This window comes from Pelodiscus sinensis, chromosome 7 (genome assembly GCF_049634645.1).
Source record: "Pelodiscus sinensis isolate JC-2024 chromosome 7, ASM4963464v1, whole genome shotgun sequence".
Classification (NCBI taxonomy): Eukaryota; Metazoa; Chordata; order Testudines; family Trionychidae; genus Pelodiscus; species Pelodiscus sinensis.
The window spans coordinates 25,064,654-25,208,832 of NC_134717.1; the positions used below are offsets into that span (position 1 = coordinate 25,064,654).

Consider the following 144,179-nt stretch of genomic DNA (forward strand, 5'->3'; position numbering starts at 1 on the left):
TTTTCCGCAAAAAGTGCTTTTGCAGAAAAGCGTCCATGCCAATCTAGACACTTTTTTCCGCAGATGCTTTTAATGGAAAAACTTTTCCGTTAAAAGCATTTGCGGAAAATTGTGCCAGTCTAGATGTAGCCATAGAGAACAGAGGAGGTTCCGGATCATTGGAAAAAGGCAAATGTAGTGACCATCTTTTAAAAAAGGAAAGGACAATCCAGGGAACTACAGACTGGTCAGTCTCACCTCAATCCCCAGAAAATCATGGAGGGGATTCTCAAAGAATCCATTTTGAAGCACCTGGAAGAGAGTAAAGTGATCAGAAATAGTCAACATGCCTGATAAACCTGATTGCCTTCTATGAGGAGGTAACCGGCTCTGTGGACAAGGGGAAGTCAGTGGTTGTGATATATCATGACTTTAGCAAAGCTTTTGATACTGTCTCCCATAATATTTTTGCTATCAAGTTAAGGAAGTATGGATTGGATAAATGGACTGTAAGGTGGATAGAAAGTTGGCTAGATTATTGAGCTCAACGGGTAGCGATCAACAGCTTGATGTCTAGTTGGTGGTCATTTTCAACCAGGGTGCCCTAAGGATTGGTTCTAGGGCAATTTTTTTTCAACATCATTAATAATGACCTGGATGATGGGATGGATTGCATCTTCAGCAAGTTTTTTGATGATGCCAAGCTAGGGGGAGAGGTAGATATGCTGGAAGGTCCAGAGTGACCTAGGGAAATTGGAGGACTGGGCCAAAAGAAATCTAATGAAGTTTAACAAGTACAAGTACAGAGTCCTGCACTTGGGACGGAAGAATCCCAAGCACAGTTACAGGCTAGGGACTGACTGGCTAAACAGCTGTTTGGCAGAAAATGACCTGGGGATTACAGTGGATGAGAAGTTGGATATGAGTCAACAGTGTACCCTTGTAGCCAACAAGGCTAATGGCATATTAGGGTGCATTAGGAGGAGCATTGCCAGAAGATCTAAAGAAGTGATTATTCCCCTTTATTTGGTACTGGTGAGGCCACATCTGGAGTATTGCATCTAATTCTGGGCCCTACATTACAGAAAGGATGTGTATGCATTGGAGATGGCCCAGCAGAGAGCAACAATAATGATTAGGGGGCTGGAGCACATGACCTACAAGGAGAGGCTGAGGTATTTGGGCTTGTTTAGTCTGCAGAAAAGAAGAGTGAGGGGGGATTTGATAGCAGCCTTCAACTTCCTGAAGGGAGATTCCAAAGAGGATGGAGAGAGGCTGTTCTCAGTAGTGACAAATGGCAGAACAAGTAGCAATGCACTTAAACAGTGTGGGAGGTCTAGCTTGGCTATTAAGAAAAACTATTTCGCTAGGAGGGTGCTGAAACACTGGAATGGGTTACCTAGGGAGGTGGTAAAATCTCCATCCCTAGAGGTTTTTAAGTCCCGGCTTGACAAAGTCCTGGCTGGGATGATTTAGTTGGGGTTGGCCCTGCTTTGGCCAGGGGATTGGACTTGATGACCTCCTGAGGTGTCTTCCAGCCCTATGATTCTATGCTCAAGTTTCTGATCCATTATTTTCATATTAATTTGTATTTGTCATGAAGCTGAGAGCTGCCTCAAGACAGTCATACTTTCCTCTTGCTAAATATTTCCCTTATGTTGTACTAGATGCTGTATTACAAATAGAGGTGGCAAGTCATGGTGATTGCCAGAACACATGAAGGCCAATTAAGTAGCAGTTTTCACTGAAAAATCAGAACAGTACTGTTATTCTCAAGCATCCACAATTAATATCCCCAAAACTATTGACACCACTTTAAAACCCATACATATGGTGTTCCTTTTTATATACCTCCTGGATTTTTAATGTTTAGGGTTTCAGACTTAAATCTACCACCATCAGAGCTGGAACCTGTCTTTTTCTTTTAAAGGAAAGCTAAGATTACTTCAGAGCCCTACATCTTTGCAAGCTCTACTCCAACCTGGTGAGGCTCTTGAGACCTGGGGCTCCCCGCTTCTCAGACGGTCTGGTACAGACTGGGCATACAGGAGAAGCTACAAATTCCATTTTGGTTCTCCTCCTCAGCATTTTTTTCAGTCTCTCCCTCCCATTAAAATTTTTATCTAAGCACTGGATACAAAGTTTTTTCAAAACTGTTGCAGACAGAAAGGACCGTTTCCCACCCAGCTCTAGTCAGAGTAGAAACATCTACAAAAACCTGGATTTAGACCATCATACGTTTATTAGTTTCACCCAGGGCTTGGAATGAGCTGGAAGGACCCAAAGAGCAGACATGATATCAAGATCTGTGTTTGCTTACTTTCTGAGTACATTACAAGGTTTATTTCCTTTCATGGTCTTTTGGAAATGGGAAGGTTTGGGAGAAGTTAAGTGCAAATATAATCATACAAATCATAATTTTTGTTTGTGTTTTTATCAAATTATCTGACCACATGCCTAGGGCATATGATGCTTGCATTATATACATTTTTAAAAATCCATTTATGAAGTAATATACTCTCCAGAAATAGTAGAAGTACATACTATAATGCAGCTCTGTATTCACTTTAATGTACATTTGTATGTAACAAAAATTAAGAGAAAAGTAGTGTCCTGCTTCCTTTCAAATGGGATATATAATTTTTAAAAGGCTAAACTTTCCCAGTTTCTATTTTTCAAATTATTTGAGACAAGCACTCTGTCTACTGTTATGAATGGTTACTTTGTAGTATAATGCATTTGCATGGTGAAATCATAATACCCTGGGCATTTGGGTCTGTAATATATACTAAAAGTAAAAGCCAGCTCCCTCAATCTATTACATTTTTGGACTGGAATTTGATCTATTAAGTTCTATAGCTTTCTTCTGATAGGAACTGATCTACAATGAACAACAGCTTGCAGCTGTTCTGTATTTGAAGGACAACCTGCATTTTGCATTGTAACCATCAGATGGTGCTTGAAACAGAAGATTGCAAGAAAGCAAACTACAGTAGTTTATGTACGCTGCATAGGCAGTGTATAAAGTTTGGAGCTGCAGCCAGTTGCTCCCTAAAAATTCACACTCAAGCAAATGAATTCTTGTAACTGGACTCATCTTAAAAATCTGAGCTGATTTCAGGAGATGGGCAGAGAACATCAATACAATCAATTTCCACTCATTTCCAAACATACATTCACTTCTTTAAAAAAATCCAACATTTAAGTGCTCAGCCAGACTTCTACTCATCATCTCCTACATCTCTGATTGCTTGTTTCACACTGGATTTTCAGTAAGTTGGGAGTTACTGATTGAAATTTTCTTTAAAGCATCAGCTCTACTGTGAGTTTTCCAACAAAAGGCAGGTCAAGTGGAAAGGCAGCATCAAAAGCACATTTCACACAAGGAAGGCACCATCGTCTGACAAGTCTTTCAAAAGGAGAAAAACGAGGAGCTAAAATAAAGAATTTTTCTGCTATGGCAGGGAACAGGAGGCTAAAGGAGAGATGACTTGCCCATTGTAGAGACTGGTTACTGTGGCCTCCATGCAGCTTGTTATGAGCAATGTTATTTATCACATCATTTGGGTGCTGAGGCAACTGGTGGTATAAAGAAATAATATGGCTATAATAAATTAGGGCGGATGTCTCCCTGCAGGAACACAGTAGAAGAAATGCCCTCCCAAATATGCCAGTTTACTTCTCCAAACCTCCCATTTGTAAGAGAGGCAATGATATTTATTATGGGTTGAATTCAATAACAAACAAGATATCTGCAGCTGCATCACGTAGTTAAGTGTTCACGTGTTAAGTAATCCCTATCGTACATATTTGAAAGTGAAGCTCAGAAAGTCTCATTGACTTACCAGAGCTGGAGGAGGGAAGTTCTATGATTTAGTAAGTTAGACATAGTGCTGGGAGCCAGAAGACTTAGAAGTTCTGCTGGGGTTTAACACAGATTTACTCTGTGCTCTGAGGCCCCATCATTTAATTTATTGTAGCCTGTTTCTCCTATCTATTAAATGAGGGCTACATATTTTCTTACTTCAGAAGTGTATTGCAGGTTACTCCTTGTCTGTCCTCTCTCAAGTCCTTCTGATGGCTCATTTCTATCGCACTCACATACACACTACCCACAGACAATAACTAGGTGGATTGAGATTGAAGAGAAAAGGACCTTGAATTCCATTGTGTCTCCTCCCCAGTCTTTCTTATGAAGAATTAGCTTTTGCAGCTGAGCCTGGAACCAACTAGCAACAAAAGATGCTGCTTAATCCCATTTGGTTTTCAGCACAATCACTTGATCGGGCAAACTGCCCTATTGGCTGGAGGAGCCAACAGACATGCTCCCCCAATTGTATGAGGGTGACAGTTGGTCAATGTTTATGCCTGCATCTATGATTGTTTCTGTGTCTGTTTTGTTTCTATTCCTGCACCTGCCTGGCTCTGGTCCTGCTTGGTTCCTAACTGTAGCTTTAATACTTGGTTCCTAACGGCAGCTCTAGCACTTGGACTGACCACCCATGACATTGCCATCATCTGTCACTGTCTTCTCTTTGAAATGAATTTTAAATTCTTCAGGGTAGGAAGGAACTGTCTCTTACTATATGCGTATGCTACTATTAACACAGTGTTGATTAGGGCCTCCATCTGCTGTATAACATGTCATGATGTGTAACAAGTACAGCCTCTCTCCAAGTTACAAATGAGTTACAGACCTAACACTTGGCTGTAACTCGATCCGTTCATAACTAGGACCCCATTGAGTTCTCTGTTGCCAGTTTTTTAAAAATTCACAGGGACTTTTCTAAGGTGTGGTGAGAACTGCTGCTGAAAATGAGAATTTTTTGTGTGTATGAATGGCAACAAAAGTGTAAAATATAACAAGAATACCAGTTTTCTAAACTTTGAAATTGAAGCAAACTCATGGAAAAGAAAGTGAAAGAAAATGGCTTAGATGACAGAGAACACCACTAATACAAAGGCATGCAGGATATTAGTAACCTTTTCTAATGCTGTCCCAGAGTCACAAGTGCTAGCATCCAGTCTACAGGGGTATGTCTACACTACAAAGTTAGTTCGAACTAACAGACGTTAGTTCGAACTAACTTTGATAGGCGCTACCCTAGCGCTCCGTTAGTTCGAACTTAATTCGAACTAACGGAGCGCTTAGTTCGAACTAGGTAAACCTCATTTTACGAGGATTAAGCCTAGTTCGAACTAGCTAGTTCAAATTAAGGGCTGTGTAGACCCTTAATTCGAACTAGTGGGAGGCTAAGGCTCCACTCTGGCCAACACCAGGGAAACTCTATTGCCCCCCTCCCGGCCCCGGAGCCCTTAAAGGGCCACGGGCTGGCTACACAGTTTGTGCCAGTTGCAAGGCTGCCAGCACCCGTGCCAGCAGACCCTGCACCTGCCACACCATGAGCCAGCCACCCGATGACACCCAGCCCTCCACTTCTCCCCAGGACCAGCCTGGCGGCTCCCAGGAGCCTGCCCAGGGGCGCAAAAGGTGGGCGCCCGCTTGGCCAAGTGCGGAGATCATGGACCTCATCGAGGTTTGGGGGGAAGCTTCCAATGTCCACGATGTCTGCACTAGCCACAGGAATGCGGCCGTCTACGGGGCACGCCGGTGCCGGGGCGCTGCCGCAGCTCCTCCACGGCCCCCAGGGCGACCAGGCGGAGAGGCAGGGAGTGGATGTGCACCAGGTGGTGCCAGGCAGCCTCGAGCCATTGCTGGCAGGCTTGCAGCAGCAAGTCCAGAAAGTGCACCAGAAGGTGCAGGGCAAGCTGTGGCTCCATGTTGCCACCTGCGGCGGCCCCCTCGAAGGGAAGCACCGACACAGACGGGCACAGAGACCAACGCTTTGCTGTCCCTCGGCGAGGTTGGCAAGGAAGCAGGAAAAGCTGAGAACCGGCTGTCCAGGGGGGGTCCCTTTAAGCTCGAGCCTCAGATAGCTTCAGACAGCAGCCACACAAAGCAACTACTGACCTGATGCCCTGCCAGAACCTGTTTCAGCTGCCCTTAAATGCCCCCCTGAGTCCAATCAGTGTGGACGTGCTATTTCGAATTAGCAAAACGCTAATTCGAACTAGTTTTTAGTTCTAGACATGTTAGTTCGAATTAGCGCTGTAGTGTAGACGTACCACAGATGAGGTATTTTGGCTAACTCAGACCAGGAGACCAACTATCAGAACACTGGATCTTGGATCCTGCACAGAGATGCAAACATATTTCAGAGGGGAGCCATGTTAGTCTGTTTCCACAAAAACAACAGAGTCCTATGGCACCTAAAACACTAAGGTTACATCTACACTGGCCTGTCTCGCTCAAGGACATATGCAAATGAGATCCGGTGGTGAATATTGCCATGCCTCATTTGCATACTTAATGAGCTGCCATATTGTGCAAGGGGCTTTTGTGCAAGAAGGAGCAGTCTACACTGCTCCTTCTTGCTCAAAAACCTCCTCTTGTGCAAGAGCCGTTCCGCCTGAAAATAAGCAACAGAACGGCTCTTGCACAAAAGGGGGGTTTTGCGCAAAAGCCCCTTGCACAAAAATGGTGACTCATTAAGTAATCAAATGAGGCATGGCGATATTCATTGCTGTGCCTCATTTGCATATGTTCTTATGCAAGATTGGCCAGTGTAGATGTAGCCATACAAATTTATTTGGACCTATTCTTCTATTGGCTGGAACCCGCTGGGTAGAAAAGTGTTCATTCTCCCTCTCTGGGTTTGTCTACACTGCAAGCTTCTTTGGGAATAAGCTTTTCTGGAAGATATCTTTCTGGAAAAGTTTATTTCTAAATAGAGTGTTTACACACAAAAAGTGCAACAAAATAACGATGTGCTATTTAGAAAGATAGCATCCACACTGATTGGACACTATCTCGCATTTAAGGCCACCCAGAACCAGTTCACGCTGTTCAAAGGGGGCAGATGAGCCCATGGCTTGTGAGTTCCACACTGATCCCGGCCTCCATGGCTGGGGTGTCTTGTGCATTTCAAAGCAGGGAATTAGGTCAGCAGTTGCTTCCGGGTGCTACTGCCTACGGCTATCTGAGACGTGTTTAAAGGGACCCCCCCGAACAGACATTTCTCAGGTTCTTCTGCTTGCTTGCCTATCTCTCTGAGGGACAGCAAAGCATTTCCTCTGTATTCTCTGGTTGCCCTTCCTTTGGACACCGCAGCACTCCTTGCCATGGAATCAGAGCTGTCTCTGGGCACACAATGGCCCCACACAGCTGTGCTGCAGTTTCTGCAGGCTGCCTTCGTGGCCCTACATGAGCTCAACTTTGAGCTCATCTTTGAGAACCTCTGCCAGTATACAGAGGAGTAATGCCCTTGAAACCACATCCCATGGTGGAAAGATACTTTTGGTGGCTGGACACCAGTTCCAACTGGTGGAACCAGCTGGCGATGGAGCAGTGGAACGACCAGCAATGGCTCCAAAACTTCCAAACGAGCAAGGAGACTTTCTTGCAGCTATGTGCCTACCTTGCCTTTGCCCTCTGATGACGTGACACCCAGATGTGAGCCACTGTCTCCCTGGAGAAGCAGGTCGCCATCACCGTCTCAAAGCTTGCCACACCAGACAGTTACCGATCCATGGGCAACTAGTTCGGCATGAGAAAGTGACCATCGGGGCCCTCCTCATGCAGGTAGGGTGCTCTCAGGCTGCAGTCCTTGCAGGGGGTGGGAATACTGGAAAGGGAGACTCTTGGGAAAGGGGGGTAGATGCAAGGGGTAGTCTAGGGGTGGGGGGGAAACCCTGTCCCCAGGGGGTTCTTTAGTCCCACCCTCACACAGCCCTGCAGGGGGGGCAGGCTTCATAGTGGGTGGCTCCTGGGGTGTTTGGGGGGAGGAGGAGGGCTCGAGGACCTCCCAAAGGGTCAGGTATCCCCTTTGATTCTTTGTTTGGGTCTTTCTCTGTATCCTTCTGCAGGTGGTGAGGGCCATCAACACCATCCTGCTGTGGAGGGTCAACCACCTAGGAGACCTAGACCCCATCATCGCCAGATTTGCCACCCTGGCCTTCTGCAACTGTGGAGGGGGCTATTGATGGAACCCACATCCCCATCCATGCCGCTAGCCACCAGGCAGCACAGTATATTAATTGAAAGGTCCTGCAGGTCCTGGTCGACCGCCACAGAGAGTTCACAGACATTTTCGTCGGCTGATCAGAGATGGTGCAGGATGCCCACGTCTTCTGAAACTCCAGCCTCTACCAAAAACTGGAGGCTAGCACGTTCTTCCCTGAGTGCATCATCAGGGTTGGGGACGTTGAGATGCCACTGTACATCATGGGGGATGCAACCTACCCGCTAATGCTGTGGCTGATGAAGCCCTACGTTGGCCATCTGAACCAAAGCAAGGACCAGTTCAAGAGGCCACCTGAGAAGGGCCCACATGCAGGCCAAATGCACCTTTGGGTGCTTGAAGGCACAGTTCAGTTGCCTCCTGAGCCATCTTGATGTGGGGGAACACAGCATCTCCCAGGTGATCTCCTCTTGTGTTCTCCACAACATCGTGGAGAGGAAGGGGTGGCCTTCCTTCTGGGGTGGGGGGCAGAGGTCGGCCATGAGGGACGGGCCTTCAAACAGCCACGTACAGCTGCCATCTACCAGGCCCATCGGGCAAGGGTGCACATCTGGGAGGCCCTGAGGGAGAATTTCTCTCCCTAGGACCTCCCCACTACGGGCCTGTGCCTTGCCCCTCTCTGCCTTTCCCACTCTCTCTTCCCCCCTCCACTCCTTTTCTCTGCAGACCCAATAAAAACAACTGTTTGGTTTTGAAATAAAGAACTGTTTGGTTATTTATTTGGGACAGAAGTAACTGAGGAGGAGGGAGGTTGAGAACCTGGATATGGGGAGGAAGGCTAAGAACCTTGGAGGGGGAGTAGAGGTTCAGAGCTGGGGCTGAGACTGCCACATGGCTCGGGTGCTTCTTCCACTTTGAGTCTGGGGATCTCAGTGAACTCGGGGGTAGGGAAGGTTCTGGAAAAATAGGGGGATACGCAGGATGGGGGCCTAGAGCAGAGCCAGGCATGGGAGGAGGAGCAGGGACTGGGAGAAGTGCCGGGTATGTCATCATATCCCTGCTGCAGCAGCTCAGTCAACATCTGAGCCCAACACTGCACATTGTCCTGGACCTTCTGGGCCAGCATCTGCTGCATGTCCTGGAGGATGGAAACATGCTCCCTCATAAAGTCCTCCTGGACCGTCTGATGCCTGCAGCTCCCCTGAGATTGGGCGGCTGGCTCGGGTGGTGTCAATCCCCCCACAGTCATGGATGGTCCAGCTGGGGACAATAAAAAGGGGCTCAGTCATCCCTAGAGACACTGTCCCTGAGCTGAGAGCAACAGTTCTTGGGTCAAAGGAAGGTGATGTCCTGGGAGCAAGGCCATGTGTGGCCTCAACAGTGGGCCCTGCCTCACCTCTACGCAGGCAAGAGAAGTGTTCGTGGACTGCAGCACGATGGCCAGGCTGAGAAGACCGAGTGATAATTACACCACAACCCCAAGTCCACCACCAGGATTGGGGAAGGGGCTGCACCACCCCCCAGGATGCAGTGGAGTTCCTCATAATAAGGGCAGGAGTGGGGTCCTGCCCCAGAGCATGAGCTGCGCTCCCTTGCTCTGGTGTAGACCTGCTACAGCTCCTTCACTTTACTCCAGAGTCCTGGTGTAGCTCTTCACGACCAGAATGATGACCATCCGACCATAGATCTCCACATTCCTGCATCTTGAGCAGAGAGCCGAGAAGTTCCCCTCGTTGCCCCACACCTTGAGGAGGGCCAGGATCTCAACCCCAGACCAAGATGGTGCATGCCTCTTTTGCCCCTGGCAGGCTCCTGGGAGCTCTGTGCATGCTCTCTGGAATAGGCAGGGGACTCTCAGGAGGCTTATGGCCGGGCCATAGTGCCAAGAGATGTGGCACTGGCAGCTGCATGGTGTCTGGAAGCTCAGAGGGCCAGATTCCTGCCACAAGCGCTGTCCCCTATGTTTGCAGCTTTAAGAGCTGTCAGGGAACAGGAAATATAGAGTTGTGATGAGTGTGGATGGAGTGGCCAGCAGAGCACCTGTGTTATTTCCTTGAAGCCTCTTTTTTTTGACAACACTCACTATTCCTCATCTACACACAAAGCTTTTTCGGAAAAAGGCTTAATCCTCATTGAATGATGTTTACTGCCATTGGAAAAAGCCCTCTGTTATTTCAGTTTTCTGTCGAAATAACGCAATTGCAATATGGACGCTAGTATTGTTTTTCTAGAATAACAGACGTTATTCTGGAAAAAAATTGCAGTGTAGATGCAGCCTCTGAGAAAAAAGGGATTGGGTCTAAGAAAAAATGATCTGCAACAGGGAATACAAACTGAGGCACAGTTAAACTCAGCTTGAAGTTTATATTTTATTGTTATTCATGTTTACAGTAGGAGAAGCCCCAGGATGGGATTTGGCTTCTAATCCAAAGCATGCTCAGTACATGCAAGGTTAGGCTCTGCTCATTCACACACACTAAGTAAGATCTGTGTAGGGTTGACAATTTTGGTTGGATGTATTCTTGGAGTTTTAACCACATGGCATAATCTTTAATTAAAAATACATCTTTTATTCCTGGACACTTCAGGCCAATCCTGGAAGGCTGACACCCTTATCTGTGTACACTTTTACAGACCAAAAAGAGTAATAAACTGCAATTAAAAGCCTTGTTTGGCTCTGCCTAGATGTTCTCATAAAGAGAGTCCATAGTTACAAAGAGAAATAGTTACTTTTAAGTGCTTTCATAGCAGGTTTATATGTTGTTTATAAAGCCAATCAGCACAGTGACTCATAAGAAAAAAATCTGAAATTTGAATATTCTGCTTAACACAGGAAGAAAATTGCTTTAAACGTTTGTAGAAGAGACAGGTGTTTATTATACTTTGCCCTCATTTCTCTTGCTGATATGTAAGGCACAAATAAAGATGTGAGCAATCCATGTCAAAGGCTTTATAAAGAGATGCAGAAGATCAGTTTTAAAAGCTTCATTTCTTCTTTCTAGCCAGCAAATTTTATGCAGATATTTCTTTCCATTCAGAGATACTAGGGGGCTGTGCCCCCTACTCACCACACTCACTAACCTCCATCTCTCTGGGAGTAGGCAGCCCTGCTCTCCCCCCAGCCACTGGGGAGGGCTGGGGCCAAGACCACACCAGTCCCAGTCTCCCCCCTGCTCCACCAGCTTCCGGGGAGGGCCAGGGCTAAGGCTGCACCAGGTTCCACTCCCCCCCCTCCCCAACAGCCAGGGAGGGCCAGGTGGAGGTTGTGGTAGCTATGGCTCTTCCCCCGACTGCTGGGGAGAGGAGGGCTGGGCCAGGACCACAACATAGCAGTCCTAGCTCTCCATGTGGGCTCTGGGAAGGACCAGGCTGCGAGCAGGTGGGGCTTCGATCCTGTGGACACAGAGTGAGATGTTGATACCACTTTGTCATCCCGTAAGAAAAAAATTTATATAGAGAAAGAAAGATGTACAAAACTCATTTAAGAAACCCATAAAATTGGCTTTTAATTAGGCCCATGAAAGTATAATGCTGATTAGAAATCAAAAATAGAGACAAAATTGAGAAATATGCAAGCATTTTTCTTGCTTTTTGTCAAGAAGTGCGAAGACAATTAAGTTTCTTTTCTTCACCATACATATAATACTCAGAAGTGAAAGCTTAATTAACTTGTCAGAAACAGTGGCATCTCTTTTCTTGAGCAGATGAACCTACCTTCCCAAATGAGTGGAAGGAAAAATAAACTAAATGCTTTAGCTGAAGCACCTGATCATGCATGACTTTCCTGTTCTGTAATACAGTTTGTCTGTCATTACCAGAGGCTTTTTTAATACATCTGGGTGAGCACACTTTCACCATTTGTCTGGAATGTCTCAGGAGCAGAATTTCAATTGTTCTGTGATGATGGACACCTTTGTGATGGAGCATTGCTAATTACAACCTATGGCACTCGTGTTTGTCAGACAAACTCCAAGTTCTAGCTGAAGATCCTGGATCATTCTTGGATTTCTGTGTTCATTTATGGCTCCTTTGGGCTATCAGGTGCCCTGGGAAGCCTGCAACTCTGCAAACAAAGGAACACCTGTCTGAGGCATCCTGAGACCCTCAGCAAGGTATTGAATAGAAGTGAGCAAATAGTGCCGAGATGCTGCGCTATGCCTGGTTCTTAGGCTGGGTCTACACTTTGAATTTAGCTACATTACTCTGGTGTGTAAAAAAATTCCCAAACCTGAGCAACAGTGTTAATCCTTATGGTAGATACCACTATGTCAACAAAAGAATTCTTCCATTTAACTAACTACTGCTTCTTAGAGAGGTTGCTTTTGACATTGATATCAAACCCCTCCTTCTCACACACAGGATAGTTGCACACACTCTCCTGACGGTACAGTTCCTCTCCCCCATAGATGTAATTTCTTCATAAAAGAAACTATGGCCTTTGGTTTACAGGTTAGTAACATCTGTATTTATGTATAATAGCAGCCAAACTCAACTTCATTGGTTTTGTAGAGGTTTTCAAACCCGAACTTGCTTAAACTATAACTAAAAACTATCCTCCTGTAATCTATTCTTCAACATATACCTGTTTAAAAGAAGAGAGACAGAGACAGAGAGAGAAGAAAGGTCCAGTTGCTTCTACTGCATTAGTAATGACTCATCAATTTCTCTTTAATAATGCAACATAAAACGCAGCACATCAGCTATTTACTTTGTAACTTAAAAATCTATTAAGACGTTTCTTTATGGGGCCTGATGAGGGGAATTAAAATTGTTTCTTCACCATTTAGAAAATCTTTTGGGGAGCACTGTAAAGCAGAAGTGAAACTAAAATTAATTTCTTCCTGGTACAAGGGGGTTGCGCCAGCTAAAGCAGGGTAGGTGACCTCCCCACACAACCCTCCAAGTGACTCTGCCCTGCCCCCAATCTAGGCCCCCCCATGATCTTTCCCTCCCCATCCCACATTACATGGGGGAGAGGGGGAGACTGGGGCAGTACAGCTGGAGGAGCTGCCAATATTCTGTTATTTTACCTGTGGCCCCTCCCAGTGGGAAAAGGAGCCAGATCCCCAACACCCAGCCCTTTGTTTCCATAGAGTTGCATCTCCTCTGGCACTATATAGTGACAGCCATGCCATTCTGTATAGGACATGCCTGTGGGCTCTGCTCTTTCCCTACTGGGAGGGGAAGAGCACATGGGGAAAGGAGCAGAATGCCAGCAGCCCCACCCTAGCTCTGTTGTCCTAAAAGGCAGCTCCATAGAGGTACTGGGGTGAGATGGTGTCTTCCAGGTGCGTTGTACCAGCTCTAAATGGTTTGCTGATATGATGTACCATACTGTGTGGGCTTATTTACACAGATTCAGCCACTTCCTTATTGGTACACCATGCCACCCTACTTTCAGATCTGCTATAAAGCCACGCTGTTTTCTCCTCAATGCAAATCCAGTAATCTTTCAACACCATCACAGATTTTAGTGAGCCTTGGGGATTTAGTGGCAATAACTGTCTGCTCAACAAATTGGAAAATTCTGAGTAATCCCAGGTTCATGAAACTCTACTTGGGCTGTGTCTACACTGGCCACTTATTCCAGAAAAGCAGCCGCTTTTCCGGAATAACTTGCCATCTTTCTACACTGGCTGCACATCGTCATTGTTTTTCCGGAAAAACTATGCTGCTCCCATTCAGGCAAAAGTCCTTTTCCGGAAAAACTGTTCTGGAAAAGGGCCAGTGTAGACAGCACAGTAGTCTTTTCCGCAAAAAAAGCCCTGATCGCGAAAATGACCATGCGGAAAAGCGCGTCTACATTGGCCATGGACGCTTTTCCGGGAAAAGTGCTTTTCCGGAAAAGCATCCTGCTAATGTAGACACGCTTTTTCCAGAAATACTTATAATGGAAAACTGTTCCGTTTTAAGCATTTCCAGAAAGGGTGCCAGTGTAGACGTAGCCTTGGTGTATGATCCTGAGAGAGCATACTCTTTTTTGACTTTATTATAGAGCTGTGGAGCGGCTGAAATGGCGTCGCTTCTGCGGCGCATAGACCAGGGAGGGGGAGCATTTCACCGGCGAACCGCGTTGTAACGCGACCAGGAGGAGCCTCAGTGGCGCCCAGGTCAGAGACTGCCGATGATAGGAGGTGGGGGCAGGGCTTGATGGGAAGCACATCTGGGAAGAAGGTGACGGGGCACATAAGAAAGAGGGGCGGCGCAAGCGTGAGGGGCGGGGCACAAAGGACATGGGAAATAAAACAGGGGGCACCAGAAGGAGAAGGGGAGGGAGGAAACCAGCAAGGAAGCGAGGTGAGCAAAGCCTGGCGAGGGCTTGGGGGAAGGAAGTGACCCAGGGTATGGCTGAGTGGATGCCCGAGGGTTGGTGTATTTAGGGATAACGCCCCACCAACCGGAACGGGGAAGGATCCCTGTCCTTAGGGCCCTGGGTCAGGACCTGGAGAGTGGGTGGGCCTAGGTCCCCCTTCCTCCCCGGGGTCAGAGTTGCTATACTGTGTGCAGAAAGCGACTCTTGAACTGGATGTAAGAAACCGTGGGGATGAAACAGGTGTCGTGGGAGCGTGATTGAGGGTAACCTGGTCACCTAGGAATGAGCACGCTGGGGTGCAGAGTGCCACAGACATTAAAAAAGAACACTTTTAACTCAAATTCATGACTTAAGATCAGTATCATTTCATGTTTTATTTACAGTACAGAACTATGACAGACATCCTTTCAGAGACCCAGCAAATGTAAATATTTCAGAGCAATAATTCTTGATATAGTATCCCTCCATCCACAAAAACTTTACAGCAAGGAATGTTCCTGTGGTATAGGTACCAGTTCTTCCAGGAGTATATACTTCAGCCCAGTCCTTAAGGAGACACTCTTTGGTGACCCTAGGTAACACAGAATGAATATGTCCGTTTATTAACTGGAGACCAATGGAGGTCTGTATGTTCATTACAACTAGGTCAGACAGTGATACAATATTGAGGAAGGGACCCCTGTGATGACAGCCTTTTATCTTAAGCTGATTTCTAACTTTCGTTATAGAAAAATCTTCAAGGAGAGGAAATATGACTGTAAATATATACATCATGTATTGAAAGCAGAGACAATGACTAATGTGACATTCATGAAAAAAGATGCTTTCCAAACAATTTAAAATTTAATAAAAGGGCAATGCGAAGCCTTTGTGTGGGAAAGATTTGTTGGTTTAGGTCTGCATGTTTGAGCTTTAGGCTTTAGACTCTAGCACTGCTGCCTACTGTTTTGAAGTAGCCCTTTCACACACAAAGAGCTACTTCAAAACAGTAGGCAGCAGTGCTAGAGTCTAAAGCCTAAAGCCCAAACATGCAGACCTAAACAACAGTTATATAGAAGCAAACCGCAGCTAGAAACTGTTAACTGGTTGGAAAAGTCACATGGCGGTTTCCTTTTCAAACAATGGCTTTGCATTTTAAAAATTTACATAAAGTTATGTTATCTGAATAATAATCAGCTGACTTTCTAAATGCATAAGTACTGATTCTAAAAATAAACAGGGATTCCTTCCCTCACTAGCACACACTAACCTGGAATTCTTTGAAATGTTTTCCCTAACAGTGCTTCAGTTTAGGTTTGCATCTTTGAATGCAAACTTTAGGTAGCGATCCTCATTTGGTCCACACATACACTCTAGCTATCTCCATAACTTGTACCAAGAATATGTATGTATCAGGGCTAGGCAAGATGCAGTCTCAGGCCAGATCCAGCCCACCTAACACTTGGATCCTGCCCATGGACAGCATATGGCTGCTTTCTGTTTATAGCCTGCTACCTGTGCCACTGAATTTCCAGGCAGTGGCTCAGGCAGCCAGATCCTTTTTAAATGGCTCACAGCTCCCATTCACAACACTACCCCGGCAGAGACCATAGCCTTGAGACCTTTAAATAGTTTTAACAACCCTGGGCAGCTGACAGAGAACGTGGTAGCAGCAGGGCCTGGAGTCGTGAGCCCTTTGCTGTGTTTTTAATTCAAAGCCTCTAACCCCAGACAACTATGGGGGAAGGCTAGCCCCCAGGCCTCATAATTTCTGTCCCAGACTCCTCCCCCTCTGGGATGGAGCCAGCCTGTGATTACCTATCCAAATTAATTAAGTGCCCCCCTTAAGAGAATTATTGCCCACCCTGGTATATAGGGCAGTTCAGGATGAACTGCCTTCAGTTCCTTCTCTCACACAAAAGTTTATGATCTGTTAGAGTGGACTATGACCCAAGGAGGAGGTTGAACATTAGTCACCTTGTAGCAAGAAAGAATACAGCCAGAAACCCTACTGTAGAGTCTTTTGTGAGATAAGGGCCCTCTAACTCTGCCCACAAATCACAGTCTGGGAGAGACTCTGAAGGGTTTAATAATCCTTTCCAAGTAAGTGGCCCACACTTTTCTGATATTTATGGTGTGAAGAGTAGCTTCTTCTCTAGCTTGAGGTATAAACCAGAAGTTGAATTGCCTGGCTTTTTGTGAAAGTCCAAAGGTACCTTGAGTAAAAAAGCAGGAATGTGACCAAGACACTATATATTTATGAAAGATGGTGTGAGGAAGATCAGTCATTAAAACATCATACTCATAAATTCTTTGAGTAAACAGCCACTAATGTTATGTCTACACAGCAGGCAGTTATTTGGAAATAATGTCAAAATACTGTCAAGCTGGAGGACTTCTTACTCTGACTCCTGTAACCCTCATCGTATGAGAAGTAAGGGAAGTCAGAGGAAGAGTGCTCTATTTTGAAAAAAAGTGTTGTGTAGACATACCCAATTTTGAAATAAGCTATTTCGAAATAAGCTTCACAATTGATGTAGCTCAAATTTGCATAGTTTATTTTGAGTTAAGCCCTGCTGTGTAGACGCACCCCTAAAGTCCTGGTGATTATGAAGCCAAGATGAGGATCTGATGGGCTATGCACCAGTTTAATAGCTCTACTGAGTCTGCAAAAAGGGGGGGAAGGCACTTGCTACTCCCATGCAATTTATATTGGATATGTTGTCTACCAATCATATCTTGATGTATTGGCCTTTGATCACAGGAAGCAAATGTTTGCTGGTGTATCTGATTGCTCTGAGTACCAGTAGGTTAATGTGGAGAATGATTCTTGAATGGTCCATTGTCCTAGAATAATATGATTTGGAAGATGAGCTCTTCACCCAATGAGAGCTGCATCTGTAACTATAGTTGAAGTAGGGGTGTTGAAGAATGAATGGGACTAACATTCATACACTGCATGGCTCCTTCCACCAATTAGGAGTGTCTAGAACTCCTGAGAAATCAAAAATAATATGCCAATACAGTGTTTGTTGGGAGTGTCAACAGTTTGCACTCCAGGATGTACGCAACCAAGGAGTAAGGTGGTATGCAACATTACCTAGAGGTTGCAAAACACATTTTTGGTTGTTTTCTGGGAGTTTATTTGAACCTGAGAAATGAGGTTCAATGAGTCTGCCCACTGATAAGCAAGCCCTGCATGTCTGGGTATTTGAGGTGGCTCCCAAAATTCTATAGGTTGAATTGGCATCAGAGTGGACTTTTCTCTGTCAAACGGAAAGGTCTACGTCTAGACTGGCATGATTTTCCGCAAATGCTTTTAACGGAAAAATTTTCCGTTAAAAGCATTTGCGGAAAAGAGCATCTAGATTGGCACGGACACTTTTCCGCAAAAGCACTTTTTGCGGAAAAGTGTCCGTGCCAATCTAGACGCACTTTTGCGCAAAAAAGCCCCGATCACCATTTTAGCCATCGGGGCTTTTTTGCGCAAAACAGTACTGTGCTGTCTACACTGGCCCTCTTACGCAAATGATTTGCGCAAGAGGGCTTTTGCCCGAACGGAAGCAGCAGAGTATTTCCGCAAGAAGCACTGATTTCTTACAGTAGGAAGTCAGTGTTCTTGTGGAAATTCAAGCGGCCAGTGTAGACAGGTGGCAAGTTTTTCCACAAAAGCAGCTGATTTTGCGGAAAAACTTGCCAGTCTAGACACAGCCAAGCTGTAGCACACAAAATAAAGCTAAGGACTTCTTGCAGGTTAAGGGTGTAAGAAAATGCTATGAGAAGCCAGTCTTTGATGCAGGTGAAGACCACTATACACATTTGTAAGGACTCTGGAGATGATAGACAGATTGGGGCAATCAGTATTGAACATGCTGCTGACCAAAGATTAAGCATGGAAACATCTTGTGGGTTGATTGCATCACAATATGAAAATATAGGTCAAGAAGCTAAGATCTAACCCCTTGGATCTAGAGAAAGTATTATAATTTAGTGAGTCACCATCCTGAACTTTTGCATTTTGAGGAAAGTACTTAACATCCTGAGATCTAAGATAGACCTCCATCTATTCTTCTTTTTGGGAACCAGAAAGTACTCAGAATAGAACCTCCCCCTCCACACACACACACACACACCCTCCATATTGAGTAGGTACAGGTTCTATGGTTCCTGTGTGAAGGAGAGATAAAACTTCTTGTTTCAGAAGATGTTCATGTGTCCCTGCAAAGGTATGGAGAAGGGAGGTTGCAGGTGGGATGGAGTAGCCCAATGTTACAACCTCAAAAAACACATGTGTTTGAAATGATCTATTCCCAGGATGGTTGAAAACAGGAGAGATGGTCCCCAAAGACTCCATGTACTGACCAATGCCACCTCCCAGTGGCTAGTGGGGAACCCCCATCCACTGACAACTCTGGATTCCAGGTCAGGAACTCTTAGTTGGCAGCCATCATTTACATAATCTCTACCCTCACTGTTCGTTCCCTGGGTTTTTTCAACTCTGCCTTCCTTGGGCATTCTTTGCAACTCCTCCAGGTGAACCCTTCCCACAGGGATAGGATACCTAAGCTTTTACTCCTCCACTGGGCTTTCTCCTACCCACCTCTCTGCCCAGAGGGAATGACTGCAGAGTCTCTCCCTGCAGCCCACTTCTGTTCTCATTCTTTTATAGAGGCCCAACCTGCTCCTCCTCAGCTGAGCTTCATCTTTCATTATGCTTTTACTGATCTCTCCTCCACGTGCCACATTCAGAGTTAACTGATCTACTTCAACCTACTCTGCCCCACCTGGGCACCCCATTAAAGCTCTGTTAGCCTTAAAGTTGTCTCCCACAATTCTATCCCAAGTGGGCTGCAGAGGAAATTGACAGAGCACTCTTGTTTCTCTCGTCTGCTACATAAAGGGAGAGCCTGGTCCTGGATCTGATGAAAACCACATAGAACACTCCATCACAAGTTTTTATCTTCATTCTTTCTAGACCTACTCCTAAATCCAATACAGATTCAATACTTAGACTGGCCATACATGACCCCTAAATAAAGAAGACAGCTAGAATGGCCATCGCTAGCAGGAGTAGACTCCCCGAAAATTATGTAGTTGTGATGGATAAAAGGAGCGCTGGCCAATACCCAGTGACTGAAGGGTTAAACTCAGGTAGCTAGCAAAGGTATTGGCAGGGAGCCAGGGAGCCTCGTTCCACAAGGCATACAGATAGTTCGGAATGGCTTGCTAGTTCGAACAATCTAACCCGTGCCGCGTGTAGCCGCGCGGCACGGGGTTCGAACAAGCCGGCATTTAAAAATGGCGCCGGCCGGCTTATGCAAATGAAGCCCGGGAAATTCAAATCCCGGGCTTCATTTGCAAGTGCGGTATGCCTACATTACCACCCTAGTTCGAACTAGGGTGGTAGTGTAGACATACCCTAAGAGTTGTTCCCAGAGATTTTCTCGGTGTTTCAATTTGTTTTACACCTAGCAACCAAGTATGCTTTATCAACTATAACTTTCGTTTTGTTAATAAAAATCACCTTTTTAGGGCAATGATTTGATTCTTGTGTCCTGGAAAGTAACGTGTGAGTGTGTGTGTATGTGTGTGTGTGTGCGCGCGTGCGTGTGCGCGTGCAAGTGCACATGCCTACCTAAGACTGAGCAGTCAGCTACCAGAGACTGCAGCTTGTTTTTCAAGCTCTCTTGGGGTATGTATACACTACAAAGTTAATTCGAACTAATGGATGTTAGTTCGAATTAACTTTGATAGGCGCTACACTAGCGCTCCGCTAGTTCAAACTTAATTCGAACTAGCGGAGCGCTTAGTTCGAACTAGGTAAACCTCATTCTACGAGGACTAAGCCTAGTTCGAACTTACTAGTTCGAATTAAGGGGTGTGTAGCCCCTTAATTCGAACTTGTGGGAGGCTAGCCCTCCGCAGCTTTCCCTGGTGGCCACTCTGGCCAACACCAGGGAAACTCTATTGCCCCCCTCCCGGCCCCGGACCTCTTAAAGGGGCACGGGCTAGCTACGGTGCCCGTGCCAGGTGCAAGCCTGCCAGCACCCAGCTAGCAGACCCTGCACCTGGCACGGATCGAGCCACCCACCCGATGCCCCCCAGCCCTCCCCCTCTTCCTGGGACCAGGCTGGCGGCTCCCGGGAGCTTGCCTGGGACCGCAAGAGGCGGGCACCCGCCTGGTCTAGTGTGGACATCGTGGACCTTGTCCATGACCTCCGCACTAGGCACAGAAAAGTGGCCGTCTAGGGCAGGAGAGCTGCCAGCCTGGCCACCCAGGAGCAGGTGTGCATGAAAATCAAGGTGGTCCACTGAGACCCCCGACCCTGAGTCCTGAGCTTACAATGGCCGTACTGGGTCAGACCAAAGCTCCATCTAGCCCAGTAGCCTCTCTGCCAACAGCAGCTAACCCTAGGAACCCTGGAGGGGATGGACCGAAGACAGTGACCAAGCCATTTGTCTCGTGCCATCCCTCTCCAGCCTTCCACAAACTTTGGGCAGGGACACCACTCCTACCCCCTGGCTAATACCACTCCCTGGACCCAACCTCCATCATTTTATCTCACTTCTCTTTAAACTCGGTTCTGGTTCTAGCCTTCACAGCCTCCTGCAGCAAGGAGTTTCACAGGTTGACTCTTTGCTTTGTGAAGAACAACTTTCTGTTACTAGTTTGAAGCCTGCTACCCATTCCTTTCTTTTGGTGTCCTCTAGTCCTTCTATTATGGGAACTAAAGAAGAACTTTTCTTGATGCACCCTCTCCACCCAACTCGTGCTTTTATAGACCTCTATCTTATCCCCCCTCAGTCTCCTCTTTTCTAAACTGAAAAGTCCCAATCTCTTTAGCCTCTCTTCATATGGGACCTGTTCCAAACCCCTGATCATTGTAGTTGCCCTCCCCTTTCCCAGCCTGTCTCTTCCCCTCTTCCACCTCCTTTTCCCAGTCTCCCCAAGTTTTGTTCAATAAAGAGAGATTCTATTTTTGATCACACATTTTCTTTATTTTGTACATCAGGAAGGGGGGATAGGGAATGGTAAGTGGAAGGAGGTGAGGAAGGAATGGGGTACGAGCCCCTGATGGGGAGGACTGGGCTGGCTCTGCAGGCTTCTGGGGGTGGAAGCTCTCCTGCAGCCCCCCAATTGCTCCCTCTCCCCAGATGGCAGCCTGCGGCAAGTGCAGCCGGTCTGATGGCCGAGTGCTGTGATGTGCCCAGTGTGGGCACTCAGGGCACTCCAAGCCAGGACTGCTTTGCAAGTGGGGCACCCCTGAGAACTGTCTGTCCGGAGTGGGGGTCGGGTCCCTTTAAGCACAGCCCTCGGCTAGCCTGAGGCAGCAGCTCCACGCTCTAAGTCCTCCTCTGATGCCCTGCTGGCACTGCTTCCGGCCATCCTTAACCCCAGTTCAGGGTCCACTTAATGTGGATATGCTAGTTCGAAGTAGCAAAACGCTAATTTGAATTAGTTTTTTAGTCTGGATCCGTTCGAATTAGCGCTGTAGTGTAGACATACCCTTGGCGCAAAAGAGCTGGGGAGTACCTCTGGGGAAGGAATTCAAGTGTTCCCTCCTGTTTGTTTTCAGGGTTAAATCACTTGATGGTAGCAGCTTTTTTTTTCCTCAGAGACGGTGCATCTGTGACTCTAGGGAGCTTTTGTAAGCAGAGCCTATAAAGGCAAAGTATTTAAGGCCCTCATCTTCTGCACTCAGAGGAATAGCCCTGACAGTAGTATTAAATCCAGGGCATTTGGGCCTATCCAAGAAGAGAGAAAAATGAACTTCAGGAACTGGCATGGGGAAAAGGGGAAAGATGACCCTCCCAAACTATGTTCAATCTGAGAAACTATCAAAACTGCTCTCTAAAGATAAAGAAATGTTCCACAAGCTAACAAAACTAAGAAGTGGGCATCGCAAGTTGCTCTGTCTCAGTCTGTCTATGCTATAATCACATGATGTGATTTTTTTCCCCCGCTGGTTCACATACACATACACAAGCTAGTGCTTAGCAGCCTACAGCAAATATACACAGCATTGCACCTGGAGTCGCATGAATAGTGCAGCAGTACAGGCACATCTTAGCTGTGCCAGTGTCAGGTGGATATGCACTCAGCCCAGCTAACTACCCATGCTACGCTGCTATTTATACTTGCACTAACTCCGTGAAAAAGTCACACCCCTAAGTCAGGCTGTAGACATAACCTCAGGCTGAGGCAGTTTAGAAGGAGCAGAGTGTGATTCATCCAACACTAACTAGGACACAAAGATAGGTAGTGTGCCACGTCTCCTCTTCTTTTTGAACAGACATTACCAAAAGTCTCCAATCAACAACAGATGAGGGCACATGTACATGTGAAGTGGACACGAGTCCACTTAGGGACACTATTTAAGGAATCTTTCTCCCGATAATGGATTTTGAGTACTCCAGCCCATGCTGTTATCAGGATCATAAGGGACTATCTGTGTAGTAGAATATGCATTGGCAATCTAGGGAGAATACTTACTACACTTGAAACATGAGCATAAAAAGGGCATTTTCTTTAAGGCCTATGAGGAATTGTGCCTTTGTAAAGGTATAATACCTCCCATCATCTCCATGGGGGAAGTGTGCCCACCCCAGGTTCTTCTGTGCATTGGCTTCTTTCAACAGACACAATTGAACTCTTAAATATTTAGCTATAGGTATAAGCAAAGCTATAAAAGAAATTGGTTTGGGACACAATTATAGCTCTAAAAGACTGAAAAACCACATCTGGCAAACCAGTGTGAGAGCCCAGGGAGCATTTTATTTAAAACAGAACTTTCCAAAGGGTGGGGGTCTACATGGTGTCGAGGGGTCTTAAATGTGTCTGAAATTTCCTGTTATGTGTGGGGCTCATAGTCTCTCTCCCAGACTGCTCTTACTTTCCGATAAAACAAATGAATCTCTAAATACCAATATATTGTATAAACGTTGGCAGTTTTCAGGCTGGCTTTCATCCCAAACATAACAGACAAATGCCAGTGCCAGTGAGGTCATGCACTTTTTCCAAACAAGCCAAGAGGTGTTTGTTCACTGCAGTTCAAGCCTCTAGCAAGTATCTAGCTACAGTGCTTGGAAAAAACACATTTTCTAACATTTTATTTCTCCCAAAACTTCAAACAATAGCCAAAGTGAACTTTGTAAATGAAGAAGGCAATCAGTCAAGGCTTGAGACTTGAAATACGTGACAGTATGTTAACGGATTTCTCTTCTCTGTAGACCTGGCTAATTTTCATGTGTTTTATTTATTCACATTGCAGTTATCCCATTTACAGCTATTCATGCATTTTAGAAGATGAGCTGAGCTTGATGATTTCCATTTAGATACTGGGAGATATTTGTGTAAATAAGCAATGAGCAATTTGGCATAGTGGGTATGTTCTGCTTAGGAAAGCACACATATTAAAAGAGATGCAGGGTGTATATATTAGATGAATTGGCTAAGTTGTTTGACAAAGCCCATGCAATGCCTATATGAACTTCTCCGATCAGTGCTGTCACTCACTACCTTGAGCAATAAAACTCAATGAATTCATCCCCAAATGTATTTTAAATGGATGCTTCTAGGCTTGTGATCTGCTGCTTTACTAAACTGAAAAACATACATTCATTCCAAATAGATGCCCATGTGTGCCCAGAGGTGCAGAGCCACTGTAGTAGTTTGTTGACAGAAATAATTGAAAAAGTTGCACTAGAATTGTGTGTGCTTATTTTCTATTGATTTTGTAAGGCAAAAGAAGAAGAGGGAGATATTTGCAAGATTCATGAAAAACAGCCAGCAGTCTGAAAATAAGCTTTTCCTTGCTGCAGTATTATTGTCATTTTTCAAACAGACATTTGTCTATATCGTTCCAGGTCAAAAATAAAAGGCTGACCAAAACATTCAATATACAGTATATTAACAAAATCAGGACCTCATCAGCAAAATGTGAGTCAAATAAAACTCCCCACTACAGTCAGTCGTTGAAGACAGATGATCTATCATCATCATCAAGCTCACCTGCCAGTAGTGGGCAGATCACATTCTATCAACATGAATATAGGAGAAAAATGTTCTCTTAGAATACAGAGAAAGCACTTTATGGCCTGAGTCAATGATGCCATGGGAAAATCTCCAGGAGAGGGAGAAATCTATATAGAGACTCTCTCTCATCCATACACCCTTTTGATGGGACAAACTACATGAAGAAATCTCCAAGAAACAAGTCACAGGCAAAGTCCAAAAATCTAACTTTCCATGGAATTGGAAACCCTGCATTTATGCAACAGTTATTGATCCCAGCATTTCCTAGCAGCATGACTCCACTACAGGGAATTTTCTGGCCACATCTTCCCCAATGTGTTTGTATGAAGGCAGCAGCAGAGAGGACACAAACAGAGATAAGAGACCTGAGGAAAAGATAACTCTGCCCAGCTGGGAATCTCCAAAGAGAGAGAAGAGAAAGATATGTGCATCCATCTGCCTTCTTCTCAACTCATCCCTTCCAGTCTCTGCCCTGTCTACAATGTGGCCTCTGGATCTATAGTGTTCTGAATAGGGTCTGGGAAAGTAGAGTTGCCAGGTGTCTGCTGATTTTTGGTTGATTGGTTGGTTGATTAGTTTTTTTAACCAGAAATTTTGATTGAAAAGGGAACCTGGCATGGTCCAGTCAGCAGTGCTTATGCACAGTAACCAGCCTCTGCCATCATGGGGCAGAATGTGCAACAGCTGTGACTTGAGCCTGGAGGAGCTGCTTTCTGCTGAGCTGCTCCAGATTTTCCAGAAAAGAGATAGAGAATGTGTGTGCCTGTGTGAATCCTTGCTCCAATTTCCCAACCCCAGTCCCTTGCTTCAGGGACCAACCCCACCCCTCCATGAACTGATTAGGCAGGCTCTGTGTCAGCTCCTTCCAGCCCAGCTCTTCAGACAGCAGGTGAATCCTGGGCCAGGAGGAGTGAGCAATGGGGAAGAGGAGCAAGCAGAGTATGGGGCCTGGGAAAGAATCAAGATGGGGACGGGGGAGACTCCAGTGTGTCCAGTTTTCAGCAGTTAGAATGTTGGCAACCCTGGAAGAAAAAGTGAGGATGTTTTGGAGAGAGCCAACTCCTTACACCGTTTGGGGGCAAATAAGAAGTATATTAATCTTGGGGGGGGGGGGGTTATTAAAAAACAAAGCAGAGAATGAGAAAGGAATAACACTTCAATGAAACAAACTGGAGAGCTATTGTCATGAACTGCTGCAGATAGCAATGCAGCATTCCCAACCCCTACTTTCAGGGCACATTTCTCAATTCCCACATTCACCACACTGTCTCATATGAAAGAGTATGAAAGACTGATTGGGAGACAAACATCTCTCTACAGGAAAAGCCACATGCTGAGTGTCTGGGAGACAATCTGAGCAGATGGGAAGGGGAGGAGGTGAAATCCCTTTGAAAGAAAAAGTGTGAACTTGTAACCTTCTCCATCATAAAGTTAAAAACAGACTATTTAAGATTAGACTGCTATTCAAGTTTATAGTCAAATATATTTTACTTCATAACTCTGTCACGAAATGCAACTGAATAATCTTTCATTCACTACAAGTTGCATCTCCATAAACCAAGGACTTTCTGGTCTGGCAACATCCATGGTCAGGGATGATCACAGATGTTTCTGGCCAAGAGAACCAAGGGGCAGGAGGGCCAGTAGCTGGGGGCCCAACAGAGCTGGAAACCCAGAGAGCTTATGGTAGTGGGGCCAGGACCGGAGCAGCTTGATCAGCAGTGGGACCAAGGCCACAGCAGCCTGATCAGTGCAACCCAGCAGAGGCAGCCTAGCCAGCACCACTACAACTTGCCAGGGGTTAGGTGCCACCCAGCAGTGGGGTTGGGGCCGTAGGTCTCTTGGACAGCATGGAGCTGGGACCACAACAACCTGACAGGGACAGCCTGGCCAAGGCCAAGGCAGCCCAGCAGTAGAGCCGGGGCCACCGCGGCCCTAGCAGCAGCAGGGCTGGAGCCATGTGCTGCTCAGAAGCGGGGTCAGGGCCACAGCAGCCCATATAGCAGCATGGCCAGAGTGAGACCAGGGCTGGGGACTGCCAGATGTCAACCCTGTTAGGGTGGAATGAGCTGGTGGCAGCGAGGGGTGGAGAGCTAAGGGGCAATGACAAGGGCTTCTCCTGGCCTGGGAAATTCTCTTTTGAGACCGGTCAGGTCCTGAGGGTGCTGGACCAGGGAAGTCCAACCTGTACTGTTACTTATTGAGCTGAACTTCAGTTGTTCCAGTGAATGAGATTGAGTCATATTTAAAACTTGTAATATAATTTCTAACCTTTCTTTTCTTGTATTAACATAAAAGGAAATGGTCCAGAAGAGCCAAAAAGTCTGGGAATGTCTTTTGCAAGGACGTGCCATTCTTTAAAACATATGTTGCTGAGATTCTTCAGTTTTGGGTCACGTGGGTTACATTTTGCCTTTCTGAATTAATAGTTAATTAGCTCAGTAAAAAACTTGCAAAATCTCTTGGCAATTTCCTAAAAGCTTTAGTGACTAATAATGAATGCTGATCTTGACCAGGTCCCTTGATATCTCATGATTCATTAAAAGTAACAACAGAGAAGTAAAAATGCGTAGTTTTGGACAGCAAAAAAAAAAGTATATAAATGTGAGTTTGATTAAATTTATTGGAAGTGATGACTTGTAACTAGGAAGTCTGGCATACTAATGATAAGATGTGTCACTGACCTTACTGTTTTTAAATTGGAGGTTAGATCAGCATAACTACATAGGTCAGAGATAGGGATTTTTCACACCGGTAAGTGTCGTAGCTATGTTGACCTAAGTTTTAAGTGTGGACTAGATCTAAGGGCTATCATATAATGCTTCTCATCTCACAACTGCTTCCTGATGAATTACTGTGAGATAAGTGAAAGAAGCAAAAAGAGGATTCTGGTTAGAAAAGAGAAAGCTGACAAATAAAATCCTTGATAAATATAAAAAAGAGAAAGAATATACAGGAAAATACATTGGGGGAAAAGTTTTATTGCCTATAGGCCCTTCAAATTTGTGTGCATTTTTAAATTATAATTTCTTAAAAAAACTTGAATCTTTTAAAGTAGCAAACACTAATACATTGGAACAAAAGACAGGACTATGCAGCACTTTAAAGACTAACAAGATGACAGTTCAGAGGTTTCTTTCAATTCTTGTGCCAGAAGAATACCCAGAAACCATCTACTTCAAGACAGACCAAAGGAAACCAACAATAGAACACCACTTGTCATCACCTATAGCCCCCAACTTAAACCCGTCCAACACATTATCAATAAACTACAACCTATACTAGAATAGGATACTACACTCCGAGAGGCTCTGGGAGACAGACCCATAGTCTCCTATAGACAACCCCCTAACCTCAGGATGATTCTTACCAACAACCACAGGACATACCACACTAATACCAACCCTGGAACTTTCCCTTGCAACAAACCCCGGTGCCAGCTTTGTCCACATATTTACTCTGCTGACACCATCATTGGACCTAACCATTTCAGTTATAAGATCAAGAGCACATATTCCTGCTCATCCAGAAATATAATTTATGCTATCATGTGCCGACAGTGTCCATCTGCTATGTACATTGGACAAACGTCTCAGACACTTCACCAAAGAATCAATACACACAAAACTGATATTAGACCATTTCACAAAGAAAAAACAGTTTTTTGCCATTTCTGCCAGAAAGGGCATTGTTTCAATGACTTGACTACCTGCATCCTGCTTCAAAGACATTTTAAATACAAGACTTGAAAGAGAAACCTCTGAACTATCATTCATGCTTAAATTTGACACTTTATGACTGGGCCTTAACAAAGATGCTAATTATCTCAACCATTACAAAGATAGCTTCCCCAATTATCACCTCTAATATCATTAGCTCACAAACATTAACCTTTCCTCCAACCCCCCTCTGTTCTGAAATTTGATTTATCGTTTTTATATGCGTTCACTTTTTTGATTGTATCCCTTCGGTATATATGGTCATGCCAATTTTCTTCCACACTTTGATCTGAGGAAGTGGGTCTGGCCCACGAAAGCTCATCACCTAATAAACCATCTTGTTAGTCTTTAAAGTGCTGCATAGTCCTGTCTTTTGTTTCAGCTAGATCAGATTAACACGGCTACATCTCTATTACTAATACACTGGGGCTTTGTCTGCACTGCCAGCTTTTGTCACACTTCATTTGCATAATCTATTTGAGCTGTTTTTGCACAAAAGCAAGTAGTGTGGACGTTTCCTTTTTGCCCAAAACTCCCTTTTTACTCAAGAACCTTATACCTCTCTGGGAAAGTCATAGATTATACAAATGAAGCATGACAAAATGCTAATCAGCATTTCATTTGCATACTCTCTGCCAGCAAAAGCTGGCAGTGTAGACATAGCTTAGGATTTTTCTTTGCTATCAAGTAATCATACATGGGAGTTAAAAAGGACAAGAACAAAAATAAAAAGTTCTGAAATCAAGTCCTTAATTTAGAATGAGTCAAAGCTAAACTTGTTTCCCAAAGCAAAGAAAATCAAGTAAAACACAGCCAGCTAGCATTGTGTAGATTCACATACTACTGTCATCAGTGAAGCAAATTCAGTAGTGAGGCAGCTGCCCCAAATCTGCCCAGACGGGATTAAAGTAGGATGGAGGGAGCTTGCACAGAGCCCTGGCCAACAAGAAAGGGGCTTGTAAGAAGCCAATGAAAGAGCAGCTTGCTGGGGAAGCCCTATAAATAAGAGCAGGGAAGAGGGAAGTTGAGGCTTGACCAGGGAAGGTGGAGCACAGGCTTCAGGCCACCTCTGCAAAGTCCACCTCCCAGACTGTGTAGTAGGGGGCTAAGGAACCTCCCAATAAGGCTCCGCTGCTCAGGCATCCACCATCTGCCCTGATGGCCTTGACAGCCACACTTTTGGCTGTTTGCTAAGATGACTTCAGGGTTTCCTACTTAACAGAGCTCTCAGTGTTTGTGTGCACTACGCAGTTTTCTTGCATCAGAAACACTGCTCCATACTAAGTTTAACACTGATTTCAGCTCTGCAACATGTGACAAGACTCTTGACTGAGTCTGACTTAGCTCTGCTAATTTACCATGGAGAGAGATAGGGTCAAATGGTGCCTGGGGCCCTGAGGCAGAGCCCACACCACCAGGTACAAATACCTGCCACCAACCTCTCAACTCAGTGGGCTTTGGAAGCCATTCTGCTGCTTAGAAACTGGTGTTTAGCTGAGGATGAGTCAAAAGTGATAATTTGGACACGAAATCCCATCATGCTGAGCACCTAGGCAGGATGGGTTTACCCATGCAAACAAGGTCAGCTCCTAATGTTCTCTTCCACGACTCAGCACTAGACGTCAGTGGAGAGCTCATTCAGAATTTGCTTACATCAGCAAGTGTGTTCTTGGAAACGAGAAGATGGCTGAGAAATCCCATGTGCCAGCCTGATCTCTCAGAACTGAGGAAATAGAGAAGCTGTATCCCACTTTATTTTACTATAAAACTCTGGCTTTGGACCATAATATCAGATTGAACACCATGAATTTGAAAATTAAAAAAAAATACACCATAATAGAGGCCCAAATTAAATGTATACCCCACATTAAAAAACATAGCAAGAGACCTAAAAAAGAGTTACAGTGGCTTAACCACCATGTAAAAGAAGCAGTGAGGGACAAAAAGGCATCTTTTAAGAAGTGGAAGTCCAATCCTAGGGCGATAAATAGAAAGGAACTTAAACACTGTCAAATCAAGTGTAAAAATGTAATAAGAAAAGCAAAAAAAGATTTTGAGGAACAGCTAGCCAAAAACTCAAAAAGAAATAGCAAAATATTTTGTAAGTACATCAGAAGCAGGAAGCCTGCTAAAAAACCTGTGGGTCCCATAGACGATCGAGATATAAAAGGAGCAATCAAGGACGATAAAGCCGTTGCAGAAAAACCAAATGATTTCTTTGCTTCAGTCTTCACGGCTGAGGACGTTAGGAAGATTCCCAAATCTGCACCGTCCTTTGTGGGTGATGAATATGAGGAACTGTCCCGGATTGAAGTGTCATTAGAGGAAGTTTTGGAACAAATAGAAAAACTTAATATTAACAAATCTCCGGGACCGGATGGCATTCATCCAAGGGTTCTGAAAAAACTCAAATGGGAAATTGCTGAACTATTATCTGTGGTTTGTAACCTATCCTTTAAATCAGCTTCCGTACCTAATGACTGGAAGGTAGCTAACGTGACACCAATATTTAATAAGGGCTCTAGAGGTGATCCTGGCAATTACAGACCCGTAATTCTAACTTCAGTACCGGGCAAATTAGTCGAAACAATAGTATAGAATAAAATTGTGAGGTACGTAGAAGAACATAATTTGTTTGACAAAAGTCAGCATGGCTTCTGTAAAGGGAAATCCTGTCTTACTAATCTATTAGAGTTCTTTGAAGGGGTTAAAAAACATGCAGACAAGGGGGATCCAGTAGATATAGTATACTTAGATTTTCAGAAAGCCTTTGACAAGGTCCCTCACCAACGGCTCTTGTGTAAATTACATGGCCATGGGATAAGAGGGAAGGTCCTTTTATGGACTGAGAACTGGTTAAAAGACATGAAACAAAGGGTAGGAATAAATGGTAAATTTTCAGAAAGGAGAAGGGTAACTAGAGGTGTCCCCAAGGGTCAGTCCTGGGACCAATCCTTTTCAACTTATTCATAAATGATCTGGAGAAAGGGGTAAAGTGAGGTGGTAAAGTTTGTGGATGATACCAAACTGTTTAGGATAGTCAAGACAGAAGCAGACTGTGAAGGACTCCAAAAAGATCTCACCAAACTGAGTGATTGGGCAACAAAATAGCAAATGAAATTTAATGTGGATAAGTGTAAAGTAATGCATATTGGGAAAAATAACCCCAACTATAGTTACAGTACGATGGGGGCTAATTTGGCAATGACAAATCAGGAAAGAGATCTCAGGGTTATCGTGGATAGTTCTCTGAAAACTTCCACACAGTGTGCAGCGGTGGTCAAAAAGGCAAATAGGATGCCAGGAATTATTAAGAAAGGGATAGAAAATAAGACACAGAATATCTTACTGCCCCTGTATAAAACTATGGTATGCCCACATCTTGAATACTGTGTACAGATGTGGTCTCCTCACCTCAAAAAAGATATTTTGGCCTTGGAAAGGGTTCAGAAAAGGGAAACTGAAATGATTAGGGGTTTGGAACAGGTCCCATATGAAGAGAGGTTAAAACAACTGGGACTTTTCAGTTTAGAAAAGAAGAGACTTAGGGGGGATACGATAGAGGTATATAAAATCATGAGTGGTGTAGAAAGGGCGAATAAAGAAAAGTTATTTATTAGTTCCCATAATAGAAGAACTAGAGGACACCAAATGAAATTAATGGGTAGCAGGTTTAAAACTAATACAGGCAGTCCCCGGGTTACGTCAGTCCGAATTAAGTCAGACCCCTAGTTACAAACCGGGGGGGCCTGCTAGTGCGGGGTGCTTTCCCCACTGTCACCACCTCCGGCAGCGCGGGGGGCACTTCCCCGCAGCAGACCAGGGAGACACGGAGCTAGCGCCCCCCCCCCAGCAGACCAGGAAGCCTGGAGCGGCTTTTCTCGCCGCGGAGTACGCGGGCGGCGGGACCACTGAGACGCGCCGCAGTCCCACCACCCGCATCCTCCGCGGCAAGAAGAGACGCTCCGCGTCTCCCTGGTCTGCTGGGGGGGGGGCGCAACTAGTGCGCATCCCCCCCCCCAGCAGACCAGGCTTTTCTCACCGACGCTTGGGGTAGAGCAGCTGGGGGGCTGCCAGGTTGGTCCCACAGCGCCAAGATGCGGCGCTACTGGACCAACCCAGCAGCACCCCAGCTGCTCTGCCCCAGGTGTCCCCAAGTCAGCCGCTGCTGAAACTGATCAGCGGCTGATTCCAGGAAGCCCGGGGCACAGCAGCTCTGCCTCGGCTTCCTGTAGTCAGCCGCTGGTCAGTTTCAGCAGCGGCTGACTTGGGAACACCTGGGGCAGAGCCGCTGGGGTGCTGCCGGGTTGGTCCAGTAGCGCCGAGAAGCAGCGCTGCGGGACCAACCCAGCAGCACCCCAGCTGCTCTGCCCCAGGCGTGTCCGATTCAGCCGCTGCTGGTCAGTTTCAACAGCGGCTGAATCTGGACGCCAGTTCCGACTTACATACAAATTCAACTTAAGGACAAACCTACGGTCCCTATCTTGTACGTAACCCAGGGACTGCCTGTAAAAGAAAGTTCTTCTTCACACAGCATGTAGTCAGCCTGTGGAACTCCTTGCCAGAGGAGGTTGTGAAGGCTAGGAATATAACAGAGTTTAAAGAAAAGTTAGATAATTTCAAGGACAGTAGGTCCATAAAAGGCTTTTAGCCAGGGGATAGAAATGGTGTCCCTGGCCTCTGTTTGTCAGAGGCTGGAAAAGGATGGCAGGAGACAAATTGCTTGATTATTGTCTTCGATCCACCCTCTCTAGGGCACCTGGTGCTGGCCATTGTCAGCAGACAGGCTACTGGGCTAGATGGACCTTTGGTCTGACCCAGTACAGCCGTTCTTATGTTCTTATGTAAAAGCCACACACATGCACATCCTTGTCAGCTTCCTTGAAGTCACATCCCCTGTCCTAGAAAATGGTGTATTGAAAACGCACTGGCTTAGAAGGTTTCTTCTCAAGTCAGACAGAGTCTATAAGCCAATGACATTATCTTTCCATTTGTATGACTTTTGCGGCAGGTATTGTCTTAATTTCCTATACTGCACAGAGAACATTAGTATTCATTTTATTTCTACCAATGATACAAGCAAATGTTAATCCACTGTGTCAGTGTCCACCAGCATCATAATTATATCTACCTTCTAGGTCACTTTTATTGGATATAAAGATATTCGAATAGAAGAGACTAGTGCATGGAATCAATCTCTGTATTGTCTTGGTGTTTATATTTGACTGATGCTCTGCTTTCCCATGGGCTTTGCCTACCAGCTGGAGGCTGTTATCCTGTCATAATGTTCTGTTCCTCACATTATCTCCTAATTACTAAAAAAGCACATGTACAGCCAATCTGGGCAGAACTATACTGTATAGCAAGAGATGAGAAAATGTGGCCATATTTTACCCAGACGTGTAAATTAATAAAATCAATATTTCTGAACAGTATAAATTATATGAATAAACATGTCATTAATACTCTATCAAAGCAAACTTGCTGCAAAATGCATCTGAAGAGCAAAGCAATGCAGAGAAGTAACATTAATAGTTCATTTTGTTCATTATTTGCAGCTCTTAATGAAATACTTGAAGGCGGTTGCACAACTCTACTTCAGAGCACAAAAAGAATTATACCACAAATGTTCAAACTAAACTTCAGAAGACTGTATTTGTGTTTCACACTGTGGTCAGCCCCTATTCCATGTGGATACAGTTGGTGGTAGGTAACAAGATTACTCATGGGTTACTGCCTGCAAGCTCTATAAGAGTGCCAAGAGTGAATATGCAACATGTTCTAGGGTTAATGAAGTCTAATGTGCTGCCAATAACATGCTGTGCCATTGCCTGCAGTGTGTGAAAGGATTATATCCTGTTTTAACATACCATTTTATCCATGCAAGAAAATAGAAAGCCATCCAAATCACAGAATTAGTATGCAATTCACTAAATATAAACCTAAACTGGTTTCTACTGCTGTAAAAAACAAGTTTGCCTAGAATTGTAGCTCTTCTTTGAAAACTAACTATGTCAAAATTGCAGTATGGGGGTGTCTTATGCCTATGGCATATGCATGATTTCCAGCTTAAATCTGCTGAAATGTACAAGTAACGAAATGTTTGGGGGGTTTTAAATGCCAATCACACAAACTCATCCTTGAAACTGAAAGACAAGCTGCATTCTTTACGTCGCCATCAACAAAGATTGTACAACCAGAAGTTAGTTAATAGTTCTGTTCACTTTGCGTGAGTCAGAGTCGGACTGCTCTTTGTCTAAAGCCTATATTTCAAGCTTAAATAGCAAAAATCTGGAATGACTTTTCCCTGCTACATCTAACAGACCAATCAGTCTGTGGGACACAGGAATATTTCTGCCCTTTTTAAAACATAGGAACTGTGATAACAGACTTCGAGCCAGACCAAATCCATCCAATGTGTTTAAGACAAATAATTAGCCAATACTAAGGATAACTTAGCAGTTTCCTCCTGAAAAAGTAAAGCAGAGAGAACATATCCTAGAGCTTCTGTCCTACCCGACCCCCCCATCACTGTGCTTAAGTAAATGACAGAACTTCACTGTACTTTACTGAACGCCAGAGTATTAAATCAAAAAGAGGATTTGTCATGGTATCACCTATAGTAGAATGGGGGGGGGGGGAGAATGGTTGAGTCCAAAAACCTGGCCAAAATGTGTTATCCTGGTTTTGTCATTAATATAGTGTTCCTTAGCTGAAGGCCAAGGCCCCCTATCTTCCAAAATGTGGAAGAATTTTTATCTGAAACTGCTGCTTCAAAATCCTTTCATAAGGATCTAAGAGATTTTTTGTTTTTATTATATAATAAACCCTTCTATCTTCTGGCAGCTAACATCTTCTGAAGTGAATTAGAAAAGGGATTGCATTTTACCCTATTAACCATATACAGTAGAGCAGACCTTAACTTCACACAGTCTCCATCAAATCAAAAGTGCTCATCTTTGAAAGCATTTGGGGGATAATATTAAAAACCAAAATCCATTATTTAGACACCAGTGGTTGTAAGGATTTTACCACCACTCATAGGATTCACAAATTTGAGAGGATTTCTCAGGCTTAATAATGATCTCCTTCTGAAATCAGACATCAGAATCCTTTGATCTCTTAAAATCTAGTATAGAATAAGGTTTTTTCATGACTGTTATCTAGTCTATATATGAAGACACCTCAGAGCTTAACTGTCTTCTCAAATTCCAAATTCTAGAAACTAAATACCAATAAGAAAATTCAACTTCCCATGCACATTTCAAAAGAATAAAGATGTCTTCTAAACTTCAGAGTTAGATGACAAATAAACAATAACATCCAATAACAACTGATTTGAAATGGTTATATGTAACCGTCTGTCTGAATATAATCCCTTTGTGAAATTAAAAATCCTAGCATAGGGTATGTCTACACTACAAAGTTAATTCGAACTTACAAAAGTTAGTCCGAATTAACTTTGATAGGCGCTACACAGGCAAACCGCTTAATTCGAACTAGGTAAACCTCATTCTACAAGGACTAACACTTTCCCTGGTGGCCACTCTGGGCACCACCAGGGAAACTCTGATGCCCCCCTCCCGGCCCCGGAGTTTTTAAAGGGGCACGGGCTGGCTACGGTGCCCATGCCAGGTGCAAGCCTGCCAGCACCCAGCCAGCAGACCCTGCACCTGGCACGGCACGAGCCAGCCACCCGCTGCCACCCAGCCCTCCGCCTCTTCTCAGGACCAGGCTGGCGACTCCCAGGAGCCTGCCTGGGGCTGCAAGAGGCGGGCGCCCACCTGGTCTAGTGCAGATATCGTGGACCTCATCCACGACCTCCACACTAGGCACAGGAAAGTGGCCGTCTAGGGCAGGATAGCTGCCAGACTGGCCACCCAGGAGCAGGTGTGCATGAAAATCAAGGTGGTCCAGTGAGACCCCCGACCCTGAGCTTAGAACGGCCATACTGGGTCAGACCAAAGGTCCATCTAGCCCAGTAGCCTGTCTGCCGACAGCGGCCAACACCAGCTACCCCGGAGGGGATGGACCGAAGACAATGACCAAGCCATTTGTCTTGTGCCATCCATCTCCAGCCTTCCAAAACAGAGGCCAGGGACACCATTTCTATCCCCTGGCTAATAGCACTCCATGGACCCAGCCTCCATGAATTTATCTAACTTTTCTTTAAATTCTGTTCTAGTTCCAGCCTTCACAGCCTCCTGCAGCAAGGAGTTCCACAGGTTGACTATTTGCTTTGTGAAGAAGAACTTTCTGTTATTAGTTTGAAGCCTGCTACCCATTCATTTCATTTGGTGTCCTCTAGTCCTTCTATTATGGGAACTAATGAAGAACTTTTCTTTATGCACCCTCTCCACACCACTCATGCTTTTATAGACCTTTATCATATGCCCCCTCAGTCTCCTCTTTTCTAAGCTGAGAAGTCCCAGTCTCTTTAGCCTCTCTTCATATGGGACCTGTTCCAACCCCCTGAATATTCCTATCTTCAGTCTGAGTCAAATTATCTATAACTTTAAGTTTTCCTTAGCTGTAAGGAGCATCTAGCTTGACACTTACTATTTGCTAACTCCTCCAGGTTTCAACAAAGATAAAACCAATGGGAATTAAAAGGAGATGGTTCATTATCCATGAAGTCTGACAAAATAGGTTCCTTGATATTGCTCCTGCTATTCGTAAGTTTTAAATCTGTAAAAGATCCTTATCTATAAAATACATAGCCAAAAGATATTCTGGAGGCTTTCTTCCCTGTGCCTTCAAATTAGGGCAGGATAATCAGAACTGATGTGTGCCAAATCTGTGGTGCTGAGTCAGGGAGTTTGTGTCTAGGAGAAGTCATTTAGACTGCAGTAGATGAGGATTAATATGATGAACTGAGGCAGCATAAGCAATCTCAAGGGTAATACTTACACACCTTAGGACCTCCCACAACTGAGCGAAGGGTAAATAGTGCTCTCAACCTTCATACTGGGCCATCTCACTATTCCTAAAAGGCAAAAAATGGCTCCTTCCCAGCTCACTAAACAGCAATTAAAACATCCACAGCTGGCCCAGCTCAACTGAGGTGGGGTCAGGCTACAGAGCTATAACAATGTTGTGTAGTCATTTGAGCTCAAGTTGGAGCTCCAGATCTAGGACCCTGTAAAGGGACAGGGTCCCAGAGCCTGGCCTGCTGCTTGAACTGAAATGTGTACACAGGAGTTTCTAGCTTCCCAGTCCAAACCCCATGAAGCCACGTTAGCTGACACAGGCCAACCTCAGCCTAACTACTTAGCTGGTTGGTCCCCAGCCTGTAACAATGCTTGGGATTCTTCCGTCCCAAGTACAGGACTCTGCATATGTCCTTGTTGAACCTCATCAGATTTCTTGTGGCCCAATCCGCCAATTTGTCTAAGTCACTCTGGACCCTTTCTCTGCCCTCAAGCATATCTACCTCTCCCCCTAGCTTAGTGTCATCTGCAAACTTGCTGAGGGTGCAATCCATCTCCTCATCTAGGTTATTAATAAAGATATTGAATAAAACCGGTCCTAGAACCGAACCTAGGGGCACTCTGTTAGAAACTGACCACAATCCTGACACCGAGTAGGTGATAACTACCCGCTGGGCCCGGCCTTCTAGCCAGCTTTCTATCCATCTTACCGTCCAGGTCCATTTATCCAATCCATAGTCCCTTAACTTGCTGGCAAGAATATCGTGAGAGACCGTATCAAAAGCCTTGCTAAAGTCAAGGTATATCACATTCACTGACTTTCCCACCTCCACAGAGCAAGTTACCTCATCATAGAAGTGAATCAGATTGGTCAGGCACAACTTGCCCTTTGTGAACCCATGCTGATTATTCCTGATCACTTTCCTCTCTTCCAAGCACCTCAAAATAGATTCCTTAAGGATCCCTTCTATGATTTTTCCAGGAACCGAGGTAAGACTGACTGGCCTATAGTTCTGTGGATCATCCTTCTTCCCTTTTTTGAAGATGGGCACTACATTTGCCTTTTTCCAGTCATCTGGGATCTCTCCCGATCTCCACGACTTTTCAAAGATAATGGCCAAAGGCTCCTCAAGGACATTTGCTAACTCCTTCGGATGCATTAATTCCGGACCCATGGATTTGTGTACATTTAGCTTTTCTAAATAGTTCCTAACCTGTTCTTTATCCACCAAGGGCTGTCCATCTTCATCCCATCTTGCATCACTTAGCACTTTAGTCCGGGAGCCAACCTTGCCCGTGAATAAAGAGGCAAAGAAAGCATTGAGTACTTCAGCTTTCCCCACATCATCTGTCACTAGGTTACCTCCTTCACCCAGTAGGGGCCCCACACCCTCTCTGATCACCTTCTTGTTAACATACCTGTAGAAACCTTTCTTGTTATCCTTCACATCCTTAGCCAGTCGCAATTCCAATTGCGCTTTCGCCTTCCTGATAAACCCCCAGCATTCTTGAGGTATACATTTATACACTTCCCTGGTCAATGTGCTTAAGTTCACCAAGAATTTCCCCTGTAAGCCAATCCAGTCTCCTACCATGTTTGTTTCTCTTGCTATGCATCGGGATGGTTTCTTTCTGTGCCTTCAATAAGGCTTCTTTAAAATACTGCCAGCTCTCCTGGACTCCTTTCCCCTTCATGTTAGCATCCCAGGGGTTTCTGTCCATCAGGTCTCTGAGGGAGTCAAAGTCTGCTTTTCTAAAGTCCAAGGTGTATATTTTACTACTCTCTTTTCTTCCTTTGGTCAGGATCCTGAAATCTACCATCTCATGATCACTGCTTCCGAGGTTGTCACCCACCTCTACTTCCCCTATTAGTTCCTCCCTGTTTGTGAGCAAAAGGTCAAGCTGCGCACGGCCCCTGGTCGTATCCTTCAGCACTTGTACCAAGAAGTTATCCCCAACATTCTCCAAAAACTTCCTGGATTGCCTGTGTACTTCCGTATTGGTTTCCCAACAGATGTCAGGGTGATTAAAGTCCCCCACGAGCACCAGGGCCTGCAATCTGGAAGCTTCTCTTAGTTGTCTGAAGAAAGCCTCATCTACCTCATCCACCTGATTTGGTGGCCTGTAATAGACACCAACCACAACATCATTGCTGTTGTTTGCACCTCTAAACTTAACCCATAGACTCTCAACAGGTTTTTCTCCCTCTATATACTGGAGTTCTGAGCAATCATGGTGCGCTCTTACACATAGTGCAACTCCTCCTTTTCTCCCCTGCCTGTTCTTCCTGAACGGTCTATACCCTTCCATGATAGCGCTCCAGCCATGCGAGTCATACCACCAAGTCTCTGTTATCCCAATTAAATCATATTTCTTGGACTGGACCAGGGCCTCCAGTTCTTCCTGTTTGTTGCCCAGGCTTCTCGCATTAGTATACAAACACCTCAGATAATCAGTTGATCGCTCTATCTTCTCCATTCAAATCAGGGGTCTTCCTTTCTTGCTCATACCTCTTTCCATTTCTTCCCAGTATCCGACTTTCCCACTCCCCTCAGGGTTTTGGTCCCCCAACAAACCTAGTTTAAAGCCCTCCTCACTCGGTTTGCAAGCCTGCCCACGAAGATGCTCCTTCCTCTCCTTGTTAGGTGGATCCCATCTCTTCCTAACAATCCTTGTGCCTGGAACAGAGTCCCATGGTCGAAGAAACCAAAGATCTCTCTCTGACACCACCTGTGCAACCACGCATTTACTTCCTCAATTTGACGATCCCTGCCCAGTCCTTTCGCTTTAACAGGGAGGACGGACGAGAACACCACTTGTGCTCTGAATTCTTCGATCCTTCTTCCCAGCACTACATAATACACAGTAACCCACTCAAGGTCATTCTTGGCCGTATTGTTAGTTCCCACGTGGAGAAGGAGGAAGGGGTAGCGATCCGAAGGTATGATCAGTTTTATAAGCCTCTCAGTCACATCCTGAATTTGAGCTCCCGGTAAGCAGCACACCTCTCGAGATTCCGGGTCCGGACGGCAGACGGATGGCTCAGTCCCTCTTAGGAGGGAGTCCCCAACCACCATCACCCATCACCTTCTTTTGGGAGTGGTTGTCATGGAACCCCCATCCCTAGGACTACGCATCCCATGCCTTCGAGTAGATGGTGGTCCCTTCCGGTGTCTTCCTTGTGAGGTCCCTTCCAAAGCATTCACCACCGCAGAGCCTGTGGAGAGAGCCAGAAAGTGATTACTTACCTCTATAACACTGGGGGGTTCCTGTGCTGGCCTTTTTCCCCTTCTAGAAGTTACATGCTGCCAGTTCTCTTTCTGGTCTCCTACTGCCCTCTCTGGCTTTTCCGCCTGCCGTACTTGCAGGATTAAATGCTGCCTTCTATCAAGGAAGTCTTCATCCTCTCTGATTGAGTGTAGGGTTGACACCTGGGCCTCCAGTCCTCTAATTTTTTCTTCCAAAATGGTGACCAGCTTGCACTTAGTGCAGATGAAATTTGATCTTTCTTCCGGGAGGAAGACAAACATGGCACACACTGTGCAGGTAACAACAGCAGACCTATCACCATCCATACCTGCTGTCCTGAAAAAAGGATTGGTTCCTTCCTACTGATATTGCACTCTCCTCTCTATTCTGTCCTTTCAAACTAACCCCAGTTAGCTTTCCTAAAAGAAGTTCAAAAAACTTTATATTTAAATACTTGTTTCCATGCTTCTTTCTCCTGTCTAGCCTCTGATCAGGAAAACAATGAAAGTAGACATCATGAGAGAGAAAATATCTGAATAACTGAGAATATGTTGGAAATTGTTTCTGTTCTTTAAAAAAGTCTCAACAAAATACCAAGGAGTACACCAGAGGGGAAAAAAGAATAATAATTAGAAACTAGAGATTTTCTGACCTTCAAAAGTGACTGTATAAGAAAATTTCCTTGTATATGATAGGAAATCAAAACAATGTTTCCCAAAAGAAATTTTAGAGGCAAGTTGAAAGATCATCAATAATTTGCACTTCCTTCCAGCAAAATTTAAGAGTGACCCACAAAAAAATAAAATAAAACAAAACCAGTAACAGCAACACACAATGCCTGAAGAACAAACCAAGATATCATCTCTGAGAGGAAATCAAAAAGTCAAAGTAATCCTGTCAAAATAAGAAAAATATCAGTAAACTGAAAGTACAAGTGAAACAGCAGACTTAAATCTCAGAAGGGAAGATTTCTAGAAATACCTAACAAAAATTTCAAAGTGCTGGTAAAAAAAAAAAAGATCCTCTTCCACATAGGGGATTTTTTTTAAAGATACCTTTGTATTAGTTTTTACAGAGTTGTTAGAGTATTAGCACAATGGTGTGAAATTATTTAATAGGATGTTCCACATACCTACAAAAATAAAGAATGCAAAGCTTCAGCTGTACAGTGTTTGTAATTCAACTTCTGTGAGTAATATTCTTGAATGAGACTGTTAAAAACTGTGGGGCATAAGGAAATTAGCTACAATCAGGTAGTAATAAGAAATCTGCAGAAGGGCAAGATATTCAATAACAGCTATAAGTTTTGGGAGAATGGAGAGACAACTTCATATCCCATTAACTACTACCTCAAAAAGGAATGGCTTAATTGTCTAAGCCTCAGGTTTGACATTCTCCTCTTCTTAATGAGCTAGCAAGAGTAAAACGTGGTTCAGATCCCAGCAGAGACTCCTTAAACCCATCATCGTTCTGAGGGTAAACAAATGAGGTTCTTCGCTGTTTAGCAAGGTCTTTCAGATGAGTTCTTAAAAAAAAAAAATTCCATCTGCTCTGCGTGGAAATTAAGAGATGGGATTATTCAAAACTACAGAAAACAGCAATCTCATCTGAATAAAAAGTGTTGGCCTTCTGGAGAAAAAAACCCTCTTCTCATCAAGAGATTCAGTTTTTGGCTAAAAAATGAGAAATTGGGTCAAGTATGTCTGCAACAATACAAACAACAAAAAGTCAGGAAATGGAACTTGGAGTAAAATTTCATATAAACTATAATAGATAAATGCATTTCCCACACACCTCAGAAGCAGTGCAAAGGCTTAGGGGAAGTAAAGGTAACGGAGAAGCTAAGGGACAAGGAAATAATTGTTGGGGGAAAGTCTGAAGGGTTGTTGGGTATGTGTGGGACAAGGGGTCCTGGGAGGAAGGATTGTTAGGGAGCCTCCACCTTGTAGACACTGGCTAATCCCTAGCCTCTCACACTCAGTCAGGCACATCTTTCTCTGTCCCCATGTGGCCTTTCGCCCCCACTCAGCCAATGCCTTCCCTCTCCCATATGGTCTTGCATCCCTCTCTCTCACTCATCCCCTGTCTCAGTGTTGTGCCTCACTATCTCCGATGCCTCACTAGCTCCGATGTGCTTACCCTATCTGTTCCCTCCACCAGCCTTTCATAATGCCAGTCTGTTGACCCCCAGCAGCACTGTATACTCTGCTCAGTCCACTCCCCCCATCCTATGTCTCTTCACCTGGCCCCACTACAAAGCCCTTGTTTCCCTTCCTCTCTGAAGCAGCCTTCTCTTCTGGCATCACAATAGCTCTTCGTGGACAAAGGATGTAATTAAAGCCTCCCTTTGCCTTACTATCAGAATCAATTGTTCTACAATCTACAGGGTAGAAAAAATAAGAGGGGGTCATTAATTCTGCACTTGCACAGTGGCTCAGAATTCCTCGATTAACAAAGGGAACAAAGAACAAGATCACTGAAGCAGATGCCTTTAGGCAGGCTCCAGCTTGCACAGATTCCCACTGATTTCAGTGGATCTCTACCCAGGCCTGTATTGAAATCACTGTGGCTACGTCTACACTGGCCCCTTTTCCGGAAGGGGCATGGTAATTTTTGAGATCGTAATAGGGAAATCCGCGGGGGATTCAAATATCCCCCGCGGCATTTAAATAAAAATGTCCCCCGCTTTTTTCCGGCTTTTAGAAAAGCCGGAAAAGAGCGTCTACACTGGCCAGATCCTCCGGAAAAAAGCCCTTTTCCGGAGGATCTCTTATTCCTACTTCGAAGTAGGAATAAGAGATCCTCCGGAAAAGGGGTTTTTTCCGGAGGATCTGGCCAGTGTAGACGCTCTTTTCCGGCTTTTCTAAAAGCCGGAAAAAAGCGGGGGACATTTTTATTTAAATGCCGCGGGGGATATTTGAATCCCCCGCGGATTTCCCTATTACGATCTCAAAAATTACCATGCCCCTTCCGGAAAAGGGGCCAGTGTAGACGAGCCCTGTGGGATCAAGGCCTAACACATTACAAATCAACAGTCATTTCAGAAAAAGTGAATTAACATTCCAGTGTTGTTCTCAGCAGCACTAGAACAAATCTCAGCCGTGTGACTTTTACTTTTCCATGGTACCAATCTTAATTGTTGGCATGCAATCTGTTGCTTGTTTTTATTTTGTTAAAAAAGTGAGGCAACAGTAGAATTGTTAGATCAACTCTAGTCATTCAAATGAAACTTCATCCATCATTATCCCTGAAGCCACCAGCTGTTTCTGATTAGGATAAAAGTGTAACTAATTTTCAAAGATAGAGACGGCATTCATTTTCAGGCATGAGTAATATTAATGCCACAGTCAGAGAAGCAAGAGATCATGGCACTGGTACTGTGATGTGACTGAAACATGCAAAAGAAATAATAAAATAAGTAATACAAATAATAATTCTGGTCTTCTATATTCTTTTTACACTCACAGACCTCATAGCTCTGTATGACAGCTCCTAACGGCTCCAAATAGGACAAAAATCCCATTCTGCATGGTGTTGTAAAAGAACATAGTAAGACTCTGGAGCTATGTCTACACTGCCAGCTTTTGCTGGCAGAGAATTTGTAAATGAAGCGCTGATTAGCATTTTGTTGTGCTTCATTTGCATAATCTATTTGAGCCATTTTGCGCAAAAACAAGCAGCGTGGATGTTTCCTTTTTGCACAAAAACCCCTTTTTGCGCAAGATCCTTATGCCTCTCTCTTGGGGAGGCGGGTCGGAACTTGAACCCAGAAGAGGCATAAGGATCTTGTGCAAAAAGGAAATGTCCACACTGCTTGTTTTTGCACAAAAAACCCTTGCGCAAAAACGGCTTGAATAAGCCGGCAATGTAGACAAAGCCAGACTGTGCCCCAAAACATTTAAAATGTAATGCTGGTTAGGGTACATAAATGAGCTTAGGAAACAAATAGGAAAGTGGTGATGAAGGACATGGATTTCAATAAAAAGTCTCATGGTTTTGCTAGCAAGTTATGTACACAGTTTGATGTGATACAGAGGTTTCCATGTTGATCATGAATTCTTTTCCTTTATATATATTATTGTTTATAGGCTTCTGCTGATTATCTAGATTTCCTTTTAGGTGACAAAAAATGGGGAAAATATGAGAATGTTAAAGCAAGAGAGTATACATGGATGGTAGGAGGTATGGTGGGGTGTGCAAACCCAAACTGGGGAACAGGTATTAAGAACAAACTTAAAAAACAACTAATAGTCCAGTAATACCTTAGTAACTCTGGTCAACTCTGCCCTGATACACCTTCTAGTTGTGCTGTCAGAAAAGGTGGAGCTTAAAAAGCAGACAAGCTTAATACATTAGGTCAGTCAGTGCAAGGGAGCAGACTTGAAGTTAGCCTCAACACAGACTCCAAGCCATCACAGATGAAACAATGGAGTAGCTGTTCATGAATTTGGTAGGAACTCCCTTCTCTCTCTCCCAAACACACACACACACACACACACCTTTTGTGATGGGGACATTTTACAGGCCGTAAGACAAGTCTTCACCAGGATTTTGGAGAGGCTGGAATGCAGTGCAAAGTAATCAAGAGAGTAGGCTAGGTGATACCCTAGCCTAGGTCACATACCTGAACTGCTTGCACCAGACCCCTGGACTAAAATCTGGAGGAGTGGGATGGCTGCCAGTTCCATGGACTTGCACTACTAGTCACTACCTCTAATCTCCCTCCCTGCAAACTTGGGTCACTAGGTGGTATGACCAGTCAGAGCTCTGACCGCTTGGGGACATGGTCTATAGAGAAAGTCCCCATCACATCTGGTGGAGAAAGAGGCGATAGCCCCAGTCCAGCTGAAAGAACATTAATGGGAAAAAACCACAACCCATCATGGCTGGGAATGGTGAGTAGCCGTATTTGAAGATGCTCAGATACATAAAGCATCTATCTAGTGGCCCTCCAATGGCATACTACATCCAGCCCGTAGGCCACTTCTTGTTCACTCCTGCTCTGGACTGAAGTTCCCTAGTATGTTCTGATCTACTCTCAGTTCAAATAGTATTTGATCAGCATGCACTAGGGAACATTTAGTGTGCGGTGGTAGGGTCCTCATGACCAATTAGTGCATGAAATGTTAGTGTGCTACACGTGCACAACCCAACATGTCATGCACTAACTCTCTGTCTAGACAATCCCCAAGAGGACTTCCCTGAATTTCACAGGATAAAGCATCTTGAGTGTATTTTGTCCACACTGGTGAACTCAACCCCACTGTTACCCTGCATATCCTTTGTACTGGCAATACTCTGCTGCCACAAAGCTCATAGGGACACTAGCAAGAGAGGGGACAAGTTATGCCAGCCTGCAGGGCTACCTTAGGGGGCATCTACACTGCACCCTTAGCTTGAAATAAGCTACGCAATTTGAGCTACGCAAATTGCGTAGCTTATTTCGAGTTAGTTTTGAAATAGCTTGTTTCATAATTTGGCGCTATCTACACAGTGCCAAATGTTTAAATAAACCGCTATTCCAAAACATCCCTTAATCCTCATGGAATGAGGTTTACAGGGACGTCAAAAAAAGCGAGCCAGTTATATTTTGAAATAATGGGTTTGTTTCAAAGACATGGAATAGCTATTCTGGGATCCAGAAGTATCCCAAAAATAACGCTGCAGTGTAGACGTACCCTTAGTTTGCAACAGGAGCTGACCCGGTCCCTTGCAACCTCTGAATAGGGCATGTGCAAGCAAACTTGGTCCCTATGCCTTTATGTTTCCACCCCTCATGGGCAGCAGTTTCAGCAAACTTTTCTTACAAGCTGTAAACCAGGTGCATACTGACTGATGACATGCCAACATATCCAAAGCTGCTGAGTATGCTGAAGCCAGCAGCTATGGGCTTATCTTTTTGCCTAAGGATTATGTTGGCAGAGTAAAATGTCTTATTTTAATATGTACTGCGAAGATTTTAAATGCTTCATTAAACATGCATAAGAGGGGTCCAAACAAGAAACAAACTGGTTTAGCCAAAGCAAACAGAGACAAAGCCAAGATGTTTATTTTCAAAAGAGAAGACATTGCTCTTGTGGGATCATTCTCTCGCATTAGCTTTTTTTCAGTGAACCCAATAGATAGATTTATATGTCATCAGTGGAGCTTTCGCACAGGGGCTATTGGCAAATGATTGACATGAGGGCATGATCATAGCACATTAGGTTTGCTTTGATTTTAGGGTTCATCTGAAACATCAAGCAAGTCCCATGAAATCTATTGATTTCATCAATGTTAAGGAGCCAGCTTTCTTTCCATGAAATCAGTCAGGCCATGTTCTTCCTTATGTGATGGGCAGACATGGCTCCCCTTCCAACAATTATAGGACTCTGGAGTCTCAAGGGGCAATTGGCTGAACTACTTCTTCATCTTGGCTTCTAAACAGCTGACAGGTCAGCTCCCACTATTTGGTTTGGTATCTTCTGGGGATTAGGCAACCTGCATGCCTTTACAACCCACAATCTGTTAAAGTAGGGCCAGGAAAAGATCATCTAGTCATACTGATGCAACAATTTATTTCACTTTGGAGCTGATGAACACTAGCCAAGACTTCGTCAGGAAAATCCCAGCACAGTACACTCAGGGGTGTTTCACAACCAGAGTAAATGGGCAGACAGTGCATCAGGAGTTTGACTGGACATATATTCCCAACCCTGCATCCTGTCAATATCAGGGAAGATAACAGGGTGTTGATGGGAGGGGAGGGGGGAGAACACTCCTCCCCAGATAACAGGGTGTTGAAGTGTGGGGAGGGGGAGAGCACCCTTCTGTCCCCCCTCCCCTTCCCCTGCAGAATGCTACAGCAAAGGAAGCAGCCCATCCATCGGCATCCTGCAGGCCCCAGAGGGGAGCAGAGCTTGCAAACTTTTCACTCTTAAGTTTTGTGCTACCATTTTCTCCAGTCAATTGAGAAACTAGCTTTCATGCCAAAACCATGCGAAAATGCAGATCTTGCCTGATCTCAACACAAAACCATAAGGTGACCCAGAGTCCATCAAAACTGGGCTCAAGTTTGCAGGACTTAGCAAAACATTTTTTACCCTGGTCATAGCAGATTCTGCTCTAGATGAACTCAGAACGCTCTCATTGATTTCATTAGCGACAGGCTCCCATGTCCTATGGGAAATTGTAGCAACTTAGTGTTGCATGTATAAATACACATTTTTGAAGAGGGTTATTACAGGACATGCAGGTTTGTGAAACATTTTGATTAACTAAAAACAAAGTAAATAAGTTAATGAGTTTCACATCATATATCTGATTTAACTTTCATTTGATTTATTTAGTTTATCTGTCTTATTCTTGATAAATTGCCATCGTTATCATGATAGCAGCATATATTATTGTGCAATTGGATCTGCTAGCAAAGATCTTTGAGCCCTTAGGCACAGTAGACTTGAGTAGAGAACCAGGGCCTAAAACTGTATGGAGGGGGAAGAGATGAAAAATCATTTTGCAAGACCCAAGTATCTGAAGCTCTGATTTTAAACTGGTCTTGCTATTGAAACAACTTTGAGGTCATGAAGCTTTTCTTCAGAAATTCCTGAGTAACCCAATTAACAAAACCCAAACCCATATATTTTTTGTTCTTCTTTATTGCATAGTGATTTTAATTATGCTCCTTGTATCACGGCATCACCTAATTCCAATATGAGCACAATCATGTTTGACTTAAAGTTTAAATGTTACTGTGAATGGAAACTCATCAACATTACGTTTTCCAAGTCTTTATAAAAACAAAAACAAAAAATCAAGTAAAATACGGTGAAGGCAATCCCGTGGTTGAAATAATTCAGTATTTGCTACAAAAAATTAAATTTAAAAAAATAAATAAGCATATTAAACACATATTAAATAAGCATATTAAACACAATCAAAGAAACAACTGACTATGCAAAATGAAAAAGGGGACCAAAACTTTTTGCAAAAGCAAGGGAGGGCAACTTTGGATCCAAAAAACAAGTTTCTGTGGATTACAGAGTAGATTCGCATTGAGTAGCACCATATTTCATTCATTTCTGTGGGGGCAAGTGATGTAACTATTCATGGAATAAGTTGCTACTCAGTGTGAATAAGGGTGGCAGAATATAGACCTCAGAAAAGAGGGGAACACTTCAGAAGATAAAGGCTCAGTCTATTTCCACAGAAAAAATTTCTCTCATAGAAGTTACTCAGCAGTTATCCCAATTTAACATTTAACTTCCATCTTAACCAGTTCAACAAACTCTGAATTCACAATAATAAATGCCATGCTTTAGCAGAAATCTCTGGCATACTGTCACTGTACAATCCATAAATTTGACAGGCAATCAATCACTAGCATTGCAACAGCATTTGAAAGAAAATCCCGATTGGTTTCTCCAAGAAACTAATGAGAGAATAAAGAAACTTAGGCTGAACTTCTCTTAAAAGTTTAACCACTGAATAGCTAGTTTTCAAAACACAGATTTCAGAATTTCTGATTGATTGTTAGTAGAGCAATGGCCATATTTAGTCACATGTAATTCAGGTTGCTGCAAGACATACCTAACATGCAGTAGCTTTAAACTTTAATGTATGTACATCTTCACACATGGAATCTCCTCCTTCCCCTCTCCCCCATACATACATAATAAGGATAAAGGACACAACATGAGGATAATTTTGCCTTCAGATAAGTACAGGCAATTCCCATTGAATACTGTGCATGTATCTGAGGTCAGAAGATGACCTAGAGATATCAGAGAAGTAGAGAGAGAGGGTGAGATTCATATTCCCTTATTTATGTTGAGTAATACTCCAATCCACAATAAGTCCTATTGATTTCAAGGGGAACCAGTCAAGGAGCAAGGCCTCCTCACACATTTACCTTAGTTCAACCACACACAAAAAACTATATAACAACTAACAAAGCTCAAAAATCTGAGAGGTTACCCGTACATTTTGGGATGAGTTATATAGCTAGAACTTGTATTGATTTCATGAGAGACAGAGAGAGAGAGAGAGAGAGAGAGAGAGAGAGAGAGCGCTAAAGTAGTGGTTCTTAACATATTTACCATTGTGGGCTGCATATACAGCTCTCTGTGTTATGTAGACTGCAGCCACACAATAAATAAATACTTTTATGTCCTTGCAGATGTCACATGGTCTGCAGCTGTGTGCCAATTGGGCCACAAATGGGAAACGGATTGAGAACCATTGATCTCAGAAATAAGCAAGAATAAGCAAGATACTAGGAGCTATATTTTTCCATAGAGTGAGTCCAAGGAAATCAATGCAGTTATGTTCTGGCTTTAAAAACAGTATTGTAAGAAAGAAAGCAAACTGTCATGAATTGAGCATTGCCAATGAACCTTCACATTAAAGTTCCCATTCCCTAGCTTGAGCTATATTATTTAACCATATTCTTAATATGAGAATGTTAATTCTTTTAACAATAGTTTATACAAGCCATTTTGTAGAATATTATAAAACATATTAGTTAATGAATAAAGACTAACTAAAAATATTGTGTATAAGTTATATAATTACTACTGCCACAGCTGTAAGAAACTACTGTAGGACTCATTCTCAAAATACTTGAGGAAATAATGCTGCCAATAAATTCTACATGCAGCAATTTCTGTTCTATTGTGTACAGGTCTCTTCAGTGGGGTTGCATAAATATAACAAAGCAGAATTTTATGCATATGTGTCTTTAATTTAACCATTCATTAAAAAGTAAGAGAAATAGAGATAAAAAATAATTTTCTTTTTTAAAATTAACCAGATAGTTAAAGCTGTTACAGAGCTTAATCTTGTGTCTACTGTTACCTTATTTTCACTAAAGCCAGGGTTACACTAATATTGCTTTTATTAAATGCCACTGTTGATTTAAATGGAAAAGGGATTGCTCTGATCACACACACATATATATATCTATTCACTCATATACAAACAAACAAACTCTATCTTGCTTTTGCTTAAAGTTACCAGTCTGTTGCCCACATTAACTCACTGGCCAGGTGAGTTAAGTGTGAGAAGGAGGAGCAGGTGCTTCTCTTGGTCCGGACTGATGCTCCAATCTTGACAAGATGAGACCCCGCAATTCATGCAAGACACCTCATCTTTTATAAGACTTTCCCCCTATTCAAGTCTATACATTTTGCTGGGTCAGTCCTTAATAAATCACCATCTGTTCTGTTTAGCATCTCTTTATCTGGGGGTTATTCTTTACTCTGACATCAGTATGTTGGTGCTTGCTTCCAAGTGTCATTTCAAGGCTGTCTTATTTGTAAAGGAATACTTGTCCATAACACTCCAAGGCCATCTATAATGTCCTGCATTCGTCTACTTTGTCTTGGGCCTCAATTTATGGTACCTTGATGCCTCTGATGTCTTACAGCCTCTTCTCCAAACTCTCACATTCATTCACTACCCCACCCCAAGAACTACATAATCAGTTCACACATGGGAAAAGGGATACAATTGTCCATACAAAAAGTATCATTCTATTTCAATACAAAGCATTCTGCCAATGCTCTTGGACAATTCACTTCACTTCTTTGCCTCATATTTCCCATCAGTAAAATGGGGACAATAATGCTCATTCGCATTTATAATGTGCTTTGAGATTTATGCCTTAAAGAAAAAAAAGACTACTATGCTAGATAAGGATTAATTACAATACACTTCATAAACATGTGGTTTACCTCCCACCCAAGCAGGGAGAGTTAGGGCCTTCTTGGCACTGTCAATATTTTGACCATGCCAGTCCCCTTTAACAAAATCTCTGAAGGATATATATGAATGGATTGAATTCTGCATCAAACTTCCTTATGAGATTATGAGTAATTAGTTTGTTGGAGGTCCTTTTTGGAAAACTGCTATTGTTATTGACTGACTATATTTGTGTTTCCACTGAAAGAAAAGTTTCACTTTCCAAGGCCTGGTCTACACTTAAACTTAGGTCAACATAGCTGTGCTACTTGGAGGGTGTGGAAAACCTGCACCCTGAATGCAATAGATATTCCCATCTAATACCCAGTATAAATGCAGCTAAACTAACAGAAGAATGTTTCCATCAACTATCATTTGGGGAGGTGAGCTTCCTACAAGGAGGGAAAAAACCCTTCCATTGAAAGAGTCTGTATCTACACAACGGGGTTAAAGTGACATTGTGACTTGTCAGGAGTATTTTTCTCCTTTAAAAATAAATGTAAAATAACAGATTTAGGGATCAATTGTTATAAGGTGAGCCTATCTGCTTCACAAACTGTACCCTGTTTCCCCAGCAGTATCTCTGCCATTTTCACACCTATCTGGAGAAATTGAGTAAAGTATAGATTATCAGAAGTAGAAGTGTATAAAGTATGCAGTGGCCTTCAGTACCTAGATAGTTTATTAGCAAACTTGCTTCCTTGCTGCAGGGGGCCCATCATAATAGCAACAATATAATTTTCAAACATGTCAACTGTTTGTGAGGCCTGGTCTACACTAGAACCATAGTCCAAAATAATCTCTTCCTCCCTCAGTTCGAATTGATAAGAGGTATGACCACACTACCAAGCCTGTTATTCCAGAATAAGGGGCTATGTAATTCGAACTCTGTACTCCTGCTTTTCATGAGGAAAAACACTAATTCTGTACTTGTAAGTCCAAAATAACGATAGTGTGAATACTCCAGTGCCACTAATTTGAATTATTGGCCTCCGGGAGGCCTTCCAGAGTTCCCCAGAGTGCTTCCTAAGTCCAAGGTAGTGCATCCACATTAACAGAGTCTGCCTTGGACTAATTCCAATGCTTCCCTGTAGAGAGGACACACAAGTTCAAATTTGCTAAATCTAGAGTTCATAATTTGAATTCAGTAATTTCAAAATAATTTCCTAGTGTAGACATGACCTAAATGTATAACTCAGATTTAGTAGGAAAGGCAGAAGTAGAAGAAGGGGTGTGAATGGTAGTAACCTCTCTAATATCTGTAATTTGAACAGATCAATAGCATTTTAAAACTAGCAGCTTATTTTATTCCTGGAAGTTCTAACTAGCAGAAATTGTAATACAATCATTTTTTGTTAATGTATTGCTGCTACACTAACATGTTACCGGGCCATCTACCGAACTTCCACCACAATATTTCACCCCCTCCAGGATCTTATCATAGCCTGCCTCTCCAAAATCTCCCATTAGCTTTTGATTCTTTCTCCTAACCTCAGCCTCTCATTCTTAACCAAAGATAACCAAGCAGATCTAATCTTCATTTCCATCAACTTCCAATCTGTGAAACTCCTTTCCACATAGGCACAGAAACCTCAGAAGCCTCTATGATGGGTGACAGCAGATGATAAATTTCATAAACTATGGGACTCTGCACTAATCCAGTTTAATTCAAAAAGGCAAAGAATGAGAGTGATTGATCTAAATCATGTTTGCGATTACATATGTTTGGAGCAAAAGAATAAACATTTCCTGAATTGAACTTTTCGCCCTAATCTTGCTATGTAGTGAGAAAATACATATCATCATGTAAATGAAACCATAGATTGTATAAATATTTCTCATTTTATATACAATTGGATTTAACATGCTAACGTATTTCATTCATATGACCAAACTACATTACATTAAAAAGAATTGGTATTTTAAATTCCTTTTTAAGTGTCCTTTCTTAAGAATTTAAATTGTATTAAATCCAATAATTTATAAAAAGTTCTTAGCCTTTCTTTTATATAGGAAAAAAACTATTCTTCTTTTAAGGTCAACTTAAAACACTAGCTAAATTAAATGGTATATATTTTTGCCGTGGCACCTGCAATAGCATCCTGGCCCTATAAGACCAGAGGGGGAAGTTTCAGGGATTCAAGCTCTCCCATTCCAGGAGTTGTGTGACATTCCCCAGGGAATGAAAGACATATGCTGACAGAATGGAAATTGTCCCAGGGTAATAGCTGGTGTCTGGGGGAGAGAGAGCAGAACAGGCTTTTATCTCAGTAGGGCCTGAGAGCATTATAGCATATGGCAGACCCCTAGAATATTTTACACAATATTTGATCATCAGTTTTTAAGTGACCTTAGATGATAAAAAAACCCACTTATTTTTAATATGCTCATAAAACAGTCACTTCCCAAAACAAAAGGAAAATAAAAACTAGACTAGGGTCTGGTCTACACTGGGAGTTTAGATTGAATTTAGCCACAAGAGGTCAAATTTCACACCATGAAGCCTTTTCCATCGACTTTAAGAGCTATTAAAGTTGATTTTGATATTCCTGCTTTTCACAAGGAGTAATACTAAATTTGACCTTGCATGGTTGACTTTACAGTAGTGCCATGCAGCACTCTGAAAGTCAAAGTTCTTGGCCTCCAGAAGATGTCTCAGTGCCCCTTGCTGACCATTCTGGCCAGGACTTTCCCTCACCAGTCTGTGGATTCCCAGGACACTCCCCTAGCAGTGTTGGGCAGCATCATGGAGGACAGCATGGATAAGGAGGAGGAGGCAGAGTAGAGTGTTCCACAGATGAGTGGGGTAACAGATGTCACTGACAGACAGGACCTTTTCATATCTTTGGAGACAATCCCCTCTTCCACCAAAGTATCCAGACACCAATCCTTGGAAGGGCACTTGTGGTGAGTTCAGATTTTTCATCATGCTACAAGTGGGTTAGGACAATCAGGTGTGGTCTGTAACAGCCACTGTACCTAATAGCAGGGGTACAGCTTGCTAACATGTCTGGAGATGGAGCGGGAATTGTCCCTGCACATCTCCATAAAGCGCTCATAGAGGAACTCTTTAAACCATCTCACAAGGGTTCGGGGGGGGAGGAGGTTGTCTTATTCCATCCTCCGCGGTAAAACACCTTTCCACACCAAGCCAGCAATAAGTACTCTGGCATCTTTGCAGCATAAGACCCAGGTTTCTAACCACATTCAATCAGTATCCGCTCCCTCTCACTCTGTGGCTACGTCTACACTGGCCCCTTTTCCGAAAGGGGCATGCTAATTTTAAACTTCGTAATAGGGAAATCCGCGGGGGGATTTAAATATCCCCCGCGGGATTTAAATAAAGATGTCCGCCGCTTTTTTCCGGCTTGTAGAAAAGCCGGAAAAGAGCATCTAGACTGGCCCGATCCTCCGGAATAAAGCCCTATTCCAGAGGATCTCTTATTCCTACTTCGAAGTATTGCTTGAGTCTCTGCTCTGCTCCACACCCAGATCCTCTCCCCAGTCTCCCACTCACATGGTCCTTCATGAATGGAAAGGAGCTCTCTGCCAGTAAATGGGGGATGCCAAACACACAGGTGCCGCATGAGCCCCTGCCCTGCTGCCACATCTGGACCCCCTACCCTCTGCAGGCTCAAACCTCATACTGTCCCCTACCATGCCTGCCTCCAAACTGGGTCCAGCTACTTTTCTAAGAACTCTGTGGTGTACCTGCTGCAGAGTGGCCACTTCAGAGCATAATTGTGGCCTTGTACATAACACATCCCCATTGTTTTTAGACAGACTTTTCTTTTTGTTAATAGATTAGATTTGACACTTTACAATATATTTCTTGTAAAGTCTACCCATCACTTTTCATTGCAGGGGGAAAGGCTGTGAGCATGCTGCACACTCCCCCAACTCCAGCAGGTGTCCAGCAGGCAAAAATGGAGCAGGGATGACATGTTCAAGGAGCAAATGCAACCCACCCATATGCACAGGGAGCACTTCGGCAAATGAAGGAATACCTGTTGCTGGAGATGAGAGAGGAGCGTGAGGACAGGAGAATGTGCAGGGAAGCTGGAAGCAAAGAACCAGAAGAGAGTCTTGAAGACCATGATGGATTTGATGAACCACATGGCAGCCTTCCAGGACAGCATCATGTACAGGCACCCTTCACCCCCCCCCCCCTCCCCACCGCCAGCCCCTGCAGAACCACATTCCCTTCTCACTGAGTTCTATCACTTCCTCTTCCAGAGGCCCTAGAACACAGGGCCCTGGATATGCTGTGGATATACTCTAGCATAAGGCACACCATGGTTAATATGACTGACATAATACTTTGATGCTCAACAAGACCAATGATGGGTTCCATGCTTACACTGCTATGGCATCTATGTGGATAACTGGAGTAAAAAAGGGCATGAAGAGACTGATGGCTGTTGCTTTCAAGCAGGGGGAAGGGAGGAGACAAGTGCCTTATGGGATGCTCCTGGCATGTACCCAGAACCACCCGGTGCACAGTTTTGGTCCCAGTGTGCCCTGGGAGCATAACCCAGAACACAAAAGGCTGCAGGGACTATGGGATAGTTCCCCCAATGCATCAGTCTCAGCGTCAATGGTTGCCACCCTAAAGGGGATGCGCCACTTCAAACTGCATTGAATTCTTACACACAATATTACAAAATTGGGAGCTAAACAGCCAACCATAATAAATTTGACCTTATCTCTAAGTTTGACCTAGATCTTTAACGCATATCACCTAGCAAGAAACTAACTGTTCACGGAACCAACAGCATCCAAAAATCTAGCTTTATTCTTTGCATTATTTTATATATTGGCCTCAATCTCTCAATCACTACTCTAGTCTAGTGGTAATGTTTGATTTGATTTTCTTTTTAATTCCAAGGAACATAAAGTTGTCCCTCCAGTAACTATGCAATGGTAAAACATTGCTATTTGGCTTCACACAACAACAGATCATTTTTCAACAGTCATTTTATAAAATAAGAGGTTTAAAAAACAAAATTTTATTGCCTTAAAAAAGGATTATCTTCAGAATTCTGAAGATCCAAACTCTTTCAGGCATTTAAAAAAATGTTCTCACATAAAGAAATACTACCAGCTTTCATAGTCAGAAATACTACCAGCTTTCATACCAGTATTTCATAGTCAGTTTACACAGTACACTATAATTAGTTGAGAGAGTAAGTATAGTATATTATTGCACAGTCACAACTTTCTAGGATTTTCTCAGTTTTAGGAAAGCATTGAAAATGTTTTCCATTTCCTCATTTCTGAAGTTAAAACAATCACACAGGTAGCCTCCCTTTGCCTTCACTGGAAATGCTCCCCAATGTTAGAAAATTCTGGAATTCAATATTCATCACAGCTGTTTTACAGACACAGTATGTCTGCTGTCTACCCTGGAGTGAAAACAAATAGCAGCCAGTTTGCTGGTCACACGTTCCAACTGGGATTTTGCCATCTGTCATTGTGTTTGTACAGCTATTTAGATTTCCAGTTCATACCAAACAAATTCCACCTACAGTACTAGCAAAACTTCAAACAGCAATAAGAGAGATTATTTAGCTAGAGAAATTTGTACTACTCTTACAACACATACATCTGTTCAGAGTTTTAAATATTGTTCACTATAATTGAATTAAAGGCTTCTATACTGGGGTCATATGTACAATTTGCAAATACTAATGAGCAATAAAAGTAAAAACTACTCATCTTGTCATTTTCTAGGATTGTAGCTGTTAACTGTGATTTAGCTATATTAGCTGTATTGATGTAGAAAGAATTACATTAGAGAGATGATAGTCTGTAGGCTTATTATAAAATTCTAAAGAAAAACAAAAGTATTGTCTTAAAAAAATCAATGTGTATGAACTTTTTAGTCAATGAAATTCTTAAAAATAATAATGCTGATGCTCACAGATCTGCTTTGTGTCTTTTAAAGATAGAAGAGGTGATTTATTCTAAGGTTTTCCACACAAACATAGACAGAAAAAAAAATAACAGTAAGCCAACAGTAGTTCTTTGTCTATGCATAGTGTCAGTGGATCCTGCAGGGAGTTTAGCCTTTTAAACAAAAGCAAACACATGACAAAAGCAAACACAAGCCTATTTGATACATATATAATGTCAACTATTCTTTCTTGGAAAGGAAACTTGGGCTTTTGGTTGCTTCCCTCCTTACCACCACCGCACTCCCACCCTTCCCCCAGCCTTCTGCAAAGCTGCCAACTCTCATTCTTTTGGAATGAGGCACTCTCATTTATTGTCTCAATTTCAAGCTGCCCGAGGCCTAAAATAAAGAGAGTCACAATTGATTTCAGTTGGATATTTAGAAACTCATTCAGATTCTTTCTAAGTTAATTAGATGATCACAAGTTGGCAGCTTAATAAATTTCCTGCTGGAAACTAGATTTGTAAGACTCAAACCAAAAATCTTCCAAGTAAACATTCTTCTGGGAGACAATATATCATACTCCTACAGCACTGAGCTGGAGTAGAAGTTATAACTAGAATGAGTTATAACTACACCTGCCTGTTCTCATGACAGTCATTATAAACAGGAGTCCATCTTATGACCAAAGAAATTATCCAAACAACTTAAATTACCTGCAAAAATGTTTCTTAATTTTTCTGTGGACTTTACTTCTGTAATGGAGCTTGAAGGGCTTGACTCTGAATTGCATCTGAAAGAAACAGAACAAAATAATAGATTCTGGGCTGCAATAGGGACAGCCTAGCTTACCTCAAACAATATTTTGTTAAGCATACATGCAAGCAAAAGGCATGTAGATGTTTATTTTTCTTTTTTTGCCAGCCAGCTAGCTAGTAGCAGACGGATTTTAAGGAGGATCCCAAAATGGCACATAAGGAGAGAATAGCCCAGAGGCACTAATAATAATTCGTATCCTCTTAACAGGCTCAGTGTTTCAGTCCCAACCACTGCTTCCAGGCCTCGTGATTGATAACATCATATGTGAGTAATATCAAATACTTAGGATACAAAGTAATATTTAGTTTTGCTCATAAATCTAGCTCACATTTGTAATGCAGTTCAGAAAAGTTATTGGCACATAAAGGAAGGGAGAAGGATTCTGCGCTGCAGGACAAAGTATATCCTGAGACATAATAAACTAGCATTAACTGAGCAGTAGAAAAACCAAGCTGCATTTGAAAAGCAGCACAACTCACAGTACCACAGAACTCATGGAGAAAACAAACAGAGCTACTGATTCACTGATAATGAATGACCTGCTCGGACAGGGATTCCAAAATTGCACTTTAGATTCAGCATCTCGATGGGCAGGTGTAATAAACAAAGAAGAGGCATCGACTTTGGTATTTCCCTGCGGATGCTGGATCCCCACTCTGGCTCAGACCCCACCCCCACTCCATCCATTCCCTCACCTCCATCTTCCCACCATCTCTTCGCACACCCTTTCCACCTGTTCCCTCCACCTCTTTCCACTCCTAATGCTTCCTCCCCCACCTCCCAGGACCTCCTGCATGCTACTGAACAGCTGACTATGGTGGGTGGGATGTGCCAAGAGTGATGGGGAGGAATTGATCAGCAGGGATTCTGGTGGGTGCTGAGCATCCACTATATTTTTCCCATGGGTATTCCAGCACTAGAGTACCCATAGAGACAGCACCTATGAAGCAAAGCAACCAACTGCACATGTTTTCTTTCTATCTGGGATTTTTGATGTGTAAATGGTAGAGCGCTGTTTATGCCTTTAGGGTATAGGATGGGTATTGTTACTGAAAGGGAATGTCTGCTAGTTATTAGAGTAGGGTCAGTCCTCTTGAGGGTATATATCTAACTCTCCTAATGGTTCACTGTCTGACCCTAGGCAAGTAACGTAAGCTTGTTTCAGTGACTCATTTTATCCAAGGAAATTTAAGATATTCTTACCTCCTGCAGAGAACTGTTATCAAGCTCATCTTTTCAAATTTCATAAGTGCACTGAGGTCCTCAGATGGAAGAGGTTAAGCCTATGGGTGCCCAGAGCCCGAGCTACGTAATAGCAGCTCTGTCTCACATTTAGGGGGACCTTGCAGACAGAGGTGATGCATAGCAGCTCCATACAAGCTGCTTCCTGAAGCTCAGGTAAGGGACACTGTCAAGGAAAGGAGGGTGAATAACACATTCATAGGCTCAGCCAATCCCTAACTGTTGGATTAGCCATTAAGGCCACTGATCGCCAGCAACAGTTAGAGCAGACTGTAGGATGCTGTAACTCTTGCCAGGATATCAGCCCAGCCCACAAATAGCTCAGAACTCTAAGAGGGCAAAGGCAACCATCCTGAGCTGTGTTGTATACTCATTAGCCACAGGTGAGGGTCTTGCTGTATTTTACAGAGGAGGAAATCAGCCTTTTCTTTTCACTGGGATAGCTGCTTCCTTTCCTGGCATTGGGCCTTGGAGCATTAGGAGTGAGGTGAGTCATGCTGATGCCAATGATGAGCATTTAGATTTCATGGCAGTCTCATTGTTAACAGATATTAAACAAAGGGCTGGAAGAGAGCTCAAGGGAACCCCCTCATACAATCCTTTTCAGAAACTTACAAAGCTCCATCTTAAAATGTTTACTCCTCCTCCTATTGGCCTTTGGAAGCCACCATCACATCCAACATAGCATGTTTCCCTATATATGTGGGTCTTTTATTCTCTGAGTAAAGAAAAACATACAAATATTTTGGTCATAAAGCTAACCAATCAAGGGAAGGGAAATCAAGCTCAATACATCAGCTGCCATATATAATTTTAGAGCTGACTACAAATTTTACAGATTCCAAACTGGCAAAACATGTTTTGTGAAAAGTTTTATTTTTAAAATAGCTTTTAGATCTTATTTATACACCCACTAGACAGATGCAGTTACCTACCTAGCCACCTTGCATGTGTATTTCCACACACACAATATATATATTTACTTACACAGATGTAAGTAAAAAGATAATGTAACCAGTTAATCTGAGCCTCTTTCTATCTGTGATTTTCTCATGTATCTTCTGTAATTACCTCAAATGTATTGATTATTGGAAAGATTTCAGCAAAATATGTTTGTAAACTTTCTGTACTGACTGTAACCTATTCTGTGAAAATGCTGTATTCATGGTTTGCCATTCAAGCTGTGATTTCACACATAATTCATATATCACTATTTCCTAACTGAGTGAGCAAGCAAGCACCTGAGGTATAAACACCCACAAGCTTCACTATTGTACAAGAATTTGGAGGTGAATTTTACCACGTGCACATTTGAAATACAATAGCTATGAATACTCACAAATACAAATTCATTTTCCCCTGAACATTCCTGGCAGTACAATTTCAATGAATATTCATGGAAAGTGAACACAAAAACAGGCATGTTGGGGGGAATTATTTCTGTGCTTGTTTGATGCTATCATTGTATATTATATAGAGAGCATGTGACAAAGAGAGAGTGCATGTATCTGCACGGTATGTACAAAAATGAGATTACACTGAAGTTATTATCCGGTAAGAACTCATATAATCAATTAAGGAGCCCACTCCAAAATGGGAAGTTTACAGTTAGAGTATGACTTTAAAAATTTAAGATACATGTTTCATTTGACTCTGGCAAACAATCTCTGATTCTAAAAGAAGGACAAGAATTATCATTGCATAACGCAGGAGTCTATTTAGTTAGAAATTTCTATCTTAAATTAGTTTCTGTTGAAAGTCAAGAAAAAATAGTTTAATTTAAGAATTCTGAAGGACACAAATGTTAAAAAAAGAAAAAGTGTATAGGTTTTAAAAATATTTACTCTCCGCCACCCCATCAGTCACCTAATCCTGATGGGTTAGGTAGCATGTGGTGCTACTGAATATGCTATTTACTACAGTCTTGCCTGTGATATCTGAGCTATTTTAAGAACATTTGAGGTTGCAATCTGAGAGGCAGGGTGACAGATCCATGTGCACAACTGGGTTGCATTTATTAAGAGGAGGAATTGGGAACTCTTAATGCAAAGCAACTTAGTAGCTAAGATGCATGGTTACCTCTGTCTAGCCTTAAATTCTACATTCTTCACCTAACCCAGTAAGATCAGATCAGAAAACAAGCATGTAAGATAACCCTCTAGTACACAGAGCACACCATGGTGCAGCAGAGTAGCCCATTTGTTGGCACCTCATAAATTCCAATGTGCTGAAAGGAGCAGTGACAGATGGTGGCATGGGGGAGCCTGCCTTTTTAGATTTGTGACACAGGGACCATTTTACAGGGAATTTTTTAAATCAGTTTGTATCTTTTATGGGTTATGGGTTAAACTGCAGCTCAGCTGAATTTGATTTAAAGTTGAAATAGAAAAGGATTCAATTCCAAGCCCTCTGCTGTAGGACATCAAAAAAAAAACTTGGTTTGAAACAACTTGCTGTAATGTATGCCCCTCTCCAATAAAAAGAATAGCTAGATGCATGCACTTCATTTTAAACTATTGGAGCTAAACATGTATTTTCAAAATCCTATCATGAAATCCTGGCCTCACTGAAGTCAATGGCAAAAATCCAATAAGGTCAGAATTTTACCTCTCACCTATAGAGGATATAGTGGACTCATTGGCTGAAATATATGCACTGTTGGTTATTTCTTTCTTCCAAGAATCTCATTTTGTTATGACAAATTTTATGTATTTTTATTTGTATTAATACATGGAATGGAAAACACACATTCTTGGGGGTGGGGAGAGCAAATGCCATATGGATGCTATTAAGCTGCAGGTTGTTACTTGCTTTTTAGTCTTAATCCTGTTCAATTTCTGTCCCAGAGAATTATTATTTCAATCTTGATGTTTTCAACCTGTTCCAGCTTCTACGCATCCCCCATTCCCTTGTCCATACACAGATTCCCTCCCATCACACTAAGATCTAGCTATAGTTGTCCCATTTAGCACTATGTAATCCCATAGTGAACCCAGGATATTCAGCACTGTATAGATCCTTAGAAGTACTGAATGCACTCAGACACGTACAGGTAAACATTGTGATTAATGCTATTAAACATTTTAAATAGATATTTGTGGTACATAACAGAGATACCACCAGTGTGTGACCAGTCATCTCACAACAGAAGAGATACTGAAATCAATACCCTCAGGTGGGTCAAGTAACCAAAGGCTGGCACTTGGGGGCTAATTCCTCCAAAGCCAGTCCAGGCTCATAATACAATATCAACTACCTAATTCCAATGGTGTATGGATAGTGAAATACCAACCTTTCCTGCTGGCTTACAAAAGTTAGGATGTTTCCAATATTTATGAGAGAGGTTCAGTCCCAGCTTAAGCAGCAGCTGCACTTGTGCACATTTTAATGTTATTTCACAACTCATATCTTAAAAAGCATGGGAGGGAGGAGGCTATATAAACACCAGGTGCAAAGCACCCTCAGCTCCTACTGACTTCAATGAGAATCGAAGCATTCAGCACTTCACAAGCATGCTCAGCACCACATAGGATCAGATTTTAAAAGAAATGACACCCCCACAAATGTTTGAAAGACATTTCATAGAACATTGGATTAACAAAGACCATTTGTTTCAACCAAATGCCCTGAAACTGCTATTCTGCTTGCTACAAACTTTTAAGTACATTCATGTGGGAAAAGCAACATCACTAGCAAGTGTGCCTCTATGCTGCATACCAAAACACAGACATGTAGCACAACAGGATGAGAATCTAATATAAATTAAGAGCTCCATTCCTAAAATATTTATAGACAAATGTAAAATGGCACACACAAAAAACTTAGCAATACTGTAAATGAAGGTCAGAAAAGTACAATTGCTCTTTTATTTGTAACCACAAACCAGCAAAATAATGGGCTGAAATTCCTCAACCCTACTTTACTCATTAGTGAAGTCAGCCAAACCAGTATCACCACAGATGCCAACATGTCAGTAGAAATTCACTTATAGTATTTCAAAAGCTTTAAAAAAAATGTTGGTCCTGATTGGAACAGACCCTGTATTTGCCAAGTCTGGATCAAAGAGAGAGATGCAGGAAGTTTAGCTTTAATTGTTTCACAAGTCAAAAATAATGTTGCTAGTACTGGCATGCTTGCACAAATCACTGAACACATTAAAAAAATATTCTCAAAGTACATTGTATTTAGTATTACAGTGAAATGTGACTGTGGCCTCAAATTTCCTCTCACTGGCTGTGTAGTTCAGCCCTCCAGCAAAGTCAAAATGCCATCCCTTTTAGGGTAAACTACAAAACTTTCTCCCAGACTTCTCACTGGGTCACAGCCCTCTCTTTAAGAGTCTCACACTTCACTCTCTACAAGGTCCCTGCTGATCCTTCAGAGTTCAAGGGCAAGTAACACTCTCACTCTAATACCACCTCCAGTCTTGGATCCTTTTTCTTCCATAAAACCTTCCTCTACTCTGCCATGTACCCTCAGTTCTTCTTCCTGGAAGCTAGCTTGTGGTCTTTGCTACTCTCTAGCCTAGCCAATACTATACCGCCTCCTAGGGTTGCCAGCATCTGGTTTTGAACCAGACAGTCCAGTACAGGCAGTCCCCGAGTTACGCGGATCCGACTTAGGTTGGATCCACAGTTATGAACAGGGTTTGCTCCACGTCTCCCTGGTCTGCTGGAGACCAGTAGACCAGGGAGATGGGGAGCAAAGCCTCTGAGGACACCGGCAGCGGGACATCCGCGGCGCGTCTGGGTTGTCCGCTGCCCGCGTGCTCCCCGGCTTTGCTCCCCGTCTCCCTGGTCTGCTGGTCTCCAGCAGACCAGGGAGACATGGAGCAAAGCCTCTAAGGACGCCGGCAGCAGGACATCCGCGGCGCATCTGGGCTGTCCGCTGCCCGTGTGCTCCCTGGCTTTGCTCCCCGTCTCCCTGGTCTGCTGGAGACCAGCAGACCAGGGAGACGGGGAGCAAAGCCTCTGAGGATGCCGGCAGTGGGACAGCAGACCAGGGAGACGCGGAGCAAAGCCGCGGAGGACCCGGGCAGTGGGACCACGGTGCGTCTCGGTCTGCCGCCCGCGTCTCCCTGGTCTGCTGGGGGGGGCGCAGCTAGTACGCCCCCACCCCCGCAGCAGACCAGGCTTTTCTCCAGACGCCTGTGGTAGAGCAGCTGGGGCACTGCCGGTAGCGCTCTGGGCGCTACTGGACCAACCCGGCAGCACCCCAGCTGCTCTGCCCCAGGCAGGGGAAGTATTTTCTAAATAAGATGTAATGTAGATTGTGATATAATGTCAAGTATGTCCTGTATTTTTGTTGAAACCATCTGGCAACCCTACGTCCATCCCTGGGTTCATTTTCCCTACCATTTCCTGTCTTTTAGGCCTCTTCCTGGGCTGGTCCCTTTCACCAGCTTCTTAAAAAACCTTTCACAAACTGGAAACACAAACCTCTCTCCTAATACATACCCATAGAATTCAAAGCCATTTTTCCCCTTCCCTTGTTCTCTCCATGTTCTAAGGGAAGAACTACTTATACCCCTTGATATTCCTTCCCAGCATGCCTTATCAGGCATACTGCTCCCATGCATCCTGAGAGCTACAGCTCCCAGAACTCCTTCGTTCTGTTGTTGTGGACTGAATGGCTACGTCTACACTGGCCCCTTTTCCGGAAGGGGCATGTAAATTTCACGAGTGGTCGTAGGGAAATCCGCGGGGGATTTAAATATCCCCCGCAGCATTTAAATAAAAATGTCCGCCGCTTTTTTCCGGCTTTTAAAAAAGCCGGAAAAGAGCGTCTAGACTGGCCCCGATCCTCCGGAAAAAGTGCCCTTTTCCGGAGGCTCTTATTCTTACTTCAAAGACGTAGCCAATCAGTGTATACATGAATTGTTATGATGCTCAAATAAAAATACACCATGGTTATATGACATCACACAATGATAGTGCTCAGAATAGAACCCAGGAGCTCCAAACCCCATTTTAACTACACAAGTACATCCTTCACTGTTAGCATGCTGTATCAGGGCAAAACTCTGGCCTCATTTAAGTAAATGGGTTTTCTGCCATTGATTTCAGTGGAGCCAGGCAAAGGACTGCTGACCAAAACAGTGCTCACACTGAGCACAGTCTTCTTCTATAAGCAGCACAGGGATCTATTCTGGAGAGCTGGGCAGAAAAAAATGCCCCCCTTCCCCCTCCCCCCACACACAAAACCACCCTATAAAACACAAAACAGAAAATTATTTTTAGCCAGAACCCAAAAGTTCTTGTGGTTGAAAAGTTTTCTATTAAAAAAATATGAATTGTCAGTGGAAAGCAGATATTTTTGTGAAAAGTTAGAAGAAAAACCATTTTGTCATCTAACTAAATTTTTTCTGCCTGTTAGGCAGTGCGGAAGGACCATGCCACCCTCCCAGTGCTCTGGGGCTTGGGTGGGGAATGGCCTGGGAGGAGAACTCTGGGCTCCAGCAGGGGAATTAGAATGGGAAGGATGGGGGCTCAAGAAGAAGGGATGAGCCACCCCAAGCCCAGGGTTGACCATCCACCCATACTTTCAGCTGTGGGCAACCCTCACATTTGGGACAGGCTAAGCACACCTATGCTCCCCTTTATTAGTACAATAAAGACAACAACATTACACTACCCTGCCTTCAGTATGAAAGTGATTTGTAACCCAAAACCAGTAAAAGTTGATCACTCTGAGCCATGCTGCTCTATCTGCTGGCTATCTTGGCCGAGTAGATGTGTTCATATAAATACAGTTTGCTCCTGAAGTCTTTCCCACTTCCACATGGCTGCCATGGGAGAACTCATTTAGAACCTGCTTACATGACAGCTATTCTCGTTCTCCCCAAATATCTGTTTTCCTTTATTCTCAGTGTTATGGCACAAAATTTTAGCTTTATTTTTGGTTCACTCTTCACTGCAAGCAAATAAAATATTTGTGAACCCTAGGAGAAAACTAAGTGCACCGAATGAACTTCAAGAAGATAGCATGGTTCATAAGTTTTGAGAATTTTGTTTAACTGAATTTGTAGCTGTGGTGAACACTTTCTTTCTCTAATTATTTCTTCTTCTATCCCTTAACTGTCTCCTTGTTTATAGTCTATAGAAAAAAATTCAAGTCCAAAAATGTAATCAATTTTATCTCCAGTACCGTAGCTGCTGTTCTAGCGTATTAAATGTTGTTTCTAAAAGTTGCTGACATTACCTCCTGTTCCTTTATGTCTCCTTTAAACTAAATTTTGAAACACGCTGATGCCATACCTTCTTCAAACTATTTCCCCAGAAACTGGTACAGATCAGTCTGTAGTTTGGAATTCATAGTCAGCTTCAGTCCTTCTGGCTCTCTAAATAATGTTTACACTGTGTGCAGTAATGTTATTATGGGAATGGCTCCTACAAGGGCCTGTGACAGGTGGTGCTGCTGTCAGAACCTTCACTTAGTTCTGACAGTAGTGCACTACTGCGCAGTATTTCTACTGCCTGGATGTAGAATAAACTAACATAATTATCCTTCTGAACACATTGATAGCCATCAGTTCCAACCCTTACACTGAACAGATGTCCTTTACTGAAATATACTCAGCACCAATTCTGATTAGTGAAAATAATAATAATAAAATCACACTGCATCAAAAATAGATGGCTCAATAAATCTTGAGAAATTGTAATTTTAGGTTTAAATAAATGCTAAACTATTTGTGATTAACAGATTTATAAAATATGTTATATTGCATATAACATTAGTACAAAATATACTATTTTCCATTGCTTTGTAACCTGAGAGCAAAGCATTATAGCCATACTGAGATAATGGCTGAAAAAGGAATTAATGTGTTATGTATCTCAGACACACACAGGCTATGTCTACACTCGCGACTTCTTGGGCAAGAACGGATGTTCTTGCGCATGAATCCACAGAGCGTCTACGCTGCCCATCCGCTCTTGCGCAAGTAAATGTACAGTACGGCGTGATAAGAGACGGCTCCTTGTGCAAGAGCTACGCTGTTTTCTATCAGGCTTAAGCCCTCTTGCGCAGGCGGTCTTGCGGAAGAGGGCAGTGTGGACGTTCGTCAAGCGTGTACTTGCGCAAGAATTGGCCTCCAGTGAAAAACACAGGTGGCCTCTCTGACATTCCGTACAGGCAATCACCACTCGTTGGTTCCCCCTAATTGGCCCCCACTTAAAGGCACAGGCACGGAGCACAGCCATTTGCCACGTGCCGCCTGGGCAGCAGCCAGAGGGAGAAATGGCAGCTGCCCAGCCTCAGCCAGGTCCCTCAGACCCCATGAAGGAGCCACCCCAGAGCACCCAGCATGCCCAAAGGGGCAGCAAGCGGTGGGCTCCATGCTGGAGCACCGCCGAGGTGACTGCCCTCCTGGACCTCTGGGGAAAGGAGGAGGCCCTCCGAGACCCCAAGTCCCGGAGGAGAAATGCACACATTTTTGCCCAGATGGCCCAGGCACTGGCCGCAAAGGGACACCTGGCCCGGACCCTGGAACAGACCCAGGCCAAAGTGAAGGACCTGCGCCTCCCCTACGTGCGGGCCAGAGAGCATGGGGGCAGCAGAGCCACTGCCTGTCCTTACTATCACCGCCTGCACCAGATCTTGGGGGACAAAGGAGCCACTCCCTTGCTGTCCCAGGTGGACACGGCGGTGGCCACCCCAGTGGACCGACCCAGGCCACCGGAGGAGGAAGATAAGGAGGTGGCAGAGGACAGCAGCCAGACCTCACCATCCTGGCCCAGCACCAGCCAGGATGTGTCCCGGGTATCTTCCGAAGCTGGCGACAGATTGTCTGGTGAGTGCAGTGACTACCGTTCGCAAGTGTGCTGGAGAAGGCGTGGAGGGCCACAGGATGGGGGAGAGGTAGCGGCACATTGCACAGCCTGGCCATATGCTGCGCAGAGGCATGCAGCACGTGCAACCTCGTGCAGCTAGGGTTGCCAGGTGTCCAGTTTTGAACCGGACAGTCCAGTCTTTGAGCTTTCTGTTCGGGAAACAAATTGAGAGGATATAAATGAGAAAATATACATGTCTGGTATTTTCTAACTAAGATGTAATGGAGACTGTCATGTGATGTCAAGTGTGTCCGGTATTTTTGTTGAAAACATCCGGCAACCCTACGTGCAGCCAGACCAAGTGGCACAGAGAAGCGGCAGCTAGCCCCAGCACATGCCTGGGACCCCAGGGATTCCACTCAACCAGACCGGGGGAGGGGGGCAGAGGTTTGGCCAGGAGTAGGCCAGCCCCAAGGTTGCAGGCCTAACCCCACACAGCCTAAAGGGTGCTGCACACAGCACACATCCATGGCTATCTCTGGGTCACTGTAGCTTCCCCTGGGGAAGGCACAACAGGCCCCCTCCAAGCACCTATGGCCCCCCTGGGGGCTCCTGGTCCACCATAGGACCCCCCCCCGCTGCTCCAGGGGAATTCCCCCTCACCAGCCACACCTGTCCCCAGGCATCGTGACGTGCTGGGAGGAGGGCACAGGGCTCTGGCACACCATTTGGGGCAGGACTCACTGACCATGTTGCTCTCCTCTGCTTCTCCTGCAGTGTGACCCCCAGCCAGCAAGGGACCTTCCAACCCCATCCTGCCGGCACAAAGGATCCAGGGCCCATCGCAGTGCTCCTGGGACCGCCGCCACGTCTGTGTGATTGAGCGCACGGAGCATGCTCTGACAGAGAAGATCCGCGCGGAAGCGGAGTGGCGGGAGCGGGTGTGGGGCCAGTACCTGGAGCACTGCGACCGTGTCTGCACTCTCCTGGGCACCATTGCCAACCGGATGGGCCCCGTGCAGCAGCCCAATGCTGCCAGGCCCCCCTCTGCCACTCCCAGCTCTCCTCCCACTTCTCCTCCTGCCTTGCCCATGCCCCCTCCCGAGGTCCCCCCTGACTTACCCATGCCCGCTCCTGAGATCCCCCACCCTCAGCACCTCCTGGTGCAGCCTGCCCCAACCCGGCATGAGGGGCAGAGGCACCCCCGCACCCATGGGGGTGGGAGAGGCCTCCATTGTCCATCGTGAGGTCCTCCCAGTTCAGTGCACTCCCTTCCCCATGTAAATAAAAAAGTGCCTTATGTACAGCAAGTGCATTTTATTTATTGGGAGGTGAGGTAAGGGTGGCAGGAAGGGGTGGTGATGGAAGCGGGAAGTGGGGGCATAGAGGCATCCCTGCAGTCAGAGGTGTAGGAGTGGCCTATTGTGGGGCCTGGTCCAGCATCACCCGGAGGGCTTCCCAGACCCGAACCCCGTGGCGATTGGTCTGCCGGGTGGCAGCCATGTGGGGCTGCTGGTAGGCCTGGCCCTCACCTACCATCCATACCGGGAGGAAGGCCTCCCCCTTCCCCTCAATAATGTTGTGGAGCACGCAACATGCCTAGATGACATCTGGGATGTGGTGCACCCCCATTTCCAGGTGGGTCAGGAGGCACCTAAACCATGCCTTCAGACGGCCAAAGGTGCACTCCATGGGATTGTGGGCCAGGTCCAGGTGGCTGTTGAAGGTGGCCTGACTGTGGTCCAGGTGGCCAGTGTATGGCCGCATCAGCCAGGCCATCAGGGGGTAGGCCGCATCCCCCAAGATGCACACTGGCATCCTGACATCCTCAATGGTGAATTCCCTCTGGGGGAAGTAGGTGCCCGCCTCCAGCCTGTGGCACAGGCCTGAGTGCCTGAAGATGCAAGCATCATGGGCCCGCCCGGACCACCCCACATAAATGTCCTGGAACCGGCCCTGGTGGTCCACTAGCACCTGGAGCACCACAGAGCAGTAGCCCTTCCGGTTTATGAACCGGGCCGCTTGGTGCTTTGGCACCCAGATGGGGATGTGGGTCCTGTCTACGGCTCCCCCACAGTTCGGGGAGCCGAGGCTGGTGAAGCTGGTAATGGTGGTGTCCACGTCCTAGGGGCTGATCACCTTCTGGAGCAGCATGTAATTGATGGTGTTGATGACCTGCAGAGGGATGCATGGAATGAGACAGTGCATACATGGGCCCCTGGGGTGTGCTCACCCTCCCTTTGATGGCCCCTCCCCCCACACAGGCCAGGGCCCTCTGCCCCCCGGGATCTCCTCCTCCCCCACCAGCAGGGCTGTGTGCAGGAGGGACAGCGTGATCCGCTGTGTGCAGGGCTTCCCCCTGCCCCTACAGCCTTCCCCTGCCCGGTCTGGCCTCTTCCCTCTCCCAGGATGAGCCCATGGTCCAAGGAGGGCCTTACCTGCCGGATGACCATGCCGATGGTGGACCTGCCCACCCCGAACTGGTTCACCATGGAGCGGTAGCTGTCCGGGGTGGCCAGTTTCCAGAGGTCAATCGCAACCCTCTTCTCCACAGGGATGGCGGGGCGCAGGCGAGTGTCCTGCTTCCGGAGCACAGGGGTGAGCCAGGTGCAGAGCTCATGGAATGTCCCCCTGCTCATCCAAAAGTTCTGCACCCATTGCTGGTCTCCCCATTGTCCCAGCACCGGCGCTCCCACCAGTCCCCACTGGTGGTGTAGCTCCAGAGGCACCTTTCAGTGGTGGGGTGCGGGTGCCCGAGCCCAGCTGCAGTTGTGGCGAGGTCCTTCACCTGCTGCCCAGTCTCCAGCTCCTGCTGGAGCAATGTGGCTCCCTGGTGAAGGAGCTCCACAGCCTTTGTAATGGCCATGAGGAGCAGATGTTGCTGGCTGGGGTCCTCCTCCTACTCCATGGCTGTGATGATGGCAGCGAGGGTGCCCAGGGGCACTTGCCAGGAACAGAGGTGATAAGTGCTGTTCTGGCTCTCACTCCCTCAAATGGGTGCGTGAGCATGCAGCCACAGGGAAACGGCCGTCCAGGAGTCCCTTTAAGTACGTTTCCCAGTGGGGGTCCGGCGCATGTCCACAGGCACTGCTGGTGACCTCTTGACATGGCCGATTTGCTTCTGGAGACACGTTCTTGCGCAAGGGATTCCCACCAGTGTGGCCGCTTTCTTGTGCAAGAGCTCAGCGTTCTTCCGATGCGGTTCTGGCCAGTGTAGACATTTTCTTGCGCAAGATATTCCTGCGCAAGAACCCGCCACTGTAGACATAGCCTTAGAGTTCATTCTTGCAAACCCTTGCTCACATGAGTAGTTACGTAGAAGTTATGTGCATAAGGGTTTGCAGATTCAGGCCTATAACTGGAGTACTAGCTATTGCCAATAAATTATCTAATAGGGTGCGGGAGCCAGTTTAGACTGGTAGTTTTCACCAACATTATACATTAACAAAAACATATATACAAATTAGAAAGCAACTTTTCTGAATATGAGCAGGTGTGTATGTTTGAATGGACTATAAAGTTTAGTCATAAATTCTCAGAGAAAGTTGTACCATTAAAAAGATTTTGCCCAGCCATTTAGCGGGTGTGCCAACACATGCAAAAGCTGCAGATACTGTGTTAAACAAAACCAGAGATCCTACATATATAGCATAAAACATTCAATTTCCTGGTAAGTAAACTTTACAAGATGTTTATTAAACAACACGATGAGGGAATATGGATTTTATACATTTGCAACTATATGTAAATTGTTGTGTTTAATGTGATTTATAACAGCTGTGAAGTAATAGACCCTTTGTCTTACCTGTTTGCCTACTGGGGGATGTGGCCTACCCACTACAACCCTGGCTCTTGAAGCCTTACATGGGACCCCTCAACCCCTCCCAGCAGGCCTTTAATGCCAGATTGTGGTGGAGGGGGCCATCGGCCAGCTGAAGGCCTGATTTCGATGCCTCCTCACCCACCTCGACCGCTCTGAGAGGAATATTCTGCATGTGGTGACAATCCGCTGTGTGCTGCACTGTTTGTGTGAGCGGAAGAAGGAGGCTTTCCTGCCGGATGGCAGAGGCTGACCACTTGGTTGGCCTGTATGTGCAGCCCCGCACGGCTGCCAGCCGGGAGGCCCATCGGAGGGCTACTGGTATCCGGGAGGCCCTGTGGGAGAGCTTCCAGACAGAGGAGGAGTGAAGTCTCCCTGGCGTGCCCAACTGGGGGGTTGTGCCTTATTCCACCCTCATGTCCTTCCACTTTCCCCTCCCTAACCCCCCTTCCTGATGTCAAATAAAAACACATGTGTTGCCAAAAAAAACCCTCTCTTTATTGACTATAACTGAGGTGGAGGGGGATGAGGGTGGGAGAGGGGAGGGGGAAACCTGGTAGCAGGGAGATGGAAGGGGGAGGCAAGGGGAGGAAGGGGGAGGAGAAGCTCAGGGTTGGGGGTCTTTCCAGCCCACCTGTCTCCCAGCAGGTGCGGGGGCCTCGGCATCCCTGGGGGGAGCGGGTATGAGGCGAGGAAGAAGCAGGAGGAGAAGCAGGAGTGAGAGGAGGCGCGAGAGCTGGAGCGGCAGCAGGGGCTGGAGAGGCAGGAGGCAGCAATCTCTGCACCGTGGTCTGCACGTGGTCACGGATGGCACGGCCCTGGTCACGCAGCTCCCACAAGCTGCAGCTGGAGGTCTTCCTGTACCCAGTGCTCCTGGCTGTGGACCTGCCTTTGCAGTAATCCCAGCTGCTGCCACTGGTATCCCTCCTGGTTCTGGGTGCACCAGCTGGCCCAGGTGGGGGGGATGACCTGGGCGGGGTGGTGTGCCCTGCACTCACAACTGGTGCAGCTGTGGAGAAACCAGACAGGTGGTCAGTTATCCCTGGGAACACAGTGGGTAAAGCTCAGCCCCCCTCTGCAAGATGAGGACAGCAGGTCTCCGCACCATCATGTCCTGCTATTCCCAGGAGTGTGAGCTGGCCCGGGACTGTACCCATGCCCCTGTGCTGTATATAGCGTGGGGGAGGGGGAAAAGATGTGCCCTGCCTCTGCGTAGAGGGGGCTTGTGGAGGGAGGGCATTGTGCAGTGTCCCTCCCCGGGGTACAGAGCATGTCATGTGCCTTCATACATACATGTGTGTGAGTAACAGGCCAGGGCCCCTGTTTGGCAGCTAGCCAGGGCCACATGCCTTGGCTGGCACTGCACAGGCACAGGTTGCTGCGTGATCCGTGCTTAGCAAGGCCCACACACGCAGTCCCTAGGCTCCCTCTCCTCCCACCCCGTCCCGCATAAGGGGACAGTGATGGCAATCACATGTAGAGGCCTCCCCAGCCTCAGAAGACAGTGGCGTAATTGCTGCTGGTATGCCTCAGGGGTCCAGGGTGAGTGCCACACTCCCTCCAGGCTCCTGTGCCTGCTGACCATTGTCCTCATCCTCGTCCTCTGTGCCCTGGTCAGGGCCCTCTGCCCCAGGGTCAATGACCACCTGGGGGGCACGGACAGTCCACGCCCCCCCCCCCCAAGATGCGGTCCAGGGCCTCAAAGTAGGGGAAGGAGTCTGGGTCTGCCCCTGGTTGAGAGCTGCCCCCTGTGGCCCTGGCATAGGCCTGCTTCATCTCTTTTATCTTCATGCGCATCTGCTCCTGGGTGCGCACGTGGCCTTTGGTGGCCAGGCTGTCAGCCATCCATCTGTAGACGGTTGTGTTCCTGCATCTAGTGCAGAGATCATGGACGTTGGAGGATTCCACCCAAACCTCAATGAGGTCCATGATATCCGCACTGGACCTGGAAGGTGCCCACCTTTTCCTGCCCCGATAGGCTCCTGAGAGCTGCCAGCCTGCTCCTGGGGAGAGGAAGAGGGCTGGTTGGCTCATGCTGGCAACTGAGTCAGGGGCAGTGCCTGCAGGCTCTGGGCTGTTAGACCTGGAGCTGGCACAGGCCCTGTGGCCAAATAGACTCTATCCCTTTAAGGGCTCCGGGGTTGGGGGGGGGAGCAGAAGAGTTTTCCTGGTGGTGGCCAAAGTGGCCACCAGGGCATGCTGGGAAGGGCTGGAGGCCCCCTATTTCAAAATAAGCGTCTACACAGCGCTTATTTCGATTTAGCTATTTCAAATTTGGCATTATTCCTCATAGAATGAGGTTATTTCAAAATAGAGGTTTACCTGTGTAGATGCTATTAAAGTTAATTTGAAATAATGGCTGTTATTTCAAATTAACTTTGATGTGTAGACATACCCACTGCCATTAACTAGAAACATTAAACTATCTAAGGGTATGTCTACACTACAGCGCTAATTCGAACTAACTTAGTTCGAATTAGTTAATTCGAACTAAGCTAATTCGAACTAGCGCATCTAGAACTAAAAACTAGTTCGAATTAGCATTTTGCTAATTCGAACTAGCGCGTCCACACTGATTGGACGCAGGGGGGCATTTAAGGGCAGCTGAAACAGGTTCTGGCAGGGCATCAGGTCAGTAGTTGCTTTGTGTGGCTGCTGTCTGAGGCTATCTGAGGCTCGAGCTTAAAGGGACCCCCCTGGACAGCCGGTTCTCAGCTTTTCCTGCTTGCTTGCCAACCTCGCCGAGGGACAGCAAAGCGTTGGTCTCTGTGCCCGTCTGTGTCGGTGCTTCCCTTCGGGGGGGCCGCCGCAGGTGGCAACATGGAGCCACGGCTCGCCCTGCACCTTCTGGTGCACGTTCTGGAGTTGCTGCTGCAAGCCTGCCAGCAATGGCTCGAGGCTGCCTGGCACCACCTGGGGAACGTCAGCCCCCTGCCTCTCCGCCTGGCCGCCCTGCGGGCCATGGAGGAGCCGCGGCGGCGCCCCGGCACCGGCGTGCCCCGCCGCGTCTGACGTCTAGACACCAGCAGCGACTGGTGGGACCGCATCGTCCTGGAGCGCTGGGACGACCGACAGTGGACCCAGAACTTCAGGGTGAGGAGGGACACCTTCCTGGAGCTCTGCGAGTGGCTCGCCTCTGCCCTGCGCAGAAGGGACACTCGCATGAGACCCGCCATCCCCCTCCAGAAGCGGGTGGCCATCGCCCTCTGGAAGCTCTTCACGCTGGACAGCTACCGATCCGTCGGGAACCAGTTCGGCGTGGGGAGATCCACCGTCGGAGCGGTGCTCATGCAGGTATGGCACTCGTCGGCCACCAAGCCGGGGGGGAGGGGGGCTGCGAGGAGGGGATGGGCCGCCCCAGGGACAAAGGGGGGGCGGGAGGAGGCAAAAGCACCCCGCACCAGAGGGGTCGGGCTGTCCCGGCCGTACTACACGCCGCCAGAGGGGTTGCTTCCGGGAGTGGGGCGCGGGGCACTGCCAGGGCACGCACGCTCCCAGCCACCCGGGCGCCCCACTGATTGGCGCTTTGCTGTGTCTCTCTCCGCAGGTGGTCAAGGCCATCAACCGGGTGCTGCTCCGCTGGGTGGTCTGCCTCGCCGACCCGGACGCCGTCATCCGGGGATTCGGCGCCCTCAGCTTCCCCAACTGCGGGGGGGCCATCGACGGGACGCACATCCCCATCCGTGCCCTGGAACACCAGGCGTCCCGGTACGTCAACCGCAAGGGGTACTTCTCCGTGATCCTGCAGGCCGTGTGTGACCACCGGGGACAGTTCACGGACATTAATGTGGGCTGGTCCGGCAAAGCACACGACGCCCGGGTGTACCGCAACTCCTCCGTCTGCCAGCGGCTGCAGGCCGGGACCTTCTTCCCCGACCGCCACATCAGGGTCGGGAACGTGGACATGCCTGTCTGCCTGGTGGGGGATGCCGCCTACCCACTGCAGCCCTGGCTCATGAAGCCCTACACGGGGCACCTCAATCCCTCCCGCCAGGCCTTCAATGCCAGGCTGACCAGGGCCCGCATCGTGGTGGAGGGGGCCTTCGGACGACTGAAAGCCCGCTTTCGATGCCTCCTCACCCGTCTGGACCTGGCCGAGCACAACATCCCTCCCGTGGTGGCAGCATGTTGTGTGCTCCACAATTTGTGTGAGCGGAAGGGGGAGGCTTTCCTGACAGCCTGGATGGCTGAGGCTGACCGCATGGCTGGACACTACGGTCAGCCCCGCACCGCCGCCATCCAGGAAGCCCAGCGGGGGGGCCGTCCGGATCCGGGAAGCCCTGCAGGAGAGCTTCCTGGTGGAGGAAGAGGACTGACCTCTCCCTGCATGCCCCACTGGGGCCTTCTTCCACCCAACCCCCCTTCCCCTTTCCCCTCCCTACCTACTGTCAAATAAAGACACCTGTTTTTGAAACAAAAATGTCTGTTTATTTCACAGAACTGGGTGGTGGAAGGGAGGAATGAGGGTGGGAGAGGGGAGGGGGAAACCTGGGACGAGGGAGCTGGAAGGGGAGGGAAGGGAGGAAGGGAAAGGAAAGCTCAGGGGTGGGAGTCCGGCTGCCTCTCCCGTCTCGCCACACTGCAGGTCCGGGGGCGTCGGTGGGAAATGGTTGTGGAGGGGGGGGCAGGAGGGACAGGGGGTGTGGAGGAAGCAGGAGCGGAAGCAGGAGCGGGAGCAGGAGGGGGAGCAGGAGGAGCAGGGGGAGCAGGGGGAGGACGAAATGGGAAGCGGTTGAGCAGGCTCTGGAGGTGGCCTCGCAGGGCACGGCCCTGCTCCTCCAGGGCCTCCAGACTCCTCCGGCGCAGCCTCAGGTCCTCCTGGACCCAGTGGTCCTGGGTGCGGAGCTGGTGGTCCATGAACCGGAGGTGCCGCCGCTGATACTCCTCCTCGTTCCTGGCTCTCCTGCTTGCCCGGGCACGGGCAGATGCTGCATTCGGTGTGGTGCGCCCTGCAGGCCCAGGTGCTGCAGCTGTGGTGCAACAAGAACAGCGGTCAATTACCCCAGGGGCCCAGGTGTGTGAAACCCAGCTCCCCTCTGCAAGGCCAGGGCCCCTGCAGGATCCCCAGCTGCTGCTCCGTGGTGGGCAAGGCCCAGGCGTACGGTCCCGGGGCTCCCTCTCGCCCAAGCCCCCCGTACACATAAGGGGAACACGATGGTACTCACAGGTGGACGCCTCCCCGGCCTCAGATGACGCAGGCGAGCGGCTCTGTGGGGTGCCTCGGGGGTCCCGGGTCCTGGGCAGGCTGCCGGCAGGCTCCTGGCTCTCAGAGCCCTCCTCCTCCTCCTCCGTCTCCAGGAGCGAGCCCTCTGCCCCAGGGTCAATCACGTCCCGGGAGGCAGGGACGGCATGAGCCCCCAGGAGGCGGTCCAGGGCGTGGAAGTGGGGGCAGGCCTCTGGGTCGGCCCCTGGCTGGCAGGCCTGGGAGTAGGACTGCCGCAGGTCTTTGACCTTGCAGCGGACCTGCTCCCGGCTACGCTGGTGGCCCCTGGCGGCCAGGCTGGCAGCCATGCGGCCGTAGACGGCCGTGTTCCTGTGGCTAGTGCAGAGATCGTGGACATTGGAGGCTTCCCCCCAAACCTCGATGAGGTCCACGATCTCCGCACTTGACCAAGCAGGCGCCCGCCTTTTGCGCCCCCGGGCAGGCTCCTGGGAGCCGCCAGGCTGGTTCTGGGGAGCAGTGGAGGGCTGGGAGCCCTCGGGTGGCTGGCTCATCCTGTGGCAGGTGCAGGGTCTGCTGGCATGGGTGCTTGCAGCCTTGCAACTGGCACAAACTGTGTAGCCAGCCCATGGCTCTTTAAGGGCTCCGGGGCCGGGAGGGGGGCAATAGAGTTTCCCTGGTGTTGGCCAGAGTGGCCACCAGGGAAACCTGGGAAGCCTTAGCCTCCCACTAGTTCGAATGAAGTGGCTACACACCCCTTAATTCGAACTAGCTAGTTCGAACTAGGCTTAATCCTCGTAAAATGAAGTTTACCTAGTTCGAACTAAGCGCGCCGTTAGTTCGAATTAGGTTCGAACTAACGGAGCGCTAGTGTAGCGCCTAGGAAAGTTAGTTCGAACTAACGTCCGTTAGTTCGAACTAACTTTGTAGTGTAGACATACCCTAAGAAAGTCTGCTCTAATAGTATTTCCTACTTAATGACCAGAAGCAAAGAAATATAGACAAGCTGCAAAGTTCATAGACCATTCTGAACATCATCCAAAGTTTGTTTGCATCCAGGTCCATCTGGATGTTTGGATCCAGGTCCATCTCTCATGGGAAATATCAGAAATCTCATAAGAAAACTTGTTTTTAAGAAATTCCATCTCTCCTTGGTAGCTCCAACAGGTTCAGAAACTTTGGCTAAGCATCTGAATTTTGGGGATCTTATCTGAAGCTCAGAAGTTAGAGACTGAAATGACCTACTGTATTAGATCAACCAGTCCATCTTCTGACTCAAGCTGGTTTGGTCTCTACCAGCTTTCACTGATGCATTAATAAAATCTCGGAATGTCTTGAGATTCAAAGGAAGAAAAAGATGGACCCCAATCCTGAAGATCTCACTCCCTTTGTCATCAGGCAGAATGTCCCTTGACTTCAGTTTTTCCCAGTCTCCAGCTATACAGAGTATGAAAATATGTTAGCATGAGTTAAAAACAGTACTTGCTAACATAAAGTAAACATAAATCATTTGACTAGTGACTGTCTAAGGCATAGTTCATATAACAAAATTTTTAAATACTCATGTCTCTGTAACAATATCTCCTGCTGAAGTATTTCTTGAGATTGCACCTAAGATTCCTGAATCTAAATGCTGGTTAACTACTGTTTCAGTTAAGGGGACTCATCATAAACCAACTCTCTTAAGCATCTGTGTGTTGGATAAACAAGAGGGAGATGGGGGACTTCTTGGGTTAATATGGATTATAACCATTCTCTACTAGTTAAATTTTATTTATAATGTGTCTATTAACTAACCTGACTTTATGTAAGATTTTATATATCATTTAGATTAGGCTTGACCTCTCCAACTTTTTTTCCTTAATCTATTCAGATGGGTTTTCTTTATTGCTCACACCCTGAAATCCCTGAAACACCTTGGTTTCCTCTGCATCACCTTTTAATTGCAGTGCTTTAAACTGTTGTCACTGCATTCCATGCTATATGATGAACTGCACTGAACTACATTGAAGTGCTAAACTTCAACACATCTCTCTGAGTTTTTTGTTCTTTCAGTTATATTTGGCTGCCACATTAGCTTTGTAAAATTAGCACTTTGCAAGATTCTTTTGAAATTTCACCTTCATCAAGGTCATCCACATTCAAGATTCATCAAGAAGCAGTCCTATAATACTGACCTCACTTGTTACCCACCCTCACCCTGAATTTTTTCTTTCACTGACATACTCTGGTTCCTGGCCCTAAGCCAATTTGTAATCCATTTCAATAGTTCTTCCCCTAAGCTATGTTTTTTATTTTAAAAATCAATCTGTCATGTCACACAGGATCAAATGTTTCTTTGAAATACAGATTACCATAAGGCATTTCTTTCACCCATATCTAGTTCATTGCTGGTGTATTCAAAGACATGTTTGAGAAGGGAGTTAATTATTTTTGCATTTTCTTTCTTATTTTGCCCCTTTTCTGCACCAAAAGTCATGCAAATAACCATCTCGGTGATGTCTTTCTCCCATCCTCATTTCTTCATTTTTTTTATGCAAACCCTCTGGCTTGAACCTCATTTGACTAATCTATGATTATTCACCCTTTAGCTCCCTCCAGTACTTCCTTCTACCAATAGGCATTATTATTGTGCTTATGTTTGTTTATTATCTATTGACAGTGTCCACAGGACTATTTAGGACACAAAATGAAAACAGTTCCAATCTCAAACACTTTGCAATCTGAACACGACATTGTGATGGGGGTGTCATTTCCATCTTGAGGAGACATATCCGTGATCAAGCTAGTGTGCCAAATATAGACTGTGCCCACAGCAACATGAGAGAGAAAACGGGCTAGCAATCCCATAAATGTACAAACAGAGATACTAGACAATGCTCTGGGTGGCTACTCCATCCTGCCACTCATGCCATCAGAGCTATGCTCTTATTTTTAAGCATGCTAGCTCCATCAGACTTAGGGCAGGGATGTCTCCTGGAGTTGGAAGTCAAATCCCAAACTCTGAGCGTACACATAACCTCAGATGAGGTAGGATACATTGATAAGCCTGGTGGATGATATGCCTAAAATACATATTTGAATTTCTGTTGTTATAAGAGCTGTGAAAAAAAATGTCAATTAAAGACCTTTTTCCGGAGTGATGAAACAGATTTGGTGACACTGAAACATGTTGCACATTTGCATTAATCTCACCAAATAGTTTCACTTAGAAAAAATTCATAAAAAAACCCCAAAATATTTAATTTCTGAATGTAAACATTCTGATATTTCAATTCATTTTGAATTTTCTTTAATTTTATTTTGAAAAAATAATAAACTTTTTTTTAAATGCTTGAACTTGAAAAAAATACAGTGAAAAGCTTTGTTATCTGGCATTCATGGGGAATCCAGGTTGCCGGTTAATTTAATGTGCTGGATAACAAAGCTTATTGCTCTGTCCCTACCCCTTACCAGCAGATCTAGCTCCCAGAAGCTTGAGAAAGATTGAGGGTGTAGGAGACACTTACTGATGTTATCAGCCAGGTGTGCTAGCTGTCAGAAGCCCCACAATGGCTGGCTGGACAGGTGAATTCTATTTTGTTTAGTATATCATTTTTACAGTGCAAATATTTGTAGTGAATATAATATAAACTGAACACTATTCTGTATTCTGTGTTGTAATTGAAATTGATATATTTCAAAATGTAAAAAAACATAAAAAAATATGTAATAAATGTCAATGGGTATTTTATTGTTGAATAGTGCAAACAAAACTACAATTAATCACAATTCATGTTTAAGGGAGGGATTTAATTTTTTTTAGTTAATCACATGTGCTAATTATGATTAATCGACAACCCTAGATAACATGCAAATTGAAATGTGCGCAGAATTGACTCAAGGCTTGTTTACATTAAGAATTCACTTCAGAGTATGTGAATTAAAAACATAACAGCTGTTTATGATAAACTCCCTATGTGGACATCCTGTTCTGGAATAAAAGTACTTTATAAATTAAATGGATTAATTTAATTCAGATAAGGCATTTTTCCAGAACAAGAGTAAGAGTAACAGGGATTTAATCAATAAGGAATGTGTCTCTGTGTAGACAAGCCCTTAAATACAGTTGGGTGCTTATGTCTAGCATGCCAAAGGGTATGAACACTTAGTTGCATGTCTTTCAATAATAAAAATGTAGGGCTGGCAGGGATCTCAAGAATCCAGCTGCCTGCTCTGAATCAGTATCAGGTATATAGGTATTTGCCTAACCTGTTCTTAAAAACCTCCAGTAATGGGGATTCCACAACCTCCTCTGGAATCCTATTCCAGTGCTTAATCATCCTCAAAGTTAGAACATTTTTTCCTTATATCTAACCTCATTCTTTCTTGACTAAGCCCATTATTTCTTGTCCTACTTTCAGTGGACAAGGAGAACAACTGATCACTCTGTCTTTATAACAGTCCATTACATACATGAAGACAGTTGTTAGGTATCTTCTCAGTCTGTTTTCTCAAGAGTAAAACATATCGGCTATGTCTAGACTGGCATGACTTTCCGGAAATGCTTTTAACGGAAAAGTTTTCCGTTAAAAGCATTTGCGGAAGAGAGTGTCTAGATTGGCACAGACGCTTTTCTGCAAAAGCACTTTTTGAGGAAAAGCGTCCGTGCCAATCTAGACGCGCTTTTGTGCAAAAAAGCCCCGATCGCCATTTTTGCAATCGGGGCTTTTTTGCTCAAAACAAATCTGAGCTGTCTATACTGGCCCTTTTGCGCAAAAGCGTTGCGCAAAAGGACTTTTGCCTGAATGGGAGCAGCATAGTATTTCCGCAAGAACACTAACAATCTTACATGAGATCGTCAGTGCTTTTGCGGAAATTCAAGCGGCCAGTGTAGACAGCTGGCAAGTTTTCCGGAAAAGTGGCTAATTTTCCAGAAAAACTGGCCAGTCTAGACACAGCCATCGAGTTTATCCTTACCTCACAGGATAAACCTTTACTCATTTTTTGCTTGCCTCTGGATATTCTCCAATTTGTCCATATTTTTCTTAAAATAGAGATCCCAGAACTGGACACAGTACTCCAGCCTGGGCCTTGCGTGAGCTGAATACAGGGAGACAATTCCTTGAGGTGCTTTTCCACAAATAATGAATTGCTGCTGCCATCTTAGAACATGAGAGTCCACTGTCTCAGCACTAAAGAGGTCAATCACATTTGTGGCAAAACTTCCTGACATATTTCAGTTTTTAGATTAAAAAGAAAGGTGAAAAAAGAGTTTTCATAAGTGAACCATATCAATTAAAATATTATTCTCTTTTTACCTTTGACATCTGAAGATGGAGTATATTGACATAAAGCTAAAATCTGCAGCCTAATGCAGCTCTGAAATCATTCAATGTCTGATGGTTGCTGCTAATTCCTGCTGACTGTGCATTTGGAGCTAAATATCTGAGTTTAATCAGCCTACTGAAAAATGTTCAACTCTTGTTCTATCACAATGGCAAGCCAGCCTATCTGCTACATAGTAGTTCTTATGTCATGTTCAATCCTGTCCTTACATGTCCACATCCCATTGTGAAGTAGAGGGGGAAATTATGCAGTGACAAATTCATGGCAGACAGCGGAAGCACCCTGCACTATGATGGCAGAATGGCTCAGAGCCAGCACATGGGGAAAACCCAATGGGGGTTACTGCTGTTCATGAAAATGAGCAGCATTTGTTGCCCTGCAATATTATGCACTTTATCACAGCACACACAGAAGGTGTTAGAGCAAGGTTCCCTCTAAGCTGTGCGGCAGCACCCTGCAGCTGCTTAATGAGCCCCTCCAGCCAGGGGCTCAGGACTCAGCACAGACCTACTTGGCTGCGAGAGGGGCATTTTTCCCTCAGCGACAGCAACAGTTCTCTGTTGAGGACAGAGTTGCGAGTCTCTCCCACCTCTTAGGTACATGTCCCCTCCCTACCAGATGGGAGAGGCATGCGGCTCTGTCCTCAGCAGTGAGCTGCTGCAGTCACTGAGGGAAAAGTGCCCCTCCCCCAGCCAGGCACCTCTGAGTACAAGTCCTGAGCCCCTGGCTGGGCAAGGCTTATTAAGCAGCTGCAGGGCTGTGCTGCTGCACAGTTTAGAGGGAACTTTGGGTTAAAGGCCTTAATATGACCCCTGACTGACAGCAGTTTTCCTAGGAGAGATTCAAGTGCCACCCAGCTGATTAGCAGAGCACCCGAAGTCAGCAACATATGTTTCTCCTGCTGGTGAACATTTGCACATGCCTTGGTGCACACACAAAAATTATTCTGCCCATAGCTGGAAAAAATTAGAGGGAACACTGACTGAAAATCACTTGAACTCACAGCTATTCTGCACTTCCAGGGACAAAAGCCTTTTTACTACTTACCTGAGCCCTGGATTAGAATCACACCCTGCTGCCATGCATTTGGGCTGGAAGAGGGAGAGGGATTTCTATGGAGAAGATATTCAAGTAATATAAATTGTCATATCTTCATTTAATGACCTCAATGGAACTATAATAATTTACATCAGTTGAGGGATCTGCCCAAGGTTATGTTTCCAGAATGCCTCATTATACCTGGCAGAAATAGGCTTAGCTCAGAATAAGTGTAGTGGTTTTTTTGAAAAACTCTATTATGAAGCAAAGCAGAGAATGTTTTGGCAGACGTTTTATAAGTAATGTAGAAAAAAAAGGAGTTTCAGTTATCATACTCTTTTCCTTATAAAACTAAAGGTCCTTGTTCAGTGCTTAAAGGAAGTGACTCTCTTTAATTATCTACTACTGTCACATCACAATGTATAAGGTCAGACTGTTTCTGGTCCTAGTACAGGTGCACATGGTTGAGAATACAAACAGCTTTCTCTGACCTTCTCCTTGCAAAGACCAAACACAGTACCTGTCCTTGTACTGGAGGAATACACCCAGTTTTACTGCCTCTTGAGATTTTATTAACAACCTTTTGACCCAGCTCATTGAGTCATGTTGTTATGTGAGAATCTTAGTTTTCATTTTTTTAAAAAGCAAGTTTCTAGACATCATGATTGTGCAGAGAAGCTTGAAAATAGGAATTGAGTGCAAGACTCAGCAGTCAAATAAGAGAGACTGAAATTTATTATTTTAAGCCAAAATAATCAGATTGGCTTAAAATAATAATTTTGGGTCTCTCTAATTTGACTGCTAAGTCTTGCACTCAGTTCCTATTTACAAACTTTTCTGCACAATCACGATGTCTAGAAACTTGCTTTTTAAAAAAATGAAAACTAAGATTCTCACATAACAACATGACTCAATGAGCTGGGACAAAAAGGTCATTAATAAAATCTCAAGAGGCAGTAAAACTGGGTGTATTCCTCTAGTACAAGAACAAGTATTATGTTTGGTCTTTGCAAGGAGAGGGTCAGAGAAAGTATTTTGTATTCTCAACCATGTGCACCTGTACTAGGACCAGAAACATTGTGAATGGTTGAGGTGGCAATACTGCTTCCTTTTTACTTTGTTATGAGGAATTAATTGGATGGAGAGGATGCAGGGCCATTTTGCTGGGTCACAGATCCTCTGCTCCCTCCCCCAAATTCTTTGCATTGACCTCTAGAGCCATTCTAGGGAGCAGAAGGAGGAAACACCCCTAAAATCCAATCACATGGAACTGAACAATTCCACACCATCCACAAGTGCATCAGTTACACAGTTCAACACAGGATGTCTTTCAATAATATTTTATAGAAAGAAATAAAGTCATCTGTTTGGCCCTCTCATTTTTTCCTCTTAAAATATAATCTCATATTGGTCTCAAAAGCAAATAAAGATTTTTAAGAGCATCCAATATCACCAATGAAATCCAATGAAAGTTAGGTAATTAACTCCCTTTGAGCAATATATTATCTTTTAGAAGCTTAGAAGATAAACTATGACATTCATAGCAACTCCTTAATTTCAAGTTTATATTTTAACATTAAAATTGCTATGCACAATACACAATGTCAAATACTTTGTTATAAAAATGTATTTGTTGCCATATCTCTCTCCCATCTTAGGTGTATCCTAGATTTTCCTCTAGGTTTAAAGGGAAAACTATAAGCAATTTTATTTTATTTTTTCCCACAGTGCATTAGACAATGCTACAGCTGGTAGCTTCCTCTTTCTATCCACCAGATCCCCAGAGTGTATAATATATTAACTGAGTGTTCCAGAATCATAAAGCCTCACAACATCTCTTTGAGGTACCTGGGGCACAGTCACTGGTGTGTCCCAAAGTAGTAGAGACTTTCGTAAATTTTAGCCTCCATCTCCCTGTAGCATGCTGTTTAAGAGCTTTGCTGAACCAAGTTCTAAATGCATTATCAAGTAGTGATAAAAAGTGGCTCAGTATCATATTTATGGATAGGGATATATGTATATTCTATGTTTATGCAGCAGTAATCAAATACAAGGCATTTTCCAGGAACTAATAAGCAGTTTGAAAGAGCTGATGGTCTCAAACCCACCTGAGGGTCATTAACTCCAGCTGGTCACTACACAGACAAATACCCACCATGAAAGTTATTACTGCTATTATATGCTTACAATAAAAATGCAGGCATATGGATTTTTATAGGCATGATGCAATTGCAAATTGAAATATATTGCATAAGACATGTCTAGAGAATTAATGCCCTATATATTACCCAATTATATTGCTTGAATCATCCCCTAAAATTCCATTCAATTTAAAATAGCTCTTAATCAATTCTATTTTTTTAAAAATCTCCATAATATTTGCCAATGTTATTTACACAAAAAGTGGGGAGACCAAATTAAAGCATAGGTAAGTGTAAGTAAATCATCTGCCTGGCTCTACTTATCTCAATATGCTATTATGTGAAGGATACAAAGTGCAACGCTACATTCTGCTTTCATTATAATACTGAAATATGGTTGGTGATGCAGGGGAGTGAGTGGATCCTAAGAGTCAAGGAATAAATTGGAGTTACCCAGGCTGAGCTCTAAATTATACAATAATTTTGTTCTGTTTTAATTACATTTCTGTTTTTGGAATGTGCAACACAATGTGTGTAATTTACTTGTTTGGGCAAGTTATTGATCTTTACTAGCAATCCCCACCTACTTTTTCTGATGTGCATAAACACACCCTTTTGCTCCTTTAACACTTCATGAGATGCGTGAAACTTTTCAGATGGCAGGTACCCAATTTTACATAATGAAAAGAAAACAGCTACAGTATACATCTCTCTGACTCTCATTTAAAATTACTTTAAAACCAAGGAATGCATGTAAAAGCAGGCTGTGCCCTCATGAGCTGGAGAGAAAACCAAATCAATTATAAAAGAGGGGAACTTCTGAGATTAAGCCAATTCTTAGGAAAAGACACCAGTATTAAGTAAGAGCATTTTCATTTACTTTTTATCTGTAAAAAAATAATCTCATGACTGAATAACCAAGTCCTCAGCACATGTATACTCGTAATGAAGCTTACTTGCAGCCATTTTTCAATATATTTGAGAGCACTCAGCTAAACAGTGTTTCAGCCAGATGATCCTCACTGTGGATTTTGAGGCCTTAAGCAGAATTTAACTGGTACACAGGCATTGTTAGGGTTATTTGCACAGGGATCAATCTCAACCTATGTGTACAAGAGTCACACCTCTGAAATACCCACATTATATTCTCTAGCGGAGCTATAGAGAAATACCTGAGGGTATGTCTACACTACAGTGCTATTTCGAATTAACTTAATTCAAAATAGTTAATTTGAATTAAGCTAATTTGAAATAGCGCATTTACACACAAAAACTATTTTGAAATAGTTATTTTAAATAGCACCTCCACACTAAGCAGACCCTGAACCAAAGTTAAGGCTGGCCAGAACCAGTGCCGGCAGGGCATCAGGTTACGACTTAATGTGTGGGGCTGCTGACTGAGGCTAACTGCGCTCCGTGCTTAAAGGGACCCTACCCCCACCCCAGACAGACAGTTCTCAGGATTCCCCGCTTGCTTGTCTACCTCAATGAGGGACAGGAAAGCAGTCCTGTCTTGGAGTGCCCTGAGTGCCCGCACTCAGGACACCACAGCACTCGGCCACATGGAGCCAGAGCTGCCCCTGGACACGCTGGTGTGTCTCGTGGGGTCATTGCCATCAGCAAGGCTGCACTTGCTGCAGGCTGCCATCCGGAGGGTCTATCGGGGGGCTGTCAGGATCCAGGAGGCCCTGAGAGAGAGCCTCCATCCTGAGGAGCCCTCAGAGCCTCACCCGTCCAAACCTACCGGGGGCTGGTGCCCCATTCCTCCCTCACGTCCTTCCACTTACCCCTCCCTAACCCCCCCCCCCCATTGTCAAATAAAAGATACGTATGTTCAAAAATAGAAACTGGGTTTATTGAACAAAACTGGGGGAGGGGATGAAACTCTGGTGAGAGTGGGGAAAGGAGGCGGGAGAGGGGAGAGGGTGGGAGAGGACAGGGGGAAACCTGGGAGGAGGAAGCTGGAAGGGGGAAGAAGGGGGGGGAAGCTCAGAGCTCAAGGTTGCGGGTCTCGCTGGATCAACTTGATTGTTATGCAAACCTGCTCCTGGGTTCACATGTGGTCTTTGGTGGCCAGGCTGGCAGCTATCCTGCCATAGATGGCCACATTCCTCTGTCTAGTATGAAGATCATGGACATTGGGGGCATCCCCCCAAACCTAAATAATGTCCATCATCGAATTAAATTTGAAATAGTGGTTTGAACTGCAGGTTCATTTCAGTGGCCCAAATGAAAAATTAAAAATACTTTCATTAATTTTGAAATGAAACCCCTTTTTTCTGGATTTTCTTATCCAAATGAAAACCCCAAACCAAAATTGTTTAGGTTGAGTTGAATTGACATTTTTTTTAAAGTCTATTTTTAAATGAAAGTTAATTTATTAAATCTGACAGCACCAGATGGCTGACACCTGGCGAGAACAGGGTATAGTGACTTTCTGAGTGAAAGCCCAGGCAGATACATTCACAAAGAGATGGATTTGGGATGCAGTTAAGGCAGGTTTTTGCATAGCAGTTGGAAACAGCATTTGCGGGGAGCAGCATATTGCTAGCAATTGGAGCAGAGCAGCTTTGCTGGATTTCTGAAAGTGTGAGCACATTAAAACTGTTTTAAATCTATCTTCTATTAAAGCATTAATAGGACTATGTGTACAGTGTAAACAACAACAGATTAAGAAAGAGCCTTAGCTGATGTCCACTCATTCATCTCCCTAGAAGTCACTCCCCTCAAAAATTACCATGGTATTTTCACTTCATTTCCTTGCCTTGGCATTCTAAATATTGCCATTTATAAGTCAAATGGTTGAGGCAACCTTCTGTAACTGGCATTAGAAGATTTCTGCCCAGTGTATGCATAAATGAGTTTCATTGGCTTAATAGCTACTTCCTCTGTCATAAACCCTTCCCACAGGCTTGGCAGCAATTCCCGTGGCTCTGAAACTGGCAGCACATTCTCTGTGGCATGAAGACAAAAGAGAATCATAACATGTGCGAGTGCGGAGGAAGTCTACATCTTAGTGAAAAACCTTGGAAGGGGTTGCAAAAAATTATTAAAAAGGTGTTATTTTTGTTTAGAGTAGGGACGTTAAATATCAGTTAATTGAATAGTGGAGTAGCCTCATGAATTCTTATCGGTTACTCAACTATTCTATAGACCCCAGAGGCGGGGCAAGCAGCCAGTGCACTCTGGCCTCAGTCCTGAGGCTGCTGCTTCTGTATCAAAGGCAGCAGTGTGGAGTATCAGGCAGGAGCTAGTCTGCAAGGGGAGCCAGTTTAAAAACCAGCTCTCCTCACAGACCATCCACCCGCCTGTCACCCAGTGCTGCTGCCTCTAATAAAGAGGTAGCAGTGTGGGGTGGCAGCAGCCCCTGTCTGGGGGGCAGGGTCTGAGCTCCCAGATCCAATGCAAGTTGGAACTGAGTTGGGCTGTTTGCCTGCCCGGATCCTAATACACTTTAAATGCAGAGCAGCAGCAGAGGTAGGTCCCGGAACCATCACAAGTCAGGACTGAGCTGGGCTGCTAGCCAGTCTGTTAAAAAAATTATTGGCATGTGGAGGGGGAGGGAAATGTGTGTCGTCTATAGCATTAACCTATAAGCTTTTGCTTAATGATTAATCAGTTAATCAGCTACACTATTACATCCCTAGTTTAGAGGTAGGTAGGGAAGACTCTCCTACTACCAAAATCCCCAGGCAACTGGTTATAACTGAAATAATTTTCAAGATTCATAACTGATCTAGATTTAAGATTTTGGTGGTTCAGGGCTACATCTGAAGATCAGTAATTGGTGTGAGTGGTTTTTGTGTATACAGCAGAATCCAGCAGCAGCTATGCAGAGTAGATAATGTGCATTGCACTTTCCTTTCATACTGGCTACCTAAAGCTGGCACATATTCAACCTATAACCACAAGTAACTTAAGTAGAATTTATTTTAAATGCTTCTCTAATTTCAGTGCTCAGTGCATTCAGCCACAGCAGAGTTTTGAGCAGACAGCAAGGCACCTCTCCTTAACTTAGTTAGTCCCAAAGAAAAGAAACATCTTTCAGTTACATGCTGTCACTAATTCCATTTCCTAAAACTACACAATATGTTGTGTCATTGTGTAAGGTCTCAAAGCATGGTAAATACCCAGGCAGTCTATAGTAATAAGCCCAACAGTACTGCTTACGGGGGTACTGCTACAGGGTGAGGAGTATGACAGGTTACCAACTCCCCTCATATTTTCTGTGGAATAGAAGGAAAGAAGGAAGGGAAAGAAACACGATGTTGCCACTAGAACACACTAAAAAAGAAAGCTGAATAGTCAACCATCTGCCAAATACCATGGGCAAGATATTAGGTGTAGCCACTCAAACATCATCCTCCAGAAAACAACTCAAGCTAACAGCTGACTCAGGCCTACTGGTACAGGCAGATGACCTGTACAAAAGGGGAAATAATGGCAAAGGAACCCCCAATTATCCAAAATTTACTTAGTTTTGTGCCTACCTTAAAACTCCTCAAATTTTATTCAGCCGCAAACAACTAGATGAATCTTGATAATTTTTGCTTTCATTTGGTTATAGATCAGTAGTAGAAAAACTGCAGCCCACTGGGGTTCCACCTGCAGCCTATGTACTCTCTGCCCTCATCCCACACACACACCTCTCATGCACAGAGGCACGCGAGTCCCACACTTCCTTCTCCCCACCCTCCCTCCCAGTGCTTTTGGAGCAACATGAATCTGCTGATTCACACTTCATCTCTGCTCATGTCTCTCTCTCTCTCCCAGAACTTGAATGCTGTGAATCAGCTGTTTGTGACTGTCCATGCTCTGGGAGGGAGGGGGAGAAGCAGAAATGAGGTGCAAATCAGCAGATTCATGGTTCACCAAAAGTGCTGAGAGAGGGAGAAGTAGGAACTGCAGGGCTCCAATGCCCCAGTGCAATGAGAGGTGTGGGAGAAGGAATTAGAGAGTGAGTGTGTGGGACACAGGTTGCCCACGATTGGCAGTCATGTGGCCCACTGAGACGAAGTTGCCCATCTCTGTTGTAGAGTTGTGTGGGACTTTCATGAAGGATTTTGAGATTGCAAATTTTGGCTTCACTGTGATTCAGAATGAAACCCCAAAATTTCAAAATTCTCCACAAAAGGAAGATTTTTTAAGAGTAATTTCAGATCAACAAGAATGTTTTGATTTTGACTTTAATTTGATGTCACTGTGTGTAAAATAACACATACAATTAATTAAAAGTTCATTTAAAATGAAAAATTATGTTTTAAAAATGTCAGAACAAGACATTTTGACTTGCTGGACTTTTTCCATTTTTTTCCAGAATTAAACTTTGGCAAAATTAGTACAATTTAACAAAGCATTTAGATTACAATAGAACTGCATTTTCTGACAGAAAATGGTTGCAGATAGGATTTTTCCAACCATTTCATGTTTCAGGTTTTCCAGGGAAGCCCTGACTCTTGAGAACAATGGAGCAAAAGGTGCAATTTCTATCTCAGGTAGAACTACTCATGCTAGCCACAGTAAAGGTGGTGCACTAAAAATAAAAGTGTTGTCATGGTAACTCAAGCCATAGGGTGGACTACGTAATCCAAGCACAAGCCCATCTAAAACCCTAACTACATAATTGGGCAGCCAGCCCAGCCAAACACCTGTGCCCACAAATCTATTTTTAGATTTGTAGCTTGCTCAGGGTAGCACAGGTATGTTTACCCAAACTGGAAATTACATGTCCAGGTCCAGTATAGGCATACCACAATAACAGGATTAGCCAGTCTCCCTGCGCTGTTTGCTGGTGAATGTTATAGGTTAATTACTGCTTATTCACTGGAGCAGGTGTTGCTAATCAGACTCTATCCTGAATATAAGCAAGATAATACTAGTCCTGCAGTGGAGGAAGCCCAGCTTTCACTCACTGGACCTGAGGGAAAGGATGTACATACAAAAAGCTTATACTAGAGTTCATATATTGTTTTTATTAAATAAGAGTTTGTAAATTAAACTAGATCCTAGGAAGGCTAAGTGCACTCCATAACAGGTGTTAAGGTTTTCAGAGTTAGAGCTGCAAAGGGCCTTAAGGCTTGTCTGTATTAGTACACCCAGGAAAATTAATCCAAGTTAACTAAAGGTATGACTGGATTCATTAAATCCCTGTGTGGATGGTGTTATTTAGCATTATAGGGACCTTAAGGGTGTGTCTACACAGCACCCTTAGCTTGAAATAAGCTACACAATTTGTGCTACACAAATTGCATAGTTTATTTCAAAATAGCTAATTTTGTAATTTGGCGCTGTCTACACAGCTTCAAATTTTGAAATAACTCACTATTCCAAAATGTACCAGGACATTGGAATAAGCTGCCGATATTTTGAAATCTATTTTGAAATAACAGGCTGCTTCAATAGACATAGAATAGCTATTTCCTGAAATAGCTCCACAGTGTAGACATACCCTAAGTGAGTTTAGTTTAATTAATTCACCCTGAAGTCAGTGAATAAATACAACAGCTAAGTCATGCATCAACTACTGCTTCCTATACTACTCAGATTTCATTGCTAATGCTACTTGTGCAATTGCAATGAGAGCTAGTGAGAATATGTGTACACAAGGCAGAGGGAATCACACCCCTACCTCATAGTATAGAAATAGTCCTAGGCACCAGAGATCTTGAATGCATCCTATGCCCACTCAACTGCTGCACAACCATGGAGGCATCCAAATTCCCTAGGCAACTGAGTATTTGTTGGTTAAGTCTCCTAGCCTTTACTCCCGAAATGCAGATGTTGATGAGATGCTTCAAGCCAGATCTTTACATCCCTTGTGAGCACCCTCATCACTAGATAATTGGCTTTTCTGGGGTAGGTCTCTCATTGTAAAGTGGTTTCACTTCGTATAAATACTTGAATATTCATTGGGGGCAGAGAAAAATACACAGACTGGATAGATTTGTGGTCTAGGCCATGCAAATGGAATAGGGAGAAAATCTAGTTCAAGTCCCTACTCCAAAACAGGGATTTGCATCTGATTTCCTAGATCCCAGATGAGTGCTATAATCACTGAGCTTTTTGACTATAACGGAGTTGGGGGTCTCTCATGGGGGAGGATTCATGAGAAAGGACTGACCTGACTGAGGCACCTAATTCTAGGGCTACGTCTACACTGCAGGCTTTTTGCGCAAGAACTATTGTTCTTGCACAAAAACTTGCGGAACGTCTACACTGCACACGTGTTCTTGCGCAAGTAAATTCATCATAAAGTGTCGGAACAGAGGGCTTCTTGCGCAACAGTTATTCCTCTCCGCACGAGGAATAAGCCCTCTTGCGCAAGAGCTCTTGCATAAGAAGGCGGTGTGGACGGGCAACAGGGGCTTCTTGCGCAAGAAATCCCTATGGCTAAAATGGCCATCAGAGCTTTCTTGCACAAGAGAGCATCCACACTGCCATGGATGCTCTTGCGCAAAAGCACATCTCTTGTGCAAAAGCCCATGGCAGTGAGGATGCGCTCTTGCTCAAGACCTTTTGCGCAAGAACTCCTACACAAAACAGTTCTTGCCCAAAAAGCCTGTAGTGTAGATATAGCCTGGGTGCACAGCTGAGAGCCCTCAGCAGACAAAGATTACTCTCCATCCCAGAGATAGGCCCCTAACTCCCTTTGCATTTGCTGCTCATTAGCATTTCCTACTGCTCAGCTTAAGCAGCTCACCACGCTGCTGTCTCGCTGGCTTCTGTGAATCCCATTGTTATTCACCTAACTTGGCCCATACTTTGTATAGGAAATATGGATACTGGACCTTAGGGGTGGGGGCTGCTGCATGCCCTATTTTGAAGCAGTTTCCATCATAGATGGTCTGGTTCAATGACTCTCAGTACCCACGCTATATCAATTGTTCCAGAACTCTAATAGGGAGTCTAACTCAAAACTAAGGGTCCAGCAGGGCATTTCAACTTCAGGCCTTGCAACTCTGAGCATTGTGGATCCAGCCCTCAGTACAATATTTGCTTTCCCCCATCCTTCACCTGTCTTATGTATTTAAGGCTTTGTCTACACTTAAAGTGCAGCCGTGGCAATGCTTTAAATGGAAAGTGCAGTCATGGCAGGACCCCCACTCAGTGCTCTATGTAAAGCCACCTCTACAAGGGAAGTAGTTAACAGCATGGCTTCCAGTGCTATAGCATGGTTCACACTAGTGTTTTACAGCCCTGTAGCCCGCTGCAATCAAGGGGAGTGTTTTTTCACACCGCTGAGCCAGAAAGTTGCAGTACTGTAAAGTGCCATTGTAGACGTGGCCTATGGTGCCTCAGTCTCATTTGGAGTCACTATAAGACAAATAACTCTTAGAAAAAAATAACATTAGCAATTACAGCATGGCACATGTGTAAACTGATTTATTCTGGCAACACTAACAGGGGATGAGACCTGTGTCTTGCATATACCATGGATGTTAACATAGAGTTCCTTCTCTCACAGCAGCTTTATAGTGGTAACTCCACTATATTCGCTCCATATTTACACAAGAAAACAATGGGATCCATGGGATACTGTGGAGTCTTGTCTACATAACCCTGCAGTTTACACTATGAAGCAATAGATTACAGCATGCAACAAAGTGCTAAGATATAATTACCCTGTGTGGACGTAGCTGACACAAACTAAAAGGTACTAATGGCATGCTAAAATGGTCCTATTTGAAGAGTTGCTTAATAGGCCACCCTATTCATGCCATAATCTATCACATCCTATTGCCTAATTAATTAAGGTCTTTTTAATTAGTGGAATTTTAGTACAGACTGCAATCTAAAACAAATACAAAAGTACAACTACTTGAAGAGAATTTATCAAAGCTGTAATATCTATTGCCATAGCTGTTTCATTCTAGATCATTAACTACCAACCCTATCATTAAGAGCAATGAGCCAATCTCAGTTATTAATATTTTAAAAACAGTACTTAGTATGTATTTTGTGTAAAAACTTTTGACTTGTTTTAAAATGCATAATTATAGTAATTGTCTCCTAAATTTATTCCAGAGAATTCAGTGTATGCTTGGATTTAGCCTAGTTATAAAGGCTAAATCAAACTCTAGAGAAAGGCCATTTATATTTTGGGTTGATATTTCTGAATCTTTCATGTAGTTCAGATCAAGTGATAGAAGGCTGTTTCATTATCTCACTTTGACATCTTTGCTGACTTCAGTGGACTGCTGACCTCAAACAAATTACAGTTCTAGAAATTCATTTGAAGGGCCTGTGAAAAATTTTGCACAGAAAGATAAAACGGCAAGCACAGATAATATCTTGCTTTTGATTCAGCAGTGCAAAGCAGTCTTTAGACTGCTGGGATAGCCCCATGCAAAACTTTATTGACATCAACAGAAGTTCATACTAAATGTGTAATGGATATTTGCACTGCTAATTTGAGATGCAAAGCCAAGAGTAAAGTAATACCAACAAAAATCTCAATAAATGAAGTTTTGTCATAATAAAACTCCAGGATAACAGCTGGGTTGTAGAGAGAGAAAAAGTTTAGTTTGCTTTGTCACTTGGTTTTGCTGAGTAAATTAGGATTAGTCATAATCTACATAGGGACATTCAGGAAAGTTATGGTGAATTAACTAATGGTATGAACTCAATGCACATAAATTAAAGAGCATTAAACACTCCAAAGTGGATTACTTATGACAATTGAGGCTACTTTACTCCTAAAAGAAGAGGCTTTTATTTATGCACATGAACTTCTCAGTGTAGTTGATTCACCTTCACTTACCTGCACCTCGTGGCCTTAGATATTTCAGTTTGTATTGGATGCATAGCATACAACAGAGAGTGAAACCCTGCAAGGTGCTGAAGGCCCACAAATTCCACCCATTTCAATGGAGCACTTAGTGCTTCACTGATTTATCAGTGACTCTTGGGCTACGTCTACACTGGCCCCTTCTCCGGAAGAGGCATGCTAATTTAGAACTTTGGAATAGGGAAATCCGTGGGGGATTTAAATATCCCCCGCGGGATTTAAATAAACATGGCCGCCGCTTTTTTTCCGGCTTGGGGAAAAGCCGGAAAAAAGCATCTAGACTGGCGCGATCCTCCGGAATAAAGCCCTTTTCCGGAGGATCTCTTATTCCTACTTGCAAGGGATTTATTTAAATCCCGCGGGGGATATTTAAATCCCCCGCAGATTTCCCTATTCCAAAGTTCTAAATTAGCATGCCTCTTCCGGAGAAGGGGCCAGTGTAGACGTAGCCTTGGTTACTGACATCACAAGCTGCAGACTTTGGAAGATAATGGAAATACTGGGGTGGCGGGAAACCAGTAATTTGGTAAACCAGTAGGCAGTCCATTGGCTCTTTTAGGAAACAAAAAAGTGCCATAATTAAGGCAGAAGTTGTGTATCAGTTGGAGTTCATATCCAGAAATCGTATTACAGGTTCCATAGGGTAATTCTTCCATATGAAAAGCCACACAAAATGTGAAAGCCCAGAAATGACCCACATAGGGATGCAGCCACTTCACTGATGCCATATATTCTATTTTGCCCTCACATCATTCAGCTAAGTTATATCCCCTCACTGTGTTCTGAAATGCATTATATATGTATGCATATTTAATTAGAATTAAAGATTTCAAAATTTATTTCATCAGGCTGCAATAGCATATGCCAGAATTTCACATTTTTTCTGCTAGTGTGAGTTTTTGATTGAATACCAAGCTGTTTCTATGAGTCAAAAGGAAAACATTATCTTTGGGGTTATTGAATGTGTTATATAAGATGCTTTACAATACATTTAAGTAAGTATAGAAAGACATTGCTATGTTTACCATAATGTTTTCTATTATGTTTACTGCATTGTAAAAACAAAGTAATAGATTATGATTTTAGAATTGTAGCATACTGGAGACTGTAAAATCCTATCTTGCTATCAAAATATCAATCTTCAAATAAAATGTTCTTCTCTTCATGCATATTTATGCTCAACATACGGAGGAAAGTTAAGGTTGGGTGGGGAAGTGTAACTTTCCTCCCACATGGTGAAGCATCAGATAGCAACTGATACGGTTTCTGATTGCATGAACGTAGAAAAGAAATGTATAAAACTGTCAGGATAAAAGATAAAGTGTCTTGTTGAGAAGCATTCCCTCCTGCTTAACTATCAGTTTGTTTCCTACATAGGTTTTCCTCCTTTCGGTTCTTTCTCATATTGATTGGCACTTGACTATCATTGCTGATTGCAATTATCTACTGCTTTCTAAAAATTCTGTCATACTACTGCATTCTTTTCAAACTTGAGTTTAATATTCCAGTTAGACCTAAATCAAAATTCCACATCCAAACTTGCTTGAATTTATTTTTTTTTGGGGGGGGGGGGGGACATGGCAAGATTGGTATGGATGGAGGGTCCCAAAGAGCCACACTGAGGTTACTCAGTTAGGGTGAACTGCAAAGCATAGGGCAGACAATCCCCAAAGCTGGTGGAAATGCCGATACTTAGAGTAGGTGCAACACTGACTTGGTAAATCTTGAGTTCCTCCACCAGTAATGGAATTTACACCATTGAAGATTAGGTGCTATAAAGCTCTGCTCCAACAAGCCCTTGCTTTGCCCCCAGAATGTCCACTTCTGCCCCTTACATTAAGGGTGGGAGGAATTTCTATTAAGATTAAATGAGACCAGAGAATAGTGTCTCTTTTTGTCTAAACCTCAACTAGGGTTACAAGATATCAGTCTTTAAAAGGCATAATATTTAGGAAAGTAGTCACTGTCACTAACCCAGAACATTTGCTTTGCGTTTTCATGAAGGGGTAATTTGGAATGTGGGGGGAGGGAAGAGAAATGAATCCACGTTAGCGGCAGGTTGATTTTAAATAAGTGGCTGTGTGAAGCTCCTCAGTAGTTTGCAATGGAGAGATGGCTTAGTGGATATTGGATATATGATGTGCTACAAAGGTGCACAACCAGACACCTGTACTTTATGGCTCTTCAGTTTTTCACACAGATATCACTTCCACAAGAGTGTGTGGGAGACAAACAGCTAGCCAATGTTTTGTTCCTTTTGAGTCATGTATGATTAAGTCAAAGCAGAACTCTCTATTAAACATTCAATATTTATCAGATTGCTGTTGCTGCTGAGCCATGAGAGTAAAATGAGCCAGGAAAAAAAATATTCATTATTATGTTCACATTTGGATTATGCCTTAATATTTTCTCTGGGAATCCGCCCTCACAGTTGAGAGATGGTGCCTTATGTCTGCCAGAAGTCTACATCTCACCACTGGCAACTAATTTTTTTAAGAGTAAATACATGCTGCTGCAAATAAATCCATGTATCAAGGACTTATGTTAAAAAAGTATATGCGACAATGAACATGTACATTAGCTGTTCTGAATTGTCACTGTTAATTTTCTGAAGTAATAGGCCCAGACCACTGGAACTGAAGTTTATACAATCCTTACCTTTCTTATGTCAGAGCAGTCAACAGAAAATTCCAGTCATCACTGAGTGGCTATCAATGATTTTCTTTTGAAAATTGCATTGTTATCTGTAGGTGGAAGACAACGCACAAATGTAAATTGTCACTTTAAATCCCAATCTGAAATACATTCTAGTGCAACCGCCTCCCTTACTGGCTTATTTGCCTTGCTTTTAGTCTAATAATCAGTATGATTAAACTTGTCTATTGCTTTTGGAGGGGGTAGGGAGGTAATACGCTCAGAATTATTTTTGCATTGATTCTGGCAAGTACCCACTGTGGCATTTATTGAAACAAAATATCTTAGGAAAGCTGAAACTACTTTCATACTAAGCTATTAAAATAAAAAAATCTGAAAATGTAATGCTTTTTTCCCTGCATTCACTTGAATGTAATACATGTGATTAAGAAATTTTAGATACAGAAAATAAATGAAGGTAAGGTGACCTCTGATTTCCATATTAAAGCTCCTAGAATCAATTGATGTATTTTACTGAACATGCAGATTGTAGCACTACGCGTTTCCATAATTAATCTTATTTTTTAACATCAAATTCTTTTCAGAGAAAGGACTTGCATTACCACCCATGAATAAAAAGGACACTGTTAAAAAAATCTCTCTCTCTTTTTTGGTCTTATGAAAAATCTTGGTTTTCAAAGGAAGGACTGCATGTGAGGTGGGACATACTAACACAAGATATTAAAAAAAAAGACATGAACAAGTTGCTCTGTGTTTCTTTTATGTCACATTCCATTTTCACAGTTCATGAAAAAATGCTTCTATATTTGTAGTTTTACTGTGAAACCAGGAATGCAATTGAAAGAAAGAGCCAAGATGTAGGAAGTGTAATGTTGGCAGGCTCTCCCCTCTCACTTGAAGGCAACACTATTCTGCAACGGGAGAAGACAGCTAACGTTTTACCTTCTTTCCAACTGAGCAGCTCCCATCATTTTGTGGCATGAGATTCCTCTTTAGAGGGCAGACATCTCCATCCCCTGAACTTGGCAGATTTTTCACTTCAAAAGTTTAATAAATTTAGAAGTGTTGCTATATCCATCTTTGTATGGTACATGTATATCTTCTCAGAAAGATAAACACTTTGTAGTTTCCATACTGGCCACCCATATCAACTCAGGTAATCGTTTAAGTGAAATCAACACCTACTTGATTTTTTAAAGTTTATCTTGGAATGTCTGCTCTTACAAAGTGTTATTGTAATGGTGGTCACTTACCACCAAGGCACATCGTCTTCTAAGGGCCCAAAGTTGGAGAGCTTGTTCTCGCCAATGCCTGCTGCAGGCCCCTCTGTCTTTGTACCTCACTATAGCTGAGAAGGGCGGATCTAAACCCTGTCCCATGTAACAATGTCTAGATGCAGACTCAAGTCCCAAAAACCTCAACCAATTCTCTGGACATTGCTTCCTAGGAATTAATTGCCTTTCGCCACCTCTGACAGCAAGCACATTCCTGCCTGTTTGAAACCTTCTTGAGGCCTCCAGCCTCAATCTCTAGCACTTTAGCCATTCACAGCAGCTAGGTTCCTCTCCTACACTGAACTCTCCCAGAATATTTAAAAGACACAGGTGCCCGTTTAGTCCTGCCTTCTCTGTCTGACCACTTGTCCAGGTGAAGTGAATGTGACTACTTGAAACTTTCACTCCATCACAGCCAGTGTAGGTCCTGTGGTTATTTACTATTAGGCTATGTCTAGGCTACAGGCTTCTTGTGCAAGAAGCTTTTTTCAGAAGAGATCTTCTGAAAAAACTTTTTGCACAAGAGAGCGTCCACAGTGCAAAAGCGCATCGAAAAAGAGATGCACTTTTCAAAAGATCGTGTCCAGGCTGACTGGATGCTATCTCACATGTAAGCAGCTAATTACTATGGACAGAATGGTGACAAGGGCACCTGTGCTTTTTCCTCTTTCCTCTTCTTCTTAAAAAAACTCCCTCTTCCCCATCCACAAACACGCCTTTTTGCAAAAGAGCTCTTTCGCAAAAAGGCTTCTTCTTCGTAGAATGAAGATTACCAATTCTGCAAAAAGCCCTCTGGTCTTTTGATTCACTGTCAAAAGAATGCACTTGCAGTGTGCATGTAACTCAAGTTTTGTTGGAAAAACAGCTGTTTTTCCGACAAAACTCTGTAGTCTAGACGTAGCCTTAGATATAGACTGGAGCCATGAAATACATATCTATATCCAGATCCAGAACCACTCTTAATTTGAGGGGAGTGAGATTTGATTCAGAGTTCTTGCATGGACCCATTTCTAGTATATAGGAAAGTAACAATTTTTATGTTACAGTGTTGCCAGGATCTCCATAAAATAGTGGCAACAAGCAACAAAATGTGCTCATAGTTGCATAGATGCCATGAAACAGAGCTTTGCCCAAACGCTTCAAGCAGAATTAAAAAAACTCTGAGGTATATTACTGAGGATGTTGTGGTACACCATTCAAGCCAAAATGAACTTATTTTAAGTAATGAGGTGTTGTCATTTATATTGCTATCTCTAATGTATTCATGGCTATTGAGCTAATCAACCAAATTATTTGAAAAATCCTTAGACATCTTACTATGAAATAAATTAAGTTATAATAGCTGTAACAGCTTCTTTAGTAATTGACTCCTCCATAATAGAGGTATTTTAGGTGAAAAGGAGAGAGGCAGGATTTGGGATATTTTATAAAAAAATTATTTTGGACACTGTTAAGTTAGTGTTGGGAAAGTATTTTTCTTTGTTCAGATTATATTTAGTGCATCATTCATATTTTCCTGTAGTAGCAATTACCATTCAACTTTCTGGTTGTAAAATATTTTAATAGTTTCACAATATAGGCAAAAATTTTACAAGAACATTATATACAATTAAAAGGTATTATGTATATTCATTCAAACAGTAAATACAGCCAAATATTTTAACTGTGTAAAGATTTGGCTGAAAAGCTTGTCGAAGTTCTAAAAATGAATTGAATGCTAACTCATTGAAGGACCAGAATTATATAGACCAAAAGTGTCTGTGTAATAAATGTTCTTTCTTTTTGACAAGGTAGAAGTAGAAGAATCTTTATTTATTTATTTTAAATCTAGTAGCTTTTGTATAAAACAACTACCTGGAAGATTTAAAGGAGCTACTTGAATTTTAGCTATTTTTATTGTAAAGTTCAGACAATTTCTCACTGTTTGTCTCTACTTGACTTCTTTAAAATCTTTTGCTTGGGGTCTTACTCACAACACATTGAAATGAAAATTCCTCATTGTGACATTTGTATGATGAAGTACAAATATAACTAATACAAAAAAATCAGTTATTTCCTGCATTTCCATAAAAAAATTCCAACTTTTGTAATTTTTACTTAAATTTTCCAATTATGGGCCATAGCTTTAAGAATAACAGATGTTGGTCATCTCTGTGATCATCAGAAGGCTCATCTTTCAAATCTCCTTAAAAGTCACCTATGCAACAACACCTAAAAAACACCTGACATTGCTTAGGAATCAGTGTACTATGACACCTTTTCATTACACATATCTAAATTGTCTTGTTCCTTGTAGTACCCACATATGTTCATTGTTGCCACCAGCTGTCTCCTTCCTAATATGTAGATTATAAACTCTTGGGGCAGGAACGATCTTTATGTTGCGTGTACAGTGTGCATAGCACAATGGAGCCTGATCCTCAACTGGGGTCTTTAGGTTCTGCCATAAAATAAATTAAAGATAATAAAGGCTGTGGGAAGAATAAAAGCAGTAAAATCTAAAATCATTGGGGAAGCCACTTGAGAGCTAGAAATCAGACTGGAGAAGAGAAGCCAGGAATAGGAAGTTGGTTGAGCTAGGAGCAGGACAAAGGAAGAAAGAACAATTTAATTGGATTAGAACTCTGGATGAAATTCAGAGAACTATCCAGACTGTTGCATGCTTATCCTAACTTTAAATATTTTCCCAAAGCTTTGAAAGAGAAGAAAAGTATCCTCCCACAGATTTTTAATGGAGATTTCTGTCATTTAGAGTGACAACCCATCAAGAAAGACAATGTTCTCCCTGCGTATTGAGCCTGGTAAGGGAAGTGTACCATGCCAGAAGCACAATATAAACAAACCACATACCTGATACTGTAGAAAACTGACAAAAATTGGAGACCTTGCAAAAAGCTTTACAAACACTTGAAGAGAACTTGACCAGATTCAGCTCTTTTGGCAGTGAGTCTCAAACTGGTACTGACACTCAAACACTCTTGAAATACTGCAACAGAGACAACATCAGCTATTTGGTGTTAAGGAAATCAGCATTTTTCTCTTTTTCCAGAAAAAAAATTAAAAAGTTAACAAAAGTCCTGGATTTAATAGACTCAAATATATCCAATCACTTCCTGAATGGACAGGTATGGAAAATAAGGGAGATGTGTCATTTTTTATGATTTCAATATGTAGCCCAGTTTACCTGTTTGATATTATCCTGCCTAGATGGGTGAAATTTAATCAAAGGAAGCTGTTGGGGGAAACAACGGAAAATGAAATGTCAGAAATAAGACACCTGTGGTGAATAACCTCCAGTTAACATAACAATGACTAGGCAAGAGGGAAGATTCTCTTTTCCGGGAACTAGGCAGTTATACAGGTGGGCTGTCCCAGCTGAATACCTAGAGACGGAAAAGACATAAACAGCTAAAAGCCCCCTAGACAAGGATGGTGGTGGTTAGCATCTGCCCAGAACCAGGGTGAAGTAGACATGCAGTAAGGGCATGTGGCTTTAGCCCTCTAAGGTGCCAGGTAGGATTCAATATGTCCTGCTGATGGCCAGCATCAATTTGCTCTACAAATAAAGCTTTGTTTATAAAAAGCTGATTTTGAGACATTTTAAGCAGCCACAGGTCCCTAGAGAGACAAGGTTTACAGGTACCAAGTGATTAGAATTGTCAGATTTACATGATTAAGAAACAGAGAGGTCTGATAATTGGTGTTTGCTGGGAGTGGCACCTCATGGTCAGGGAGTTAGGCCCTTCAACAGTTAGAAGGGCAGGGAGTTTGGTGGGAACAGGCAGGTCCTCCCACCCCACCAGACTCCTGCTCAAGAACCTGTGTGCGGGCTCCGAAAAGTCTGACACCCTGGAGTGCTTTATGGCTGCCCTGCATTCCCTACCACAGCTCTCGTGTCCCCAGAGAAGGACATTCAACAGAGACTAAAAGAGGTCTAAAGTACAGCTCAATCTGTGACTGTAGCAACAGGTTACAAATGTGGTGGCACACATTCTGTTGTGGAACTTAGACACACACCTAGAAAAAACAGGAGATGAGACAGCAATGGAACAAATCAGACTATAGTTCTACTTGAGAATTCTCCTAGCACATTTTCCTAGCGTCTCGCAAATTATAGATCAAGAGAAACTAGATCTGGAGCGCTCTCTCTCCACTCTGTTCCATCAACTCTGATCCATAAGTGAAACAGACTCAAATTCTTTTACTTCAATGACAAAAAGAAGACTTTACTCCTAACACTGAGTGCCCTGTATTCTCTGTCATCTAGTACAAGCCCTCATATTTGCAAAGAAAAACTTGAACATGTGAATCAAGTGTTACCAATGCAATGGCATCTTCCGGAGTTTGCAAACAGCCCAAAATTGCAGCTCTAAGAGGTGTAAACTGCACTATGCATCGCAATGGAGTATCAGCTTCAAGTTATACTCCATAAGGGGAATCAGTGCTATGCTAATGGAAGTCTACCCGGGTTAATCTACACTACAGCGCTAAGTCGAACTAACTTAGTTCGAATTAGTTAATTCGAACTAAGCTAATTTGAACTAACGCATCTAGAACTAAAAACTAGTTCGAATTAGCATTTTGCTAATTCGAACTAGCGCGTCCACACTGATTGGACGCAGGGGCGCATTTAAGGGCGGCTGAAACAGGTTCCGGCAGGGCATCAGGTCAGTAGTTGCTTTGTGTGGTTGCTGTCTGAGGCTATCTGAGGCTCGAGCTTAAAGGGACCCCCACTGGACAGCTGGTTCTCAGCTTTTCCTGCTTGCTTGCCAACCTCGCTGAGGGACAGCAAAGCGTTGGTCTCTGTGCCCGTCTGTGTCGGTGCTTCCCTTCGGGGATGCTGCCGCAGGTGGCAACATGGAGCCAGAGCTCGCCCTGCACCTTCTGCTGCACTTTCTGGACTTGCTGCTGCAAGCCTGCCAGCAATGGCTCGAGGCTACCTGGCACCTCCTGGTGCACGTCAGCCCCCTGCCTTTCCGCCTGGCCGCCCTGGGGGCCGTGGAGGAGCCGCGGCGGCACCCCGGCACCGGCGTGCCCCGCCGCATCTGGTGTCTGGACACCAGCAGTGACTGGTGGGACCGCATCGTCCTGGAGCGCTGGGAAGACCGACAGTGAACCCAGAACTTCAGGATGAGGAGGGACACCTTCCTGGAGCTCTGCGAGTGGCTCGCCTCTGCCCTGCGCAGAAGGGACACTTGCATGAGGCCCGCCATCCCCCTCCAGAAGTGGGTGGCCATCACCCTCTGGAAGCTCTCCACGCCGGACAGCTACTGATCCATCGGCAACCAGTTCGACGTGGGGAGATCCACCGTCGGAGCGGTGCTCATGCAGGTATGGCACTCGTCGGCCACTGCGCCGGGGGGGGAGGAGGGCTGCAAGCAGGGGATGGGCCGCCCCAGGGACAAAGGGGGGGCCGGAAGAGGCGCCGGAGGGGTCGGTCTGTCCCGGCCGTACTACACTCTGCCAGGGGGGTTGCTTCCGGGAGTGGGGCACGGGGCACTGCCAGTGAACGAATGCTCCCAGCCACCCGGGCGCCCCACAAATTGGCGCTTTGCTGTGTCTCTCTCTGCAGGTGGTCAAGGCCATCAACTGGGTGCTGCTCCGCAGGGTGGTCCGCCTCGCCGACCCAGACGCCGTCATCCGGGGATTCGGCGCCCTCGGCTTCCCCTACTGTGGGGGGGGGTCCATCGACGGGACGCACATCCCCATCCGTGCCCCGGAACACCAGGCGTCCCGGTACATCAACCACAAGGGGTACTTCTCCGTGATCCTGCAGGCCATGTGTGACCACTGGGGACAGTTCACGGACATTAATGTGGGCTGGTCCGGCAAAGCACATGACGCCTAGGTGTACCGCGACTCCTCCATGTGCCAGCGGCTGCAGGACGGGACCTTCTTCCCCGACCACCACATCAGGTTCGGGGACGTGGACATGCCCGTCTGCCTGGTGGGGGATGCCTCCTACCCACTGCAGCCGTGGCTGATGAAGCCCTACACGGGGCACCTCAATCCCTCCCACCAAGCCTTCAATGCCAGGCTGACCAGGGCCCGCATCGTGGTGGAGGGGGCCTTCGGGCGACTGAAAGCCCGCTTTCGATGCCTCCTCACCCGTCTGGACCTGGCCGAGCACAACATCCCTCCCGTGGTGGCAGCATGTTGTGTGCTCCACAATTTATGTGAGAGAAAGGGGGAGGCTTTCCGGATCCGGGAAGCCCTGCGGGAGAGCTTCCTGTTGGAGGAAGAGGACTGACCTCTTCCTTGCATGCCCCATTGGGGCTTTCTTCCACCCAACCCTCCTTCCCCTTTCCCCTCCCTACCTACTGTCAAATAAAGACACCTGTTTTTCAAACAAAAACGTCTTTTTATTTTACATAACTGGGGTGGGGGGAGGGAGGAAGAAGGGTGGGAGATGGGAGGGGGAAACCTGGGACGAGGGAGCAGGAAGGGGAGGGAAGGGAGGAAGGAAAAGGAAAGCTCAGGGGTGGGAGTCCGGCTGCCTCTCCCGTCTCGCGACACTGCAGGTCCAGGGACGTTGGTGGGGAATGGTTGTGGAGGGTGGGGCAGGAGGGATGGGGGGTGTGGAGGAAGCAGGAGCGGGAGCAGGAGGGGGTTAGGGGGCAGTAGAGTTTGCCTGGTGTTGGCCAAAGTGGCCACCAGGGAAGCTGGGAAGGGCTAGCCTCCCACTAGTTCGAATTAAGGGTCTACACAGCCCTTAATTCGAACTAGTAAGTTCGAACTAGGCTTAATCCTCGTGGAATGAGGATTACCTAGTTCGAACTAAGCACTCCGTTAGTTCGAATTAAATTCGAACTAATGGAGCGCTAGTGTAGCGCCTATGAAAGTTAGTTCGAACTAACTTTGTAGTGTAGACATACCCCCCTAGCTTGCTTATATACCAAACAGATACACCATGGTCACAGGGTTAAGTACTGGGGACCCCCTTAGCTTACATTTCTACCTCTCCAGGGTACCTCCACTGCCACTGTTGCTTCTGAAAGTTTGAGAATGCTGGCATTCCTTTAAGAAAAATGGGCCATGCTCCTGCCACTCTAAGGGGGAGAGTATGCTTCTATGAGTGGGATGCAAAGAATGGGCAGCCCTACATATGGTGTTCCTACAGCCTTGAACTGCCTTGACCAAAACTTGTTTGGCCATTAACAGAAATTCTTGGAATTCTTAAGTTTCAATCACTATGCAAATCCATTGAAGGCCTTAAGACTATGGAGCCTTCATGACAGCATCCTGCTATAGGTGGGTGTAACAGCTGTCCGTCATTTTTAAAAGCTGTAAGAAACCATTAAGCTCTTCTATAGAAGCAGACAGCAAAAACAACCACAGACGTATGTCACTTCCCAAGCAAAAGGCATACATGACACTGTAAGAATGCAGGCATTTTGCAGAGTATTATTTGAGTAGGAGTCAGTATGAGACAAATCCACACTTAAAACTTAGGCTAACACAGCTATAGTGCTCAAAGGTGTAAAATATCCACACCTCTAGTCACCATAGATTTGCTAACCTAACCCCCCTGGCAGACGCAACCAAGTCAATGAAAAGATTAATCTGTCAGTGAAGCTATTGTAGCTCATGGAATTGTAGCTCATAGAATTACTATAGTGCTGGAAGAATCCTTTCTGTTGTAGTCATTTCCCTGTAGAATCCACAGCAATACAGCAGCATAGCTAAGGGATGGTAGCTATTCTGCTATAACCCCCATAGTATAGACAGTGCTGTAGGAGAGAGGAACAGTGAAAAACACCACAGAGATACATTGAAAAAGGAGCAGAAAAAGCCAAGGATACAATAGAACAAGTACCAGGAACACGGTCCTGAGAAAATATAAAGATTTGGCTGTTTGGGTCAAAATGGGAATTATAGTTTGGTCTGCAGAGCTGTGTTTACAGGTCATAATCTATGAAAATGTAAAAAAGGAGCCTGATTTTCAGATTCCAGGATGAATTTATAGAATTTAGAAGTTAGAGAAATAAGTTCTTTCACTTGTACAATAAGCCAACATAATATACTTAGATAATAAACATGAAGGCCTATAATGCCTATGTTTAGAAACTAACTTTTCAAAGTAAAACTGCAATTTAAAACCTGTTCTTTGAAGTTAAAGGTCAGAACAAATCTGTTCAAGATATAATGCTAAAGTACTGAAAAGTTAGAGATTTTGCCTTGGCCGACTTTATTTTCATGTGTTTATTTCACCCAAAGTTACAAAGCTTTGACACATCAGAATTGCTGAAGTGGAGCTTAAGCACCTGTGTAGATGAATAGCCTTCAAAAGCTATATACAAACTGGTGCACTTATAAGATTGGTTGAAAATATTGTTCATCAAGGACAGCGGACTACATAATACAACTTAATTTTTCATAAGTGTTACCTGATAGAAATTATACTGTCTGGAATCAATAGATTTTCAAGTACTAATATTCCCAAGGGAAACTTCACAGTGTATATATAACATGCTCTTCAAGTGTGTGTCATATCTCCATCTAGTAGCTAGTCCACAGAACAAAAGCCAACTGCTGTCTATTTACAGAATTACTGCTTTATCTCAAGTGGTAGACATCAACGCTTTGTTAAAAAAGGTCTGGGTTCAAAACCTGTTGATGACCTGCAGGGACACTCATTATGTAAACAAAGAAATGCATGTTTTCTTAAGATAGACAAACATGACCTTTAATTATAAGCAGAAAATACAATATTGTTGGTGTACTTATGTTAGTTTCAGGATATTAGCGCAACAAAGAGAGTGAGGTAATATCTTTTACTGAAGCACTTCTATTGGTGAAAGAGACAAGCTTTTGAACTGACATAGCATGCTTCTTGTTCCCAGATCGGAAGAAGAGCTTATATGGCCTATCCACAATTGCAATGAGAAAATATATTCAACAGCCAAATACTTCACAGGGAGGACTCAGAGTTATTGCAGATAAATTTTTCCTAGGTGTCTGGCTGGTGGGTCTTGCCCGCATGCTCATGATGTAACTGATGTATCTGTGATTGAAAACAAACTTTTCCCTAAGTCAGATTGTCAGAGACCCTAGTATATGTAGGTTCATCTTCCTTTGCAGCATGGAGCACAGATTACTTGCTTGTTTTAACTAGAGTAACTAGCAAATTGCCCAACTATGCTGAAAGATGGAAACATTTATTGTGTTTTTAATCAGGCTGCAATTTTATTATTAGATGTCTGGGACTATCCAGCAGATAAAAGTGCACAGTGTGGGTAATCATATGTTCATTAAATAGTTAATCAGGAAGCTTCTATCAGCCCCCTTCCCCCATTTCCCATCCAGGTTCTTCGCCAACCTATTGCTGGGACCTTACCATCCACTCCCTCTCATAAAAGGGTTACAGTCAGCTATGAGAAAGTGGGTTTGGTTCCCTGTTATATCATTCATAAGCTCCCCAACCACCACACCCCATTCCATTCCCTTAATAAACATTACACCTCCATTTTAAGGCCTTTTCTAAGCCATTTGTCTGACTACACAACTTTTATTTTCTCTTGGACAAGTTAGAAGGATCAGCTTCAAGTCCTTCTGCTCTGGGCATTAATTCAGACCCTTTATACACATTCCCAAATAATGTTTTTCAAGGTGGGCCACCTTTATACTGATGACCATTAAAGGGCTCCCACAGAGTACAGATGTGGTAATCAACTGATCCAATAACATGATCCTCCCCCCATTCCAACTCAGGCTTGCCTTATCACTAGTCCCTGGTTGCAAACCTTCAAGGCAAGTAGGATGCCAACCTCTGAGTATAAAAAGCAATCCTGTGCCCACAGATCCACATCATCATCTACAAAGCAAGTCTTCCCACATCTGGATTGAAATCCCAGCACATTAAATTGATTCATCACAAAACATTGTGCACAGACATTTGCATGCTTTCAATTGCCAACTCATAAATTGCCTCTGCCACTATATCCAGCTTTATTGTTGCTGATGTGGGTCTGAGTCTAAAACAGTAGGACTCAGACTCCATGGGGCAGAACCAGGCTCCCCACCTTCTCAGAGAATAACAATTCATTTAGGTTTTGGCTGGTAGATCTTGCCCACATACTCAGGATATAACTGATCGCTATATTTGAGGGCAGAAAGTAATTTTCCTCTAGGTAAGATTACCAGAGACCATGGGGAGCAGTGTTTGCCTTCATCTGCAGCATGAGACACAGGTCACTTGCTGGGTTGAAGAGAGGTGACTGGTCAGGGGAAACCTGGGAGCCACCAGCCACATGACACCTGTCAGTCTGGGAAGGTCCAGGACAAATCCCCTCCATGTAAGTCCCCCCCCACCTCTCTCTACACCTGCTCCACCTCACCTTTTCCCCTGAGGTAGCCCAGAGGACTAGAAAGGCTGGAAGCAGCAGCAGAGGTCTTCCTCTGGACAGAGCTTCCCCTGCCACCATGGTAAGTGTGGGCAGCACCAGCCCCATCTTGCTAGTTCCCTGCTGGCCGGCTCCTTGCCCCTCCCACCCATGGTGTTGAGGGTGCATGTGATCCCTCACACCCTCCCTGTTGCCTGATCTAAGATTATGTTTTAATTTCTAATTACCCACCTTTAGGGTTGACAGGTTCTTTGTCCCAGGATCAGGCCCAGTGTTCAATTATTCTGATTGGGAACCCTGATGTGCACAGTTGCAACACTCACACTATAGAAACTCTTGTATATTTACAAATATAGTTTATTAATACGGTTAGCACAGTCACAAACACCCCCATTTCATAAGATAGGGCATGTACATCCATATTTCCATACTGTATACTTACATCATTCCTTCTAGAACAGTCTTAGGTGTTAGCCCATCATCTTTCTCATTACCTTCACCTTCCCCATCATCATCCGGGGCATCATTCTGACCCTTCCAAGGACTGCATCTTCTCCTCCTTCGCCCCTAAGCTGGGGGCCCACTTTTATACCATGTGATGCTGACATGTTTGATGCATATTCAGTAGGGGATATTTCTAATGTTGAAGTAACCTTTTCCTGTAGGTCAGTGTATCATTGCTCTCCGCTTATCATCATAAATGTCAATGCATTGCCATGGGCCTTTGCGGTCATCTATCACATCCTCTGTCCTGATTACTCAACTCAGCCTGAACCAGTTATTTTGGGACTTTTATATAATGATGCATCTGCTGAGTCTGAGGGTATTTCCCCTACCATCCTATGTGGGTGAAAGGTCTCAGACGTAAGTTTCCCTTTTCAGTCCTGAGAAACCATAAATAAGTTAGGACCTGTATCTGGGTGAGACCATGTCTCAACCATGGAAGTCTGCTAACCTTAGCTTCTGCTGATCTTGCAAATGGCCTGTTACAGCCTTTAGCAGATTTCATACATTACAGCTCTTAACTATTACCTCTATACTAAATCTACCCATTAATGAATTAATCTAAATCAACACAACATTATTAGCATGATAGGCAATTAACTTGATAGTCTTCCTGTGGGCAGCACTTCCCCTGCCACCACAGTAAGTGTGAGCAGCCTCCACCCCTTCCCCTCCATTGTTAGTCCCTGGTAGCTCATTGCCCCTCCAACTCATGGTGTTGAGGGTGCATGTGATCCTTCACACCTTCCCCATTTCACTCCTGAGCTTGAACTAGAGTAAATAGTGGATTTTCTGTAATGTGAAATCTTTACATCGAGACTTGAGAACTTCATTAACCCTGCCAGTGGTTATGAACCTATTGTAGGAGTCGGTGAGTCAGGTTCTGTGATCTCAAATGAGCAGGTTATTAGATTAGATAATCATGATGGTTCCTTCTCGCCTTTAAGCCTCTGAATAGCTTTAATATTGTAGCATGATGTCCATGAAATGAATTCAATCATTGCTGGAAACAGTAGTCAACCCTTAAGCTATTCTTAGTCAATAAAGGTATTCTGACAATAAAAGACTTCTGCCTTGTGCTTTATTGACTTTGTCTCTTAACATCTTGCTGAGAGTAGTGGCATTGGTGGCATTTTCCCTGACACTGGTCTGAACTGGATCTTTTTGTCAATTGCTAGCATAGTAAAATGTAGCTGCTAAAAACATAGCTGTATTTCTAATTCACCTCTGGATTCTTAAATTCTGTTACTTTCAATACCACAAGTTATAGCACTAATAATAGGAAAGATGGGATGTAGTCAAGGCCCTGTCACTTTTAGTTTTTACTACAGGCAGTCCCCGGGTTACGTACAAGATAGGGACTGTAGGTTTGTTCTTAAGCTGAATTTGTATGTAAGTCGGAACTGGTACATATTGTAGGCCTGTGGTCACCAACCAGTAGATTGCGATCTACCAGTAGATCTCAGGGGCTCTAAGAGTAGCTCTTGAGCCCTTTCTGAACTACGTGCCTGCGCAGTACATTTACATTAGATTTCCTCATTTGAGGAGCAGCTACTCACCGAGCAACAACACAGGTGAGTAGCTGCGCAGAATGGTTGGAGCTGGGAGGTCGGGAGGGCTGAAACACCCCAGCCAGCTGACTGTGGCTTTCAGCTGAAAGAAGCTGCCCCGCGTTCCAGCTGATTGGCAGCTTCTCCTCTGAACCTAGCCCGGCTGCTCTACGCTCAGCCCAGGGAGGCTGCGTCTAGCTCCAGCTGTGCTGGAGCAAGCTTCCCAGGCTGAGTGCAGGGCAGTCAGGCGGGAGCGAAGAGAAGCGGCTTCCCGGCCAGCTGGCCATGGCGCTCAGCCAGGGTGCACCAAGCTCCACGTGGGCAGGCTCAGAGGGGAAGCTGCCCGATCAGCTGGAGCGCGGTTCTGCCTCCTCCGGGCTGAAGGCCACAGCCAGCTGGCCAGGCAGCTTCTTCTCCGCACAAGCCCACGTGGAGTGTGTTGCACCCTGGCTGAGCTCCACTTCCAAATGTTGGAAAAACCTTTTAAAAAAAGCAGCAGTATAAGGATTGGGGATAGCAAGTGATGGAGAGGAGGAGAATAGAGAGGGCAGGGCTTCAAGGAAGGGGCGGGGCTTTAAGGAAGGGGCGGGGCAGTAGATCTTGGCTTGGTCTGTCATTTAAAAAGTGATCTTGGGTGTAAAAATGTTGGAGACCACTGTTGTAGGGGAAACTCTAGCCAAACATTTCTCCAGAGCTCAGTTTTATTCTCCCACACCTCACTTCTCTCAGGGTATGTCTACACTACCCTCCTAGTTCGAACTAGGAGGGTAATGTATGCATACCGCACTTGCTAATGAAGCCCGGGATTTGAATTTCCCGGGCTTCATTAGCATAAGCGGGGAGCCGCCATTTTTAAATCCCCGCTGCTTCGAACCCCGTGTAGCGCGGCTACACGGGGCTCGAACTAGGTAGTTCGGACTAGGGCGCCTATTCCGAACTACCGGTACACCTCGTTTCACGAGGAGTACCGGTAGTTCGGAATAGGACCCTAGTCCGAACTACCTAGTTCGAGCCCCGTGTAGCCGCGCTACACGGGGTTCGAAGCAGCGGGGATTTAAAAATGGCGGCTCCCCGCTTATGCTAATGAAGCCCGGGAAATTCAAATCCCGGGCTTCATTAGCAAGTGCGGTATGCATACATTACCCCGCTAGTTCGAACTAGCGGGGTAGTGTAGACATACCCTCAGTCCTTTATTCTCAAGCTTTATTCTCAAGACCCTTCTTCCAGCTGACAGCGGGGGGTGTTGGAGCTGCCCAGGGGCGTCCGCGGGGCCAATAGACCCAAAGCTGGTGGGGCGGGGTGCCTCCCCCACTGTCGCCGCCTCCCGCGGTGTGGGGGGCGCTTCCCCTGCAGCGCTCGGGGCAGCGCTGGCTGAACCGCCTGTGAGGCTGCGCGTCTCGGAACAGAACCAGGTACCTACCCAAAATAAACCCAAGGACAGGGAATAGCAACACAAGTGAGGGATATCTACAGGGTGAAAAACTGCAACGAGCATTTCTCCATTGAGTGTAGCGCTGAGGGCTGCAGATAGACATGGCTCTGGGACACCTTAAATTTCAAGCTGCTGCCTTTCAAGGCAAGCAAGGGCCTCTACTGCTGCTCTTTGTGCAGCCGTGCAGGAGCCTGGCTGGCGGTGCACAGGAAAGAGCCGCGCACACAGCAATCCCCTTCCAACACCCCACCCCACCCCCGGAGGCTCCTCCACGGACCTGTGCAGAAGCGGGGGTGGGGAGCACGGACGATCTCCCTTACACACGAAATTATTAGCAGGAAAAGTACAGAGGAAGGGGGGGAACAGGTAAAATGTCAGCAGGAGCAGAGTTAACCATTCGCTGCAAGCAGAGGTGCTGGGGCAGCCTTTGCAGGCGAAGCACCGCAGCCGCCCCCCATTGCCGTCACCACAGCCCCGGGGAGGGTGTGGAACGTTCCCCGTGAGTGGCACGCGCCAGGCTCCCCGGCCAGGGGACTCTACGGCGCGGGGCCCTAGTGGCAACAAAAATGTCGGCGGGTGAAAGATTTAACCCGTCGCCTGCCGGCCTCGGCGCGGGGAGTTTTTTAAAGTGGCCCCAGCGGTGCTTCGCATCCCCTTCCCCCGAACCCCCCGCGGCCGGGCTCTGGGGCTGGGGCCAAGCGTGCCCCATGCGCCCCGACCGGCCGCTGCAGCGCCCGGAGGCCGCAGCCCAGCGCAGGGCTGGATGTTTAACGGCGGAGGCGGATTCCCCTTTAAATCTCCCCACCTGCCTCCCCCCTCCCCAGGTCTCCCTCTTACCGGCTCGCTCCTCACCCTCCCTCCGCCTCGTCCCGCGAACAGGACTCCCAGCCCAGTCCCACAATGCAACAGGGCGCGCCGGACTCCCTCAGCGCCGCCTGAATGGAAATGCCGCCGCCGGGGCGCAGCTAGTGCTGGGTGCCTCCCCCACTGTCGCCGCCTCCAGCGGTGCAGGTGGCGCTTCCCCCCAGCAGACCAGGGAGACGCGGAGCGGCTTTTCTCGCTGCGGAGGACACGAGCGGCGAGACCGCGGTGCATCTCGGCAGTCCTGCAGCCCACGTCCTCCGCGGCGAGAAAAGCCGCTCCGCGTCTCCCTGGTCTGCTGGTGGGGAGGGTGCTAGCTCCGTGTCTCCCTGGTCTGCTGGGGGGAAGCGCCCCCCGTGCCACCGGAGGCGGTGACAGTGGGAGAGGCACCCGACACTAGCTGCGCCCCCCATCTCCCGTTTGTAACTAGGGATCCGACATAAGTCGGATTGATGTAACCCGGGGACTTCCTGTATATAACAAAAGTTATTATTCAGGGGGAGGATCAATTAGTTTCACCCACATTTTGAAACTTCCAGGTACATGAAAATACTGTTAAAGGATCCCAGTGTGTTAACTTTGATTGATGTGTTTAAGTGCCATGCTGTTTCCTGCATCTTCAATGTCCTGCCTGACTCAGCTAATAAGGAGAGACCATTTTCTAAGTTCACTTACATCCAAGACTGGAGCAGAACAAGCCTCAGAAAGACATTTTGAAAAAATCTGCTACCAGACTACATTTCCCAGGATATTACATTACCCAGGACCGAAGCTACTTACATCAAACACAAGAACCACAAACTGTTTTTAAAATAAAACAAACCCCAGCATTACATTTATTTTACTTACACTACTCTTAACTTTTTGCTATTTGTTGTTGTTCCCCCTCATCCCCTAATATTAAAGTCAGTTATTTACCCAGAAACAATGAAGTCATTTTTGGCCTCTGAGTATGGTACAGTTTGGCTTATAATATCATAAAACGATTTGGGTAACAGCATAGAAAAGGCACTTATAAAATTTGCAGATGATCTGAAGCTGGAAATGATTGCAAGTGTCTTGGAGGGCAGAATTAAAATTCAAAATGATCTTGACAAAATGGAGAAATGGTCTGAAATAAAATTAATGAAATGCAATAATGACAAAGGCAAAGTACTACACTTACACAGGAATCATCAACTGCCCAAATACAAAATGAGAAATTATTGCCTATGAAAAAGAAATGCAGAACGGGATTGAGTTACAGTCAATCACAAATTAAACATGAGTCAATGATTAAATATATTGCAAAATAAAAAGCAAATATTCTCGATGTATTAGCAGGAGTTTCATAAGCTCGACATGAGAAGTAATTCTTCCTCTCTACTCAGCACTGACAAGGCCTCAGCTGAAGTAGTGTCCATTTCTGAGTGCCAGACTTCTGGAAAATGGACAAACTGGAGAAGGTCCAGATGAGTGCAACAAAAATGATTAAAGGTCTAAAAAATATGACCTATAAGTAAAGATTTAAAAGCCCCTTTTTTCAATCTGAAGAAGAGAAAATTGAGTAGGGGGGAGGCAGGGTAATAGCCTTCAAGTACATAAAATTGCAGCAAGGGGAATTTACATTACAAATTAGGAAAAATGTCCTAATTATAAAGGTAGTTAAGCACTGGAACAAATTACCTAGAAGATTTTGGAATCTTCATCATTGCAGGTTTTTAAGAGCAGGTTGGATGAACACATGTCACGGATGGTCTAGACTCTAGATAATACTCAGTCCTGCCTCCGTACAGGGGACTTGGCTAGATAACTAGTCAAGATCCCCTCCAGTCCTACATTTCTTTGATTTTGCATACATCTAAATATATGTTCCATTTGGCCACAATTCAGATAATAATTCTGTGTACTGTACATTACTGTACATTTAGAGCTCTTTCTTCGTTTTATTACCAAAATCTCCCCCTGGAAATCAAGAACACACTGGTGAATATACTCACTGTAAGATGAAGTGGCCATCCTCCAGACTTGAGAGTGAGGGACCACTAAATTTCTGCTGGTGGGCAGAACCAAACCCGCCCCCATTGCTGAAAGTATTGGGATGGGACAGGAAGTACAAAGGGAAGGCCTTGTAGCTCAGTTGGGGCTGGAACAGAGAAGGAGGCAGACATCTCTTCTAGGCAACCAAGCCCTCTGTTGGAATCCAAACCAGTTGCTGAAAAGGATGTCCCCAGATGAAGTTGCAAGATGGAGCCAGTGCTAATGGGGAAACATAGCCAGAGTTGAGTAGGAAGTAACCCAGGGGAACGAGACTTCAGTCCAGTTGTGCTGCTGGGAAACAGGGCAGCATGTTCGTGTTTCCTTACTGACGTAGTGGAGGGACATGAACTAGACCCTGGTGAAATAGAGGTGAGCCCAGGCTCCCTAGCAGCAGCCCAACACATGGGACTGGTTGCACACTTCCTCTAGGCCAGAAGGCCCATACCTGTGGATTGTTATCTGACCCATCCAGAAAACTCAGGACTAAAGACTGCATATTGCTCTGACGTCCCCAGGGTCAGAACTCCCAGATTCAATTGGTATCCATCCCAGCCAGAAGGAACCTAACTATTTTTGTCTCCCTCTTCACTCAAGAACAAAGGTCCACTACATTCATATATGGATGAATATAATCTATGTTCAGGATTTAGAGTAGGTCCCTAGCTGTTCAATCCAGAAAACACAGATTTGAAAGTCAGGCAGAGAACAATTTGACATAACATCTACTATAACACTAGTATCAGACATTGTCAGGAAATCATAGAATCATAGAGTTGGAAGAGACTTCAGAAGATCATCAAGTCCAGCCCCCTGCCCTAGGCAGGACCAATCCCATCTAAATCAACCCAGCCAGGGCTTTGTCAAGCTGAGATTTAAAAATCTCTAGGGATCGAGACTCCACTACTTCCCTAGGTAACCCATTTCAGTGCTTCACCAGTCTCCTACTGAAATAGTTTTTCCTAATATCCAACCTGGACCTCTCCCTCCGCAAATGGTCAGGTATTTGGCTGCACCTCCCTAAGAGGAGGATTTTATTGTAGGAGAGAATTTTTCTGGACTTAGGCCATAACCATTAGCCAATTTAATTAGTCCTCTGTTCAAATTAGGGTCCGAACAATAAATTACTAGTTCTACCTCTTTACACACAAATAGATAAATGGATAACAACTTAGGTTTTGTAAATTGTTCCTGTCAGCAATATTCAATGGTTACTGGCAAAAGATGGAAGAAAATTAAAAACTGCTTTAGTAAGTCTCAGAGAATAACATTATTTTAATGTTATGCTCTTTGAGTTAACAAATGTGCCTGAAGAGGCCCAAAATTAATGAGTATTTTGGCAAGATTCTTTTTATAAAAGGTAAGTTGTTAATCTGAATGACCTTGTGTCAATATCACCTAGTTTTAAATGGTATTTACATGATTTTTAAAAGGCAGCATTTCATTGAATTTCAAATGGAGGTCTCATCTTTGAATTAAGTAGGAGTGAAAGTAATTAATGGGGAAATACTGATAGGATGTTTGATCAGTATATAAGGACTTAGGACAAAGCCAGTACTTGGAGGAACTGGCTTAAAAGCAGGTTCCCCCTAGCACCATCTTCATGGTTCCGCCTTCCCCTCCTTCTGCCTATGTCATAGGCAGCGGCAGGGATAGGAGAGGCTGCTGTGACGCAGCCTTTGCCCACAGCAGGCCAAGGCTCGCTGTTGGCAGAAGTTGCTCCAGCAGAAGCCCCTGACTGCAGGTGTCCCAGCAGGAAGCTGGTCCCTCCTCCCCCCCCCCCCCCCCCGCCCCGTGGATAAGGGCTGCTACAGCCAAGCAGCCTCTGTTCACGGCAGCCCAGGCTGGGCCTGGTCTGGGATGCTGTGCCTCTGCATTTTTCAATGTAGGAAGAGCCCAGCAGCTTTTACTACATTTAAAATGCAGAGCTGAAGCACAGGTGGCTTCCTGAGCCAAGACTGCTCAGCCCCCAGCTCGAGCCAGCTTCTGGAGTGCTGTGGCTCTGCAGAGTGGCCCTTATCAACTAATCATGTAGTCAATACAAATTGTATCAACTACACGATTAGCCAGGTAACCACAATTTAACATCCTAATCGCAGACTGGCCACAGAATATGGAGAATTTCAGTTTCATTAGTCCAACCTGAAAACAGCTCAGTAGGCTACTTATGCAAATGCTTTTTCAAGTGAGTGTCACTCACTTACATTAAAAAATCCATTAGGTTTCACATGAGTAATAGTTTGAAACTTTACACTAGGTTGATGGTGACCCAAAGTTACAAGGCTGTTCAGTGTAAAATGAACTAGTGACCACATGACCACATCAGAAAAACTACCACCATGACCACATTTAGCAATGACCTACATTCCCAAGAGATGCCACCCACTGAATGGGAATGGACAATGTTGTCAGATACATAGGTGGAGGTCCCTCCTATGTCAAGTTTCAGGCACACATATGAAGTAGCAAAGGCTAGGAACAATTGCCCTTCAACTGCTTGTCCTATATCCTGTCTTTCAGTCTCCAAGGCAATCGTCACAAAATTTATATTTAAACAAGCATAAAGGAAAATTCATTCTAGTCAGTGACATAGCAGGGGTGACTCACTGCTGTGGCACCTCCTGCTGGTCACACTGGGAGTTAGCTCTGACTGTTGAGTGTGCTGCCTTCTGGATGGTGCCTTGCTCATCGTCACTCCACTTTCCAGTGTTTCTCTGTGGCCCTGCGTTGCTTCCTGGACCACAGTGTCCTCTTTGGGACACTAGTCTCCACCACTCATTCTCACCCCCTTTTGGGGGAACCTGCTGTCCCAGTCCTTCCCTTGCCCTTGTGGCCAACTGCAGCCCAAAGTCTAGACCTTTGCCTCACTGGCAGGCTGCAGTTTGTATATGTCATGTTTCAGTGTGGCTAGGTGCCGTGCAAGAGGGAAAGGGGGTGGGAATCCCAGCCCAGGGACCCTCTGGCTTTGTCTTGCCCTCATTCACGCCCCTTAACTGCCTTCAGTGGTCCCTGGGCCTCTTTCCTGTGACCCTAGCACCTTCTTGGCCCTTGTATCAAGGCCCTCAGCCTGGATGGCATTAGGTCTCTCCTGAGCCCATCCAGTACTGTTCCACCTAACAAACTTCTCCGAAGGAACCAGTCTTTCCACTTCACTGGTCAGAGCCCAACTGCCCCCTGCTTGCTGAGCACATCCTTATCAAGGCTTCCCCCAGCAAACAGTCTTTTGGCTCCCTATGAGCCCCTCCCTGATTAGAGCGGGGTTTATGCAGGCCCCCTCTGGCCTATGCTTACCCCACCCCTTGCAAGACTGGGACAGCCACCCCACTACAAGTGGGCTAGATTCACAAAGAAATTTAGGTGTGGTGATGCTGCGAGTTGCCAGCCCTAACTTTTGAGTGCTGGGGAAATTATTGGGATTCACAAATCCTGAGTATGGTATCTCAGCTCCCTATACAATTAATGGAGTGATGGTGGGGGAGAGGGGAGAATAGGGCATGCTAGGCAGCTCCTTACCTCAGCTAGACAATGAAAGGATGTGTCCTAATCTCTCCCTCCGCAGGGTGATAGGCACCTACCTATTCAGAATTCTGAGCAGCAAACCCTCCCTTGATGTTAGATGCCTACACCATTTTAGCAAGAGACAGACATGAGGAAGACCTCCTGCATAAGTTCTAGCCCATGTGCTACGGTACTCATTTGGGATGTGGGAGACCTGCAGTTTAAGTCACCCCTCCGTCTAACAGGGAGAAGGAATGTGAACATCTTTCAGGAGAATTCTCTTATCACTAGGGCTATGTCTAGACTGGCCAGTTTTTCTGGAAAATCAGCAGCTTTTCCGGAAAAACTTGCCAGCTGTCTACACTGGCCGCTTGAATTTCCGCAAAAGCACTGACTTCCTACTGCAGGGGTGTCCAAACTTTTTTCAAAGAGGGCCAGATTTGATGAAGTGAACATGCGTGAGGGCCAACCATTTTGCCTGACATTCTTTGAACCATTAAAATTAAATGCAAATTAACTATTTTATGCAAAGTTTATTGCAAACGGCAAACGACATAACACCAACTATACATGTTGTGTCCAAATATATTTATAACTGATTTAGACCAACTGACATTAACTGAGATTTTACAATGTATTCATCTCAATTGAAAAAAAAACTTGCCTACACTAATGTGAAGGGTGAAACTGAGATCTGGACTGCAGTACATAGGCTAGGTCTGGTTCAAAGGCAGTGGTTTTGATGCGCAAAATGTCACGCAGGTGAGAGCCACTTAGTCTTGTCCTCACGCGGTTCTTGTTAAAGTTCATAGCAGAGAATGTCTTCTCACACATATATGTTGAGCCAAACAAGCTCAGCATTTTCTTAGCCAATGTTCAAATCTCTTGAAACCGGCTCTTATCCAGTTGGCGGTAAAAGTTCACAAGAGAGAGCTGTTGGTTACGACTGCGTAACTCGCTGTCACAATGCAGCTCAATGAGCTCGAGCTGCAGCTGATCTGGAGCATCCTCGGGGTCAACAGAGAATGGAGAGGAGAAAAGGCTGATCTCCTTTTCAATAGCTGCAAAGTCCTGAAAGCGCCGTTTAAACTCCCCAGCCAGAGATGCAATGTCTGCTGCATACCTGCTCGTTTGCGCACTGATATTGTCCTGTGGAAAACTGTTCATTATTTCCTGCAACACTGAAAAACGTATGGTATTGGGCTGTGTTTGTGACAACTGCCTTATGAAAAGTTGCAGCTTTGTCCCAAAGGCTTTGAGGTGTGAATAAAGCTGGTTCACCGCTGCATCTTTCCCCTGAAGACTCATGTTCAGTACATTCAGATGCTTTGTTATGTCAACTAGAAACCCCAAATCAGCCAGCCAAATAGGATCAGATAGTTCTCGCATTGGTTGTCCCTTTGTTTCCAAGAATTCTCCGATTTCCTTTCTGAGAGAGTAGAAACGCTGCAGTGCAGACCCCTGACTGAGCCATCTTACATCGTTATGATATAAAACATCTTCGTATTCAGCCTGGATGTCCAGTAGAAACTGTTTAAACTGGCGGTGGCACAGGGCTTTAGAGCGAATAAAATTAATAGTCTTTAGCACCGGTTTCATAACATGATCATATTTGAGATGTTTAGCACAGAGAACTTGTTGATGAATGATACAATGGAGTTTAATAGCTTTGCCTCCTTCTTCGATCACCTTGTTACAGATTAGGGTTGATAATCCACTTCGTTCACCAACCATGGCAGGTGCCCCATCAGTAATAATCCCAGTAACTTTGTTCCAAGGCAGTTTCATGTCATCTATGGCGGAACTAACAGAAACAAATAAATCTTTTCCTCTTGTTTGGTCCGTAAGGCTCTGGAGGTCAAGTAGCTCTTCAGTCACATTCATTTCATCGTCCACCCCTCTCATAAAAATCAGCAACTGAGCTGTGTCAGATAGGTCCGTGCTTTCATCACAGGCTATTGAAAAGAAGTCAAAATCCACTCCTTTGGATGTCAACTGTCTCTTAATATCTGATGAAATCTCTTCAATTCTCCGTGCTACAGTGTTACGAGCCAGGCAAATGTTGGCAAACTCTTGCTTCTTCTCGGGACAGATATTCTCAACCATTTTCATAACGCATTCTTTGATAAAGTCACCCTCAGCAAAAGATTTGCAATTTTTAGCAATTAACGTTGCAACCTCATAGCTCGCCCTTGTGGCATTTTCATTTGACTCACGGGCTCTTATGAAAAATTTCTGTTGTGACATTAAAACAGCTTCAAGTTGCTTCAACTTTTCACTGCGGTCATGCCCTGTAAGCTTGTCGTATGTGCTATGTCTCGACTGGTAGTGTCTCTTGACATTAAATTCCTTATAAACAGCCACAGTCTCTTGGCATATCAGACAAACACAGTGATTCTCTATTTCAGTGAAGAAATATTCCACTTTCCACCTGTCCTGGAAGCGGCGGCCCTCACTGTCAACTTTCCTTCTCTTATTTACAGTCGCCATTTTTTTAAATTGACCAGAAGGGGAAGGGATCATGTGAGCGCAGTGCCAGAGGTTTAATACACTGCCCAAGTAATACACTGCACTAATACACTTCCCAACAAGAATTCTCTTGCCTTTGTGGCTGTTTGTGGTGAAGTCTCTAATGTTCGCAGCTCCACGTGCCTGAGCCCGCCAGGAAGCTGACAGTGCGCAGGGCCAATCACAGATACTGAGCTTGAGCAGCTGCGGAGTCCGTCCCTGATCTCAGCAGCTGCGGAGTCCGTCCCTGCACTCTCAGCCCCAAGGTAGAGGGCTTGCAGGGTCAGAGGCGGATGGAGAGCACAGGGCACGCTGGCCTCACGGTGGCCCGGGGGCAGGGCGAACCCGTAGCCAAGCGGGGGAGCGGGGCTGCGGACGTGCCCTACATGGAGGACTTTAGGACCGCAGCGGCTTCCATGGACGGCGGCGGCGCGGCCGGAAGCGGCGCCAGTCAGAGGAGCACCGGGGAGCCAGGAGAGGGGGAGGAAGCGGGGGCTGTCCCTGCACTCTCAGCCCCAAAGCGGAGTGCAGGGGCAGGGTTTGGGACTGCGGCGGCGGCGGCCCGAAGCGGCGCGCTGAGCGCGCCAGTTAAAAAAAGCACCGGGGAGCCGGGAGAAGCGGGGGGCCGTATTAAATCCGACCGCGGGCCGCATTTGGCCCGCGGGCCGGACTTTGGACATGCCTGTCCTACTGTAAGAAATCAGTGCTTCTTGCGGAAATACTATGCTGTGCCCGTTAAGGCAAAAGTCCCTTTTGCGCAAAGCTTTTGCGCAAAAAGGGCCAGTGTAGACAGCTCAGATTTGTTTTCTGCAAAAAAGCCCCGATCGTGAAAATGGTGATCGGGGCTTTTTTTGTGAAAAAGCGCATCTAGATTGGCAGGGATGCTTTTCCACAAAAAGTGCTTTTGCGGAAAAGTGTCCGTGCCAATCTAGATGCTCTTTTCCGCAAATGCTTTTAACGGAAAACTTTTCCGTTAAAAGCATTTGCGGAAAATCATGTCAGTCTAGACGTAGCCTAGGAGTATAGGACATTCTGCTGCAAGGCTCCTTCGTTCTCTCCTTTTGAAGATATTCCACTGTGAATAAGCAAGTAATTAGAGCCTGAGGGATCAGATCCTGGATCTCCCAGCTGAGTTTTCTAACCACATTACAGAGTTAATTATTCACCTCTCTCCCCACCTCTTCCCACTAATTCTTTCATTATTAATATATTTGCTACATAAGGAAGATTATGGGTAGTAAGATTATTTGGTTTCAAGGTAACATTGCTTGTCATTGTGTTTGCTAACTGTTTTAACTTTTACATAAGTGCCCAGACACCAATTGATGGGCCTGAAATAACTTTTTAGAGAGCCAGATTCCTGAACAACTCAAAGAATACAGTCTGAGAGTGCTCTATTAGAACCTGCATCACCAGATAAAAGCCTCCTTCCTTCTACTATTTTTTTTAAATGATAACAATTGAACATTAGGTTGTCCAAGAGTAATCAAATGTGTTGGGTTATTCTAAATTTCTGATTCTTTAAATTTTAACACCAAGCCATTTTCAGAACTTTTAAGATTATATTTTGCTTGGTAGATTAGTAAAATTAGAAAAATCAAACTTTTTTCTCCCCATTTTCATACTTGTGGGTTGCAATCCAGACTATCAATGCCAATAGCTATACGCAGCTAGGACCAGACACAACTCCCATTGATTTCAGTGATGTAGTACTAGGTTTGCTGTTCATCTTCTGAAATGATATTTATGTTTCTCACTGGTCATTGAACAGCTAATTTTAAGATCCACAACCAGAATGGGCCTGACGCATGATTCTTAAAATACTTTAAGTGAAGAAAAATTAATTAAATAGATTTTCTCTGTTACTGAAAAAAAAGAAAAGAATCTTAGGTAACAATAGGTGTTTTGCCAATCGAGTATCAGAATCCAACTGCCAATCAACTTGAATAACAATTTTGTCATCAATGAAGTGCAAATCATCATTAACCTGCAGTCTCCACCCCAATCAAACTATCTGACATATACTGGAAGAAAAGTGTGGTTAAATTTCTGATGAATGGTCTGGCTAGGTACACAGACAAAATGTGAGCTCCTCTGCATCTTATGCTTTGCAAAGATCATGGCTCACTTTGGATGAACAGAGCCCTCCTTGGAAATTGTTCCATATCCTTAATTATTTTTTGTCCTATTCTGTAATTTTTCCAATTCTACTACAATTTTGATGTGGTACAACCAGACTGAATGCAAAGTATGGGTGTGCAATGGATTTATGTAGTGGCATTGTGATAGTATTTATCTTATGTCTTCCTTCCCTAATGGTGCCTAACATTCTCTAACTTTTTTGACTGCTACTTCACGCTGAGCAGATGTTTTCAGAAATCTAATTGTGATATCTCCATGATTTGTCTTGAGTGGCAACAGCTAATTTAGACCTCCATCATTTTATATGTGTAACCCTTTTGCTAGGTAGCGCCAGCAGCAGCCAGGGCTGGGTTCGATATGTAGGGGTCCCTTTCCATCCATCTCACACAGAACTGGCTCAAGCCCCCACCCAGTAGCCTCAGAAATTCATACACCTCTGGGCACCTCTGAGAGGCAATACTTCCCCACTCACAAGCACGGAGTCTGAGTGTAGAAAAGAAACTTTTAATGAAACATGAAGAGAAGTTACATGGCGTTAGCTCGGAAAAATATCACAAACCTAGTTCCTAACCCCCCACGAGTATATGTCCCAACTCAAATGGATTTAGCAATGTCCTTTGCCCCTTAGGCTCACTAGTCCAACAAGGTAAGGGTTACATTCATTTACCCAAACTTTCTCCATACCCCACTTGAAACGCCCCACTTACAGCTCTGTCCAGTCAGTGCAGACCCAGACACATCACCCTAATGACTCCACTCAATTAGCCTGAGGCCATGCCACCTTTGTGCTGCTCCTGTGGTCTGCTTGCACTGCCTGCTGCTGCTCCTACCAGCTGCCCGCTGGTCGTTCCCGCCAGCCACTCTGCTGGCCGCCTGCCACTGCTCCTACCAGCTACCCGCTGGTTGCTCCCATCAGCTACCTTCCGCCACTCCTACCGTCCACCTGTCGGTCACTCCCACCAGCAATCTTGCTGGCTGCAATGGGTTTGGCTCCAGGCCAAACCAGTGACTTCAGATCTTAGTGATTTCAACTCTTTAGCCACCACCTAGGCTAGCAAAAGATTCCAGCTTCCACTGGACTAGAAAAAAGACTCCTCTTTCCTTAAAACAAGAGGGAACGAGGGAGGTTGAACCAGTCTTACAGCTCACACCTGGCAGGCATGAAGCAGACTGGCTCAAGCCTTTTACCACCCTACCCCCTACCCCCGCCAACCCAGTTCACTCCACTTTGGAAGGGGGAGACTTGTTCATCTGAGACATCTTACAGTGGTGGTGTCTCTCCTGCAAGCACTGGTGTCATATTTTACAGTTCCCATGTTTAGGGTAAGCATGATTTGTGACCCCACAACAGCCCAAATTAGTTATAGTACATCACATTCCATTCTAACAACTGATCCTCCATCAGCCCTGGCTGAATTGGATTTACATAACCATACCTCAGATTCCTTCCCCATCCCAGCATGAGCTGTATTTACATATCAACAGTTACTTATCTTGCAAGCCTAAACAATTTGGGTATGTCTACACTACAGTGCTATTTCAAATTAACTTAATTTGAAATAGTTAATTCGAATTAAGCTAATTCAAAATAACGCCTCTATACACAAAAACTATTTCAAAATAGCATTTTGCTATTTCAAAATAGCACATCCACACTGAGTGGACCCTGAACCAAAGTTAAGGCTGGTCAGAACCAGTGCCGGCAGGGCATCAGGTTAGGACTTAGTGTGTGGGGCTGCTGACTGAGACTAACTGAACTCCATGCTTAAAGGGACCCTACCCCCACCCCAGACAGACAGTTCTCAGGGTTCCCCGCTTGCTTGTCTACCTCAATGAGGGACAGCAAAGCAGTCCTGTTTTGGAGTGCCCTGAGTGCCCGCACTCGGGACACCACAGCACTTGGCCACATGGAGCCAGAGCTGCCCATGGGCAGGTTGCAGGCTGACATCCAGGGAGTCCATCGGGGGGGCTGTCAGATTCCAGGAGGCCCTGAGGGAGAGCGTCCACCCCGCGAAGCCCTCAGAGCCTCCCGAGTCCTCCCCACCGGGGGCTCGTGCCCCATTCCTCCCTCATGTCCTTCCACCTACCCCTCCCTAGCCCCTCTTCCTGATGTCAAATAAAAGACACGTATGTTCAAAAATAGAAACTGGGTTTATTGAACAAAACGGGGGGGGGGGGGGAGAGATGAACCTCTGGGGAGACTGGGAAAAGGAGGTGGAAGAAGGGAAGAGAGAGGGTTGGTGAGGGGAGGGGGAAACCTGGGAGGAAGGAGCTGGAAGGGGAAAGCAAGGGGAAGAAGGGGGAGGGGAAGCTCAGGGCTCAGGGTTGGGGAATAGCGCTGGACCAACCTGACTTTCATGCTAACCTGCTCTGGGGTTCGCATGTGGCCTTTGGTGGCCAGGCTGGCAGATATCCTACCATAGACGGCTGCATTCCTCTGTCTAGTGCGGAGATCATGGACGTTGGGGGCATCCCCCCCAAACCTGAATAAGGTCCATGATCTCCACCCTGGACCAGGAAAGCGCCCGCCTTCTCCAGCCCCTGTCAGGCTCTTGGGAGCTGGCAGACTGCTCCTGGGGAGCGGTGGAGGGCTGACTGCCAGTGGCTTGCTGGCTTATGTTTTGGGGCCACTGGGTCAGGGGCAGTGACTGCTGACTCTGGGCTGGCAGGCTTGGAGCTGGCACAGGCACTGTGGCCAGGGTCTACCCCTTTAATGTCTCCAAGGCTGAGGAAGAGGAGAGTAAGCTTTCCTGGTTGTGCCCAGAGTGGCTACCAGGGCTTCCTGGGAAGGGCTGGAGGCCCCCTATTTCAAATTAAGTGTCTACACAGCACTTAATTCCAAACAGCTATTTTGAATTTGGTGTTACTCCTCATCGAATGAGGTTTACCAAAGTCCAAATAAGGACCCCACTATTTCAATTTTATTTCAAAATAGTGGTTTGCCTGTGTATACTCTATGAAAGTTAATTCGAAATAATATACCCTCCGAGTGAGCATACTCATCCCCAGTGCTGCTGGCTGACTGCAAGCAGTAGTTCAGCCCCTGCTTACATATGTATAGCTGGCTTTACATTTTTCAGTGTGCATTACTTTGAATTTATTTGTACTGAATTTCATCTTCCATTTTGTTGCTCCCTCATCCAGTTTTGTGATACCCCATTGTGGTTTCTCAGTGCTCAGCTTTGGATTTAACTATCTTGAGTAATTTTGTATTATCTGCAAACATTGCCACATCTTCACACATTTCCTAAGGATCATTTATGAATATGTTGAACAATACTGACCACAGTACAGCTATTTACTTCTCTCCATAGTGAAAACTGGCCACTTGATCCTACCCTTCACTTCCCAATTTTAAGACTTTCCTCTTACCATAGGACTGCCTATTTTGTCTTTGGAAAGGAGTTTTGTCAAATGCTTTCCCTCAAAAATTCTAATGTATTAGTGAGGCATTATTTTCCTTTACAGAAACCATGTTGACTTCCTCAACATATTGTGTTATCAGTCATATAGATGAATTCTGTTCTTTACTACAGTTGCAACTAACTTACCTGGCACTCAAGTTAGGATTACAAGACTATAATTACCAAGTTCACCTCTAGGGTGCGTCTAGACTGGCAAGATTTTGCGCAAAAGCACTCGCTTTTGCACAAAAACTTGCTAGCTGTCTACGTTGGCCGCTTGAATTTGCGCAAGAGCACTGACTTTGTAATGTAAAATCAGTGCTTCTCGCGCAAACACTTTCACGCTTCCGCTCGGGAAAAAGCCCTCTTGCACAAAAATACTTGCGCAAGAGGGCCAGTGTAGACAGGGAAGAACTGTTTTGCGCAAAAAAGCCCCGATGGCTAAAATGGCGGTTGGGGCTTTCTTGCGCAAAATGGTGTCTAGACTGGCCACGGATACTTTTGCGCAAAAGCACTTTTTACGCAAAAGCATCCGTGCCAATCTAGACGCTCTTTTGCGGAAATACTTTTAACGGAAAAACTTTTCCGTTAAAGGTATTTCTGTAAAATAGTGCCAGTCTAGACGTAGCCTTAGAGTCTTTAAAAAAAATCAGCATTATATTAAGCCTCCCTTCTAACCATTCCTATAGTACAGAGACTGATTTAAGTGATAGGTCACATATCATAGCTAGTAATTCTGTAGTTTCACATTTGAATTCCTTCAGAACTTTTGAGTGAATGCCATCTGGTCACACATTACTCTTTAATTTATCTATTTGTTCCAAAACCTCCTCTAGTGACATCTCAATCTGGCAGCTACTCAAATTTGTTACCTGAAAAGAATGGCTCAGGAATTCTCCTGACAGCCTCTGAAGTAAAGACCAATGCAAATAATTTATTTTGCTTCTCTGCAATGGCCATGCCTTCTTTAAATGCCCTTTTAGTGCCTCCATCCTCCCGTGACCACATTGATTTTTTGGCAGGATTCTTGCTTCTTATGTACTTTTCACAAATTTTGATGTTCATTTTTGTGTCCTTTGCTCTTCAAATTTATTTTGGGTCTAATTATACTTACTTTTTTAGATAAGGTGGCATTTGTTTGGTTCTCTTGTGGGTTTTGTTGTTTTCTTTTGTTTTGAGTCTCTATTATGGATTTTTTTTAAGTTTTTATTCAGCTTGCAGGAATTTCACTCTTGTGACTGTTCCTTTTAATTTCCATTTAGCTAGCCATCTCATTTTTGTGAAGTTCCTCTGTTTGAAGTTAAATGCTACTGTGGTGGGTTCCTTTACCACCATTTCTCTCAAAGAATATTTAAATGGAATTTCATTATGGTTATTACCAAGCAGTTCAACTAAATGCACCTCTTGAACCAGATCCTATATGCCTTACGACAAAAACAAGAATTGCCTCTCCCCTTGTGGGTTCCAAGATTAGCTGCTCCAATGGTTTGCAATGGTGGTGCAGTTATCCCTCCCCCTCTGGTTTGGAAGGGAGCCATACCACCTCACTACATTGCCAAGGATGTACATACATCAAGCATAGTGTCCCGACCAGGGTAACAGGCTAAGCAGCTAACCTCCTAAACCTCTCAGGCCATGCACCAATTAGTCTATGGTCTCTGGGCCCTTGTGGCAGGGTTCAGAGCCCACATAAGCAACAAGTAGCCCAGGCCCTGCAGCCAAGGGCAGAGCAAACACAGTGGAGGATTTGCTCTGTCCTCTGAAGACACAGATAGAGCAAGTCCCACAATCAGTCAGTTCTGGGCTCTAGTTGCAGGGCCAGAACAAGCCGAGGAATAAATCAGCCCCAGTTTCTTAGTGTAGAGACAGAACAAGCCAGTAGTCAATTAGCCCTAGTCACTCAATATAGAGGAAGGGCACATCCAGTGTTGATTCAGAGACAGAGAAAACCCAGTAGTCAATTAATCCTGGGCCCTTTTAGCATAGCCAGAGGAAATCCCAGCAGTTGGACTTCCTAGCTCCGGTGAACAATCGATGGGCTGGCCTGGGCCACCAAGCCAGGTGAGGGGAGATTGCCACTCCAAGGGTGGGGTGGCAAGTGACGTCCGGTGCCACTCTACTCCACCGGATGCTGATGCAGGGCCCTGTAAGTGGTGGAGTGGTCCGCCACTGAGTCGACAAGGATCCCAACCACAATATACTGGTCATGCTCCAAACTGCAGCCAGACCAAAACTGGTAGACCCTAGACCACTTCCTCCCTTTGTTTTGGGTGTACCAGGAACAGGACATATTCACCTCCTCTGGGTGGGTCGTCTATGGCAATCCTGGCAGGTCCATTGCAGGTGTGGGTTCCCTAGAGGGCAGGACAGCACTGGGTTCAGCAGCAGTGCCAGTGACTGGGAGCAAACAGGGTCTGTCTGCTCCTTCAGTGTCTCAGCTCCAGCTGAGCAAGAGACCCCACCTTTTGCTTCTTGGTGACTTATTCTGGTGAGAGATGAAAAGCAGGCCTACTTCCAACCACTTGGGCATAGAGAGTAGTTTCTTCCCCTCTGGGTCTAAACGAGGCCATACTGCCTAGCTACACAGTCGTTAATAGTGTCTACTAGTTTTTACTATGCATCCGATCCCAAGGTGACATGGCCCAGTCAATATGGAGATAGTTGAAATACCCCATTACTATTAGATTTTTTGTTTTTTTGTAACATCCCCAGTCTCCATGTAGAGCCACTATCTCACTAATGTAACCAACTCTATCAATCTGATATAGTTTGTACCCTCGTTTATTGTGTCCCAGTGATTATCATTGTTTCACCAAGTTTCTGTGATGCCTGTCATATCAATAACTTCATTTAATACCATGAGATCAAGCTAGCACAAATTTGTGTTTTGATTTTTTGTATTTGTATACAAGCACTTCAAAAATAAATACTAAAAAGAACAAGGTATGATAGCACTTCCGTTGCAGCAGCATCTCCTCCTGAAACAAAGCTGCTTAAAAAGAGAAGAAATAGGTCTCAGATTTGTGACCTAGCTGTTCGGTGTGACAAGATCTGTCAGCAGAATGTTGAAACCAAGAAGCATACCTATCTATAAGTGTTCTTTGCAGTCGATGATACAAGCGCAGAAAAGAAAAAAAATAAATGGACCGTCATAGTGCACTAGACTGTCCAGTTTAAAAAAAATGCAAATCACATTTGTTCCTATGCAAATTCAGAAAATATATATTTTAATTTTACATGTTAAAATAAGCAACAGGGAAGGTAGAAAGAATTGCTAAAATCTATTTTTTAAATGCTGTTACATTTAGGACTATCTGAAATGATCATTCATGATTTATCAGGGCAGAATACATTGTTGCAGCAATTGAAGTGACTATTATAGCCCAGGAAAAATGTTGAAACTGTTAGTTTGATGATTGATGGAAGCACTGCCAAAATAGTAAGGGAATTTGTCAATGTGCTTCTGAAGTTTGTAAATTACGATCCTGGCAAAGTGTAAACAAACTGAAAACGTAATTCTTTCCAAGTCATAGTACTGATACTTACATAGGCTCATTTAGTGTATTGTTTCAATTAGGAATCATCAACTGAAATATAGATCCATGCATCACTAAACTAAAGCATATGGGGCTAGTCAAACATGGGACAGCTCACGCAAAACATCAAGCAGAATTTGCTTGGCTTTTACAAACATAGTGCCTGCTGCTCTGTTGCTGGGCTAGATAAATTCAAAAAGACACCTGATGTGCTTTGAAAAAGTTAGTCGGTCATCACAATCCAAATAGTCACAAAGCCATAAAACCTAATTATTAGAATTCCCCTAGTTCCCACACTTGGTTGACACTTGGTTGACAGAACTTATCCGGATTTTCTCAACAACTTAGTTTGGATTTCCACGTGGTCTTCTCACATTTCAGGCTAGCCCATCTGTCTTTATTCTTATAGAGTATCCATGCTGTCATACTCCACTGAGTTACTTAACTTAGTGCCTTCTCAGTATTTTCTGTGCTGATCACAGTCTTCTACTTATATAATTCAAAACCAGAGTGGCCCAAACTAAGCATTTAGATCTGGGTATCTATGAAGTTAGAAGGTGTTGATCTTATATTTTGCTAATTTTGTTTAGCCATTTTAAAGCTAAAAACTATTATGTATCCCAACACCCTTGCCCTTCAGAATGTTTGAAATCTGCATCCAAATTTTGAGACTTGAGACGCTACTTCTATTTTCAACTATTTGTCACTTTCAAGCCTATACTTTCTCTATGTACTAAGAGGTACTAAATTACTGTTTTCATTTACTCATCAGCAGAGCCCAGTACTTCATGTTCATTTTTCTGTTCTCTTTAACACTTGATCTTCTAACATCTTTTGAGCCACTGCGTTTTAACGCAATTAACTTCTTAATCACCATGGCCATATTCCGTTTGCCCAAAAAGTGGTAGAAAACAGCAAATTTATATAAATTTCACTAAGTCGTGAAAAAGAAAGGTCCCAGTATTGCAACTGATTGTGCAAAGGCATTGCATTGGGAACCACATGAACACAGTGGTTCTCTCACTCACTACATAATGCTGGATTGAGTCCTACATTTGTACCATAGCACCCATGGACAATCCACAGTATTACAAACCACATGGGCATGCTGACAGAAAATAAAGTCCAGAACCAAAAATACATGGATAGAACACAGAACCAAAGCACCACAATTCAACCTGTGCTATGTGATAAGAAGAGCGAGGGCTTATGTCAGTACAATCTTCATCCCTTTTCTTCAGAGAAGGGCTCAGGTTTGCAATGTATCATTCAGTGTTGCCAGCTCACATAATTTTAGTACACATCTCATTACTGGATGGTTCTCTTAAAGCCCCATCTCCTGGAATCACCTCCTCATGGTTGCAGAGAAATGAATAAATGTGAAAACAGAAGTCAAATAAAAAATGAAACATTATTTTTCAAAAAAAAAAATCTTATGAAGTTGGAGAATAACTCATGAATTTTGACTGTTTGGGACTGGCATTTAAAGTACATAGGGCCAGAAGAGACCTCAGGAGGTCCTTCCAAGGTAACAAAATGGCAGAGCAATTTGCTCTATAGTTTTCCTAACAGTAAGTTGTCATGCTTTGTTTCAAGTGGTACCATTCTAGTGAGTGTGATATGTCCCCAAAATATCTGTGAAGTATCTGATGATGCACTGGGAGTTTGGAGAGCTGTGTCATTGACCTCCTGTGTGACCACAGGCAAATCAGTGCCCTCATTTTCCCTATTTATAAGGGTAACTGATGATAGTTGTCCACCTTGAAGAGAGTAGACATTGTATTCAAGGAAGCCCGGATAATTTAAGGGTGGGGTAGCAAGCTGTAACCCCATGTAGATTTATGTGCAAAAATAATGTAAAGTTTGCAAAAGCAGCCAAAAAATATGAGTAATATTTTGTAATTCCATAGAAGTTTCCACCCTGCAGCTCCAAACACTTTACAAACATTCATTAATTGACACCCATGAATTAAGTTATCCTGTCCAGTTTACATATGGGGAAACTAAACCGGAGAAAAAGTTAGGTGAGTTGCACAAAGCCTTGTGTAACCCACATACCTAGGCTACATCTACTCAGCTTCCCTCTTCCGCAAAAGCCTATGCAAATTAAGCGTGGATTAGCATATTGCCACACTTCATTTGCATAATTAATTAGACGGTGCTGTGTAGACAGCTCCTTTTTGTGCAAAAACCTCTTGCACAAAAATGGCTCCTAATTATGCAAATGAAGCATGGAAATATGCTAATCCCTGCTTCATTTGCACAGGCTTTTGCGGAAGAGGGAAGCTGTGTAGATGTAGCTCTAGTGTGGTTCACTGTCCCCTACAGTGGTACTTAGACCACAGCAATAGATAAGAACGAGAGACTTCTACACCCTAGATTGCAAGCCAGCTGGCTTTATAGCTCAAGTTGTAGATGCTCCTATACTAAGCTCTGAAAGTCCTGAGTTCAAATAAACCTGGTGGTAGTTACTAACTTGCTGCAAGTGTATCTGACATGTCTATCCAAATATCTTTGAAGCAAAAGGTAACTCAGTTATTTCATACAGTGTTCAAATAATTATGAGTAACTTACAGGGATTAATACAAGTATTGACATAGTGGAAGTATTTCCCTCTCTCACAGGCTGGTCTTTAAAGGGATATTTTTATTTTTGATAGGAAGGGAAAGGATATACTTCTGTCTTGTAATTTTCACTTTTCACAATATCATAGTGTATGTTTTCCAATAGCAAAAAAATAGCATTCCAATCTCTTACTAAAATGCTCTGTCATGTTATATTTTACTGCAGTGTAACATGTTGCATCTGACATGACAGAACAAACAGCATGACATAACACAACCAAATGAACTGCAACATTTCAAAAATGAGAAGACTGATTTTCTTTCCCGTCCACAAACAATTGTCACTTTCAGTAGGAAATAGCTCACCTAGATCTTAAAATGCTATTGATTAGAAAGTGCTGCAAGGATGTTTGGTGGAGATTTTACCCACAAACTGTCAGAAACCTCTGGTTCATTAAGACCCTGGGGGTCTTATCCAGCAGAAATGCAGACTTCACTGCTGCTGGCCAACAGAACAGTGGTATGCCTAGCTTTACATACTATTCTATCTATTAGTCCTTTGGGCTCCTAAACTGTAGAGAATAGCTATGGAGCTATTCCAAGGAGACTATTGCTTCCCTTGATCAGATATTTCGATTTTAGATTAATAAAAAACCAAAATATCATAAATTAGCTTGAAAGGCAAAGTGTCTGTTTACTTATTGCTATTTCCAGATGTTGAAGAAGAGCCTGTTTCTGCCACAAGGATCTCAGAGCTTAAGGACAGATGGACAAGCTGTCACAGATTAGGAGAAAAAAAGAATCCCTATATGTTGTTTCTTTATCCATCAATCGGGTTCACTGTAAACAGCATTGCAGAAACATTGTTCACAGGAACTTCTAAGGAAGTACACAGAAAGCTGTATAGCCAAGTTCAAGTGATGAAAAATCTACTTCTCCCTAAATAAGTGACTAGGGCGCTGGCCTGAGTAACTGGAGACAGCTGTTCTATTCCTGGCTCTTCTGCTCACTTAGGGTGTGACCTTACACAAGTCACTTCAGGTTATATTAACAAGTGTATGTAAGCACCTAACTCCTATTGACTACAATGAGAATTAAGTGCATAAATGTTCGTGTCTGTGTGCTTTTTCCCTCTCCCTTATATCTTGTCTTGTCTTTTAAAACCATAATATTCCTTGGGGCAAGGAAATACTTTGGGTTTGTACACTGCTTCTTCCAAAGAGGTCTCATCTGAGAACAAGGAAGCCCTGAAGGCATTACTGCAATCAAATAATAATAATAATTTTACTCAAAATATTTCCTCTTGAAGAGTAACATATTAGACCCAGATCTTCAGGCATGCTCATATTTTCAAATTTTAAAATAAATTAAACTTTCAAAATCTGAAGAAAGTGAAAATATTTGTCAGCATGTCATCAAACATTCCCTTCCCTGCTCCCAACTTAATGATTGCAAGTTAGTGGTCAAGAGGTGGTAGAGTTTTAGTACATTCTTCAGCTTTCAAAGCTTTATAGATACACAATACATACCAAAAGCAGGCACTCTTAATACCCTCTAGATGTGCACCAAATGGATGAAGGTTCCACCAATATTTGTCCTGTCACACTGCAGAAAGGCTGATCTTGAAATGGATGAATTCATAAGTGTTCAAGGAGTTAAAATAAGATAACTGAATTTGTCAAGATATATTTACATTTACTAGCAAAGATGTTTGTTGTTTTAAATGCTGCAAGGAATCTGGTAGTTTGAAAGGGAGGCTGTCCAAGCAAACTCCCAACTAGACAATGACTGGCAGAGTCAGTAAATCATTTTGTCAAGGATTCATTTTGTGGCACCACAAAAGGAAAGGTGTGATCATTTGAAACACACTGAAAGCACTTTGTGCAGATTGACATGCTGCATCCTCAAAAAATGACACAGTGTGGCTTGCTACAACCATTCCATACTGGAGACATGAATTTCAAGGCCACCATTAGGTTTAACTGAATTGTTTAACAGAGTCTTTGTTGTTTTTAAGTGAAGCAATGATATAGTTTCTGTCCTGTAATTTTAGCATGATGCTTGTAAGGAAAATAACCATTTCTCCATGCCCGTATTTGATTCAAGTAGGCATCAGGCTTCTCTTTCTGTTCTACCCATATGCCACAGAATAGTTTTCTGAGAATGGGGGAGGAAATATATGGACAAGATTGCCCTGAACAAGGTTTAGTAATCATTGTTCAAACTTCTGTGCAAAATGACCAGGAAAGTTTGCTATGCGCAACAGATTTTAAAGGTAATAAAATGTCATAAAGGTAATAAAATGGCATAAATTCCAACTAATGAGTTTGCAAAGAAGAAATCCAAGGAGATGCATTCTACTTCTATCTGGAAACTCACCACTAGTTCTATTTAAAGACTTCTTCATACTACCCACATTATCTACATATTCATAGTATTCAATGGCACATCATTTGGGCCCCCAGGAAGGACAGAGCTACATAGGAAGAAGTTGTACTGTGTGAACCCCTAATGCTTTGGCATTTCATCTCTAGCAAGGATATACATTCAAGCTTTGCAAACCTAGCACCTTTCTCCATGTTTTCCAGTAATAGGCACAAGACCCAAGGATAAACAAGGAAAGTGATGAACCCCAAAACAGATGCTAGCAAGTCAGCTGGTGCTAGTCTTACTTGTAGCATAGTCAGGAATGTTGCCATGGCTTATAACATTAATGGGGTTAAGGGAATAGAAAACTGTGGGATTGGATGATAGCAATTAAACTGACCTTCCATAAAACAATCTCAGTTTGATTTGTGGGTTTGCCTTGGGTTACATAAGGGTTCTTATTTTGGTTTATGTGATTTATACATCAATTTTTAAAAGGGCTATTACTATTAAGACAGCAAAGAAGGAAAATTGGATTGGATTGAATCACTTAGTGATTGCTTTGTTAAAGGGTGTCTGCCTGCTCTGTAGAGTCAGTTTTACCTAGCACATCTGAAAGTTCAGGGCTTGCATTTCACAACACATAAGCTAATTTCTACAAATCCCAAAACACAGATAGAACTATGACAAGGATTCCTAAATAATCAGTAACCTAGAAAGGTTTTGTCCTTCAGGGTGTTCTACCATAATACGCCCATGTACTCAGTTAGAGAATGAGAAAAGCATAGTACACAGGTCTGCATAGAACAGCACCTCATACTCCAAACAAGGGCATATAAGGAGGCTCAGACCTCATTTCAGTTTTGGGATACCAGATGTAGTAGTTGAAACAATAAATCTGCAGTCACTAGATATGAGTCAAGAGTCAGTCTACACAGCAAAGTTATTTCAAAATAACTTTCCTAACATCTACACAAGACAACTGCTATTTTGAAATTAATTCGAAATAGCGGAGGGCTTATTTCAAAATTGGTGTAGATGCTTATTTCGAAATAGGGGCCTCCAGCCCTTCCCAGGGTGCCCTGCTGGCCACCCTGGCCACAAGGTAACTTATGACCTGATGCCCTGCCAGAACCAGTTCCGGCTGGCCTTAAATGCGATTCAGCATCCAATCAGTGCGGACGCGCTATTTCAAAATAGCAAAAAGCTATTTCGAAATGCATTTTGTGTGTAGAAGCGTTATTTCAAAATAAGATATTTCAAAATAACTATTTCTAAATTAGATATTTTGAAATAACACTGTAGCGTAGACATACCCTAGGGGCAAAATACTGGGAAGTCAAAAGCAGGTAACAAAAATGGAAATCAGAATTGTGAGCTGGAAACCAGAGAGTCAAGCTGGGCCAGGATATCAGAGGAATCAGAAGCAAGTGAAAAAAAATCTAGAAATTAAGAACAGATCAGATGCCAGGAGTCGAACCAGATCTGAATGACAAGAAGTCAAGTTGGAGAGGCCGCAGTGGGTAGCAGGAAGCACAAAGCACACAGTCCATAGCAAGGTAGAGCCCAGTTGTTTAGACCACTGTCTGTTCCTGTTGCTCATTTAAGTAGGGCCAGAGGACAAATCATCTATTCTAGGATTCCACCAATGAGATGTCAGGAGGGCAGAGCAACATATTTGGGGCTAAGTTCAATGAGTCTCAGGTAAGTTACTGCCAGCAGGCGAGTTGAAACAAGAATACTCCCATGATTCATTCAGGACTGGGTTCAAGATACCTGTAACAACTCAGTTCCTTCTTGGCCATGAAATGAAAAACTCTGAAGTTGAGGGGAAGGAGGATGGGAGATAGAACACCTATGGAGACAGCACATAGCAAAGAATTCACATTACCATACAGATAAGTAACCTCTCCTTCTTTGAGTATATGTCTGTACGGGTGCTCCACAATAAAGGGTGCATCTATACTGCACCCTTACCTCGAAATAAGCTATACAAATAACCTATGTGGTTAGAGGGATGCCGGAATAGTGTGCCCGTTATTTCAAAATCTATTTCAAAATAACGGGCTGCTTTAAAGACACGGAATAGCTACTTTGGGATACTCCCGGTATTCCAAAATAGCTCCGCAGTGTAGACGTAGCCTAAGAGACTACCAGATAGAAACTCAGTGAGAAGAGAAATCCAAGATAGTTCAGAGGACTGCATCACCAAAGGGAATATCAGCTCTGGAAGCAGCAAAGACTGTGCAATAGTTGGTGAATGTGTATGAACTGAAGAACTGGATGATGCAGTCTTACAGATCTCTGCTATGTGGATAATCTTTTAGCAAGTCAGAAAAGTGTTCTGAGCCTACATGAGTCCTGGTCTCTGTGACTGATGAAGAAATTTCTCACATGCTCAGGTACTGTGAAGTGCACCTCAGTGATGAAAGATGCCGCGTGGTACTCAGGTAGGTGCTTCTCAGTGCTGCTTAGCTGAAGAATTCTCTGTTAAGAGTTTTTTGGGTGCTACTGTAGCCTCAATACCCATTTCAGCAGGAGGTAGCCTTTGTAGGACAAAAGTTCCCCCAAGAGCCAGTTTTATGAAGTGACCTGCTCTTTTTCTTAGGGTCTTTTGTATGGGAGGGGAACTCTTTTTAAGATCTTTATGTCTGAAGCTACTCCTGCAATTCCAGCACTCACCAGAGCACCATGGGAGCCTGAGGCTGATGTACAAGGAAGTAGACCTCACTGGAAAATGAGAGCATTCATTTTAGAGGATATTCAACCTGCTAGTTAACCTTTTTGAGATCTACTTTTTAACCTCATGGGGTGTGTCTACACAGTACCCTTACCTCGAAATAAGCTAATAGCTTATTTCAAAATTTGGCACTGTGTGCACAGTGCCAATTTTCGAAATAAAGCACTATTCTGACATGTCCCTTAACCCTCATGAAACAAGGGTTAAATGGATGCCAAAATAGTGTGCCCATTATTTCGAAATATATTTTGAAATAAAAGATGCATTTAAAGATGTAGAATTGCTATTTCAGGTTACCTGAAGTGTCCTGAAATAGTGCTGCAGTGTAGACGTACCTATGCAGACTTACACTTCAACAGGACATGAGTGTCACAGGAGACAGCTAAAGGGACAAGGTCTCAGACCTTTTAGCTATAAGTGAGGGAAGCACCAAAGTACTAAAACAAGAATTTCAATAAGGGCAATAAACCCTGTTTTAAAGAGACTTGTGCTAAGCCCTAAGAAAACAACAAAAAAAACCTTCACTAATAAAAAAAAAAGGAAGAGATTTAACAAGAGAAAGGTGGGGGCTGAGAACAGCAGACACTACAAATGCTCCAGCTCAAGTGGAAGGCTATTGTTACAAAGAAACTAAACTGTAGCAATTCCACACCTATTTATATGTCCTGGCTTGGATGCACAGGGTGCTGTTCTATGCAGGTGTGGACCTGTGCTCACTGCTTTTTTCAGGAATCATAGTAAGATCACATGGGCATGTGGACATCCGATAGTGGAACATCCATAGGGACATTCACTTGAAGACATTTAAGCTCTTGGCCTACTTATGAAGAGCCTCTTAGGAAGCTATAATATCCATCTAAGTTCAGAAAGACAGTCTTAAATCAGGCTGCCTAAAACAAAGTCAAGCTAGAGAACTCGAATTTCAGCCAACTATGCATATTGCAACAATGCTCCCCCATACCTCTCTTTCACATGCACTTGCTTGCGTTCAGCCACTCTTGCAAAATATTCCTCTTCTTAAATTGCAATCCTTTGAGCCAACACCGTCTGGCTGTAGCTATTCTGTCATTCATAGGCTTATTATGCAAATAAGAAAGACAAGCTGTGAGTTCTAATTGAATCCAAAAAACCTTGGAGCAGCCAATAAATTGAGATTTCTAAAACTACAGAATTCTATGTCTCTGGCACACATAATCCAGTTTAGAAATGTTACATAAAGCTCATCGGCTGTGTCCAGACTCAGGGGTTTTTTCGGGAAAAGTAGCCTTTTCCCGAAAAAACTTCCCCTGCGTCCAGACTCAAGCCGCGTTCTTTCGAAATTAAATCGAAAGAACGCGGCTTTTCTTTCGACGGCGGTAAACCTCATTTCACGAGGAAGAACGCCTTCTTTCGAAAGTTCCTCTTTCGAAAGCAGGCGTTCTTCAATGTAAATAGGGCTTCTTCGAAAGAGAGCATCCAGACTCACTGGATGCTTTCTTTCGAAAAAGCAAGCCACTTTTTCGAAAGTTCAACGTGCAGTCTAGACGCTCTCTTTCGAAAGAGGCTCTTTCGAAAGTATATTTCGAAAGAGCCTCTTTCGAAAGAGGCTTGCAGTCTAGACATAGCCATCTAGACTGCATTCCTCTCTCAAAAGAGGAATGCAAATGAAGCAGATCAAAAATTCAAATGAAGTGCGGATTTACAAACCTCATGCTTCATTTGCGTAATCGTATCCGAGCACTTTTTCGAAAAAGGGTTTTTGAGGAAAAAAAAAACACCATCTAGATGGGGTTCTTTGGAGAAAAAACCCTTTTTTGAAAGAACCCATACTCCTGAAAAAATGAGGTGTACAGGTTCTTTTGAAAAAAGGGTTGTTGTTTTTTTTAGAACCCTGTCTAGACGGCAGGTTTTTTTTTGAAAAACCCTTTTTCGAAAAAGTGCTATGACGTGATTATGCAAATGAAGCATGAAATTTGTAAATCCGCACATCATTTGATTTTTCAATCTGCTTCATTTGCATTCCTCTTTCGAGAGAGGAATGCAATATAGATGAGCCTATAGATGCATAAGACTTAATTTATAAATGCTAAAAGGCTGCAGGCTTGATACTCTCTCTTCTCCATGGAGCAGCTTAAACCCAAAATGAAATTACTTCCAGGGGATGGCAGGCAGAACTCACTCTACTACCTTTCCCCAAGCAGTCATCCAGGGTGTGGGGACTGGTAAAGCAGACTTACCTTAAACTAGGGCTCCATTGGATTTCTGCCAGCTGGAAGTACCCAGTCTTGCACTGAATCAGCATGTCCCCAGGCATCCTGGCCATAATCCCTCATAGTAAGGATTACAGGGCAATTGTTCTGGCGGGCTTCACAGCTGAGAATGCCTGATTCAGGACAAACTGCTCAAAAATAAGACAGACTCACCCACTAACTGGGGGTTATTCCACCATTAGATTACAGCAACCAGGTAGCAAAAATAAACTTCTCTCTCACCATGCAGGTTAACAAGTCAAAAATGAAGCTTCCTTAGGCATTTCAGTTTTTATCTCACCTCCCAGACATAAGACTCTATGATGAGTGATGTTGAAAACCAATTTAATCAAATATAGGGTCCTTTCAATCTCAAGAGATAAGCCACTTAAGTTAATATATAACTCAGATCTTACCCAATAATCACACTTATGCCAGTCCTTTGCCTCTTTCCTGCAATTCTAAAGGGTTATTTTTAAAAGTAAATAAGAAGAACTAAAATAGCAACAGGATCATATACATACAATAATTACAATGTCCTTATATCAGGTTTGTAGCAGTGATGTTATATGCGGCTTGTTTGTGAGCCTCTGGTAACTTCCAAAAGATTGCCAAGTTCTCTGTGACAGTTTAATGCACTCCGTTTAGTTCTAAGTCCATGGTACAGAGAACCAGGGCATGTAAGTGGCAAAAGAGTCATCTTTGTAGGTCATTTATATCCTTTTCCATTTGCCTGGAAATTTTGTTTCAAACACTGTTCACAGCCCAGTTTGTGAAAGATTATTGTCACAAGATAGTGTTCAGGATCACATGAACATATCACATATCCTTACATGTTTTGATGATTCACAAAGGCAGCCATTACCCATGTGTACTAAGGAATTCACAGGAAAATCTATCTGGGTGAAATGAGTTTCTTCTATGGCCCATTGTTAGAATGAAGTGTTCTTAATGGGTCATCCAGACTGAATAGTCCATGCTCAATGGTCTGGCTAGACTGGATGTCATCTAACTTGTGTATGTTGCTATAGGAACAAATATTTGAGATATAGAAACATAACCAATATTCATAACTTAAGACAGTGATGATGCATGAATTTAAACAATATAATGTAATTTAACAAATCTTAACTTTCCCATTGATACCTTGCAAGACACACTTTGTATAAGAGGCATTGCCATTGTCTAATAGTGGCAATACAAGTGATATAAATGGTCATGCTTCAGTCATACAGCATGTCATTGGGTTTCCATTTAAGAGACTCTATATGCTGGGCTTTACCATGAGAAGTTGGCATAACTCAGTGGTAAATTGGGCCTCTTTGTTTTACTATATACTTCTGTCTCCTCTCCCTCCCTTGAAATCCAATATATATTTCTCATCTTGGAATGCACACTATGAAATACTTGAAGATAGCACCCTATTGCTGCAGTCACTGAGACTATGTCTATACAGCAGTTATTTTGGAATTAACTGAGCATCTACCCAGTAATTCTGTTATTTTGAAATAATTTTGAAATAACAAACAGCTTATTCCAACTTCTGTAAACCTCATTCAATGAAGAATAACACCTATTCTGAAATAGCTATTTCAAAATAAGGGGTGTGTAGACACTCCACTTCTGCTATTTCAAAAGAACCTTTCATCAGGGCCATTGTAAGTTACTCCCCCTGGGTCTCTAATTCGAGATAGTGCATCTACATTAGCGAAGCCTGCCTCGGATTAATTTTGAGGCTTCCCTGCAGTGTAGACATGCTATTTTGAAATAAGCCATTTCAGAATAACTAATGCAGTGTAGACAAGAGATGTAAATGAAAGAAATACAGCAATTGAAGAAAATATGGATGAATCACATATTAAGAACATGATTTATTCTTTTTGAAAATACTTTTCACATTCATATTTGAGGTAAAAGCAAGTTCAGTGAAGCTATTTCAAGTTAGGTTTCACCTTTTTTCCCCCCAAAAGGAAACAGTTCAGAGATCAAAACATATAAACATGCAAAGAAACAGGATGTGATTCTAATCTTTTAAAAGCCTATCCCTCATCAAGTCTAAATTGAGACCTATACATACAAATAGATAATCTTCTCGTTACTGTTACATTGCCAGTCAAAAACAAAATGGAAAACTATATGAACCACAAAATCTCGTATGTATTTAAATACTGAGTATTAGCCACGGCAAGAGAATGATCAACTTTCTTAAAACTACTTAGCATTTAAATTAAACAAAAGAATAACAAGGAAGGAAATATTTAAAAACAAACCCACAATAAGGAAATTGATTAAGGAAGCCAGTTTACCTACCAGGCTATGAAATAAAAACTCTCACCTCAGCATTTATTTGCATATATTGCCCTTCTTATTTACTATCATTAGCAACAATTGGCTATTATGCCAACAGGTATTCTAGCAGGGGTGACCAAACTTACTGACCTTCGGAACCACACATGCAATTTTGAGAAGTTTAAAGCTGGGGAGCACCTGCCAGAGCTCGGGACTTCAGTCCCGTGCGAGACACTGACAGGGTTCAGGGTGTCAGCCCTGCTCCAAGAGAACCCCAAGCCCCATTAGGCACACCCTATGGGCCTGAAGTCTCAAGATCCTTCTCCCTGCTGGAAAGAAGCCCCTATCCTACCATCCTGTTGCAAAGCAGAGATTTTGAGCTCCCTTCCCCATTCTGGGAAGTAGAAAATAAGGGTGGATTGTGGGGGTGGCTCCGCGAGCTACAATTTAATGATAAAAGAGCTGCATGTAGCTCATGAGCCATGGCTTGGCCAAACCTCTATGACAGAAAACCAAAGCCAAATAAGTATATATAGATATTATGTTGAAAGGTTTTCATGGCTGGCATCAGATGAGTATTTGCTCCAAAGATAGTTACAGACCTCATTAAAGTCTGTAACTTTAATTACAGTCTGTGAAAGAAAATCAGTCTTGGAGACTCACAGGAAGAAACAACTAAGCCTTTTTCATATATTAGACAGTTACATAGATAGGAGGCACCAATCAAGTTAAATAGCAAGTCAAAGCTAAACCATAAGTATTAGTGTGTTTTCTGACTGCAGAGGCAGGGGATAAGATACTGACTTTGTAACTTCATAGAAGGCATGAAGGGGGTCTCATTGCTGTCTCTGGTTGCATGCTGTCCTTAGGATTTTGGGGGCCCTACACAGGATCATAAAATGGTGCCCCACTGACTCCAGTGTGTTGAGGTGGCACAGACCCTGGACAAAACTTGCAAGGGAGCCAGATTGCCCCACACCACCCTGCCTGCTTGCCTGACTAAGAAGCAGAGTCCTTTGTTTACTGACCAGAGCAAGTTCCCCACAGCCTGGGTAGAGAGAGTGAAACCGAATGAGTGGAGAGAACCCATCCTGACTCACAGCCATGCTCCTTTCCCTCCTGGTTCAGCTCTGCTCCCGCCACCCACCATTATCTACCTGCTGCCAGCTAATTTTTGCAAGGATGGTGCCACTTATACCCAGCCTGGAGTGGGGGAGGGTAAAAACAGCTAACAAAAACCAAAGCTGGCCAAACACAGCCATGTGCTGTGCCCACTAAAAGGGAACATCACACTAGTTTAGCCTTCACATTGCTCAT

General features: G+C 44.3%; 1 long non-coding RNA gene across 2 annotated transcripts; it reads right to left on the reverse strand.

The window, feature by feature from the left end:
• Positions 1–14,674: 14,674 nt before the first annotated feature.
• On the reverse strand, positions 14,675–102,532 carry LOC112547841 (uncharacterized). 2 transcript variants are annotated; one of them, XR_003091646.2, is made up of 4 exons: positions 101,731–102,532; positions 97,610–97,695; positions 57,558–57,634; positions 14,675–14,884 (listed from the first exon to the last, which is right to left on the reverse strand). It is a non-coding gene; the product is annotated as an uncharacterized LOC112547841 (long non-coding RNA). The 2 variants fall into 2 exon arrangements; XR_012905442.1 differs by lacking the exons at positions 97,610–97,695; positions 101,731–102,532 and adding an exon at positions 58,864–59,127.
• Positions 102,533–144,179: the final 41,647 nt, after the last annotated feature.